We start from the raw sequence: 144,179 nt of genomic DNA, 5'->3' as shown, positions 1-144,179 counted from the left end.
GACTTTCATTCCCATAAGATCTGCTATTTTTTATGTATGCTTTCAAATTTTTCTTTGTGCCTACCCAGTGTCTTTTTAATATCCTTCATCTCTTTAGCCATCTCAGTGAATTTATTAAGGAGATTTGCTTGAACATCTATGATTAGTTGTCTCAACTCCTTTATGTCATCTGGAGGCTTATCTTGTTCCTTTAACTGGGTCGTATCTTCCTGTTTCTTGGTGTGGATTGTTATTTTGGTGGTATCTTGGCATCTGGCTTACTAGATATATTTATTTTGTGTGAAATTTCTCTCTTTAGTTTATGGCTTTTTTGCCTTTTCCCGCTTACTGGTTGTATGGTAGGGGCTGATGATGTAGTTAGTACTGTAAGTTGTGGAGTCTGAAGCTGTCCCTATTACCCCAGGAACCAATGAAGTTTGTCCCACCTTTCTACTCTGTCTGGGGTAGGGACAGAGACACAGTTGTGTGTAGTAATCCAAGCTATGCATGCCATGACCATCTATAGTTACCAGAGAGACTGATGAAGCTTCATATCCTTTCTTCCCCCACCTGGATGGGGATAGAGCTGCCACTGTGGGCAGCAAACTAAGCCATGTTGGTCACAACTGACTGCAGTTGCCCAGTAGACTAACAATAGTACTAACCCCTCTCATCCCCTGCCATGGGTGGAGCTGGACTCTCCAGAATGCCCAACAATCTACTCCACATGGGCCACAAGAACCTGCAGTTGCCCTGAGAGGTTGAGGAAACACAGATTCCCTCCTACCCTATGGGGGCGGGGGGGGGGATGAAGGTGGAGCCACAGGTGTCCAACAGTCTACTTCATGCAAGCTGAAAGTGCCTGTTGTTGCCCAGAGAGGTTGAGGAGACACCAGCCCCTTCCTATCCTTTTGTGGGGTGTGAGTGGATCCACAGGTGCCCAACAATCCAGTCCATGCAGGCCAAAAGCACCTGCAGTTGCCTAGAGGTTGGTGAGGTCTCCCCAGCTTCCTCACTGCTGGAGGTGGGGCTGTGGTCCCATCTGTCTGGAAAGAAGCCAGACCCTATCATGACTCTGATTTTCAATGAGTCCTGTTTTCCCTCATGCCAGGGACAGAGTTAACATGGTGGCTACTGGCCTCTTTCCGACTTGGATGGCTTCAAACTTTAGCTGTTCTTAGGATTATACTTTAGCCAGCCAAATTTACTAATGAGTAGCTGAAGTTGGTGCCTGATCATCTCTTACTCCCCCATTTTTGGGAAATGGAGCTTCCAACTCTAGTCATGGCATAGCATCTGAGGTGGCTAGCACCACCAATGGGGGATGGGCACTGGCCTCCATGGCATGGAATGCTCTATTCATGAATCTTCACTGTAGATTGGCATTCTCCTCTTTCCATTCTTTCAAGGATGTTGCAGGGTGCTCTTCTGCTTACCTGGGCCCCCCAAACAGATGCTTTAGATAGCTCTGGGTAATTATTAACTGTCCTGTAGCACGAACTGACTCATGGAGTTCCTTACTCTGTCACCATCTTGCTAGGTAAATCTTAATGAATATTGCTTATATAAAATAAAGTTTTGGGGACTTAAAATATACATAGAATTAAAATATGTGACCATAATAACACAATATGCAGAAAGGAAAAAGGTTTTTAGGAAATGGCAAAGTACTAATTTATATTATATTTTAGTAAGTCAAAGTCTTATGACATACTATCTAGTATAACCACTACAAGGACAATGGAAGACTGTATAGCCAGCAAGTAATAGAAGAGCATAAATGTAATTTAAAAAGAAATAGCTTGATTAATTCTGAAGAAGACAAGAAAGGAGGAAAGAGAACACGAAATAGGAGTGTTAAGTGGATAGAAAATAAATGATACCAATAATTACAATAAATAAAAATAGTAAATGATTAAATTAAAAGAATAAGATTACAGGTTGGATTTTAAAAAATCTCAAATATATGCTGATCACTAGAGTACTTAAATATAAAAAGGCACGGTTGGAAGTGAAATGATGGGAAAAGATACCAAACATAAAGGCTAACCAAAAGAAAACTGGTATAGTCATTAAAACACCAAGAAAGTACATTTTAAGGTAAGAAGCATTATTGAAGAAAAATATTTAATAATGATAAAATATCCAACAGAAAGCTAGAGTAATTCTGAATTTCTATCTATGCCAGCATAGCCTCAAAATTCATCCAGCAAAAAACCAAAGAATTAAAGAAAGAAATAGGTAAACCCACAATTATAATAGAAGATTTTAACATAACTCTCACGAAATATATACAATATAATTCTCACAAAATATATATAATACAACCAACAGGCAGAAAATCGGTAATACGCAAAAGACTTAAACAGCAAGCTAGCAAAGGACCAGCTTGATCATTATAGAGCAATGGCAGTATACATAGCCCTTTAAAACACACACGAAGCATTTATTTTAAATGAACATGTGATGAGCCACAATGCAAGTCTCAAGCAATTTCAAAAGATCAAAGAATACAGAATTTTTCTAACGACCTTGCAATCAAGCTAAAAGTAAATTACATAGCACTAAAATTTGACAATTAATGAATTCACTTCTAAACAGCCAAAGGATTAAAGAACAAAAAAAAAAACAATAGAAACTAGAAAATATTTATAATTGAATGATAAGTAAGATAAAAATTAGAGGAATATAAAAAAGACAAAACATGAGGGATATATATCAAAAAGTGAGGAATACAAAAGAATAAAGTTGATCTCTTACATTACAATATACAAAAATTAATTCAAAATAGATCAAATATCCAAACTGACGAGCTAAAACTATAAAACTCTTAGGAAAAATACAGAGGCAAATCTTCATGACTTTGGATTTGGAAACAGTTTCTTAAATATGGCACCCAAAGCACAGCAAACAAAAGAAAAAAATAAACTTGAACTTCATTAAAATTTTAAAAATTTGTGCATTGGCATCAAAGGACACTCAGGGGTTGGGAGAAAATATCTGGAAATCATAGATACAATAAATACTAATGCTTATATAACTATTCAAGAAGTTAAATCTATAGTTAAAAGCTTTTCCAAAAAGAAAGCCAAGACTCAGAGGTCTTCACTGGTGAATTCTACCAAACATTTAATGAAGAAATAATATCAGTTTTCCACAAATTCTTCCAGAAAGTCAAGCAAAAAAATAAAATATAGGGAACTTTAACTGTATTTGTTTCCTATGACCGACAAAAAAACAAATCGGGTGGCTGACAACAAAAGAAATTTACTGTCACACTTCTGGAGACCAGACATCCAAAATCACTATAGTAATTGTTTCCTATATTTTACCCCCTGTGGAACTTTGTATTATAGGTTTGGAAGCATAATCTCAATTTGAACTCTGCTCATGATTATGTCTCAACTTTACTTTCCTATTTTTCAGGAGAAAAATGGCTTAATACTTTTTGCCACTTTGTTTACCAAGGTGCAAGAAATAATTATTAAAATTTATCATTAAAAGTTGATATTTATTGTATACCTAAGAGAGTTATAAATATTATCCTTTTTAATATGTACCGCATAAATAATTTAATTAAACAAATTTATTTAATTAAACAATTAAATTTCATTAGACAATTGTATTTAGTTATTTTATTTTTAATTAGGATACACTGGTGATCACAGCTATTTTTCAATCAGGCTACAAGAGATAAGCCAGTCTACTAGAGGCAATATAATGATCACAAGCTAAATTAAGCATATTATTTAGATTAGGTATGCACTGCTTAATAATTGGAGGTGGTTTCAAAAAAAAAACTCAGCTAGTTAATGAAGGAGTAGAGACTAAGGTCTGTTTACTCATAAGCCTACAAGCTTTCCAATGTAAATTAAATAATGTTGGGCCATCCATCACAAATGTCATAAGAGAGAGGCAGATGTATATTCCACACAAAGAAGAGGAAAAAGTTATATGAAGATGGAAGCAGAGATTGGAATGATGTGACCACAAGTAAAGGTCCACAAGGGTTAAGATTTTGTTTGTCTGGTCCATTGATGCTTCTTCAGTGTCTAAAACAGGTCCTTGCTTATATTATAGTAAGTGCTCAATAAATACTATATTTAATAAATTAAAACCATCTTTCATCTCTAAATACCAATTGTACTTACAGAGCACATGGCCTTATTAAGAGGTCCAGACTTGGGGCAGAGGTTGACTACATACCTCCCACAAAAACAAGGGCTTAGAAGTGTTGGGAAATAAATTATGTTCTTTCTATAAGACATTAAATTTAACCATTCATTTTAAAAATAACCTTTAAGCACTTTCTAAGTTTAAGACCCTGTGGTGGTTTGAAGCTGTATATACTCCAGAAGAAAAAAAAAAAGTCCCTAATCTAATACATTCCTGTGGAGAAATGTCTATTTGAGTCATTTGTCCATTTTTCAATTGGGTTGTCTTTTTGTTGTTGAGTTCTGTGACAGTTTAAAGCCGTTTGTGGATCCCAGAAAAGATCATGTCCTTAGAACTAATCCTGTGCACGTAGGCCTACTGGAAGGGGAAACTCTTGATTAAATTATTTCTGTTAATGGCCTCTGATTAGATTGCATGACCCAGGGTGGGTCTTAATCCTCTTACTGGAGTCCTTTACAAACAGAGGACTAAAAGCAGCAGACACAGAAAAAAGCATCAGAGAGAGAAAGAGGCCTGCAGAAGTTGATGAGCCTGGGAGAGAGAAAAGCCTCAAGCTCAGAGGAGAGGGGAGAGATGAGCAGACCAGCACTGTGCTCTATCATGTGCTTGATTGCCCACAGCTGAGCTTGGAAAGAAAGCAGTTTAGATGCTGCTGCCATGTGCCTAACTGCCCACAGCTGCAACTTGGTGAGACAGCATCTCTTGATGATGCCTTGATGTGGACATTTCTGTGGCCTAAGAACTATAAGCTTTTAACCTAATAAAGTCCTATTATAAAAGCCAACCCATTTTGGGTATATTCCTCCCAGGAGCATGTAGCAAACTAAAACAAGTTGTAAGAGTTCTCTGTATATTTTGAATACTAAACTGTTACCAGATATATGTTTGGCAATTATTTCCTCACATTTTGTAGATTATATTTTCGCTTTCTTAATAACACCCTTTGATACACAAATATTTTTTATTTTGATTAGGTCCAACTTCTTGATTTTTCTTTTATGGCAGTTTTTACATTTTAATGAAAACAAGAATACAAAGATACATCACCTAGAAAGTCTAAAATGTTTATTATCTGTCCCTTTACAGGAAAAGTTTGCAGATACCTGTTCCAGAGTATAATGAACCAAGAAGTCTTCACAGTAGGTATTTGACATGGACCTTTAAATGATGGGCAGATATGAGATAGGAGAAGGACACTTTGGGAGAGGGAAATTGCCTGAAAAAAAGCAAAAGGAGCAGTAGGCTGTAGAACATATCTGGAGAAGGGTAGAACTGCAGGCACATTTAGATAAATCCCATTTTGCAAGACTATGAGGTTTAGGAAGAGGAGAAGTGGTGATGAGTCTGCAGAGGTTGTCTCTGATGGATGGACTAATAAAGTTGACTGTGCAGTAACTGAGGACACCATAGTTGCCAGAAAGAACTTCATGTTTTTGCAGTGCCCTCTCTTCAAGGACTCTACTTATGAGAATGAAGAAGGTTTTTCACAAGATAGCATTATAGTAATGAAATTTATATAACAATTAGCCAAGAATGAATCCCATGCTCCTTTCTGGCCACCAATAACTCATGATGGCAAAGTATATTCTCTTAACTCTAGCCTAAGTTGAACTGGAACTCCTAAACTGGTGCATAAAAACACCATGCTTTACTACTTCTCATCTTCTCAACCATTTAGCTCCCTGAAAATGTGATTTAAAATGAGACTTCAGACAGATCCACAAGTATAGCTTTGTTTCACATGACACTATGTTATTAATGCATGACACTATATTATTAATAATATTCACCAACAAGTCTCAGACCCACTATTTCATCCTCATTTACTGGCAATCTCCAGCAATCAAATAATTGTGCTTGTCTGTCTAGCCCAGGCACAAGATGCACTTAAAGAGATTTTTCTGTTGGTCAGTTCCATTTGCTGACAGCTCAGCAGGGTGGGCTATTTATTCAATGCATAAAGCTGCTGCCTACAAGTGGAGCCCTGGCTGGGGAAGGGGAAAAATAGACTATGAAAGGCAACAAGAGAAAACATGCAGAGACGGAATGAAATGGAGGGTCAGTTAGGAAATTTCAATTTGGGAAAAGGTACTTAGGCTTCTCCAATTTCCAAGTTTCCTCTGAAATCTCAAGTGCCTCGATTTTTCCTTCCTCACAGCCCAAGAGAGCAGAGACTTTTTCCAAAAATACGTGGTGCTTGGTTACTGTCACTCTGGTCAAACAGATGACAATTCTCTGACTGGCCCCCTGTGACAGTTTGAAGTTCTTTTTTGAATCCCAAAAGATTATGCTCTTAAACAAATCCATTCCTGTGGGTGTGGTACTCTTTGACTGCATTAGATTCACTTTAGGTCACTTGATTAGATTGCTTTTGATTGGACTAAGTCAGGGAGGCATGACTCAGGTTGGGGATCCCCCCTTCTTGCTGGGTCTTATTTAAACAGAGGCAAACAGAGAAAGGAAGCTACCATTTTGACCTGGCCATGTGAAAGAGAGAATTCGAGGATCACCAACAGCCAAAGCTAAAGCACTAAACCCTCGAGGGCTGGGCCCACCTAGCAGGTCAAGGCTGAAGAGATGAGCCACACGCCTGATAGCCCACAGCTGGACTCAGGAAGAAAGCAGAGCAGCTGAGACAGAGAGGAGGCCTGGAAAAAGACAAGCCCTGGTCATCCACAGCTGGGCTCTGAGAAAATGTGAGCCCAGAGGGAAGGCAGGGACTCAGCAGAGATGAGCCACCATCTTGCTTTGCCACATGGCAGGATCCCAGGGCCATCATTAGCTGAATTTTGTGAGAAAGTACCTCTGCTGATGCCTTGATTTGGACATTTCATGGCCTCAGAACTGTAGGTTTTTACCCTAAATAAAATTCCCTTATAAAAGTCAACACATTTCTAGAACTTTGCATCAGCAGCCCTGTGGCAAACTAAAACAACTCCCTCACCCACATACTTCAGACTAAACAGGGACAATAATTGTCCTCTTTTTTTAAAGATCTATTTTATTTATTTATTTCCCCTCCCCTCATTGTTTGTGGATGCTGTCTGTTCTCTGTGTCCATTTGCTGTGTGCTCATTTTCACTTTAGGAGGCATCAGAAACTGAACCCAGGACCTCCCATGTGGAAGAGAGGTGTCAATCACCCGAGCCAACTCAGCTCCCTAGTTTGTTGTGTCTCTCATTGTCTTTCCTCTTTGTGTCACTTTTGTTGCATTATCTTGTTGTGTCACCTTGCTGTGCCAGCCTGCTGAGGCAGCTCACCATGCCAGCTCACCTTCTCTAGGAAGCACCAAAAACCAAACTCAGGACCTCCCTTGTCACAAATCCTTTTGTCCTAAACCTCTTCTATGTTCTTCCCTCCTTTCTACATCCCAATTAAAGCCTTCCTTTTACTAGTTTTAATGTTGAAAAGATTTCTTAAAACAAATTCATAGGGGAATGGATGTGACTTAAGTGATTGGGCTCCTGCCTACCACATGGGAGGTCACTGGTTCGGATCCCAGTGCCTCCTGGAGAAGACAGCAAGCTGGCATGACAGGCAGGCATGGCAAGCTGACATAACAAGAGGCACAAGAAGAAAAAGCGTAATGAGAGACACAACAAAGCAGGGAGTGGAGGAAGCTCAAGCAATTAGGCACCTCCCTCCCACATCAGAGGCCCCAGGTTTGGCTCCTGATGCTTCCTAAAGAAACAAGGAAGATAAACAGACACAGCAAGTGGAAAAAAAAAAAAAAAAAAAAAAACAAGGCATGGAGAGAAATAAATAAATTAAATTAATGTTTTTTAAAAAAAAGCAGACCCATAGAGGATTTTGTTGATAATACCTCAGTATGATCCTTTTCCAAGAATATTCATATTCCAACAGGGGACAATAGGATGAATTCCCTATGGTAGATTTCCAGTGGATGGCAGGGTCATTGGAGGAAAGAAGGAGAGAGATAAAAAGGGGTGGAATGAAGGGAAGGGAAGAATTTATTGAGTGCCATTTATTTGTAGGCAAAGGGTTTTTCCATATAGCAGTTTGTGAGCAGCTGCCTACAAAAGAATCCCTGAGTAAATAGCTGCTAGTCTTTAAGTAATTTGGACTCCATTAATCTGGATTTGAGAAAATCTCTAAAAGGAGTAGTAAGGAAATATAGGGAAAAGCAATTCTAGGATTTGCTCACCTTATGACCCTATCATTATCCACATCTGGAAAGTGAGCAATAAGGGTGAGCAATCAACTTTTATGAGGCCCAGTTTCCTCATTTATAAAATAAAGCTGCTCTAAATTTTCTTTCTTCTTTTCATTTTATAAATTTTCTTCTATTCTTAAATTATATAATTCAATGAACTTTGTCAAATTTCCCCCTCTGTAAGACTTTTCCAATAGCAGATAAACATGCTGTTATTTCTTCCAGCTAAAAAACAAAAACAAAAGCTCTCCTGATACTGCTTCCCCTTCTAGGTATTATTTTATTGCTCTAATTTCCTTTTCAGCAAAACTCCTTGTAAGAGATGTCTTATAATCTATATCCCCACTCTCTCTCCTCCCATTTATTCTTTTTTAAATAAAATTTTATTGAAGTATTTCACTCATACATGAGCATACATAAACAATCGGTGTATGGTAAAAGTTGTGAATTTATATAGCAAACATGCATATCATCATACATATATTACCCCATCCATTCATTCTTGAATCTACTCCAAACAGACTTTTGTCCCTATCACACCACAGAAATTCCTCTCAAATATCACAACGAACTCCAATATTTAATTCTTACTAAATTTTCCAGTAAGAACTAAACCTATGCCAGATTTGCCTACAGCCGCAGAAAGGCAGAGACCTTGGCAGAGATCAGCGGTCATTTTGCTTTACCTTGCTATAGCTGACTTTGTGGACTGATATAGCACCTCTTGCGCCCTGATTTGGACTTCTCACAGCCTTGGCACTGTAAGATCTTACCCCAAATAAATCCCCTTTATAAAAGCCAACCCATTTCTGGTATTTTGCATTGTTAACCCTTTGGCAAACTAAAACAGTTGTTGTTTGTTTAACTATCAGCAACATTTGACACAATCGATCATTCCTTCGTCCACAAAATACTTTCTTCATTCGGCTTTCAGGACACCACACTCATCTGCTTTCTGGCCACCCCTTTTCAGACTAATTTTCTGGTTTTCCTCATCTTCCCAAATTCCAAATATAGAAATATCCCAGAGGTCAGTCCTTATCCCTATTCTCTTTACTATCTCCACTCGTGCAATGGGTGACTTCATCTGTTCCATTGCCTTGAAGACCATGTATAGGTTGATGACTCACAGACTTCTCTCCTGATGTCAGACTTGTATATCTAACTGCCTACTTGGCAACAACCGTTGGATATCTAACAGGCATTTCAACTTAACATTACAAAAGCTCACACTCCCAGCTTCCTCTTCCTGAAATTTTTCTAGTCCCATTAAGTGGCAACTCCATCCTTCCAGTTGATCAAGTCATCTTGACTCCTTTCTTCCTCTCACACAGCACCTCTTATCCATCAGCAAATTCTATCAGCTCTATCTTCAAGATATAAGCAAGAGTCCAGCCACCTCTCTCTACCCCCACTGCTACTACCACATGAGTTTTTGCAGTAGCCTCATAACAGTTTCCATCCAGGCTGGAAACAGATGTCACACCCAAATGCAGGAAGTGAGGAGACTTTAATAAAGATACTGTTCAGAAATATTTGGGCGGGATTAAGGAAAACCAGCAAATGATGACCCTGTGCCTGGATGACCCTAGCATGGCAATGAGGGCCAATGGTGTTTTTAACTGCCACTAGATCTGAAGGAACAATGAGTGGCCCTAGTTACCAACGCACACACAACAGGAGCTGTGTTCTTTGCTGGAGAAACTCAGCCAGCCACAGTAACCATCAAGAAGAGAGATGGGGAAACAAAGACCGTGAACTCACTCTCCTTCTGCCTTCTGATCATGAATAGAACTGAACTCCAAGCCAGAAGACAAGAAAGCCCATTGTTGCATTTAGTTAAGGTCAGCCTCTTAATGTCCTGTGCTCCTCTGGGGCACATAGCAGTGTAGAAAAAGGTAGAGAATAGATAAGGATGGGAAAACAAAACATATCCAGCAAAATATCCCCATCTACAAAACATAAATAAGTAATATATTACCTTATGGGCCATCTAGGGGTGAAGTGAAATAATTCATATTAAGTGTTTAGCACAATGTCTGGCACAAAATTTCTAGGAGAAAACAAAAACAATAAGCAAAAAACTTTTATTTGCCTGGTTTCATTTGGTCTCGTACATCCCAGTGGGAATTTTTTCAGAGTAATGTTTTCCAAACTTCAGGTCTTGACCAATTAGTGAGCTGAAAATGTAATAGCTTTTCTGACATCTTTTTTTTTTCTTAAGAAATAGTGAAGAAGAGTGTTTCAGTTTTCCTGAACTTCTATCACAAATACCACAGGTTGGCTTAAACAGGAATTTATTGGCTCATAGTGTCCAAGGCATGAAGTCCAAATCAAGGCATTGGCTAGAAGACTTGCTTCCTCCCAGGGTCAGTAGTATTCTGGCTGGCCAGCAACCCTTGAGTTCCTTGGCTTTTCCTTCATATGGGGATGTCCTCTCATATCTCTTCCAGGTTTTGTTGACTTCCAACTTCCAGCTTCACCCTGTGGTTTTCTCCTGTCTGAATTTCTTCTTCTTATAAGAGATACTGGTAATCCTGGTTAAGGCCCAACCTCATTCAGTCGAGCCATGACTTAATGAAAATAACATGGTCAAGAAATACTATTTCTATGGGTTCACACCCACAGGAATGCAGATCAAGACCAAGGATATGTCTAAATTTGGGCACTTTTTTTTTTTTTGCTAATTGCTTTATAACCATAACAAACTAGTAGAGAGAATGCCTTATACAAAACAACACAATAAAGGTTCAGCAATCAAGGTGCTCCCTTAGCAAGACTGCGGATTTCAGTTTCTGGTATTTGGAATTTAGGATGCAATCCTTGTTTTTGGACGGATCCCTGGATGGGTGACACAGTCTACACTTTAACCAGATTTGAAAAGAAGAATGGCCACTTGGCCCGGTAGGAAGTAGATGAAGTGCTTGGTTTCATGTGTCACATAATTACTGAAGTTCCCACCCACAAGGCAGTGCCAGGTGGGATTGTACTTCTGCTCAAACTTCTTGATATGGGCCACAACAACCTTCTCTATGTTCTACTTCTCCAACATTGGAGTGGAACACTCCAAGGCCTGTTGCATCTCCTACTCCATATCCACATTTTAAAAATTTATTAAAGCAGTTTTAGTCATACACCATACAATTCATCCAAAGTGTGCAATCAGTGGCTCTCAGTATAATCACAGAGTTGTGCATTCATCACCACAATCAATTTTATAGCATTTACATTGCTCCAAACATAAACAAAACAAAACAAAAAACCCTTACATCTTACATCTTACACCCTCCCCTATTATTGACCCTTAACATGGGAATAGTACCTTTGGTACAACTGATGAAAAAAGTACAATATTACTGTTAGGTATAATTGCTAATTTGCATTGGTGTCGTTTTCCCGCATATACCACCCTATCATTAACACCTTGTAATGACATACATATGTTACAGTTCATGAAAGAACATTCCTATATTTGTGAGGTATATAATTTAATCTATCACAACCAGTATGCACTTCATGAAGTAATAATGAGTATTGTTTTATAAAACATTCATTTCAATTATGTTATTTGTGTTTATTTTTCACACTTTGTGTGTGAATGTATGTATGTGTACAAGGAAGTGTTTGTTCCCTGGGTCATAATGTAAAACATATTTCTTACTACGGGTCATAGTCAAAGCATTTGAAAGCAACAATGCAAGAATACTTCTGCTACCCCCTCCCACCCCTCACTTATTCCTTTCTGTATTAGTTAGTCAAAGGGGTGCTGATAAAAAAATACCGAAAATCTGTTGGCTTTTATAAAGGGTATTTATTTGCAGTAGAAGCTTATAGTTACCAGGTCATAAAGCATAAGTTACTTCCCTCACCAAAGTTTGTTGCCATATGTTGGAGCAAGATGGCTGTCCACGTCTGCCAAGAGTTCAGGCTTCCTGGGTTCCTCTTTTCCCGGGGCTTGTTTCTCTCCAGGTTCAGCTGCTCTGCTCCTCTGTGTGTTTACTTCCCATGCTTACTTCCTGGGCTCCAGCTCAAAACTCCAGCTAACTCCTCTGCTCTGCTGTGTATTTTTATCTGTGAGTTCCTGCTCTCTTGGTCCTGCTGACATGGCCCATTTAAAGCCTTAATCATTATTTAATAAAGTAAAAGTGAAACTTCTGAATCCAATACAATCTAATGTGCAAACAGGCCAGTTTGCAAACATAATCCAATACCTATTTTTGGAACTCATAAATAATACCGAACTACTACACTCCCCAAGGAGAACTGAATTAGCTGATTGACAAATTTGGGAGGAAGCAAGCAGATGTGATTGAATCCTTTCTGATTCTCCTTCCCTTTATGTAATTGCACCATAATACACCACACTTTAAAAAATAATAAAACAGGAGGAAGTAACCAAGATGGCAGCAGAGTAAGGAACCTCAGGAGTCAGCTCATCCTACAGGGCAGTTAATAATCACCCAGAGCTATTGAGAGCACCTGTTAGGGAGATCCAGGAAACCAGAAGAGCATCCTGCAACATCCTTGAAAGAATGGAAGGAGGAGACTGCCGATATGCAGTAAAGATTTGTGAGTAGAGCACTCCATGCCATGGAGGCCAGTGCTCATCCTCCACTGGTGGTGCAAGCCACCTAGGGAACTATTCTGTGACTGGAGTTGAAAGCTGCATTTCCAAAAAATGGGGGAGAAAGAGACAGTCAGGCACTGATTTTGGCTACTGATTAGTAAATTTGACTGGCTAAAGAATAATCCTAACAACAGCTAAAATTTGAACCTGTCCAAGTTGGAAAAAGGACAGTAGCTGCCATTTTAACTTTGCCTGCGGCTTGAGGGGAAGCCAGTTGATTTAAAATCATAGTGATAGTAGGGACTGGCTGCTTTCCAACCAGATCAGATTGCAGCCCTAACCTAGGCAGCAGCCTCACCTCCAGCAAGAAGGAAGCTGGCAGGACCTGCACCGGCCTCTCCAGACAATTGTAGGCAATTCAGTTGGCACAGACTGGATAGTTGATCACCTGGGCCTCCATTTCCACACCCCAATAGATTAGGAGGGGAGCTGTATTTCTTTAGCCTTTCTCAGCAACTACAGGTAACTTTGGCCTGCATGGACTTGCTTATTGAGCCCCTTTGATTCCATCCTCGCCCCTGGCCACAGGATATGAGAGAGCTTGTGTTTTTTCAGCCTCTCTGGGCAACTGCAGGCACTTTCAGCCCACACAGACTGGATCCTTGGACACCTGTAGCTACATTGCTGCACCCCGATAAGGTAGAAGGGGTCTGATACTTTGCCAGCCTCTCTGGGCAATTGCACATGCTTTTGGCTCACATGGACTATTTGTGGGGTAACTGTGGGTCTGTCACCACCCCTTAAAGGGTAGAAGGGACAGTACAACCTCAGCCTCTCAGGGTGACTACAGGCTCATGCAGTGAACAAGGATTAGATTGTAGGGCATGCCCGAGGATCAATCCCCACCCTGGCTAGGGGAAGGAGGGGGAGAAGAACTATGTTAATCTACTTGGTCAATTGCAGTCTGTTTTAACCCACATGGCTTAGTTTGCTGCCCATACTTGCAGCTCCACCCCCTCCCAGGCAGAGGAGGAAGGGGTATGAAGCTTCATCAGCCTCTTCAGGCAACTACAGACAGTCTTGGCCTGCACAGCTTGGATTACTACACACAACTGCACCTCCATCTCACCCACTGGCAGAGGAGAAAGGTGGGGGAAGCTTCATCAGTTCCTGGGGCAATGGGGGCAGCTTCAATGTCCATACTACATCCTCAGCTCCTACTATACAACTGAAAAGGGACAAAAGGCAAGAAAGCCCTAAATTAAAAAGAGAAACTGCACACAGAATAAATACATCTAGTAAACTAGATGCCAAGACACCTGCCCAACAAAAAATTATAATCCATACCAAGAAACAGAAAGATATGGCCCAGTTAAAGGAACAAGATAAGCCTCTAGATTACATAAAGGAGTTGAAACAACTAATCATAGATGTTCAAACAAATATCCTTAATAAATTCAATGAGCTGGCCAAAGAGATTAAGGATATTAAGACGACACTGGAAGACCATAATGAAGAAATTGTAAACATACATAAAAAGATAATGGATGTGATGGTGATGACTGACACAATGCAAGAAATCACAAATACAATGGAAACACACAACAGCAGATTTGAACAGGCAGAGGAAATAATTAGTGATGTGGAAGACAGAACATCTGAAATCAAACAGATAATAGAACGATAGATAAAAAGAGAAAAAATCCAGCAGGGACTCGGAATTGAACAACAACATGAAATGCACAAACATATGCATTAAGGCATTCCAGAGGGAGAAGAGAAGGGAAAGGGGACAGCAGGAATGTTGGAGGAAATAATGGCTGCAAATTTCCCAACCCTATTTAATGAGGTGGATGTACATATCTAAGAAGTGCAGTGCACCCTGAACAGTATAAATCCCAACAGGACTACTCCAAGACATATACTAATCAAATTGTCCAATGCTCAAGACAAAAAGAGAGTACTGAAAGCAGCAAGAGAAAAGAGATCCATCACATACAAGGGAAGCTCAATAAGATTAAGTGCTGATTTCTCATCTGGAACAATGGAAACACAAAGGCAATGGTATAATATAGTTAAGGTGCTAAAAGAAAAAACTTCCAGCCAAGAATTATCTATCCAGCAAAACTAGCATTTGAAAATGAGGGAGAGTTCAAAATATTCACCGACAAACATAATCTAAGAGAGTATGTTAATAAGAAACCTGCACTTCAAGAAATACCAAAGGGAGTTCTGCAAGTTTAAATGAAAAAAACATGAAAGAGAGAGTTGGAGGAGAGTGTAAGAACAACTAAAAAGACAAAAAGAGTAATAAAACCAATATATGACATACATAAACCCAAAGAAAATATGGCTAATCTAAGTAATTCCATGACAATAATAACATTGAATGTTAATGGACTAAACTCACCAGTCAAGAGACACAGACTGACAGAAAGGATAGGGAAATATGACTCATCTATATGCTCTCTATGAGAAATCTACCTTAGACCCACAGATTCAAGAAGGCTGAAAGTGAATGGTTGGAAAACAATTTTACAAACAATAACCAAAAAAGTGTGGCAGTAGCTATACTAATATCAGACAAAATAGACGTTAAATGCAAAACTATTGTAAGAGACAAAGACGGACACCATATATCAATAAAAGGGGTAATCTTTAAAGAAGGAAGAACAATCATAAACATTTATGCACCTAACCAAGGTGCCTCAAATTACATGAGGCAAACTCTGGAAAAACTAAGTGGAGAAATAGATGCCTCTACGAATATAGTGGGAGACTTTCATACACCATTATCACCATTACACAGACCATCTTAACAGAGAATCAATTTTAAAAAATCAAACACTTTGAATTACACATTCGAGGATCTGGACCTAATAGACATATACAAAACACTACACCCAAATACAGCAGGATATACATTCTTCTGAATTGCACATGGATGATTCTCCAAGATAGACCACATGCTAGGCCACAGAACAACTGTCAATGAATTCAGAAAGGTTGAAATTAAATTCAATGAGATGGCTAAAGAGATTAATGATATTAAGAAGACATTGGGTGAGCACAAAGAAGAATTTGAAAGCATACATAGAAAAGTAGCAGATTTTATGGGAATGAAAGGCAAAATAAATGAAATGTAAAATACATGGAAGGCACGTAACAGCAGATTTAAGGAGGCAGAAAAAAGAATTGTTGAGTTTGAAGACATGACCTCCAAAGGTAAACATAGAAAAGGACGGATAAAGAATGGAAAATTTGAACAGGGTCTTAGGGAACTAAATCACAACAAGATATGCACAAACATATGTGTCATGGGTGTCCAGAGGAGAAAAGAAAAAAGCATAAGGAATATTTAAAGAAATAATGGTAGAAAATATCCCAACCCTACTGAAGGATGTAGATATCTGTGTCCAAGAAGCACAACATCCTCCCATGTGAATGCATCCAAATAAACCTATTTGGAGACACACACTAATTAGAATGTCATATGCCAAAGACAGAGAAATTTCCAAGAGTAGCAAGAGAAAAGTGATGCATCACATTCAAAGGACACCCAATAACGTTAAGTGCTAATTTTCATCAGAAACCATGGAGATAAGAAAGCAATGGTATTTAAGACACTACAAGAGAAAAACTGTCAGCCAAGAATCTTATATCTGGCAAGACTGTCTTGCAAAACTGAGGGCAACTTTAAAATATTCACTGATAAATTGAAACTAAGAAAGTTTATAACTGGTTTTGCAGGAAATAGTAAAGGGAATATTAGAGCCTGAAAAGAAAAGATAGGAGAAAGATGGTTGGAAGAAACTCTAGAAATGAAGATTATATCAGTAAAAGTACTAAAAGTGTAAAAATTGTGCTGAAAACAAAATGTGACAGATAATATCCAAAGGGTAAAATGGGTGAAGTAAGAACTGCCTTTAAAATCCCCAATCAAAAGACACAGACTGGCATGGCAGAATGGATAAGAAAATCAAAGCCATCTATGTGCTGTCAACAAGAAACTCACCTTAGACCCAGGGATACAAATAGATTGAAAGTGAAGGGCTGGAAAAAGATATTCCATAATGCAGAAACCAAAAAGAAAACTGGAGTAGCTATACTTTTATTGGATGAAATAGTCTTTAAATGCAAAACTGTTATTAAAGACAAGGAAGGACCTTATATATTAACAAAAGGGGTAATTCACCAGGAAGAAATAAAAATCATAAATGTATATGCACTGAACCAGGATGCCCCAAAATACATGAATCAAACAATGACAAAACTTAAGGTTGAAATAGTCGTCTCTAGAATAATAGTTAGAGACTTTTAATACACCACCATCAGCCCTGAATCTGGGCAGAGGATCAATAAAAACAGAGCTTGAATAATATAATAAACAGACTAAACCTAAAAGTCATATACAGAACCCGAAAACAGTAGGATATACATTCTTCTCAAGTGCTCAAGGATCTTTCTCCAAGATAGACCATATGTTGGGTCACAAAGCAGGTCTCAATAAACTCAGCAAGATCAAAATTATACAAAGCACTTTCTCTGATCATAATGGAATAAAGTCAGAAATCAACAACAGGTAGAAAAAGGGAAAATTCACAAATATATGGAGATTAAACAAAACACTCTTTAATAATCAGTACATCAAAGAAGAAATTGTGAGAGAAATCTGTAAATATCTCAAAACAAATGAAAACAAGAACTCAACATATCAGAACATGTGGGATGCAGCAAAGGCAGTGTTGAGAGGGAAATTTATATCCCTTCATTGCTTACATTGAAAAAGAAGAAAGAGATTTTTTAAAAATGGCCTAACTATACAGGTGGACTAACTAGAAAAAGAACAGCAAACTATTCTTAAAGCAAGCAGAAGTAATGAAATAACAAAGATCAGATCAGGAAAGAAAGAAAAGAAAGAAAAGAAAGAAAAGAAAGAAAAGAAAGAAAAGAAAGAAAAGAAAGAAAGAAAGAAAGATTGACAAAACCAAAAGTTTTTTCTTGGAGATTTCCAAAATCTACAAACCATTAGCTGGACTGGCAAAGAGAAAGAGAGAGTTGTAAATAAATAAAGTCAAAATGAAAATGGGATCATTACTACTGACCTCACAGAAATAAGAGATCATAAGAGGATGCTATGAGCAACTGGAGGCCAACAAACTAGACAAAGTAGATAAAATGGAAAAATTCCTAGGAACATACAAACAAACTACACTGACCCTAGAAGAAATAGAAGATCTCAACAAACCAATCACAAGTAAAGAGATTGAAAAAATCATCAAACAATTCCCCAAAATGAAAAGCCCAGCCAGATGGTTTCATGGTGAGTTCTACTAAGCATTCAAAGAAGATTTAATACCAGTCTTACTCAAATTCTTCCCAAAAAATTAACAAGAAGGAACTCTACCCAATACATTCTATGAAGCAAATACCATCCTAATACCACTGCCAGATAAAGATATTGTGAAAAAAGAAAATTACAGGGAGTGAATGTGGTTCAAGCAGTTGAGTGCCTACCTCCCTCTTGGGAGGTCCCAGGTTCAGTTCCAGGTGCCTCTTAAAGAAGAGAAATAAACAACAAGTGGATAACAAGCAGACAATGAGCAAATGCAACTAGCAAGACAAGGAGCAAAAAAAGGAGCAGAACAATGAGCAAAAACAAATGAGTAGGGAGCAGATGTGCTTCAAGCAGTTGAGTGCCCACCTCCCTTCCGGGAGGATCCCAGTTTGATTCCTGGTGCCTCCTAAAGAAAAAACAAACAGACAAGAAGACAGTGAGCAAAAAAACAATGAGCAAAATACAATGAGCGAATAGACAAGGGACCCCTCTGGGGGAGGAGGAGAAAATTACAGACCCATTTCCCTAATGAACACAGATGCAAAAATCCTTAACAAAATACTTGCTATTTGAATCCAACAACACATTAAAGAATTATTCATCATGATCAAGTGGTGTTTTTTTAATATCTTTTTTTTTTTGTAAATATAATCACCAAATTTTAATTGTGGATATTTCACAGTGAAGTTTTCAATGATTTTTTATTTTTCTATTTTGAATTTTTTATGCTACTACAATGAAACCATGATTTCCATGTAATTAAAAAAGTAATAAATCTGTATTTATTATGAATAAGGAAAAGGATAGTTAGTTGTATGAGTTATTTTCCCTTTCAAAGAGACACAATTGACCTACTGCTTTTGCAATATTCCATGCTGACCTAATGAATCCTTCATATATGAAAGCAACAGATACATAGGTCACACAAAATGTTACCTTTAAAAATATATAGGAGGGAAGCAGATGTGGCCCAATGGATAGGGCATCCACCTACTACATAGGAGGTCCACAATTCAAACCCAGGCCTCTGTGACCCATGTGGAGCTGGCCCATGTGCAGTGCTGATGCACACAAGGAGTGCCGTGCCACCCAGGGGTGTCCCCTGCGTAGGGGAGCCCCACGTGCAAGGAGTGTGTCCCATAAGGAGAGTTGTCCAGCCTGAAAGAAAGTGCAAACTGCCCAAGAATGGAGCCACACACACAGAAAAGTTGACACAACAAGATGATGCAACAAAAAGAAACAGAGAATCCAGGTGCCCCTGGTAAGGATAGAAGTGGTCACAGAAGAACACACAGTGAATGGACACAGAAAGCAGATAACTGGGGGGCAGAGAGGAATGGGGAGAGAAATAAATAAAAAATAAATCTTTAAAAATATATATAGGAGATTCCTTTATGTCCCACTCCCCACATCTCCCACCCTTCCCCACATTAACAGCTTCTTTCATTAGTGTGGTATATTCATTGCATTTGATGAATACATTTTAGAACACTGCTGCATATCCTAGATTATAGTTTACATTGTAGTTTACACTCTCTCCCAGTCCATTCAGTAGGTTGTGGTGGGATATATAATGTCCTACATCTGTCCCTGCAATATCATTCAGAACAACTCCAAGTCCTGAAAATTCCTCCATATTACACCTCTTTTTTCCCTCTCCCTGCCTTCAGCAACTCCAGTGGCTGATGTCTCCACATCAATGGTATAATTTCTTCCATTGCTAGAGTCACAATAATTCTATAGTAGAATACCAGTAAGTCCACGGTAGTCCATATTTTATTCCCCAGTCCTGAGGACTCTGGGATGGTGATGCCCACTCCACCTTTTAATTGAAAGGGGACTTCAGTCCCACATGGCTGATGGAAGGGATTCTCCTGCTTGCAGTTACACACTCTCTTGGTTTCTTGGTGTGGTGGTTGACCATCGTCACCTCTTTGTTAGCAGGCCTGGGTAAGTCCAATGAACTGGAGAGTAAGTGTTGCAACTCTGCTGAGTCTCAGGTCCCAGCTGGCACATGGACAGTCCAGAGATTCAAGTCTCCTGGACATACACCAATTCCAGCACCAACCAAAATTTCAATAAAAGGGACAGAAGAGGCATATGTGAAGAAGTCACATCTTGATCAAATGGTTTTTATCAGAGGCATGCAAGTGCGGTTCAACACAAGAAAATCAATCAGCATAATACACCATATGAATAAATCAAAGAAGAAAAATCACATGATCCTATTGATTGATGCAGAAAGGGCATTTGACAAAATACAGCATCCTTTCATGATGAATATACTACAAGAGATGGGAATTTAAGGAAACTTTCTCTATATGATAAAAGTCCTATATGAAAAACCCATAGCTCACATTGCACTCAATGGTGAAAAACTGAAAGCTTTCCCACTGAGATTGGGGACAAGACAATGATTCCCACTGTCACCACTGTTGTTCATTATAGTGCTAGAAGTTCTAACTAGAGCAATCAGGGAAGAAAAAGAAATAAAAAACATCAGAAAAGAAGAAGTAAAACGTTCACTAATTGCACTTGATGTCATCTTGTACCTAGAAAGTTCTGAAAAATCTACAACCAAGTTTCTAGAGCTGGTGAACAATTTCAGCGGAGTGGCAGGATTCAAGATTAATATGCAAAAATCAGTAGTGTTTCTATACACTAGTAAAGCACAATCTGAGGAGGAAGTCAGGGGAAAAATTCCATTTACAATAGCAGCTAAATGAATCAAATATTTATTTATTTATTTTTAAAGATTTATTTACTTATTTATTTCACTCCCTTCCCCTCCCCCCCCCATTCCTCACCCCAGTTGTCTGTTCTCTCTGTCTATTTGCTGCATCTTCCTCTTTGTCCGTTTTTGTTGTTGTCAGTGGCATGGGAATCTGTGTTTCCTTTTGTTGTGTCATCTTGTTGTGTCAGCTCTCTGTGTGTGTGGTGCCATTCTTAGGCAGGCTGAACTTTCTTTCACGCTGGGCAGCTCTCCTTACAGGGTGCACTCCTTGCACGTGGGGCTCCCCTACGTGGGGGGCACCCCTGTGTGGCAAGGCACTCTTTGCATGCATCAGCACTGTGCATGGGCCAGCTCCACACAGGTCAAGGAGGCCCGGAGTTTGAACCGTGGACCTCCCATGTGGTAGACAGATGCTCTAACCACTGGGCCAAGTCCACTTCCCTGAATCAAATATCTAAAATAAACATAGCCAATGATGTAAAGCTCTGTATTCAGAAAACTACAAGGCATTGCTAAAAGAAAATAATTAAAGACCTAAATAAAAGGAAGAACATTCTGTGCTTTGTGCTTATAGATTGGAAGACTAAATGTCATTAAGATGTCAACTCTACTCAATTGATAAACAGATTCAATGCCATCCTGATAAAAATTCCACCAGTATTTTTTTTAAAGAAAAGGAAAATGCAATTATCCAATTTATTTGGAAGGATAAGGGACCCCAAAAGGCCAGAAACATCTTAAAAAGGAAGAGTGAAATTGGAGGACTCTGACTTCCAGCCTTTAAATAATGTTACCTAGCCACATAGTAAAAACAGCATAGTGTTGTCATAAAAATAGACACATAGAACAATGGAACCAAATTGATGGCTCAGAAACAGACTGTCATAACTATGGTCAAGTGATTTTTGACAAGACAGTCAAACCCACCCAAGTGGGGCAGAACACTCTGTTCAACAAATGGTTCTAGGAGAACAGGATATCTATATCCAAAAGAAAGAAAGAGGACCCCTATCTCACACCTTATGCAAAAATTAACTCAAATGGATCAAAGCCCTAAATATAAGAGCTAGAACCATAAAACTCCTAGAAGAAAATGTAGGGAAACATCTTCAAGACCTGGTTGTATTTGGTAGATTTTAAAACTTTGCACTGAAAGCATGAGCAAAGAAAGAAAAAGTGAATAAATAGGACCTCCTTAAACTTAAACATTTTTGTGATTCCAAGTGCTTTGTCAAGAAGTTGAAATGGTGACCCACTCAATGGGAAAAAATATTTGGAAACCACATTTCTGACAAGGGTTTGATTTCTATTCCATTATATATAAAGAGATGATACATCTCAACAAAAAAAGCAAGCAATCCAATTATAAAATCGGCAAAAAGCTTAAATAGGCATTTCTCCAAAGTGGAAATACAAATGGCCAAAAAGCACATGAAAAAAATGTTCACTATCACTAGCTATTAGGGAAATGCAAATTAAAAAGACAAGGAGATATCATCTCACACCATGAATGGTCATTATTAAAAACACAGTAAACAATAATTGCTGGAGAAGATGTGGAGAAATAATAACACTCCTTCACTGTTGGTGGGAATGTTAAATTGTGCAGCCTCTGTGGAAGACAGTTTGGCAGTTCCTCAGGAAATTAAATAAAGAACTGCCATATGATGCAGGAATTCTCTACCAGAAATATATCCAGAAGAAATAAACAATGATGCAAACAGACATTTGCAGGCTGATGTTCACAGTGGCATTATTCACAATTGACCAAAAGTGGAAACAACCCAAGTGTCCATCAACTGATGAATGGATTAAAAAAATGTGGTATATATATATATATATATATATATATATATATGATGGAATACTATGCTGCTATAAGGAGAAATGAAACTGGGACACATATGATAACATGCAAGAAACTTGAAGGCCTTATGCTAAGTGAAATAAGCCAGACACAAAAGGACAAATATTACCTGGTCTCACTAATATGAACTAAATAAGAAGAATAAGCACATGGAGTTAAAACCTAGAGTTTAGGTTATTATGACAGAATAAGAGAGCTGAAAATGGGTTCTTAGGCTTAATATTTATATAGAAGTTTTAATTAACTTGACTGTAAAGGTGTGGAAGTAGATAGAGTTGATGGAAACACATTACAGTGAGTAGAACAACTGGTTTAAAAATGGGATTGTGTCTGAAAAGGGTAGTCTGTGGATGTAAATATCACCCAAAAGAAAGCTAGAGTATAATAATCTAGGGGCTGAATAACATAGTGAACCCAGAGGTAGATGAAAATTGTGGTTAATAGTACAAATACAAGAATGTCCTTCTATGAACTAGAACAAAAGTACATCAGTGTTGCAAGGTAGTAAGAATGTAGAGAAGCATGGGAAAAATATAATTAATGTAACCTATGGACTATAGTCAACAGCAGTACTATAATATGCTTGCATCAATGTCAAAGATGTACTGTGTTAATAGTTCAGGGGTATGGAAAAAATTAACAAAATGTACGCTATAGATCATAGTGGTAATAATCTAATGATACTATTTCATAATTTGTAGCAAATGTTCCCCAACAATGTAGTATGTTGTGCAAGGGTGTTGTATGGGATTTTCACACATGTGCATGATTGTTTGGTAAGTTCATAACTTTAATTAAAAAAAAATTTTTTTTTTAAAGATTTATTTAAAAATCTCCCCACATTCACTACCTGCTCTCTGTATCCATTCACTGTACATGGAAGAGAGGCACTCAGTCTCTTGAGCCATCTCAGCTTCCTGGTTTGTTGTCTCTGATTGTCTTTCCTCTGTGTCTTTTTTTGTTGAGTCATCTTGTTGCTTCAGTTTGCCATGCAGATCAGTTCTCAGTGGCATGGGCCAGCTTTGCCTTCACCAGGAGGCCCCATATGGTAGACAGGAGCTCAATTGCTTGAGCCACATCCATTTCAAAGAAGAGGAGAGAAGAGGAGAGGAGAGGAGAGGAGGGAAGGGGAGAGGAGGGGAGGGGAGGGGAGGGAAAAAGAAGGAAAAAGAAGAAAAAGAAAAAATATATTAAATTCTAATAATAAAACATGAGGGCTGATGTGATGATTGAATGGGTTATAGTGAGCTATGATGGAAAGAACTGTAATGGAAAAGGTCATGATGGAAAGAGCTACTACCTGTAGGCATTAGGCCTGTGTTGGAATCCTCACTCTGCCACTTACCAGTCTTTAAGTTTTTTAACTTCTCTGAGCCTATTGACTCTCTGTAAAATGGGTCTGATAATTGCTTCAAAGGAATTGTTTCTCTGCAGAATAAACTATATTAAGTTGTTTTCATACATATTTAACTGAGAGGTAAAGTTTGACTGGTCAAAACTGCTCCCTGTAGGCTGGTCTTCCAGAAAAGGAGGCCTCCCCCAAAACCCAGATGAATCTATAAGGCAACCAGTTATGTAACCCCAGTCTTGGACACTACCATCCAATCATACCAGAAGTTGGGACTACTGCTTTCCCAACTGTCAACACTGATGTAATGAATCCCGATATTTAGTTTGCCACACCATAGGACTTAATTTTGTCACCTTAGATCCATGAATCTGTGTCATGGTTAGGCAATTGGGTCAGGTTGGCCAGGTAATTGTGCCTGGTTGTTTGGTCAAGCAACCACTGGGTTAACTGTAATACAAGGGCATTTATGGACTTTGGTCACCATTGACTTTAATGCAGTAGTAAATCATAGATAGCTGATTACAATTACATCAGTCAAGGAGATTGCCATCAGCAATGGGTGATGATTTATCCAATCAGTTGAATGCCTTAAAAGGAGAAGTGATTCCAGCGTTCAGTGAGAATTTCCCAGTCCATTTTTGGACAGCCAGCATCACCAAAAACTTGGCAAGAACCTTCTTGGACTTTCATCAGCACCCCTGGTTGCAGCCAGCCTGCCTGTGGAACTTGGTCTTGTGCATCCCCACTCTTACAAAACTGCATACTATTGGCAGATATCTCTTGTTGATTCTCTTTCCTTAGAGAACCCTGACTAATACAGCTTGGTGCCAGAAGTGCTTCTTGGCAGAGTCTTAAACATGGGGTGTCTGAGGTGGTACTGTGAATTTTGCATTTGGCTCCCTACTCTAATTGGATTCAAGGGTATTGATGACCCCCTTTCCAATAAAGAAAAGGCTGCTAACAGTCCATGGTGTAAGTTGGTAATCAAGATATGCAAAATATCATGACTGGATTCCCTGACTTCCTTGCTTATAAGAAGCAAGGATCTGGGTGAGAGTGTTTTCAACACCTTAATAGAGTTTTTTGGAGTTGAACAGTGTAATGATGTTGGATGGCTCCTCCTAGATACTCTGAATACTGTTACAAAAGGAAGAGATGAGTTAACGGCTTCAGATTTGAAACCTAAATGCTGCGTGAATGATGCAAAATTTCTTTGTATGCTCTGAAAGAAAATCTTGTCTCCTGTAGCCACAGGCTCAAAGTATCTGAGAACCAAACTCAGACACTCATTGTATGAGTAGTGGAGTTACAAAGGAAACTAAAATCTCAACCCTGCAGGGTTTCTGCAATTAAAGTGAAGGCATTGATTGGAAAAGAGTGGAATCCACAGAATTGGGATAGAGACATATGGGATGATGATGATATTGATGGAGACATTGGAACCCTGAATTCTGCTGAGGTGTTACCAGATACGCCTGCAATGGCCTGCCCTGTCCAGACCACACCTTGTCAAACTTGCATCGTCCAACCTTCAGCTTGCCCCAGGGAGTCTGACACAACTTCCAGACCTGAGATGGGTACCAGCCAAACTGAAGCCTGCCCTGTCCAGCCTGCACCTGCCCCAGGGAGTCTGGACCTCCTCCACCTAACAATGTTCAACTCTCCCGTGTACAACCAGAAACACAGTAATTCCATATAGAATAGGGTGCAAGTTCTTGGGTAATATTTACTCTCAAACTTGATATCCTCAAATACTATGACATGAAACTGATGCAACTTGTTATATGATATGGGAAAAGTTTGGGGAAAAAGACAGACACTTATTTTCTGTACATATACAATCATCATCATAATGAAACAAGGAAGAAAGATTCATGATCATTACAGTCCCCATTTCTGTAACTGGTCAGGTGGTCAAAGTTCATATTTATCACTACCTTCTTCCACTACCCATTCCATGTTTCCATTACCCTCAGCAAGCACTTCCTCTGGTCATGGTTCTTTGCCTGTGGGGTGACCCAAACTTTCATTCCTGAAGATTCTGGGCCACTGTTAGTCCTGCTTGGATTGGGTTGTTGCAATTTTCCACTGACTTTAATTATAGGATATGGCAGTACTAGGAGATGCCCTAGAGGATCTCCTATATTCCAGGCAAACTGTTCTTTATCCCCATTATGTAGATGTAGTCCTATTTCCCCTTGATAGCCAGGATCAATCACCCCAGCCAGCACAGTAATTCCCTTCTTTGACTGTTGATTCAGAGGTAAGAGGAGCCCATAGTGGCCAGGTGCCAGTTTTAACTTCCAGTTCAATGGAATCATTGTTGTGTTAACTGGTGGCAGCAACTCCTCCTTTTGGGACTAAAACCTGTAGACTAGCAGAGTTTGAGGTTGCAGGGATAGGAAGCAAAAATTTTCCTAGTTGGTCATTAAGGGTAATAATGAGTGATGCCACTTCCATTTCCACCCCATGATTCCTGGACCCATGGATCCTGGTTATGGGAGAAACAGCACCATAGAGTGGATGCTGATTTAGAGCATACACAGCATCCTGAAGAACTTTGTACCAACCCTGTAAGGTATTGCCACCTAGTTGGCACTGCAATTGAGTCTTCAAAAAACCATTCCACCATTCTATCAACCCAGCTGCTTCAGGGTGATGGGGAACATGGTAAAACCAGTGAATTCCATGGGCATGTACCTATTCCCACACATCATTTTCTATGAAATGGGTTCCTTGATTGGAAGCAATGCTGTGTGGAATGCCATGGCAGTAGATAAGACATTTGGCAAGTCCACAGATGGTAGTTTTGGAAGAAGCACTGTGTGTAGGAAGTGAAAATCCATATTCAGAGTATGTGTCTATTCCAGTTAAAATGAATCGCTGCCCCTTCCATGGTGGAAGTGGTCCAATGTAGTCAACCTGCCACCAGGTAGCATGCTGGTCACCTCGCAGAATGGTGCCATGTCAGGGGCTGAGTGTGGGTCTCTGCTGCTAGCAGATTGGGTGCTCAGCAGTGACTGTAGCCAAGTCAGCCTTTGTAAGGGGAAGTCCATGTTGCTGAGCCCATGCATAACCTCCATGGCCACTTTGTTCATGAGCCCACTGGGCAACGACAGGAGTGGCTGGGGAAAGAGGCTGAGCATTAGCCACAGAGTGGGTCATCTTATCCACTTGATTATTAAAATCTTCCTCTGCTGAAGTCACCCTCTGGTGAGCATTCATGTGGGACTCAAAACTTCTCATATTTTTTGCCTACTCAAAAATGTCAATCTGCATAACTCTTCCCCAGACCTCTTTGTCACCAATCATGTTCCTTCCAATTCCCTGACCATCCAGTCAAAACATTGGCAACAGCCCATGAATCAGTGTACATACACACCTCTGGCCATTTCTTCTTCCAAACAAAATGAAAACCAGGTGCACTGCTTGAAGTTCTGCCCACTGGGAGGATTTGCCCTCACCACTGTCCTTCAGGATGTCCCTAGAAGGGGCTGCAGTACTGCAGCTGTCCACTTTCGGATGGTACCTACATATCGGTAGCCGAACCATCTGTAAACCAAGCCCAAGTTTTCTCTTTCTCAGTCAACTGTTTGTAAAGGACTTCCCAAGAGGCCAAAGCTGTGTGCTGGGAAAGAGAAGATAACTTGGCAGGGGTGGTGACCATGGGCAATTGGGCTACTTCCTCATGTAACTTACTTGTGCCTTCAGGACCCACTCGAGCCCTAGCTGATATATACCACTTCCACTTTATTATGGAGTGCTGCTGTGCCCACCCAACTTTATGTTTGGTGGGTCAGACAATACCTAGCTCATAAGAGGCAACTCAGGTCTCATGGTAACTTGATGGTCCGTGGTTAAGCGTTCAGTTATTACTAAGGCTCAGTAGCAGGCCAAAAGCTGTTTTTCAAAAGGGGAGTAGTTATCTGTAGAGCCTTGCTCCAAAATCCTAAAGGCTCTGCATTGTGATTTTCCTATAGGGGCCTTCCTAAGGCTTCAGACAGCATCTCTGCCACTGAAACTTCCAGCACCATTGGGTCTGCTGGATCAAATGGTCTAAGTAGTAGTGTGGCATTCACAGCAGCCTGGACCTGATGCAGACCCTCTTCTTGTTCCAGTCCCCAATCAAAACTAGCAGCTTTTCTCATCAGCTGGTAAATGGGCTGAAGGAGCACACCAAAAAGGGGAGTGTGTTGTCCCCAAAATTCAAAGAGACCAACTAAGCGTTGTGCCTCTTTATTGGTTATAGGAGGGGCCAGATGCAACAGTTTATCCTTCATTTTAGAAGGGATATCTCAACAGCCCATACCACTGGACACCTAGAAATTTCACTGAGGTAGAAGGACCTTGTATTTTAGTTGGATTTATCTCCCATCCTCTCTCACACAAATGCCTTACTAATAAGTCTAGCATCTTGGCTACTTCTTGCTCACTAGGTCCTATCAACATATCATCAATATAATGGACCAGTGTAGTATCTTGTGGGAGGGAGAGATGATCAAGTTCCCTGCAGACAATATTATCACAGAGGGCTGGAGAGTTGACATACTCCTGAGGCAGGATAGTGAAGGTATACTGCTGGTCTTGCCAGCTGAAAACAAACTGTTTCTGGTGGTCCTTACTAATAGCAAGTGAGAAAAAGTATTTGCCAAATCAACAGCTGCATACCAGGTACCAGGGGATATGTAGATTTGCTCAAGCAATGATACCGCACATCTGGGACAGCAGCTGCAATTGGAGTCACCACCTGGTTAACTTTACTATAGTCTACTGTCATCCTCCAGGATTCATCTGTTTTCCGTACAGGCCAAATAGGAGAGTCGAATGCGTATGTGGTGGGAATCATCACCTCTGTGCCCTTCAAATCCTTGGTGGTGGAACTAATTTCTGCAATCCCTCCAGCAATCCTGTATTGCTTTTGGTTTACTACTTTGCTAGGCAGGGGCAGTTCTAGGGGCTTCCACTTGGCCTTTCCAATCCTCATAGCCCTCACTCCATAAGTCAGGGATCCAATGTGGGGATTCTGCCAGTTGCTGAGTATGTCTATCCAATTATGCATTCTGGAACTGGGGAAATAACCACAGAATAGGTCCAGGGACTCATTGGACCAACTGTGAGATGGACCTGAGCTAAAACTCCATTAATCACCTGACCTCCCTATGCCCCTACTCTGACTGGTGGACCACAGTGACTTTTCAGGTCTCCTGGAATTAATGTCACTTCTGAACCAGTGTCGAATAATCCCTGAAATGACCAATCATTTCCTTTTCCCCATTGTACACTTACTCTAGTAAAAGGCCATAGATCTCCTTGGGAAAAGGTGGGAGGAAGATTAATAGTATAAATTGTGGACTGTTTAACAGTATCATTCTCCAAGGAGACCTAGCCTCCTTCTCATTCAAGGTGCTCTGGATCTGTAAACTGTCTCAAGTCTGGGAATTGATTAAGGGGCTGTGATTCTCTGCATTGTAATTTGAGTTAGGGTTTGGTTCACTTAGCCCAGAACTCTTCTGTTCATACAGATCCCGAAGAAATTTATTAGACTGCCTGTCTATTTCACTGCTAGGTACTCCATGATGTATTGGTGAACACCATAACTCTACATGACTCAGACTAATTTGAGTGCTTTCTTTTTTTTTTTTATTTTTTTATTCTTTTCCTTTATTTTTAAAGTTTTAGAATAAAAGTTACAGCAAAAATACAGGGGATTCCCATATACCCCACACCCTCCTGTCTCATATTTTCTCCTATTAATAACATCTTTCATTACTGTGGTAAATTTGTTATAATTGTTGAACACATATTGAAATATTGCTGCTAAGCATGGTCTCTAGTTTTCATTATGGTTTACACTTTGCACTGCACAATTTTATAGGTTTTGACAAAATGTATAATGGCCTTTATCTGTCATTACCTTATTATGCAGAACAATTCTAATGTCTCCAAAATGCCCCATGTTACTCTCTCCCTGATTCTGCCTTTCACTGTGGTAGCCACGCCCCCTTGACTTTGGCAATTAACAGCGGATACTTGACTTTTACCAGACGGACATCCAGTCATCCCCATAATGTTCAAGGATTCCAATTCCATCACAGCCCTCCCTACAGTAATATCTGGACTGTAGAGAAGAGCAACCCCAGAGCTCTTCAGGGAAGATGGAGTTAGTTTTACAAATTTATTCCTCACAATCCTGGTTAAAGTTGTGTTATCTGGACATTCCTGGGGTGGGTGGGGCAGCTCCCAAATGGTCAGTCCATTCTAGCATTCTGATCTCTCCAAGCCTTTGAATTCCCTCTTCTACTGTATACCAGGGCAAATAGGGCATCTCAACCTCAGACATGCTAGGCCATCTTTTGGCCCATGTTTCAATCAGCCACCCAAACAGTTAGAGCCCTTTCTAACTCCTCAATCTACAGTGTTGAATGAAGAATTTCTTAGTGTGCCCATATCAATAAATTCAGCCTGATCCAACTTTATATTCTTTCCGCCATTATCCCATACCCTTAGTATCCATTCCCACACATATTCTCCTGATTTCTGTCTACCTAAGTTGGAACACTCATGCAGTTCCTTCTGAATATACCTTACTTCCTTGTGGTCACTCTTTGTATTTCACCTTTGAGGGTTTGTTGTGATTTAGTCTAGTAATAGGTCTCAAAGACAAGAGAGTTGGTGGGGGTGGGTAAGGAAAAGGATTAGAAATGCCTTGCAAGCTACTGACTTCAGGGAATTCCCTTGCATTTTCTTCTGGTGAGACAGGATTTATCTTTCAGGAAGGGGTTGAAAGGACAGACTGGAGGGTTGGCAGTGCATGCTGGAATTTGGCTGGTACATGCCTCAGGGCTGGGAAGACGTCCAGACTCCCTGGGCCAGGTGCAGGCTGGACAGGGCAGGCTTCAGTTTGGCTGGTACACACCTCAAACTCGCTGGGGCAGGCTGGAGGCTGGATGATAAAAGGTTGACAAGGTATGGCCTAGACAGGGCAGGCCATTGCAGGTTTATCTGGTAAAGTCTCAGCAGAATTTAGGGTTCCAATGTCTCCATCAGTATCATCATCATCCCATATGTCTCTATCCCAATTCTGTGGATTCCACTCTTTTCCAATCAATGCCTTCACTTTAATTGCAGAAACCCTGCAGGGTTGAGATTTTAGTTTCCTTTGTAACTCCGCCAATCATACAATGAGAGTCTGAGTTTGGTTCCCAGATATTTTGAGCCTGTGGTTATAGGAGACAAGGTTTTTTTCCAGAGCACACATAGAAAATTTGTGTCATTCATGTGACATTTAAGTTTCAAATTTGAAGCCTTTAAATCTTCTCCTTCTTTTGTAACAGTATCCAGGGTATCTAGGAGGAGCCATCCAACATCCTTGTACCATTTGACTCCACAAAACTGTTAAGGTGTTGAAAACACTTTCACCAAGATCCTTGCTTCTTACAAGATTGAAGTAGGGGAATCCAGTGATGCTATTTTGCAGTTCTTGATTGCCAACTCATGCCATGGACTGTTAGCAGCCTTTTCTTTATTGGAAAGGGGGTCATCAATACCCTTGAATCCAATTAGAGTAGTAAGACAATTGCAAACCTCCTAGTACCACCTCAGACACCCCATGTTTAAGACTCTATTCATCAAGAAGCACTCCTGGTACCAGGCTGTATTAGTCAGTGTTCTCTAAGGAAACAGAATCAATAAGAGATATTTGACAATAGTATGTGATTATATAAGAGTCTCTCATGCAGCTGTGGGGATGCACAATCCAGGTTCCACAGGCAGGCAATGAAAGTCCAAAGAAGTTTCTTGATGAGTTCTGGGAGATGTTGGCTGTCCAAAGATGAACTGGAAAATTCTTTCTCAATGCTGGAATCACTTCCCCTTTTAAGGCATTCAACTGATTGGGTTAAACATCACTCTTGCTGATGGCAATCTCCCTGACTGATGTAATCATAATCAGCTATGATTTACCACTGCAGTAAAGTCAATGGTGACCAAAGTCCATAAATTCCCTTGTATTACAGTTACGCCAGTGTTTCCTTGACCAAACAACTGGGCACAATTACCTGTCTGAGTTGACACGATAGCCTAACCATCTTAGTCATCATTGACTTTTCCAAAGTTGGCAAATGCCACTAGGGAGAGAGAGCAATATTTTGCTCACATATCTAGTCACATTTCTGACTGCTTCTGTAACCCAGATAAGTTTATCCTCACAATATTCTTAGTTCTCTGATTCATCCAGGGTTGTGGTTCATATATGTTATCCATTCTTTCCAGATTTTCTTAGTTGGTAGTTTGGTTTATGTTACTTAGTCAACTGTGACTGGAAGCTAAACTCTTCCTTTTCTTTAGAGCATTATGGAAAAAGCAAGTGTTGATTATCAAGAGAGTAAGGCTTTTAACAAAGAATGTGGAGAAATTATATGTCCTTTCCTTTGTTGGAAAAATATTGCTCATCTTCTGGGAACAGATATAGAAACCTTGCATACCTTGCTTGAAAGCTTTAAACATTCATCTCATCTACTTCCAGTGAGGAGGAACACTAGTTGCACGGTACTTTCAGATCTCTGACTTCATGGATATAATTTTTGTTGGAAGTTCTTACATCATAAACTAAAAATAGGCAAGTCTGTGTGATTTTTTTTCATACCATAAATTCATCTTTAAAGACATTTTAGATTGCAGAAGAGTTACATCAAAAGAATAGGGGATTCCCATATACCCCACTCACTCCCCCCCCCCACATTTCCCCTATTAATAATATCTTGCATTAGTGTGGTACATTTGTTTAATTTATGAACAAATCCTGAAGCATTGCTACTAACCAAGTCTATAGCTTATATTATGGTTTACAGTTTGCACTGTACAATTATATATATATATATATATATATTGCTGTAGGTTGAGAGGAAAAAATAGGAAAGAATAGTTGAAGAGTGTAAGAAAAAACTAAAAAGAAAACAAAGAGAGAAATGAAAACCATATATGACATACATAAGCCCAAAGAAAATATGGCTAATGTAAGTAATTCCTTGATAGTAAAAACACTGAATGTTAATGGACTAAACTCACCAGTCAAGAGATACAGATTGGCAGAATGGATAAGGAAATATGACCCATCTATATGCTGTCCTCAAGAAACCCAGCTAGACCCAAGGATTCAACGATGCTGAAAGTTAATGGCTAGAATACATTTTTACAAGCAAACAACAACCAAAAAAGGGTGGGGGTAGCTATACTAATATCAGACAAAATAGACTTTAAATGTGAAACTAGTTTAAGAGACAAAGACAGATACTTTATATTAGTAAAAGGGGTAATCTTTTAAGAAGAAATAACAATCATATACATTTATGCACCTAACCAGGGTGCCTTAAAATACATGAGGCAAACACCGGAAAAACTAAGTGGAGAAATAGATGCCTCTACTATTATAGTGGGAGACTTTAATACACCATTACCACCGTTAGACAGAACATCTCGACAGAGAATCAATAAAGAAACAAACACTTTGAATAATACATTAGAGGATCTGTACCTAATAGACATACACAGAACACTACACCCAAATACAACAGGATATACTTTCTCCTTGCATGCACATGGATCATTCTCCAAGATAGACCACATGCTAGGCCACAGAACAACTCTCAATGAATTCAGAAAGATTGAAATTATACAGAGTAATTTCTCTGACCACAAGGGAATGAAGTTCAAAATCAGTAAAGTTCAGAGAGCCAGATTAGGCACAAAAATATGGGAGTTAAACAACACACTCTTGGACAAACAGTGGGTGAAGGAGGAAATTACAAAAGAAATCAGTAACTACCTTGAAATGAATGAAAATGATAACACAATATATCAAAACCTATGGGATGCAGCAAGAGCTGTACTGAGAGGGAAATTCATAGCCATAAAATGCATATATCAAAAAAGAGCTAAAATCAAAGACCTAACTGCAGACCTAGTGGAATTGAAAAAAAACAGAAACAAACAAACAAACAATCCCAAAGGAAGTAGAAGGAAATAACAAAGATTAGGGCAGAACTAAGTGAAATAGAGAATTAAAAAGCACTAGAAAAAATAAACAAAATCAAATGCTAATTCTTTGAGAAAATCAATAAAATTGACAAATCCTTAGCTGGTATCATGATAACTAGAAAGATCTCTGATACTAATTTGCTTTACTCATAATAATAGCCACACACTGAGTGGTGATTAATTGCAGAGCTCATTATGTACATAATTTCTAATCTTCACAACAATTCAGCAACCTAATCACCATTATTCTTGTTTTTCAAATGAGGAAACTTAGAGTCAGAGTTTAAATAATTTGCCCAAAGTCACACAAAGTAGCAAGTGACATAGACAGGTTGTATATCTAGAATGATATGTGTTGAAAAACAAAGCTATGTCTACCTCAGTGAAGTGTCTGGCTGTGTTGCACACCGCCAGTTCCCTTTAGGCTGGGCTTCTGTATGGTAACCTGTTTCTCAAGGAAATTGTATGTCATAGTTTATAGACACTTATATATATATAATATTTTCATGCAGAATTGTATTGTTTCTGGCTGATATGGACTCAAGGTCATAAGCCTAATTTGATTTTTTGATGTCTTTATTTTGTAGTTATTGTGTAAAAGCTAAGTAAACGAAATGCCAAAAAAGGAAGCTGTACACTTAATGCTATTTCCTTAGTGCTGAGTGTTACCTTGAATCACTTGTTGCCAGCAAATTACTTCCCAAAATTCTTAAACAAAGTGAAGAAAATTCATGTTTGCCTAACAAACAATTAACTCATCAAAACAGAATTTCACTGCAAAGTAAACAGATTGCTAAAATTGTTAAAGTTCTAAACGGGAAGTAAGTCCTTGAGATATGGCTTTGAAGAATGGCAGAATTATTGGCAATTTCAGTTGAGGCCCAAACATTGCATTATAAAACTCCCATTATTTTTCTCTTCTCAAGTATTTATTTAGGAATATAAAACTGATGTCTACTTCTTATTTTGGGTGGAAGAGGAGATATTTTAAAAAGCATTTCTCATGGGGGGGGGGGGGGTTGAATCCAATTGTCAGAATATTGTTTTTGACAGTTAATCCCATTCTACAAAGCCCCAAAACCTAAATATTCACACAAGATCCGGGCAAGTCACATATTTAAATAAAATCATTTTAAATAAACGAATGCAACCTCCGAAACTCTAGTTTGTTCGTTTGGTTTTCTGGGACATCTTCACATTTGATTTATTGGGTTGCTGTTCATTTTGTTTGACTTCACGGTGGAATCTGCTACAGCATGTTTAGTGAAATTTATTGTCCTTGACAAGTATAAACAAGGTAAATGGCAAAGCGAGGTGCTGAGAGATAGGGAAAGAAAAACGGCCTGAGTAAGGACATAACAGTATTTGCTTCTGTCCCTGCGTGCCCATACTCCCTCCTACAAGAATTTCCAAACGCCCTAGGCCCAGAAGCAAGGTGAGGAAGAAAGACTAAACAGCAGAGGACCTCGGGTGGTCCCACGCTCGAGCCCGTAAGAAGACGATCAGCTCAACCTCGGCCAATCCGAAGTCGTGTTCCCCGCCCGGCCCCTGCTAGAAGGCCCTTTCCCCGCCTTCCCCGCCCATTTTACGACAGTTTTCCGGCCTATTTTTGCGGCTGTCTCTGACGTTGTTCCAGGGTTGCCGAGGTTGTAGCCGTGGGAGGTGTGAGCGTCGCTGTTGGGTAGAGGCGTGGGTGGCCGCGGCCTCTGGGCTGGGATGAACCGCGCTCCCGCTGGAGGCAGGAGAACCAAGGCTGAGCCATGGTGAGTGCGGTGTCGGGTGTCTTGGGTGACCTCGGGCCCAGGCCCCAAACTCAGTTCCCGGCCTGGGAGGAGAGGACGGAGGTGCTGCTCCTAACTAACTGCCTGACAGGATGGGAGATTTAGGGGCCCGGAACGCCACACCGTTAGGACTACGTGCTGCTGACTCCCTCCTCCCGGGCCTCTGTGTTCTAACACCGCCTTTCAGCAGAGGGCTCCAGCCGCTGGTGCCGTCACCGGCTCACTGGACTCAGAGTCATTGGTCTCGTAGGAGCCCGCCTAACTGAGCGGCTGCCAGGGCATCGGAGATGAGAGCAAGCGCCCTCGATTATACCTGCCCTTCCTCCACCACATACTCAGGATATTTGCTCCACTTGGCTGCATCCTCCTTCCTCTTTCGCTCATGCTGACATAGATATCCTCTCACCGGTTCCTGAACATCTTTGGGTCTTTGTTGCTCTGTTTTCGTGAAGCTTGTCGGTGCCAGAGGCACTTGATAAATTAGTCTTAGTTAATTCCATGTTAAGCTCCATGTTAAGCATTGAAAGTGGTTTGTCAGAATCTTAAGAGAAATCGTCTGCCAACAGTTCTTCCTGTAGCAGAAGCTTTATTTCCACTGCTCTTGATTCAACTTCTAGGTTACTTCATTTGCCACCGGGTTGAAAAAGCACCTTTCAAAGAGGGAGGGAATCATCCTTTTTGCTACTGCGGAAGTAAATTAATCGAGTGCCCTTTTCTGCCATAGTGAAAATGCTTTGGATTTAAAAGTTGCAGGAGTTTTAAAGTTGCAGGAGTTTTAAAGGATCATTGGGCAGAATATTTTCACTTTAAAAGTTGTTTCTACATTTTGAACCACCACTTAATGAGTTGGGATGGAAGAATAGGCATGATAGGAAAGATGAGAATGAAAGAAGTAAATATTCTTTTTTCCATTACCAGGCCAGTACGGTGGTAGCAGTTGGACTGACCATTGCTGCTGCAGGATTTGCAGGTTTGTTTATGGTTTGGGGATGGAAGTGAAGCAGGAGAGATAGGGGGTGTATTTATTTATTCTACTGCTTTTGTTTTTAGGCCGTTATGTTTTGCAAGCCATGAAGCATATGGAGCCTCAAGTAAAACAAGTTTTTCAAAGTCTCCCAAAATCTGTAAGACTTACTAAAAATTTTTTGCTAATTCTTTGCTGCCTTTGTGTGAAGCCTGGAAGCCACACCGAGGAGAGTAAATTTCTAAACATCCATAAAGTTCTGAGTGATTGGGCTTTCTTTTCCCACAAGCAGAGTTTAAAGGTTCTGAGGCTTGTAATGTTGCTACCCAAAAAAGTCTATTACCATGTGTGACAAAGTTGGGGGAGTTGGCTAATAATTCTAATATTTAGAACAAGTGGAAGTTTATCACTTTGTTGTTAACATACTATTAACTTCAGCATCATCTGACTATATTCTTTCCCTCCCTTCATTTGCTCTGTATCACAAGCAGAAGGATCTAAGGATCTGAAGTGGCCCTTATTGTGTAGCCCTGGCACTAACAATACTTCTGTAGCAGTGAGTTAATTAACTGTGGGTTATGACTAGATGGGATGACCGTACCATAGTGCCATCTGTGGTCCCAGTTCACAATGAATTTTGCTGTGACGGATTGCTGAGTATATATATTTAAGTTGTGATTGAATGTGACAAAATAGAATGTTGATTGACTTTACTCATATGATTTCTGATATAACAAGGTCAGAGGCCTTGATCACCTGGTCGTCTGTATGCATTTGTATTAGTTGCCTTAAACCACTTGTCCCAGGAGACCTCTAAATCCTCTTCTTGAGGCTCCTCTTGTTCTAAAAGATATTCTTATATTCTGAGGTAGAATTTAAATAGAACATGGCTAACCTGGAATAAACTTTCACTCTTGGAAAAACTGGCTTAGAGTCATTGTTCACTTGTCTTAATATTTCCATGACAGTTTTGGTTGTCTGGGGGGAGAAAAATGGATGTTTAATGACTGTTAAGATATACTTTCTTGCTATTTGTAAAGCTAAACCATCATGGAAATTACATCTAATGTTCAAATAGTTACAAATATTTTCAAAGTAACTTTCAGTTTATTCATCTTTCTTTACTAACACATTTCCTCTTTCAGGCCTTCAGTGGTGGCTATTACAGAGGTGGGTTTGAGCCCAAAATGACAAAACGGGAGGCAGCATTAATACTAGGTGTAAGGTAAAATACTCCCTAATATTTAAAATATTTTTCTACTGCAGTAGAGATGAGGAAATATATGAAAGACGTCTCCTTTATTAAGGGGGAGTTAATGGGAAGTCTTACCTAGCAAGATTGATAGTGTTCTAATCAGTGGAGTCTTACTGCTCCTTTCTTCCCAGGTGCATTTTTTAAAGTTTAGCACACACCCTACAAGTCAAATGAGAAAGTACACTGCTTTCATTAATCGATGAGTGACAATAGATGAAATTCTCTGGTGAAATTCTACCTTCATTTCCCAATACTAAGCATGCTTTCCCTTTCAGTAAAAGGGCTATTGTAGTTAATATTATTAAGGTTCAACTTAACTTTCCTATGGAGTGGTTTTGTTCCAATTCAGAATATTCCTTTTGCTTAAATATTAGGGAAAAGATTTCTAAGCAATTTTTTATACTGCCATGTGTTGACAGACTGCAGTTTCACAATATCTTTAATTGGCCCTTATGTACAATTTTTTGATTCATAAGTAGATTGAAATCAACTTTTTCCTTTTTAAATTAGCCCTACTGCCAATAAAGGAAAAATAAGAGATGCTCATAGACGAATTATGCTCTTAAACCACCCAGACAAGGGTAAGTAGTCATCAAACTGGTTATATGTATTGGGGACTAACGCTAATTGTTTTTAGTGGAATATTTAATTCTTGGACATAATAAAGGAAATGCCTAAATGTCTGTATGAGTACTATCTCCAGGCTGGATGCTCATGTTTTTTTTTTGTCTTAAAATTCTGAATGAAAAGTCTCTCTACAGAATAATCAGCAGATGTAATTACTATAGTTTGGAAGTAGTGGTAAGCATTAACTATGTTTTGAAATCTGCAATTTGTGATAAAATGTGACTTCTAATAGTGACAAAGACATTACTACTAATACCATTTTAGGGTTTTTTTTTAGCCTACATTCAAAATTGAAGAAAATGTTAGATTTCAGATATGAAACAAAAAATGTAATTCACCCAGCCATTTTAGATTCTTTGAACTAAAAGTTACATAATTAGAAGCCTATAGGTGTCATTAGTAAGTTTCTGATATACTCATAAGCAGCCTTAACATTTTTCCACCATCCTTGGTTGACCTGAAACAATTCATTTGAACACCAAAACATAGACCATAAAGTCCTTGTTGAGAGTGCATGTCCTTTTACTTTTATAGGAGAGACCTTCACTAAAATAGGGTTTCAGCATTTAAAAGGGGTTGTATAATTGTTTGGTAAACTCTTTACAGTCTCTCTTACAAACTCTCACATGCATTACCTGGCTACCTTAAATTTACATTTCTGCCAAGCTACCTGTTGATGCTGATGCTTGTCTGGGAACTGCACTCTGAGAATCAACTGCTCCACCAAATTAGTGGGAAAACAGCTGTGGATATCATGAAGGGAAACTGATAACAGGAAAAGAGAAAAACAAAGGACAGAACAAAGACCTAACACAAACTGAGGTCTTTCCAACAGAAAGCTCAAAAGCTTCTTAATATCATGGTGGAATAAACTGATGAATTCCTGACTTGGAATCATCTTGAATAGGTTAAATCATACTATTTCAAAGGCACATAAGTATATTGCTGTTTTCCAAATTCCGTTTCTATAAATTTTTTAAGCTTTCTAAAAAGGTGGCATTTTTGTTAACATCTCCCTCATGTAAATTTCCTCATTTTCTGTTGGTTAAATATATTACCATACATTTGATGACTCAGTTGCAGACTTAAAATATTTTAAACTCCATTTCTGCTCATTTTCCCCTCAGAAGGCATATAGAGCCTTGAAGCAAGAGTAACTCTTTACCAAACAGAAAACTAAGAATCCTTGTAATTATTCCTTTTTTTTTTCTTCCTGTAGGAGGATCTCCTTATTTAGCAGCCAAAATCAATGAAGCTAAAGATTTACTAGAAGGTCAAGCTAAGAAATGAAGTAAATGTATGATGAATTTTAAGTTCATATAAATTTATGCATATGATTACCAACTTTTTATAATAAAATGCCTCAAAGCTGTAATTTGTAAGAAATGATTGACACAAAGCCTTGTTATAATTGTTTAAACTCGAGAATTTAAGATCATACTATAGACTAAGATATTTGGAGGTTATTAATGATAAATGTACTTAGACCATTTAAATAAAAATATTTTTCATTACTCATTTAGCTAATAATTTAGTAACTATGTGTACCAGGCATTCTACAAGGGGAGGTGAGCCAGTCCCTGCACCCAAAGTTCTCAGACTAATGGCAGGCCGACAAAATTAAAATAGTATGATGTTATGATGGAACTAGCACAAACTGTTGTAGTGATTCTTAACCTTGTTAGGAGAACACAGAAAACCACTTTGTAAAAGGCAAAGGCCCAACTACTTGGAACCTTGTAGCAAAGTGACACAATCTTGATATAAGAAATTGACCGAAGTATGTATATGTAACAACTCAGATTTCTTACATTAAAAACTGTAATAATATGATAAAAAGAGATTTGAGAGTACAAGTCCTGTTTTTAACCAAGAAAGTATATTGTGTTCAAGTCTCTTGGCCATTTATAAATCATGACTTTAACTGGTTATTTTTTGACAAAGTTTTGCAGCTGTTGTGACCAAGCTAAAGCACTAGAGAAACTAGTGCCCTTAGTATCAAAATATTCAACTTGGATAAATTTTAGTGTCTACCATCTAAAATTTATTAAAATCATCTTAAAGTTAATATTAATGGAGTATACAACAAACTTCAAGTTAAAAATAGTGGAAATAATCATTTGGTGTTGGGGTGTTTGTTTTCCATCCTGTTCCCATTTAAAATCTTTCTTATCTAGTCCATTGTCATTTAGAGTATGATAAAGCATCAGCTTAAAACAGCTATGGCTTTTGTGTAGGGTCTTTTTAGGTATTTCCTGGGGCAAGGACGATATGAAGCTATCTTGGTTTACTATCCTTTTCACTCCACAGGACTAAATGAAAAATGCTTATATGAACAAGAGCTTTAATTAAGACAGGATAGTTTTTTAAAAGCAAATTTTTCAAAGACAGTCTGAGGTTAACTGAACTAAACTTCATATGGTAAGTGTAAATACTTTTGAGTGCTGACTACAAATAGCTTATTCAGACAACAAAAACTTTAAAAATTATAATAAAGCATACAGCAGAGTATATGTATTTTCTCTAGGATTACCTTAAGTAGAAAAAAATCCATATTTCACTGAAGGCTTTTAGGCAAACCTAACATTTTTCTTAGGGAGACGGTTCACCTCTATAAGGACTCTACATCAGAGGAATGCCAGTATGATCTGAAAAAGGGCCTTCATCTTTTAATGGTATTTCCTTGCAATACCATGTTAATGTTTATTTAGTACCTACAATGTGCTAGCACTGAGCTAAGCATTTTCCCCGTATTACTATTAACGGTGTTTTACAGGTGAAGAAAAGGAAGTTTAGCAAGATTTGAGTAACTTGCCAACAGCCAGAGGCTGAGTGAGGTTAAGAATGAATCCACGTCCATCTTAGCCCGAGTTCCCAGTTCTTAACCTCTTTATATGGTACCTTGAACAAGTCGACCACCAACACAAGATGTTTTCCTTGATTGTACTGAGGTGTTTAAGTCTGGTACTGTCATTACACATATAGTATTTGTTTTACCATTTGTTTTAAAGATTATCAGTGCTTACAAGATAAACATTTTTTTTAAAAAAGGAAAGTATGGGTGACCCCAACACTAGGGAATGGGGCGGGGCAGGGGGATGTTGGCGGTTTCAATCCAAACTTTAGCAATAACCAGGTAACTTGGCAAATTGTGCCTCACAGCTCTGCTTCCTCATCTATAAAAGAAAAGGACAATGGCTAATGAGAATATTATGAGGATTCCTCCACATCCTATGGATAAGGAAATTACCTTTTTCCCTCACTGGGCCTCTGGATTGATATGAGCCCCAAACTGGAATTTAAAAAAACAAAACAACCCTATGTTGCCTATGATAATGGGCATATATATACATATATACATATATATATATATATATATATATATATATATATATATATATATATATATATATATATATATAAATGAGTATTCCTTTAGAGCTTAAGCGAATCCTCTTTGCTTCAAGTATTTTGCAAATGATGGAACCAAGGGAAAACAGTATTACAGGAGACTGAAACCGCTCAAGAAATTGAGGACCCTTGTGTGAAAAATAGGTGACACATAAACCTTTACCTATATGGGCTAAAACCTTGTAATACAACGGGTTCTCTGCCAACTTTAATTTGCTGTACTCTAAAATTACAACAGAAGCAAGGAGGTTAGAAGACAGAGGCAAAAATATTGAGAACTGGAAAAATTAAGGAACTTAATGCAAGGCAAATATCCTATACATCTAACACTGAAAAGCTACCTTGTATGTTCACCATACTGAAAAAGTTTTCCTACCTTTAACAATCCTTTTATCAAAAATATTTTAGAAATTCACACAGGCAGAATGCTTCGTTTAAAGGACTGCAGTGGTATAAGTTTCAATGCTTGAGGCTAGAGCAGAGTTTTCTGTTGACAGTGATGTAGAAAGGTTTTATGATTCAGGTTATAGTAGGGCCACATTTTATCGCATTTAAATGAGCCTCCACCAGTTAATTCCAATAAAAATTTAGAATTTGGCTTCTGAGCTTCAAGTAATAGGAAATAATATAAATTTGAGATTAAAGACTAGAATGCTATAGTATGCTTCTGATATCTTAAGAATCCTGGACTGAGTGAGCTTCAGTATCAGTAAACTTAAATAACCCCAGCTCTGCTTTTTGTTGTTACACTGTCCTGCAGAGCGCTATATATCTGCCTATGTTAACACTTGCCACTTTAGTGCTGCTTCAATTAATGGAATTACAAATGTTGTCTGTTTGCATGACATTTTTCTTTACAAAAATAAGTTGAAAAGTGAAGCTCAAAGAGGCTGAGGTATAAGCTCCAGGTAACAATTAAGTATAAATTGGTTTATCTAGAAAAACTATGAAAATATTTTAATGAAAATGGTGTCTAAACTAGAAAGCAAGTACATTTTACAATTAATCCATTAAGTAAAAAGGGTACAAAACATGCAGAAGTATCCATATAATTTCACCCTTAAAAGGAACATACTAATTAGTAAAATACAAACAATTACAATTTTATTTCAGCATACTCCTTAATGAGACTTGGGAATATGGTTTAATGTTAACCATACTACATATGACTAGATTCAAGTTATATTAATATTGGAAGGACCCTTAAGAGATCAAGTCCAATCCTCTTCTGGTTAGAAGGTAGTTAGAGATAAGTTAGCAGAACTAAGATAGTGACTCCCATTTTTTTTGGTAGAGATAGCTTTTCAAATTATCAAAGAAACTGACAAAACCAAAACCAATGGACTAAAGAGAAATCCTCTTATCAAGTTGTACTGTAGTTTCTCCAGGAGCATTTTTATGCAGCTTATTTCAGTACTTGAAATAATAATATAGAACATACAGGTGAATCTGAATCTAAAGTGATCCATTGATAAATGATGCCTTTTCATAAAACAAAATATTTCTTACAGATTATGTGTACCACCCTCATACAGTTTTCTAGATGTCTGGATTCTTCCCTGGGTTTTCTAGAATAACTGCACTTTAAAATTGTACTAGTTGAACCAAAGGAAGTTGCCCTTTTGTGGGTCAAAATTGGTCAACTATTAGCAGTTTCCTATAGTTTAACTTAATTATCCAGCAGAATTGTACAGTTTCAAGTTAACAAAAGAACTGTCAAAAGTTTGACTATACAAGCTGTGATTACTGCTTTACAGCAACAGTTCCTGCAATAAAAATCAAAACTAGATTAATCAGGGGACACAGGAGACCATAACCCTTCAACTGTACTTCCTAATAAAGTACTAGCATTTTAAAATAAAAGGACAGCAAGTTCACTATACCAGTAGCAAAGACAGAAAGATGAATAGGAAGGTTTTACAACATCCCATTCTTTTCCTTTGGGAGTTTTGCCAAATATAATGGCCACAGTGCAGATCCAAGTTCCTTTGAAGCCTTCTAGGAAACGTAGCTGTAAAAGTAATTTTCCTTTACTGTCATTTCTAGTAACCACCAATTATCTGGCAGGTTTTACTACATTGTAGCCATAGTTTTCCATTTATCTGTCCTTTAGCAAACGAAGCTGTTAGGCATAGCACGATGAGATTAACTAGTTGTTTTGAATCTCAAAACATAAATTTGTTAACACCAATGTTCAAAAACTGGGCCGAAATCAGAATTCACCTAGGTTCTTAGTTGTTTTTCAAACATTGTCAGGTTTTCCATCAGTTGCTAGGAAATCATCTACAGAGGACACAAATGGTGCTATTTCCCAGTGTTTAAGTGCTACATTCAGTTAATATACAAAATTTACAGAGATCCTTTTCAGGTTACAAAACACTACTCAGCAAATAACTACAAAAATACCTTAAAATAAAGGTAGTAGAAAACTGCCCTCTCCCACAAAAATGGCTGTTAAAAAAAAAAGGGTCCAGAATACAAAAAAAGACCAGCTGCTTTTATCTCATCACTAGCTTAGTGTTTTGTCTCCCCATTCTTCAGTGCTGCTGCCTTATCTGCATTTCACTTGTACTTTAAAAATCAAGTATTCATTTAAGCAACCTCCCTCACAGTAATCCTAAGCAATGTCCCAGATTGTTTCCATAAATAAAATGGTCTGATGTGATACTTTTAACTCCAAATTAAAATATTTACTGAAATAACAATTTGTGTGTATCCTACTATAATTTTACTATTTATGGCTGACCTGTCACCAGACACATGCCATTTAGCAAAACAATTTAGATCCACTGAAAGCTTTCAAAAGGTGAAAAATTTGAAGTTTCAGGAAAGAGAGATCATATTTGATCTTTTTTCCAAGATTCAAACTCAGGTTCATATGATTTCACATGTATATGCTGGAAAAATATTTGAGCAGCAAAAGATCCTTCTAAATATTTGACTGTCATGGCACATTTCCCCACAGCAACATTTCATAAAACTAGGCCAGCTGCCAAAACAATGTACCCCTCAAATGTGGAAGACTACCTGAGTCAAGAATGATTTCCTCTAGAAAGTGGACCTTTCAACCTGTTATACTTACAAATTTAAGCATGTGCCATTTATTTTTGTAAAAACTGCCTACTGTGATTCCTCAGTTTATGCATTTTTAGAAGGATAAGTCATTTGTAAAGATTTAATTAAATCTTATTTCCCAAGAGAAGGGGTGTTAACTAATAGAATACTCACCAATTTGGGGTTAAAATTCTTGGTAACTTATTTCAATTATGCAAGAGAACTAAGAATAGAAAAGCCAAAAATTTTACTTGTTTCTAACTTACAGGGATAAAAACAGTATGTATAAAATACTTTGGGTAATTTTTTAAATAGGGGTAGTCAAATTACCTGATATCTTTATGCAAAATCCAAGAAACACACTATTAACCCCTTATTTTAAAATTCCCAGAACTCAATTACCAAGGATCAAACATTAAGATGTAGGTTTCAGGAAAAAGCATTCAATACCATATCTTAATCATAACTAGGATAAATTTAAGCACTGGAGTTATATATACTGACCTGGCTGTCTTTACATCTCTACCCCTTGCTTCTCTTTCAGTTCATACGAATTAAAATCACCTAACATTTTTAATGGACATAGAAAATAACACAAATTATGCACAAAAGATACTTCCACATGCCGAATGACAGATATAAGAAGAGTGTAGTTCTTGCTAATGGTCCACATAATTTTGTGGAACAAAACCCTCCCATAAATCCCCATTTGACTTGATCTCATAAGTAGCTGCATAAATTATTCTATTATTACTCCATATAAGAAATTTCACGTGAACCTTTTATCTTTGTAAAATTAATCTGACTATATATACAGAAAAAATTAGTCTGATTACTGATTTCTAATCTTATTGGTATAAAAACCTTAAAAATTGAGAATCAAATGGAGAGGCAAATTTTTTCCCTATTTGGTTCCTTATTTAAAAACTGATCATCATAGTTCTTTGTAAAAATAATTTTTAATAAAGAATCAAAGGCAAAAGTAAAATTCTGACTTGTACCCACTGTACTGCCTTCCAGAATTTTTACAAACTTTTCATACTATCCAAATGTACGATCAATTCTCTAGGCTATCCTAAGAGCCTAAATTTTAAGTGTTACGATTCCGAAGGATTCATTACAAAATGATTAAATAATGTTTTAATTCTATTCATAAGTATAAATGCTTTATAAAAATCAAAGGGTAGTATTCTAGGGCTATAAGTAGTTTCAACTACCTTGCAACAACTGGTGTAAAAAGTAGAAAGTTAAAAATCAGCAAATGGAAGATCAAAGTTTATTTACTACCTGCATACAAAAACATATTGCACATCAAACAACCAAAATCAAAAAAAAAAAAAAAAAGAAAAAGAAAAAAAAAGATACTCTATTGAGGACTAACATATAGTTTATACAGAATAAACCTTCTGGAAATTGTACTTTTCAGTAGTTCATGAATGGACATGACTAATTCAGCTTAGTGTTTTAAGTAAAGCTATGTTTGATTTTTAAATACTGTACACTTTAATAAATAAACCAAACAAAGCCTCAATGTAGAACAGTCACTGCCATTATCACCCAGTGTCCCTGCAGATGAATTTAACAAATGTATTCCAGTGGTCTGCAGATTTTCTTCTACATACAGCATTTAAAAAACACATTAAAACAGACCAGTTTCCAGACTAAACTAATGGAGAAATTACAATTCAGTGCAAAATATTTTAGACTGCATTTCATTCTAGTTTTCCTCAGGTGAAGAAGTGGTTGCATATTATTAAAAATGTAACAAAAGCAGCTAATGCTTTTCATAAAGAATATTAGGTTAGGGATACCACCCCCCCACCCCCCCACCCCGTCTCTGCCATATTTTGAAAACAAAATAACATTTCCTATAGCCAGCAACTTTTTTTAATGTTACATATACTATTCTCAAGGCACATCTGATGATAATATTTTATAACACAGTAGGTGTCAAAGTATGTTTAACATATGATTTCTTCAGGATCCCTCCCCTTTCTGAATTCCAAATGGAGGAACTGAAAGTGCGATGTAAAGACTGGCGATCCATATTCTATCTTTGGCAAGCTTGTACAAGCACTATTGTAAAATGTAATGTAAAAGAACTGTAAACTAGGAACATCTTCAGTTTATGAAACACCATTCAGGACTGCTGCTTCTTGAGTATTTTCTTCTTTTAAGGTATTAATCTTTTCTTCTCCTGGAGTACGCTGTAGCTTAGAAATTTCATCGCCAGAAGCACTAGTTGGGCCATTTATTGCCTTTTCTGAAGGACCATGCTCTTCAATCACATCTTTTGCCTGCCAAAGGGAGACAACTTTTTCAACTTCTTTATAAATGCAATCTATAGCTGAGGAGGAAAATGACTACATAAACATTAAATAGCTTATAAAAATTTTTAGTTTCATTTACCACAATGGATCAAAGAAGTTAAAGGTTCTTAAAATTCAAAACAATACCAATGTACCTTCTCTCTGGGTCTTTCAACTCTATATCCCTAAGTACCTAAGCAGTGCCCAAACCATAGGAAGCATCTGTTCTTGTTTATTGAAACCTGTAACTAATATTTTTAACCACTGGAAAGCTCACCATATGTAAAGCATATAAACAATCCTAATTAAAGCAAATAATCACCTTACCTTCTTTAAAAAATCCATTTACATATCAAATCCCTTCAACCATTTAAAATTATTAAAACTTAAGGGCCTATCCATCACACAAAAGATGTATATTTCCTACTGCTCCCCAAAAATGCAATAACTGCTATTGCTATTTTCAGTTATCTTTGGACAGACTGAATTTTACAAATATTTAAAGTTTTAACAGAAGAGTATTTCAGGCTCAAGCATGCATATCTTCAATTACCTGGGGCCAAGAACAAAATCAAGAGTCGTTTTTAAAATATTATTCATCTACTTTGGGACACAAGTGATCATACAATAAAAAGTCAAAATTTAAGCTAAACCATACCAGAAAAAAAAACAACACCTACAGGTTAAATTCTCCTTACCATTTCTTTCTTGTTTTTAGCCAAAGTTTCCCTTGGGAGGTTTCTTTGTCTGCTCTGAGACTCAGCTCTAGAAATATAATCTGCAACTGTGACTGTTAAAGATGAGAAAAAAATTACAGGTGTTGAAAAATTATTTCTAAAGTTAATTTATGGATAAAGAATAATTTCACTATTAAAATAAACTAACGGTGGGTCACCCAATTTCAAAATTTTCTTAAGCTTGGGTGCCACACCTCCAACTTAAAAACAAGCTTAAAAATTTGCCTTTGATTTTGTGCGGACAACAGAAACTTTCAAGCTGGAGAGTGGGGAAGCCTAGATTAAAGTTCTCTTTCCCAAGGATCCAGCCTATGTTGAACGTAAGGGTTGTGGGGTAAGTTCGGTGTAGAAATCCACAACCAAGAACAGGATATGCAGTATTCTAAGACCAGACAGTGTTCGCAATTATCAGTGAGAAAAACTGGGGGCAAATCTGGTAAAATCATGGTGTGAGAGACTTCAAAAATTTCATCAGAGATGTAAGATGAATTAGTTGTTTTGCTTTGTTTAAAAACGCACATTGAAGTATCCAAGTGTGGCATTTTGTGGTTCCCTTCTAATACTCCACCCTAGAAACCCTTCTGAATGACCTAAAATGAACTACAAGCCAACTAAAACACGGGTACCACCCTAACAATGTGGACGTTGATCAGGGTGGATAAAGGGCCAGAATGAATTCAGTGACAGCATCACCCTCCCCCCACCACCACCAAATTTGCCAGGGACTGTATAATAGGTGTGTGTGTGAGCATGTTAGCAGGAAAGTGGGTGGATGACTGTAGTGGTATAGGAAAAAAGACTAACCCAAAGGTAACAAATGGTCTCTGTTCTACAAGTACTCTGGACTGGCCTCACTTAGAAAGAAACGTAAGAAAACCCTCAAATCCTTTTCAAAGACTCCCAATTATTAATTCACTGATTTGGATAAACGTAAAAATAATCACCCTTTTTTCTCTCAAAGATAATTATTTTCTCTAACAAACAAAGAAATCCCTGATATTTGAAAATAAAGTGTACTACAAATTATGGGAGCAAGTTAATTCTATAAAGAATGAAAACTAAAAACTTTAAATTATTTAAAATAACTAGCAAGAACTGGGTCTACCATGTTCAAATTATATGGAAGCATCTAGATCAGTGATATATTTTCTATGAATTAATGCTAACAGTTTTATAAGAACCAACAATTTTAGAAGCTACTTAAAATCACAAATCATTTCAGAAATTTCATCATTTTTTATTGAAACAGCACTAAATGAAGATGTTTCATATCTACAACTACCTACTTTCCTTCCAAGTTACAAGAAACTAAGCATGCTGATTCTGAAGGCTTTTAAATTATTTATCCATTGTTCGTGAATTTACAAATGCATTTAAGAGTTTACAAAACTGGGGAGAAAGTTGTCATAAGCCACTTTTATGACATTTAATTCATTAATATGACCACATACATGGTAGCAAAACTCTTCTGAGAACGATTCTAGTAAAAATTTGAGGGGCAGTGCAATAAATTCTTTTTCCATGGTTCAGTCCTCAGTGACACCTGGAAGAACTCAGCTACTTAGTTCTGAAACATTATTAGAACCCTTCATCTACTATATAGAGACAGGAATAATAAACTTTGGTTTATATTTAAGAGGCACTCAGCTGGAAAGGTAAAAAGACTTGCCAGCCTCTGGCACCCACCCAGATAAAAGGGAGGAGTTCAAACAAAAACAACCTCAGTTGATTCAGAGAAAAACCTGTTTATAGCCAATACTTATAATACAATGCCCTTAAAAGTTCAATACAGAGCCTGAAATTAATGTTTATAATAGCTAGAAAAAAAAAAGGAAATTTGTGTAGCTTAATAAGGACTCCAGAATTATTTCTAAGGGGTCCAGAAAGTTCAATACAGAGCCTGAAATTAATGTTTATAATAGCTAGAAAAAAAAACCAGGAAATTTGTATAGCTTAATAAGGACTCCAGAATTATTTCTAAGGGGTCCAGATTAATCAATTGGACACCACTGTATTGGCATATTATAAAGAACAAACGAAAATATTCACTGCTTAGTTTACACAAAGGACAACATGGACAGATGAGGGTAAACTCTAACAAGTAAATGATGGTTTATTTAGGGTAAACTCTTAACAAGTAAATGAGGGTGTATTTAAGAGAATGTTATTGAATTTAGATAAAATCTGTTTATAGAACCACAGCCAGAAGCAAGGCAACAGTGTGTCTCCCCCACTCCCTAAATTTTTTTTTTTTTTGAGGGGTGGAGAGTGGAAGGGATAAGAGTTTCAAAATACAGTGTAAAAGAGGAAAAGATGCAGTATGGAACACAAATCATTGTCAAATTAATGGGAACTCCAAATTACTTGTTTCAATTAATGCACCTTCATGTTTTCGAATCAGAATATACAGGAAAAAATATGTAGAAAAAACTGCCTCTACTGCAACTCAACTGCAACTTGTGTCATGTTCATTGCCTTCATAATAAACTGCAACTCAACTGCAACTTGTGTCATGTTCATTGCCTTCATAATAAACCACCATCTACCTAAGTTTAATAAAATGGTCTTTGTTAACTTATTCTATTTTAAACCCATACTGACAGCCTGAATTTTCTTATTTATGAAGTATGGCCAGAAAATGTAGTCACTATCATGCCACCTACAAGAAAATGAAATAAATATAATCTCTTGATCGTATTTCTAATATTAAAGAGGGGAAAGAAAGAAAAATAAAAATTTTTTGTATTTAATTCCTTTTAAAATTCCAACTATTTTTAAAACAGGAATTATCAAGAATGGAAACTAATGTCCCTTACCAATTTTCCCAAATGTATCCTCAACCGCTACTGTACTTTATATACTAAAGATACTGTTAACTGTGAAAAACACATGAAAGAATTTGTTTTGGACAGAATGCAAAACTGATTAGTTTGAAAGGGGTTTATTTCTGGTGCACACAATTTCTTCATGTGAATATACACGTGATTCTCTGTACACAGGAAATGGAGTTATGTTCAAAATAATATAGGCACAGCAAATAAGTTCCTTTGAAGTAACTAAAAATTGACTACTTAAATTAACAGTCTAAAACTAAGTAAGTACTATTAAAGTAGTTAGTAGGTGTAAGGGAAAAGGCATACAATAAACAAATGAAAACAACATGCATTCCTCTTATTGGGAAAAAGACACTTCCAAGTATTTTTCTCTTTTACACTTTTTTTTTTTTTAAACTGTGGGTACTGCAATGCCCACAAAAATGAGGTGCTGAACCCAGCTATAATAAACAGGCACCATGCAAAAGCTGCCGGTTTTGCCAATCAGCCTCAATCATAAGCTACAATACATTTCCTGGGATGGCAGACCCAGTCTCAAGTGTGAAGAATCTGCCAAGCGGACAAAATAATGGTCTTCTCAACAGTATTTCCATGTAAAAAACTGATACAACATTAGTTCAATTAGAAAGGTTACTAAGCATTAACCTTGTGGAGGAAGAATGCATTTTTTAAGAGTAGTAGTCATTATTAGTTGAGTAAACAATTTATGCAATGCAAATCTTGAATACATATGCATACATGTGTACATGTAAGTATCATATATTTAAAAAGCAGACATATGACATTTTTTTTCATGCTTTTGACCTGATGTTGTCAACAGGTCCACTCAAGTTACCTGGCTGTCTATCTTCTGCCTGACCCCTGAAACGACGCCTGCGGCTACGATTGCGTCGCTGGGGTTTTTTGTCACTATCATCTGTAATTGCAAAGTTTACCATGAACTATTCTGACAAAAAAAAAAAGACACACACACACACTTCTTTCCGTCAAAGATTTAAAGGGGAAACAGGAACTTTTAATTAAATAACAAAGGAAAAAAATTACATTACTGAGAGAAAATCAGAAAATACACTTTTGTATTCTTAGGTATTCCTACATTCCAAATAGATTAAAAATTGAAATATGTGGAAATTAAAAGGGGTTTAACTCATAGTTAAACACTCACACATAATTTAAATTACCACCATTCAGAGGATAAAGTTTTCCTTTCTGGTACTGCTTGGTTTTTACCAAAGTTAACGGCATTTTAAACCCTTTGGAATCCAGTGTCTACTCTTAATACACACACCTTCACTAGTGACAATTTTTAAGTCAAGCTGAAAGTCCAGTTTTGGTGTGGAAAGCAGAGCAATAATTGCCTTGCAGCTTGAATATTTCTATTGATTTAATGGCATATCAAAGGGCACTTTATAAACCCTCCCAATTTCACACACTTCGGCTATGACTAATCTGAATACTAGACATTTAAGACAGAGAACAAAGCTTTTTACACCTGATTTAAAATACTAAAAAAAACTTCAATTTGCAAATTGCATACTTTTTTTTTTTTTGGAAAAAGCTTCATACATTAATATCATACAATAATATGTATCTTTTCCCTAAGTGCTTACATACCTAGCCCATTTTCATTAACTGAAGCTGTATCAGATTCAGTCATTCCATCCATCAGAACAGCATCTTCATCAGTCCTTCGTCTACGAGACCGCCTACGACGGTTAGTACTGTGATGAGATTCGCTGGCATCAGTGTCTGCAGTCTGATCTGATTCTGTATTATCAAGTAAGCTGTATGGATTGCTGTCTGGATCTTTGAGCACTATATGCATGTCAGAGGCAAGAAATAGTCGTTTAAAAGAGCTGCGATTATGTTTTGCTCTATAACTGAACTACATCAATTAAAGGCAAATAAATCTCAATTTCCCCCAATAAAAATATATTCTATTTTCAAATAAAACATTTCCTGTATCACTACTTTATGTGGAAAATAACAAAGATAGTTAAGTATGAATAAATGGTGAAGAATAATGAAAGCAAAAAAATGAGAGCACACGTCTCAGCTTCCTAACATTTCTGACATGTTTTGAAACACATACTATAAAACTGAGTTTTATTAATGCTAAATTTTTGACCTTCACATTCCTAAATAAACTGTCTTGAGGCTAGAGATATATTCAGCTTAGTATGTATTAATTCCAAGAAAGAGCTTTTGCCCCTTTACTGAATTCAAGGTGACTGCTGCTTCTGTGTTAATGTTAATGGACTATTTCCAAATAATACTCAGTACCTGCACTCCATGAGAAGTCTGTTACTATGAACTGAAGTAATCAAAACAAGTCCACACAAAGCAACAAACTAGAAAAGGTTGAAATGCTAACTGGCTACAGAAAAGGAAAATGTTGAAATGAATACTAACTAGTATTCTATCACCAGAAACAAGTAGTAAGGTGGCAGTGGGGTTGGAAAGCAAAAAATTTTGATATAATTCATGAGAAAAATACCCATCTTACCTATGAGCATTTATTACTTACAACAATCAAATTATAGAAGAAATTAACCTAATCACAATTTTTCCTACATTTCTTTTAGCAACAGCTACCATCTTTGCAGAAGATGTTTATCCACCCATCATAAACACTAGGTAAAGTACATTTATTTTGCAAGTAGTATACTATAATCATATAACCCTTGGTAAAAGTACACGTTATTTCCCAAAAAAGCCTATAAGCTAAACTTAAGGCTCAAGGAATATCAATGTGGAACTAGAGAGCACTTAAGAAAAGCCCTGTAATTTTAAAATTTCCCTGGCAATTCTCCCCAGCCCATTATAATAATGAACATGCTGGCAACTCCTATAATTCTATTTATCAGCATTAAAGTATTTTAAAAGGCATGAGTAAAAAGTTCCTTATACACCTCAAATCTCCAGATACTCCATACAGCTCAATTCCTCAAACAAAATTTTCTTAGGAACAGTTGATTCCACAATTTTTCCCTTTTCCCAAAAAACTGACTGCTTTTTAGCTCATTTTCAGTACAGTATATTAAGAGTTTAGATCTGTGCAGGATTTTCTACATCTGCCTGGCACATAAGGATACATAATTCAACAATTCTAAGGAAAAACATTCCAATTACACAAACCAACCCCACCTCCAACAACTAAAGTGATGAACACCTTGACCTTAAAAATGTAAAAAGGAATCACCCAATTAAAGTTTCTGACTTAAATATTCTAGGTAAAACTTCACCGAGAAACACCCTATAGTACAAGGGCTTTTCCTTATACTGCTATAGGTTAGTTAGTAGAAAGAGTAAGTTCCAAGTATGGGTGGCCCAGGGAGACAAATTAACTCTTATAAGGTTATAGTGTTTGCAAAGAAAGGATGCTGATGTAATACATAAAAGACTACCAGAACTGATGGAGGATTTGCCACCACGTGGTCCACCACGACCTCGACCCCCTGAAACACTTCTGCCTCTTCCTCCTGGGCGTCTCCTGCTGTCACGCTGATGCCGGCTCTCTCTATCATCTTCTCCAGCCAATGACCAATCGCTCAGCTCGTCTTTACGTTCAGATTCTGTTTCAGACGGGTTAGACAGCTCAGAGTTTGTACCTTGGAAAAGAAAAGGACATAATCTAATTGGATTCCTATATTTTAAAAAAAGATACTTAAGGTTTCTCAAAATCATTTCATGCAATTACTGTTTAAGCATACTGACTGGCTGCTTCAAAGAGAATTAAGGAAATTAAAAATGAACTTATTTTAATGTGACATTAATAACTAAGCTGAGAACAATCAGAAAATAGACAATATATTACATATACAATGTAAAAATGCACTAAATATAAAGAAACATTCAAAAGTTTTTGTCCCTTTTTAGGTTTTAAAAACCAATTTAGTCTATTTAGAAAAATGAATAATCTAATTGTATACTGTAGTCTACCTCTCATTACACATTTTTTCATGTTTTAACATCTCTGAAATTAGGATAATTCTTATAATTGATAATGTCTTATAAATGGGAATGTTTTCTAATAGTGGTACATAAATGATAGCAGTTACCAGCAACTGTCTTAAATTAGAACACATTTGAAATTACTGAACAAATTTCATAAAAGGTTTCTCTGAGAAGACAAATTTCACCTAAAAAAAAAATCAAAGCCCTTATCAGTAAGATATTTCAACAGAACTTTAAAAGTTTCAGACCATTTCTAACATTCCAACAACTTATTTTTAGAAATTTAAGAAAAGCTGGAAAGATTTAAGGTGCCTACAATTCATATTATATTTTAACTTAAGTGTCAGATTTAGAAGGATACATTTTCCTCATTTCTACTTCTATTCTGCTACTTCAAGGATGCCACTTCCTCTTAGCATATATCCAAATATACCCGCTTCAAATTAGTTCAATTTCTAGCTTCAAACTCATTCAACCAAAACAGACCTTAAAAGTGCTGAACATACATCATACAGTATCATGTTGTTTTGCTTTTTCCCCTTTGGAATTACTTCTCAACTGATCAATGATATATTTAAGAGGTGGAACTTAGCTTTATACCTCTGAATGTCTCCAGATGCTTAGCAATGTGTATAATATTTAAGTCTCTTGATAAATGAATTTGTTCCACAATTTTGAAGTTCATTCAATAAACTCTCAAACAAGAATGATTCCACACAATACCTAAAAAGTTCCCTACATTTAAATCCCAGTCTTTTAAGCATGAAAACAAAACAGAAGGGCTTTTCAAACACACAAAGCTGTTAAGAAATCAGGTGCAGAGAATAAAAATAAATGGAAATGCCTATCAACTTTCTTTCTCCTTTAAAGATAATTCTTGCATTTATTCCCGTTTCTCCACATCCTGTTAAATATGGTTATAACTAGTCAACTATATAAGGACATGGTAAGTAGGTGGAAGTATATTTCAGGAAGATGGCAAGTTTCTATTATTCATTTTATTCATATTTGGCTCTCTGTTGGGAATGAGACACTCTCAGACAGAAATGAATGCTCCAAACACTTATTTCTCTAAATGAAAAAAAGTACTTTATGATTGGATGTCATGGTTTATAAGAAGAGAGGCATTTATCTTTTCAGATTTAAGTAGGGTAAAAAACCCTTGTAATGTTTAAGAATTTCTAGATTTATTTACAAACACATACCCTGCCTAAAAGACAATATCAAATTTTGAAGGCAGACGATGAATATTTTGTTTTTAAAGACATTATACAAGTTCCCATTAAACTCTACTTAGAAATCCAATGTAGAACTTAAATTAGGGTCACAAACAAGGAAATTCTTCCTTAAGTTTAACTAAATCTAGGTTAAAGGGAGTGTCTAAATCAAAGATTTCAGTGGATGAAGAGGTACTGAACCCAAAACAAAAAAAAACTATTATCCAGACAGACCCAATCTAATCACAAGTCCTTTAAAATGGAGAAACTGGGAAACGGACTTTGGCCCAGTGGTTAGGGCATCCGTCTACCACATGGGAGGTCTGAGGTTCAAACCCCGGGCCTCCTTGACCCATGTGGAGCTGGCCCATGCGCAGTGCTGATGCGCGCAAGGAGTGCCGCGCCACCCAGGGGTGTCCCCCGCGTAGGGGAGCGCAAGGAGTGCACCCCGTAAGGAGAGCCGCCCAGCGCGAAAGAAAGTATAGCCTGCCGAGGAAAGGCGCCGCCCACAGCCCACACGTCCCATGCTGCTGACGACAACAGAAGCGGACAAAGAAACAAGACGCAGCAAAAAGACACAGAAAACAGACAACCGGGGGAGGGGAGGGGAATTAAATAAATAAAAAATAAATAAATCTTTAAAAAATAAAAAAAAAAATAAAAAAATAAAAAAATAAAATAAAATGGAGAAACTTTACCAGTCACACAGAAAGAGAAATGGCAACATGAAAAGAACAGGCCACCATTTCTGGCTCTGAAGATGGGAGGAATGAGGCCACAAGCTAAGGAATAAGTGCAGGCTGCCCCTAAAAGTAGAAAAGTTAAGGTAACACTCAACCCTCAAGGCTGCAGAAAAAGGAATGCAGCCCTAGGACTCGAATTGGACATATGACCATCAGACCTGTAAGACGATAAATTTATGTTGTACAAGCCTTCTAAATTTGTGGTAATATGCTATAGCAGCAACAGAAAACTGATTTGTTGTTAAAACCACAGCAACCACTCTAATCACTCTCAATTTTATAAAATAAATATTCATGATTCAAAAATTAAAAACAGCTTTAAAAATGATTGATACTGATCCAATTTTTAAATTACCCCACCAAATTAAAAACCTGCTTCTTAGGTGAATTATAAACCAGAATTTCCCCCTCTATAAAACGTCTAAAATCACCTTGCTGTGAAGATGGTTCACATATGTAATTGGGTTGCACGTGCTAAGCTTAACAGCTTAAAAAAAAAAAAAAGCCACATTTTAGGAAATCCAGGATGTCACCAATTTTAAGATGAAACTGAGAAAGTTATAAGGCATCATCATTATAAGACACCCATTCAGAGATGTTACACTGGAAAAGACGTATTTCTTTATAGAACTGATGATATATGTTATCACTTAAAAATCCTTCGATATTAAATTTATAAAAACATCTATAACCAAATTCAAATGGTTCTCGCCTAATCCCACTCAACTCACATAACTATCTCAAGAAATATTTCAAAGATTCAGAGGTAACAGTGCCATCTACTGAACAATTTAGTTTCAATCCAGATGTTTCTTTATCACTCATATAAATTTATTTACTCATACATCCTACAGATGGAGATGAAATTTTTCAATGCATTATCCAAAAACTCACATCTGATTCACTTGTGCTAATAATTTATATCATTTCTTAAAGATCAAAATATACTTAATTTCTATTTAATCACTGGCTAATTACCTCGTGTTAAATGAATTTTAAGAATTAAAATAACTTTGCAGTTCTTGGCTCACTGCTTTATTGGAATTTTGCTATTCAGATTTCAATACAGGATTAAATAAAATAAAAAATATCAAGAAAATTAAAACACATAGTTGTAAGGATGTGATCAGAAAAGCTATAATTAACTTTTTAAGGATAAAATAAATACATATCAAGTTTAATATAACTCTAGCATTAGATGATCCTATAGTGACAACATGCAATTTGAACCTCAAATCTGCACAACATATAACATGCATGTATTTCTATTTTCCCTAAATGTTCTAGTTAATGATATTTTTGAGAGATTTTCCTAAATAATTAGAGGAGCACAGGAAGTGAAGAGAGAAGGAAAGAGAGGGTAGAAGGGAAGGAAAAGCAAAGAAAAATATCAGGTCACTGCTAAGACCCAAGTCCAAATGTAGAAAAATGGAACAATTCCAAGGCTGAAGAAGAATGAGAATTTGGATTAGAGAAATGTTGACCATCACCACGTCAATGGCCCTTTCCTATCCAGTTTAAGCCCCATTTTTCCCCAAAGTGAAAAACATTCTAGAAAAATGTTCATTTATAAAGCTTTTAATTAGGTTCTAGCCCTCATTTTAGTAAAATGCTGTATTATACAATATGTTTCCAGATCTGAGCTTTTTATACTCAAAACCATTGAATGAACCAATAGTGTAAAAATAGTAAAAGATTTGCTACATTTAGTTTTGGCATGGTGGTTAGCATGTATTTCATTTTTATTTTTCTTAAAGGGTAAGCAAAATGAATCCTAGCATTATCACCACCAATACTAAGTTTTTATTGGGAAATGTGTAAAATTCTACTAGGGAACTATCTGGAAAGTAAGCTACATATATATTATTAATACTTAGAATAAACAAACCATGAACTACCACTCAAAAGAAAAAAGTTTCATTACATGACTGCTTATTACACACCCTTTACTGTTAACATAAATTGTGCTTTCACACAAGGTAAGACATATACCTTGAAACTTTACATCCTACTTTCTCAAAATCAAGAGTGATGTACAAAATAAGCAAAAGGTAAAGCAGCACCTCAACTAGAACTACACACAAAAAATTTTTTTTACCATAACCGGAGGTGTAATTAGGGCCCCGACGACCTCTGCCTCTTCCACTATAAGACCTAGAACCTTGTACAGAAGAGACGGTACTTTCATCAGTGGCATATCCTCTCTCTTTTTCAGGCCCTCTGGTGGAAGAAGGTCTGAAACCCATACCAATCTGTCGTAGCTGTTCATCAATCTGTAGGCGTTCCATTCTCAGCTGTTCTACTTCCTATAATCAAAATGAAAAAGAATAAGTCTTCTCATGAAACTTTTTGTCTTATAGTAAGCTAGACCTGTACTCCCTATCCATGAAAGAAGCTGTGACCTTGGGCAATTATTTTGGTAAATAAAGCAACATCACCTTAGTAAATACATTTCAGAAAGTAATTTTGCTGATTCAATTCCACAATTACTGAATGCCTTATAGTGTCCCAACCATGTTAAGTTATGGACGCTTCCCTTCAAGGGAATGTTTGTCAGAAAGTCTTTAACTAACGTAAATTACACATTATCAGATTTTAACCCTCAAGGAGTTAAAACTGCTGTATGAAGTACCATTAACAAGATACTTTCCTATGTATGTAGTGACACCTATATTGTGACCTAGATAGACTAACAGACCTGGTCATACAAAAAATGAGGTCATAACTGGATATGAAAGTAAGGTATCTAGATAAAGTTTTTGGATGAAAGGTAGTAAAGTAATGGGAGATAAAGCATGGATGTAGAATAAGAGGCTGAATGCAGACTTATTTAGTAGAGATGGCTTTCAATGAAAAGGAATGGCAATACGAGGGGTGTTTTCAAAATATTAACAAAAGAGCAATGTGAAAATGAGATAAGAAAGAAGATACATTAGAGGTAGAGAGCAACTGAGGATGTTACTATACTCAGGCAAGCAAACTAGTATAACAATAGGAACAAGGAAAGGGCAGTAGTAATAGTAATAAATTGTAATAAAATGATTAATAGTAATACGTTTAATGATTTAAAGGCATTTGTTTGCTAAAACCTTTGCTCTTTATGTATCAACTTGAACAGACATTTTTGGAAGTAATAGTTAAAAATTATCAAATGTCAAAAGGGTTAGGAGCAGCTGATTCAGACATCAGCATGGTTACCAAGGAAGCATAACCTCAAGCCTTCTGGTTCTGTACCCTATCTGCATGTAAAATATAAAGAAAAAAGCAAAATGTCTCCTGGGCAGAACAAACAGATACATAAGTGATGACAGGCCAGTGTCACATTACACAAATAGAAAAAGTAACTGTTTCTTAAATAAGGAAATAAATATAAATGCTCTGAGGGAGAAGAGAAATTGAATGAGGACATTTTATTATGGTGCACAGCTTTTATTTTTAAATTTCTATATAATAAAGGTAAATCTGAAGCCAATTTAACAAAAATATTTAAAGATTTGAAATTTACTACAAATATATAATGTTTAATGCATTGAGCAAGTGATATGAAAATGAAATGTGAACAGGATACAAACCTTTAGATAAGCAATATGATACTCTAAAAGAACTTGCACGTTTCCGATGCTTTCTTTAGTGCCAACAAATACAAATGGGACCATCCCCTGTAAGAAAACACCATGTCCTCATTGTATTTAACATTTTAACAAAGTTCCAGTCTGAACGTAACATTCAATATATAATCTAGAAAACTTTTAAAAACACACAGCAGTTAGATCTCTTCAAGCATGACAATTTAAAAGGAAAAAAAAAGCTGCTAAAATAGTTACTTGAAATATCCCAAGTTCCAATAACGTGTCATATTTGTGCTACAATTTCAGTGTTAACTGTGCTAAAAAATAAAAATTGTTTAGAAATCACCAGGTTTTTCTGATTTTATTTCAATCTAATTTTCAAAGTACATAAACCAACTTAAAAGAAAATTTCATTCACACTGGCATGAACTTACAGACTAGATTTATCAGCTTAGTAGTAATAGCTTCAAAACATACTAAAGCACTTTAATCAACTTATTCTTATGTGATTAGATAACACAATCTTGAGTGTCTCTGAATTGGAAAGGGTGCTTTCTGACCATTAACATTTATACTCTAACCTTTAGAGTATAAATACTTACTGGAAGGAAAATAAAGAAATTACTGATATGAGCAGATACTGAGTCACAGGTATTAAATCCTATCAAAAGATTAACCCAGGTATTTGTTTGCTGAACAATTTATTTAAAGAAATGCTTCTAGCTTCCTAACTGAAGAAAATGGAGTAAAGCCTAAATAAGCGCTCAAAATCTGTTTCTATATCTCTTCTTTCTTTATTCATTTTACAGAATTCCTGACAGTTATATTAACAGACTAGCTTTAGGAAGTTTTGGTTCTAAATATGAGTAAGTGTGGCTTTGGTTCAATATATGAAACTACTGATTTTCAAACATGTTTTTTAAAAAAATGATAAATTGTTGAATTTTAGAATTGGGAAGCTAAAAAGTAGAAAGGCATCAAAGCAGATGATAGTGATACAACACAAAGCATAGCTATCATGGAGCTTACAGTAAAGCTATAAAGACCGTGAAGAAGTAACTACAAATATGAAGACATGAAAACAGGAATTTAAGCGTAGGGAATGAGGTAGTCTTGACCCTATCCTCAGGGATTCAAAGGTAGATTAAGAGGATATTCAAAATGAATAACCACCAAAGGGGAAAAATGGGATTTAAACGTTTTTATGTACAATTTTTCTGAACTATATTTTACATTCTGCACTCAGAACTTTTTTAATGCCCATAATGAAGTAATTTTAAGGAAGCAGATGTGGCTCAAGTGGTTGAGCACCCCCCTCCCACACGGGAGGTCCCAGGTTCAGTTACTGGTGCCTCCTGAAAAAACAAAATTAAAAACAAAACAAAACAAAACAAAAAAACCAATTCAAGGAAAACTGACATAGCTCAGTGGATGAGTGCCAGCTTCCCAACCCCAAGCCAACATGCTTAAGAAATGATATCCCAATTTTAGAGCTGGTGATTGAGGAAACAAAATAATTTGCCTATAAGTCACAAAATGAGCAAATTATAGAGCCAATTCCACATTCAGGTATCAAATTCCAAATAATATTATTTATTAAATATTGTCAGGATCTATGCTAAGGAAGAAAGATAAATAAGACAGTCCTGTTCTAAAGGCAATCACCATCTCAGAAAAGATACTAACATTTCTGTAATAATCTCATTGTATAGCATTAGTCATATGAACAAAAAACACAGGAATATAGATAAAATGTGCATTATATTACCCCAGATGCAGAAAGTTAGAGGAATACATATATATTATTAAAGTAGACATTAAAAACAGAATTTTACCAAATAGATAAAGAAGGGAAAGTTACTAGACATAGGGATCTACATAGAATAAAAGAAATTCAATATCCTGAACTTGGAGTGAGATGTTACTGCCAGCCAAAACTTACCTCTAAAGAAAGAAGGTGAAACGAATCCTTAAAGGAACATATCTTACAGAATATTTTAATGGCTATTGTAAAGCCTAAAAAAATGTTTAGAGTAAAAAGATTATTACTAAATACAAGAGTTCATTTTAAACAGTTACTTCAGTGAAATTTCAAGTTTTTTTTAAAAATGCTAAAAACTGATCCAGAAATCCTAAGGAAAAGACTGAAACTTCAACATAGAACTTTTTTTAACTTAAACACAGAAAAAAAACCCAAGTTAAAAGCAACAAGGAGTAATTGCCACATGTGTATGGTTAACTTCCTTAAAATGCCAAAATCTCTATTAGCCTTGTAATAACATAAAGGAGAATAAAAATATGCCAAGGACAAACAGGCTGCTGACAGAAAAATAAAATCTTAAGCATATGGAAGACATGTTTACTTTCTAAAATGGCAATAAAGTTTGATAAAAACCCAGTGTTGACAAATATGTAGGAAAACAGACATTTCCTACACTTTTGGAGGCAATACATGGGAGATAATGAAAAGATCATAAAAATGTAAATGCCATATACTCTCTGATCTAACAAATCCACTTTCAAGAATATACCCTGCAGTTGTTATACTTGGAAAAGACTCACAAGGGATATTCACTACAGCACTGTTTGTAATAGCAAAGCAAGAGCATTTAGGGTGACAATAGCCTATAATAGCCTAAAAGCTACAAGGCATAATAGAGAGGGAAGGAGGAATGTGGACAAGGCACAGATTCATTTATTTTTCATATGTTATCCTAATTTTTACATGGACGTATTTCTTTTACAATAAAAACACAAACCTAATTATTAAAATCTAACTAGTTTTGATTTAAAATATGCATCAAGTGCCTACTCTGTAACATCTACAGTGCTATGGGGAAAATGAAGAATGTGAGAATTCAGATTTGACTTCACACCCCAGAAAACAAAACAATCCAAGACTGAAAATCATTAAATATCCTATTTTACATATAATAATTGCTATGATAGTCAGGTGGGAAGATCACTTCAGGCTAGGGGTGGGTTAAGAAAGGCTTCTGAGTCAAGTTATGAACTAAGTCTCCGGAGGGGATTCAGACAGCTTAAACTGAAATAGTATTCCCCTAAGCCAAAACCAACCTTCAGATTTGTTCCCTTTAGCATGGATGTTTTGAAAATTTTTGAGTTTTGCATAAAAACAACAGCTTTCTAGTTTCTCTTACAAATATGAGAAAATCTAGCAACACATAAGGCATGTACTACTTCATATGGCAACCAAACTGGAGCTGAGCAGCATCTGCTCCCTTTATACAAAGGCACCAATCTCTTCACTCCTGTACATTCCAAATCTGTTCAAACATTTTCATTAATTACTTGCCTCTGTAGGCATTTCTTAACCCAGAAATAGAAAGGGCAGTAATGATGACCAAATCTACAAACAGAGAGAAGTACAGTAAGTTCTTATTGGTAAAGGAGGACCTAGAAGAATTAGTTTACAGGATTAACTGGGGATAAGGGAACACTGGGTAAGAGATTAATAGCAACCTTAGAAATATATACTTGAGTCATTTAATGGTCTTGGCCTAAACATCATGATTTTCAGACCAATTTTTTAGGCAGAGAGGCCAAATAGACCAACATTTTACTTAACGAGTAGAAAAGGAAGAAGAGCAGATTATAATGGGGAGGACACCATAAATTTTAAGCCACATTTCAAATCCATCTTAAAATAATGAAATTCATGAAGGGGAAAAAAGGTTATTTAAACATAGGTAAGTTACTAAAACTAATAGATGACTTCAGCAAAGTGCCAGGATACAAGACTAATACACAATATCAATAGCATTTCTATATGCTACTAATGAGTGAACTGAGGAAGTCCAAAAAAAAATTCCATTTATGACAGCACTAAAAGAATCAAATATTTAGCAATAAACTTAACCAAGGACATAAAGAAAGGATCTGTATTCAGAGAACTATAAAAATTACAAAAAAAACCCCATAAACTGAGATACATTCCATGTTCATGGTTTGGAAAACTGCAGATCATTAAGATGTCAATTCTACCTAAAGTGATTTATAGAGTTAATGCAATACCAATAAAAATTCCAACAGCCTTTTATGCAGAATTAGAAAAGTCAATTATCAAATTCTTCTGGAAGGGTAAGGGCCCCTGCGTAGCCAAAAATATCTTAAAAAAGAACAAAGTTGGGGGAATTTCACGTCTGGGATCTAAAGTGTATTATCTAGCTACAACAGTAAAAACAGCATGGTACTGACATAAAGATAGATTGACCAACGGAATCATATCAAGAGTTCAAAAACAGACACTCACCATCTATGGTCAAGTGATTTTTCCCCCTTCCCCTCACTCTCCTCCGCCCCGCTGTTTTTGCTGTCTGTATCTTTTCGCTGTATAATCTTCTGTACTTATTCCTTTTTTTTTTTGGTCTTCTCTTTTCATCTTTCTCCTCCAGGATTCACCAGAATTCAATCTGGGGAACCTCTAATATGGAGAGAGGTTCCCTATCAATTGTGCCACCTCAGTTCCTGGTCTCTGTTGCGCTTCACACCTTGACTCTCCCCTTCGTCTTTTGTTGAGTTCTCATCTTGCTGCATGACTCACTTACTCACCGCACAGGCACTCAGCTCACCACCACGCAGGCTCTCGGCTCACCATGCAGGCACTGGCTTGCAGTGCAGACACACTTTCTCTTCTTTTTCACCAGGAGGCCCCAGGGATCCAACCCGGGTCCTCCCACATGGTAGGAGCAGGCCCTATCACCTGAGCCACATCCGCTTCCCAAAGTCAAGTGATTTTTGGCAAAGCTGTCAAACCCACTCAGCTGAGTCAGAACAAATGATACTTAGAAAACTGGATATCCATATCTAAAATAAAGAGGACTCCCATCTCATATCTCATATAAAAATTAACTCAAATTCAATTAAGGACCTAAATATGAAAGCTAGAACCATAAAACTCCTAGAAGAAAATGTAGGGAAACATCTTCAAGAATTGATGGTAGATGGTAGTAGAAGCACAAGCAACAAGGAAAATAATAAACAGGACCTCCTCTACCACTTCTGTGCTTCAACTGACTGTTCAGAAGGTGAAAAGACAGCCTATTCAATGCGAGAAGTTTTTCAGAAACCACACATCTGAAAAGGGTTTGATTTCTGTTCTATAATGCTCAACATCACTAGCTATAAGGGAAATGCATATCAAAACTTTACAGAATAGTCGTTATTTAAAAAACAGAAAACTACAAGTACTGGAGAGGACATGGAGATATCAGAACACTCCTTCACTGTTGGTGGGAATGTAAAATGATGCAGTCTCTCTAGAAGACAGTCTGGCAGTTCCACAGGAAGCTAAATATAGAACTGCTTTATGATCCAGCAATCCCACTACTAGGAATATATTCAGAAGAACTGGAAATAAGGACAGAAATAGGTAATTTGCACACCAACACTCACAATAGTATTATTCACAATTGCTAAAGAATGGAAACAACCTAGTGCCCATCGAACAATGGATGGATAAACAAAATGTGGTATATACATACAATGAATACTATTAAGCTATAAGAAAAAATGAACTTGGGACACATATGACAACATGGATGAACCTAGAGGATATTAGGTTGAGTGAGATAAGGCAGTCACAAAAGGACAAATATTTCATGTCCTCGCTGATAAGAACTAAGTATTACGAGTAAACTTATGGAGTTAAGTTACAGAGTAGTAATTAGTAGGAGACAGAATGTGGGTTGAGAATGGAAGCTGATTGATACTGAACGTACAAAGAATGTTTAAAAAGGTTGATCGTAATGTGGAAATGGATAGTGTTTTTGGTAAAACATTATAATGAGCATAACTAACACTGCTGATTTATAAATGTGATTATGGTTGAAAGGGGCAGTGTAGGGAAGTACGTGGTTAATTGAAAGACTGCTAGACGATAACATAGAGACTGTGTAATATGATTCTGGTGGTAAATGAGGATGTGATTAATAACAAACACAAATATGTTCCTTTATTACAACATTTTAAGAATGTGGAGATACAAAGGGAAAATTCAACTAATGTAACTTAAATTATAATAATACTGTATTTTTTTAGCAAAGGCAAAGAGGGAACTATATCAACGCTAAGCATCAAAAAAGAAAAGAATATAGGATTTACTTTTATGAGATGTGAACATGACCAAGCCTTTTCCTGCACCCCTATTTTCTTCATTAACAAGGAGACCTTGGTCATGTCATTTAAGCAATCCATACTCATTTGTTCATGTTTTGGAACACTGGAGAAACAAATGAGTTTGTTTTCAGGATTAAACAGGATAAATGTGCCTGGATAGAGTTTTTTAAAGAAATGCTTCCATAATTTGTTAAGCACAGTTGTCTGTAGTTTTTTGAAGCTGAAATAAAGTTAAAAAAAAAAAAAAGTAATCAAGTAAGGGGAAGAAAACCTCTGGTACTTAGACACAACATTACTTGCTAAATTTTAGCAGAATCCGTTTTCTCAGATGGAATTAAAGGTCTTAACAGTAAGTTATTTCAGAGAAAATGACACTGATTAAAAAATGGATATCAGGAAAAACCTTTTAAGTGGATGCCAATTGTTTTTATTTCGAGGAACTGTTACTATATAACCCTTTATATATTGTGTATGAAGATAGGCCTCTTCAGTTTTTTTAGATGAAAAAGATCTAATTTTAACGTAGTCCAATTTAATTTCCCCACTGTTTTTCCTGTTTAAGATATATTCGCTTAACTTAAGGTCAAGGTATTTTTCTCAATAAACTTTACTATTTTACACTTCAGAATTAGATAATCATTTCTGCATGTGAAGAATGAATTAAGATCCATTTTTCCCCTATTAGATTAAGTCAATTAACCCAGCACCATTTATTGAAAAGGCAATTCTCTCCTCTACTGCACTGCAGTGTAATCTTTATCATGAATCAGTGGTCAAGTGCGGGTTCTATCAGATGGTTCCATTAGTTTATCTGTCTATACTGTATCCTATCTTAAGACACCAATGTGTCTACATTACTGTCTTTATAATAATTATTGGTTTCTGGCACAAGCCCTCCCTTTTTCTTTTTCAAGAGTGTACTATTTTTGGCCCTTTGCATTTCCACATACGTACTTTAGAACTGTCAAGTTACCCACCCTCAAACTGGAAAAGTGATTGAATTTTTTTAAGTCATAGGTTAACTTGAGGAGACGGAACATTTTTACAATACTGAGTTTTCTGGTCCATAAATACAGATCGTCTTTTTCCATTTATGTAGCTCTTCTTTAATTCCCCAATAATACTTTATAATTTTTGCCTGGATGTTTTGTATACTTAGAAAGATGTAGTCCTAGGTATTTCACTGATGCCACTGTAAGGGATTTATCTTTTAAGTTTTTCATATTCTGACTCCTGATGATGTCATACAGAAACATACTGACCTTTGTTTACTGATCATTTTATCCTGCGAATCTTTTCAAATAATTATTTCGACTAATATACCTATAGAAACCCTTTTAATATTCTTTTTACACAACCATTTCTGTATTTTATTCCTTCTAATGGAAACTTTCACTATAATGCTGACAGGAAGTATAATAGGAATTTTAAAAATTAAAAATAGGGAAACGGACTTGGCCCAGTGGTTAGGGCGTCCGTCTACCACATGGAGGTTCGCGGTTCAAACCCCGGGCCTCCTTGACCCGTGTGGAGCTGGCCCATGCGCAGTGCTGATGCATGCAAGGAGTGCCCTGCCACGCAGGGGAGCCCCATGCGCAAGGAGTGTGCCCTGTAAGGAGAGCTGCCCAGGGCGAAAGAAAGTACAGCCTGCCCAGGAATGGCGCCGCCCATACTTCCCGTGCCGCTGAACAACAGAAGCAGACAAAGAAACAAGACGCAGCAAATAGACACAGAGAACAGACAACCGGGGAGGGGGAGGAATTAAATAAATAAATCTTTAAAAAAAAAAAATTAAAAATAAAGAATAGGTAAGTTGCCTGAGATTTACAGCACTTTTTCAAGCAGTGAAGGAAGAAATGACTACCAACAACATTCTAAGCTATATGTACTTATTGTTTAATAGTAAAACATGTTTATTTCATTCATTTTTAAATTGTGCATTCACCTCCACATTCTGATTAAACTGAATAAAGGAAGTGGCTATCTTTAACAGGCTTGTTTTCAACATCCAATACTTAGTGTGAGGCAATTTATCTGGGCTAATGATCTAGAGCTTTATTTTAAAAATAAAAAATAAATGGTTGATTGTATTCAACAGTCCAACTTCTCAAAATGTATTCTACTGTGCAAAATTGAACTTGTGGGTGTGCTCTACTTTCTGAGGGATAATTTGGGAGAAATCCTTGACTTATATTCAGGCATGCTAAAAGTTTCAACCAGGAATAAAGACCTGAGCATTGCAGCCAGAACATGAGTGAGATCCTTAAAGTGACATAAGAACTGGAAGAACACAGAACTGTGGACACAGTATCAGCATTTGAGAATAAAGAGATTGTAAAATAAAAAAGTTCCAGAAAGTTCAGATCAGAATTGCTAGCAAGATAAAACCTTAAAAACAGGGGTTCTTAACCTTTTTTGTTCCACAGACCCCTTTGCCAGTCAGGTGAAACCACAGACCCCTTACAAAGTCCACACTATACTGTATGTTATTTAATAAATACATACACTCGCAGCAACACATCTGCATAAGAATAATGGGTTATTGTGTATTTCAATTCAAGCTCATGGACCCTCTGAAATCTTTCCATGGACCCTGGTAAAGAACACCTGACTTAAAAGAATTTCAATTAAGAAATGGTCAATGTGTTCCAATTTTACAAAAAAGGTCAAAGAGAGTGTAATATATCTATGAAGTATTCCTCTATAACACAGTCTTGAGACAGAGTTGAGAGAATTAAATATAAAGCAGTACTTTTAGAATTATCAAACTGATATCTTTACATCAAGAACTGGCTTTTTTATCGAAGAACTAAGAAACCATTAAAGAACCCAAGGCCTACACAATCGAAAGCTGACTTGTTTTCTCAATGTGTGAAGCAGTATTATAAGGTACAAAAAAAAAAAAGGAAAGAAAATCCCATTGTATCAGAGTTTAAGTAGATCACTAGATAAAAGAGTTTCTAAAATGATATCCAAAATATAACTTATTAAGGCAGCTGAGAAAGGAACATGGGGAAAGAGGGGGGGCAAATTACATATTTTAAATACTCACATCTTCCCTAGGTAGTTTATTTTCATTGTCTCCTTCAATCCTCACCCGAACCACACCAGATTTGTCCACTATTTCTTGAATCACTTTGCCATTTTTCCCAATTACTTTTCCTTTAATAAGAGAAAGCAAATATAAATTAACCAATACTGCTATTCTTTCAACAGCAGCCCAAATAATTTATAACCCGTTATTCAAATTATACCAACCAAAGTTCCATCTTTTTACGTTCAATTAACTCACCCTAAAGACTAACCATGGAATTCTGTCCTTGATCTAACATTTCCTTTTCTTCAGTATACTTAAAGGTTATTATTAACTGGGATTGACGACGCTGCTGACATGACATTTTCAAAGTCTAAATTTTTTTTAATATGTCCTACATCATTTTTTATACTTTTGAAATATTTATAAAGTCTACTCCATTTCAAAAGCTTCAATATATACACAAAGACCAACAAAACTTAATTTGCTGTTAATCAAAATTTGTTAAATTATGTATTATTCACACAAACTCATCAATCTTGCTTTTATTTTCATGTTTCCGATTTGCCCAAAAGGTACATGTAACTTGAAGATACCTTTAAAAATGAAAATTCCCTCCAATGAAATGTTTACACTGAACAAGTATTACATTTTATATAATGAAACCAAGTTTTTAGAGTACTTGACAGTTCTATAAATATATACAGTACTATATATATGATATGCTCACTGTCTTGCTAGTATGGAAACACTGTAAAATGACATAAAATTCAAATTATTTACCTTCTCCACACTTAACTTGTGAGTCTGTCAAACAGCAGTTACTGGTGCCCAATAATTAAAGGAGAAACTAAGAGCGGACAGAAAATTCTCTTCCTCTGAGGAACTTACTATCTAGTTATAAAGATAGCATACATGCATAAAATAAAACAATACGGGGTAGTGTTACCTAGTAACACAAGTAAATATTCTGATAACACTCACTTTATGGAATAGATGTATCCCTTGTAAAGTCAATACCACTACCATTTCTGTTACCAAATCCACATCCCCAACTAATTATTCTACTTAAACAGCAATCCATTTTAACAGAAAAATTCACCAAAGGCAAATTTTGTTTGAAAGGAGTTAAAATGGAAGTTTTCCCAACTATGTACTTGAAAGGAGAGTTTCAATTAATGAGTAAGTAAACTATGGGAACAGTAAACCAATCAATACAGCAAAGGTATTATACTACATCGAATTTTCTCACTCTCTTCTCCGTAAATCCCACACTTCTTTCCCCATTAATAACCCTAAATTTAAAAGCAGCAGCAATTCAACAGGTTAAAAAAAAAAAAACTTGGATAGGACAGGGAATTCACATGAGGCATCTCTTCTGTAAGCAGTCCTAGTAGCAGCACATAAAAATAATCTTCTCTGTTAACACAGTCAAGCTCAAGTAGCAATTCCACTCTTCAAGAAGCAATTGCATCCTTGACCATGGTAAAAACAAGTAAATATCTCTTCTAAAAGATAAAAATCATGTTGATATACCATCATCCATTCCCCAGAATCCTTCTCTCTTCCTTCTTGTGAACTATACCAGTAGTGAGTGAGCATCCATCAACCTTCTAGAGACCTACCTGCAAGTTTTATTTAGTTCTACCAGAGACCGTCAATACTTTAATTATTTCCATAGTTTAAATTCCAGGAAACACTGACAAACTGAAAAAGACCTGTAGCATATATTGAGCATAAATGTTGAAGGGACAGGACAGAGTGGAGAAACAATAAAGGAAGGCTTCCAGGATTTTAAAGACTTTGACCCATTATCAAATTAAGGTTCAGATAGTTATTTTTTTCTTTTGCCTTGGTAGGGATGGGAATAGTTAAGTCCTAGAACTCTTAGAACCTGACTTTAAGGGAATCCTTTCTGGGACTTACCCAACAAGTGGTCCTCATTGCCTTTTATTCCTCAGCACTCTTTCTCTTTCACTTCGACTAAAAGAGCACTACTTTTAAAAACACTGCTTCACCCATAAAACATTTTGAGGGAAGATACAATATTATGAGGCATGGCAGCCAATAGATATCTTTATACCACTCCAGAGCATTTAACCAACATGTAATAGTTGCTGCTAATGTGTACTTCTTAAAGAGCACAAAAACATTCCCAACCAAGACATGGTAGAGGAAAAATTAGAACAGGTACTCACATTATTGTATTGACAGGTGAATAAAGAGAAGAATCAGAACTACAAATATATCCAATTTCCTTATTTCTGAAATAACAGGAATTTTTACTTACAATTAACACTACTGCCAACTGTGTAAGGCCAAGGCTATCTTAGACTTGTAGGATTAGAAAGAATACTAATTCTTTTGCATACATCCAACTCCAAATATTTTATACAAGTGAAAAAAGCTAGTAAAGGTAAATTATATTTTGTACAGCAGCAACCACAATGTAACTAATGAAAGATGTCAATAATCGCGTTATGATTTAAACAAACAAAAAGGAGGACATTTTTAAAAATAGCTTTATCAAAAGTGATTTCATTTGTCCATAAACATGGTAACATTTTGTTATCTTCATGTTTATTAAAACTATGCAAAATTCTTCAAGCTTATATTCAATTTTAACTTCTCATCTTTCTAGATCAGTCTCATCTTTCTAGATCAGTGCACCAGACTGAAAAATGGTATACCATGAACTGATAAAGCAAAGCAAGCCTTATGTAACTGGTGGTTATGTCGGAACTACTGAGAGTTGAATTCTAATTAAGTGCTCAAATTCCTCTGCTATAAACGGTCTTCTCTGAGTATCTTACTTCTATTGGCTGAAACAAACATCTTTTCTTAATGGTATTTGTTTTCCTTACTAATGTTTGCTTTACAGGATTTTACAAATAGACCTATAGCTGAGAAATAATTTCCTAAAGGCAGAATAGGTCAAATTACACAAAAATGTTGCCCAAGCTGCTGAACCTAACTCCTTGGTTCAAAAAACCCATGAGACACAGAAGGGCACAACCATGCATTTTCCTCCTAGTAAATTTCACTATATTATATTGATGCTTCTTTTTATATTAAATATTTTTAGGATAATCACTATGTATTTAACACTTAAGTTTTCCCATTTGTCACAAATCACATTTAAAAGGACAGGTAGGATAGCACAGATGCAGGGAATACTAACAGAAACATTAACTCACCCCGGGTTATAATGCCCATTTAAGTATAGCTTGAAGCTTAAATTTTTGTCACTTAACTTCTACCACATGTCTATAAAAGTTTTCATTGATGGTGTTAAAAACTTAATTGTGAAACCTCCCCTCATATCATCACCACCATGCTTCTCTCCTGTCCACAACTTCTTACCTTATTCTATGCCTTTGCAACAACCAATTATTATTTATTCAGGGCCTACTGTGTAGAAGTTTATTACCCTATTGTTAGTCCACTGTTACTTTTTCTTCTGCACTAAACAAAAGAAAAAAATTATCACAAACACCTTCGCAAAAAATACTATCACAATTTGATGGATATATGAATGATAAAAAGACATTCAGGGAATGAGAATAATAGGAAAGAGCCCAAAGGATGAAAAGGCTTTAGAAAAACTGGAATGACAAACTTGTTATAAAAATCATGGGTATTATTTTAATGGGTTACCCTGTACAGAGAAAGAAAATATCTTTGCTTTTTAACACAGGAAAATAACTAGGTACAAGTCATATATAATATTAACCCCCTTAAAAAAAGATATTGCTAACAAAAGGTTTTACATAAGTAGAATAATCAACCAAAACTAATATTCAATATTCAACTAAGTCACTGTATATAACTAAATATGTTTAATATATGTAATATTTAGTAAAATTACCTACCAACAAGATTCCTAGGAACCTGAATAAAATCTTCCACAAATTCCAAGAAACCTCTAGCCTTTTTTACAGCATCAGCACTCTGTAGATAAGGGTGGGGAAACAAACATGAAATCCAATTCTGAAGCAATCCACAACCCCAAAACAGAAACACAATGAAGTAGAAAAGTCTCAATTATTCTTATGTGTTACTAAAAGACTGTACTCAGCCCAATGGAGTGACATTTCAAGTTAGGCAGTTCATGAAGTCCTTAAAAAATCAGTAATCATTAAAAAAGCAAGGCTAAAAGATAAAGAACCTGTCAGTACTATTAGAACCAAAAAATATTAGAAATCTCTAAGGTTCCTAAAGCTGCTCAAGTAATAACAACAGAATAAATTACTTATGTTACCCAGCTACTGAGTAGCCAAATTTTAAATCAGTCTTAAATATCCTGGCCCATACTCGCACGTATTTCTGCAGATGAAAGTTAAAAACAAATTGTTTAAATTGTCTAAACTATCTGCATTGTTTTTTATTCATTCTAGATATTAGAAGAGATATAAAAAGCAAAAGCTATTTTTGCCAAGATGCTGTTTTTTAAATACTTACTGATAAGATCACTGAAATTCCTAATTTCTCATGACTAACTTTAAAGCACTGGAGGATAAGATCATCTCTAAAGCAAGGGTTCTTAAACTTTTTTGATCCACGGACCCCTCTGCCAGTGAGGTGAAAATCATGGACCCCTTCTCAGAATGTAGCAGCAGATAGTTTTATGACACTCAACTAGCATCAGGTATAACAACTACTGTAATTTCCAAGTATGGATAAAAGTAAGCAATTTTTTGAGATATGCAACAACTGTAATGTGATATGAAATGACTACTATACTGATTTACTGCATACATTCCTAAGTAAAGGAAATGCTAGATTTCAGTTAGAGGTCAGAGAAAATAAAGGTAAGTTGATTTTTTTTTTCAATTCAAACCCACGGATCCCCTGGAATCTTTCCACGGACCTTTGGGATCTGTGGACCCCTGGTTAAGAACCCCTGCTCTAAAGGGAATATACAGCTTTCAAATATGTATATTCTTTAGTAGTCCTATGTCAAATTTCTTATGCACTTACTGTATTATATCCCATACAGTATTTTTAAAATCTCATTCAATCCTCACAAACCATAAGGTAACTGCTATTATTGTCCTTATTTTACAATGAGAAAACTTACAAGGGAGGTTATTTAACTTGCTCCAAGCCTACTCAGTGGTAGAGATAGGACTCCAACCCAGGCAGCATAGGTCTAAAAACCCTGTATTCTTAATTACTATGTTACTCAAGCTTTTCATAAGAGCTATCTGTAAAACATGAGACTTAAAATTACTACCTCAAAAGAGTATGTGCATCCAGTCTTGAGATGATTAAAGTTAAAAAAAAAAAAACAACCTAATCCATTTATTCAAATTGAAGGATGGTTCTCAATGAAAATTCTGAATTATATATGTATTTTAAAATAAGTTACCATTTTCATGTCCACACAAATGTCACAATTTAACCAGTGACAAAGCATTTATCCAAATTCAAGTTCACAGTGACTGACACACAGTAGGCACTCAAAATATTTTAATAAATTATTTTTAATGGACATAAACATGAATTAAATTCAGAATCAGATAAGTAACTGCTGAAAATAATTCACACTCAGAAAATCTTTCATTCCCCTAAAGTGCAAAATCAGCTTTACTCTACCTGCTTAACTAATGTTTTCTAGCTGATTGATTTTAAATGAACTAATTCTACCTCAAGAGTCTTTCACTGGGAAACTAAAATTCCAAACAAAAGTAAATAATCAATTATATATGGTTAATGTGTTATACTTAAGTTAGCCTGATTAATAAGCAGTATTACTTCAAGGCAGAAGACGGGTGACAGCTTACCTCTCCATAAATTCTAAATGTTCCAGTATCTTCATCTAGCTCAATAGCTGTAACCCCAGGAACCTTCCTAGCTTGCTGTATGTTACTACCATGTGTCCCTATTGCCAGACCCATTAAATCTTCTCTCACAACAAACTCTTCATGAAAAGCTGCTGCAAGTTGTTTTGTGCACTAGTAAAAGAAATAAGAATTGTATTAAGAACAATCAAAACCAACAGATTGACCAGGCTATTTAATCTTGGTCAAAATAAGGAGTTCAAAGACAACTTTCCAGTATTACTGATATAGGCAGTTATCCAATTCAGATGGTTCATGTTAAATTCATTCATGAGTCTCAGAACTTTTAAGTAAGGACAAGTGCAAATGTTTTCTAAAAATAAATACACAATTTCTTTAAGTCAAGATAATGTTGGTGAACAACTTCCTCTTTGATTTGAACATATTTTACTCTTTAAAGCATCCAGCTTAATGTCTTACACATGGCAGATACTCAAATATTTAATGAAGAATAATAAAACAAAATCACATGCATTCTTGGGGGGGGGAGATAGTGTTTGTGTGCATGTGTGTTAGTCTGGGGTGGGGGATGGAGAATAGTATCTTAATAGCACAGCAATGAGAAACAGAGGGAACAGAATATCTTAGTACAGGAAAGTGAAGCAATGATGGGTGAGTTTTTTATAACTACATGCCACAAGGAAGAGGCTGTGGCTCAATCAGCTGGGCTCCCATCTGCCATATGGGAGGCTCTAGATTCATGTCTCAGGGTGTCCTTGTGAAGACAGGCGCACTCACCAGCAAGCGTCATGGAGAGTTGACTCAGCAAAGTGATGCAACAAAAAGGGAGACAAGCAAAAAAACACAGAAGAGCGCACAGGGAAGGGACACAGAGAGAACAGACAGCAAGCAAAAGGCCGTAGTGGGGAACGAACTACATGCCATATGATGGCCCACTTGTAGCCCTCCTCTCCTCATAACCCAAGAGTTGTTAGAGTAAACCAGTTATTGATGCCAGTGTATCATGACTGACAGGTGATGGGGAGAAAAAGGGTAATGACAGAGTAAAGGCATGTATGTAGTGCATATCCTCTCAAGAACTAGCAGTGCAATTCTACTGGATATTCCCACTGAGTTTCTAAACTCAGTACCTTTCCTTTAAGTCTTAACAAAAGAAGTCAACAGGCATTTAGCAAACAAAAGGCTATGTTCGAGGAAAGTAAAAGAGAAAAGCAATTCTTCTATGGAGACAATGATTCCAGATATTAGCCACAGAACAGGTTTTACCAGTTGCCTTATTGACAATAAAGCAGTTTTAGCCAGGAAACTTGAAGAATATACTTATGAAACTAAAAGGAACACATATAAAACCCTTCATGGAAAAATTCACTCACTTCTAAATGTTTAGTAGCCTCTTCATTTCTGGACATAAGCATCAACTTTGTACGGATACTTCGCAAATGCATGTCACTTAAAATATTTACTCTCTTCACAGTTGCTTCACTGGCAGACTGTAAATAAACAAGTTAATCACTCAAAAGCTTAATCATTCTTTACGATAAAGAAACTTTCACAGGAAGACTTCCTTCCTACTACCCTTCTCCCTTCATTCAACTAAAACCTCCCATAATACAACTAATCTTTTATTCCCTTTCTGAACTCCCATATTATTTAAATCTGCTATTCAGAATATTTTGGGGGCTAGGGGTGGGGGAGGGTAATCTAGGATCCCACATGTTATTATATTAAGAATTTTATTTTTCTCCTTACTCCAAAAGATCACAAAAGCAATCACTATGCACCACAAGTTTACCTCAGCTGTGCTCTTTTTCAAAGCCAAAATATCTAGTAAAAACATCTGTGCAATACCCATTAGTTAGCTAAAATATGGTGTTATCTTACCAGTATCATTAGCTGCGTGGTTTCTGGGTGGTAAAAAATTCTGCATGCTCCTACTGCTTTCTTAAAATCTTTATGTGCATTTTCATTAGCACACCTAGGGAGAAATTAATTCATGTTTAAGGTCTCAAAAACAGATTAAATTTAGAGGGCAGTTATAATACAAACTCAGTATTTCATCTGACATCCCCCATTAAAACTTCTGTTTATTGAAAAAGATTTCCTATCAGAAGGTTTTGATTGGATGTTTGGGTAAAAAAGGTTTTACAGCACTGAAAAATCCTCTTAATCTGCAAAATCAGTCAAGAGTAAACAAAATTACTCACGCCTCTCTCAAATCCTCAGGAACATCCACTGTGCATTTAAAGAAGGTATTTTTTTTGACAGTTTTATTTTGATTGACAGGTCGAAGTCGTTCGAATGTGACTATTTCATTGTAAGTGGCATCACAAGCAGCATATTCAATGACATAAAACTAAAAGACATCAAAATACTTTAAAAAAAAATCCCATCTGAACAAAAATAATTAACTTTACAATGAAGTTCTAATTACCTTGTCCAGGCTGTCTATCCAGTAGACCCTCCCCTTTCCTACACAATCACTAAGCAGAGCTTAGTTACTCCAATCTACTTTGCCTAAACTATTCTTACAGGATATGAGCTTTTGGAGGTCTTCACATGCTGGGGGTGCACCTCTGTAGAACAGCTTTAGTGTTTGCAAATATAGAATGCAAGGAGAAATTAATGTCCCAATTTATTTTTTAAATATGTGATCAGCTGTTTCTGAAGTAGCTTTTAGAAACAAAACAAGAGTTGGAGTAACAGATACAGAAACCAAAGGTTGAGAAAGTTCCTAACAAACTAGTCACAAAGCCTTAGTTAATATAACTTACCTCTCCTTTCATCATTCGAACTTTAGCCAACCACCATCCACATGGTTCTTGATCATTAGCTCTTGAATAAACCTGACAAGAAAAAAATGCCTTTATCCATTCACTGTATAATAAGTACTTGATATAAATGCCAAAGCCCAGGAAACTCTAGAACTGCAAAAATATTACTACACAGAAATTAGTATACTTAAGCTAAAGTGATGTGTACACTTAAATTTACTACTTAAAATAAAACAGCCCTTTTTCATCTGACTTCTTGGAAATCTAAACTCCTCTTTCCCTTTATTCCTAATTCATGGAGATTCAGCAAAGATAACACTCAGATTTTTAAAGAAATGCTTCTTACAATGCAGTTTACACAGTATAAGACATGGGTCTTAGTTTCTGTCAACACTGTTCATCAAAATTAAGAATTGTTCTCAAGAAGTGATAAGCTCCATTTAAAATTCTTTCAAGCATGTACGATTCAGATCTCTTGCTAAGGAACTTAAACCAAATGCACTAACATTGTTTAGATGAACAAAAAAAAAATTACACATATTTCATCCACCTAGCTGATGACATAAGTACCTTATGAAAATTCCCATCTCCAAATAATTAAACCTTAAATGCTTTTTATCTGTAAATATCAGCCCATTTTATTAACATCATAATGGATTAGAAATGTTTCTATTAGGGATTAAAGTTAATTCTTATGCTATAGTAGCCTATTCGATGTACCGGTCCAAGGGATTGAACCCGGAACCTCAAACATGTGAAGCAGGTGCTCAGCCACAGAGCCACATCCATCCTGCTCAATGTACTTTTTCTTTTTTTTTAAAGATTTTATTTATTTACCCCCTCCCCCCACGTGTACTTTTAATCCAGGGAAAATGTGGGAGTCTGGGGAGAATGAGAAGAGATAACTAAGAATATCCACAGGAACTAAGGTTACCCTTAGAGAGGTAGCCAGGAAAATCTACAGTGGATGTTTACAGTCATCTGTGAGATAAACGCAAACTATTATAGATTGGAAGGTAGTTCTGGAAAGTCTAAAGCTTCTATCAAGATGATCTAAGCATAATCTCCGGAGTAGAAGAATACTGGAGAACAAGACAAAACCTAATCATCAACTGCATTGTATACCAAGATTAGTAAAAAGCTGTGAGAAAAAAACAGGAGGGCCAATGTAACAATCATGGTTCACTGGACTCAATTTTAACTTCTGAGATTCTTTTCTGAACAGATCTAACTATTCATAAGCATTAATATTCCAAAATATTCCTCAAGAATTCCATTCTGACAATCCAAGTGAAAGAATATCCAGAGAGGATAAGCTGAAACTTACTAGAAATGCATGTTTACATCTGAAATCAGTATTTATAAATAGGTATGTTCCAGGCTCATACCAGCAGATAAGCAGAGTGTTAGTTTTAAAAGACTTTATCCATCTGGGCTACATATTCCTTTATAAACAGGAAAATAAGGACTAAAAAGCAGGATTTCTTATGCTTAGATTCTTATTAAAATATCTAATGACAATGCACTTCACTATCCTTTTAGTCATCTGTAAAATTACTTGGAAAATGACTTAAAAATATAAAAAAATTACAATGATCCGCTGAACCCAAATGATAGTAATAACTATTTTTCCTTATTTACTGAGTGTCAAAGAAAGATAAGGAAAACCCTAAGAACCAAATGGAAGTGCTCACTGCAAGCACTAGCTAAGAGAGGCAGTTCATAAGCAGGTGATAGATAATATTGGCCTTATGGCTCAAGCTTCATTTTCTGGGGAAAAAAGTCTTAAAACTACCTTAATCCCTTTGTTCTAATACTATTTGCACCAAAACAAACTTCTAAGGAATCAGGCTTCCTATATAGCTTGTCTACAACAAAGAGAATAAATCATTCTGTTCTGCCTGAAGACTATTTCTCACTGAAAATTACAATGTTAGATTCTATTTTATATTTACATCCCTCTCTTGTTAAGCTTCATTAATTACTTTAACCCTTGAAATGCAAAGCCACTACCATAAAGGCAGCTAAATCCAAAGACTAAATCAAAAAATACTAAGAATTTGGCTCCACTTTAGTGCTGTGGATCAAATCACATTCTTTACAAAATGTAGACTGTATCTCACACAATAAAACAACACTGTAACAACCCAGCATTAAAACTAGGTCTTAATGTATTATGTCCAGAATGCTAGATTATTGAATTTATTTATGATTATCATCTTTGGAAGAAGAGCAACCCACAATTCCTTCCTTCAGATTTTACTTAAATCTCCACACTAATTCGGGATAGCAATTCACACTCTGAAGCATTCCTCCAACATTCCTCAGCTTCTTCAGATCCAAAGAAGAGCCAAAACATCAAGAGACTGAAGACTGACCATGAGAGTCTTAAAAACACAACTGTGCTGGGCCTTCAAAATTAAAAGCTTTTGTGCAAAGGACAACATCATGAAAATAAAAAGACAACCTAAAGAATGGAATAAGATATGTGGAAACCACATATCACATATCCAGTAAGAGTTTTTAGTATCCAAAATATATAGACATACTATAACTCAACAGCAAAGACAGACAACCCAATTTAAAAAATGAGCAAAAGACTTGAATAGACATTTCTCCAAAAAATAGATACAAATGGCCGATAGGCACATGAAAAGATGTTCAATATCATTTGCCATTAGGGAAATGCAAATCAAAACCACAATTATGACACCATTTCACACTCACTAAACTGGCACCTACTAAAAAAACAAACGAAAGAGGCGAACACTCATTCATTTTCACTGTTGGTGAAAATAAAAAATGGTACAGCCACAGCGTAAACAGTTTGGCAGTTCTTCATAAAGTACAGAGTTTCTACATGACCCAACAATCTCACTTCTTAAGTATATACCCAAAAAGAATTGAAAGCAGGGACTGAAACAGGTATTTGCACACCAATGTTCACAGTGGTATTATTCTCAACTGCAAAAAGATGGACGTGATCCAAGTGTCCATCAACAAATGAATGGATGAACAAAATGTGGTATGCACGTACAATGGAATATTCAGCCATAAAAAAACCATGCTACAACATGGACGACATTATGTGGAGTGAAATAAGCCAGATCCAAAGGAAAAATATTCTCACTTGCATGAATACTCAGAAGCCAGTTCAGAGTCAGAAACTATAACACAAGTTATCAGTGGCTGGGGTGGAAGTAGGGAAGGGGAATTAACGCTTAATTGGTACAGAGTTGTTTGGGGTTATAGAAAAGTTTGGGTAAACAATGGCGATGATGGTAGCAAAAACACTGTGAATATAATTAACACCACTGAATTACATATTTTAATGTGATTAGAAGTGGAAATTTTAGGTTGTATAAGTTATTAGAATAAATATATATTTAAAAAGCCATATCAACCACCATACCAGAGAATCAAGAGTGCCTACAACTGCAAACAGAAGAATTGCATCCATCTTCCACATGGAATCTAAGCCCTCTCTTGATCTAGAGGTGGAGTGGACATCACCATCCCAGGGTCCACAGTATGGAGAAATAAAATATGGATTACAATGGACTGATATTCTACTGTAAAAATATCGTAACTAGTAATAGAAGAAATTGTAGCACTGATGTGAAGAAAATGGCCATAGTAGTTGCTGAGGGCAGGGAGAGAGAAGAAGAGATGTGATGTGGGGGCATTTTTGGGACTTCTGAGTTGTCCTAAATGATATTGCAGGGTCAGATGCTGGACTTTATATATTCTGCCATAACCCACTGAATGTACTGGGGGAGAGTGTGAATTACAGAGTAAACTATTATCCATGTGGTGCAACAGTGCTCCAAAATACGTTCACCGAGTGCGATGAGTGTGCCACAATGATGGGGGAGGTTGTTGGTGTGGGAGGAGTGGAGTAGGGAGGTGGCGGATATACGGAAACATCTTATGTTTTTCAATGTCACTTTTTTTGAGATGTATGTATCTTCAAAAAAATACAGTTTACAAAAATAATGGGGGTGGGAGGCGGGGGGTGGGGAGTGGTGGGTTATATGGGAACAGCTTATGTTTTTTAATGTAATGTTCTTTGTGATCTATTAACTTTAATTTGAAAGTGTTATAAAAATAAAATAAAAATAGTAAAAAAAAAATTAAAAAGCCATAGAACTATATAAGGTAGTGAGCCCTAATGTACACTATGGACTATAGATAGTACTATTATATTAATATTGTTTCATCAGGAAGGGGACATGGCTCAACTGACAGAGCATCCGTCTACCATATAAAGGGTCCAGAGTTTGATACCCAGGGCCTCCTGACCCATGTGGTAAGCTGGCCCATGCACAGTGCTGCTACACAAGGAGTGCCAGGCCACACAGGGGTGTCCCCTACGTAGGGTTGTCCCATGCACAAGGAGTGCACCCTGTAAGGAGAGCTGCCCCACGTGAAAAAAGCACAGCCCGCCCAGGAGTGGCACCACACACATGGAGAGCTGACACACCAAGATAATGCAACAAAAAAGAGACACAGTTTCCAGGTGCCTGCCTGATAATACAAGTGGATGCAGAAGAACACACAGCGAATGGACAGAGAAAGCAGACAACCGGGGGGGGGGATAAGGTGAGAAATAAATAAATCTTTAAATATATATATATATAGTTTCATCAATTTTAACAAAAGCTCCACACTAACACAAAGTATTAATAATTGGGATACTCTGTGTGAGGGTATATGGGAACTGTATTTTGTGCATAATTTTTCTATAAACTCACAACTTGCCTAGAAAAAATTAAAAAACAAAACAAAACAGGGAGAAGTCTTTCAAAATTACAAGAAATAATGCACTAACAAACAGAATTCCTAAATATCTAAGTCATATGGATGGATTTCAATAAACAGAAGCATTTATATAATTTTTTTAAAAAATCCACTGATGGTAAAATTTATCTTCTCTTTCTATTATTTTTAAATTTTTCGAAAAGTGAAAAAATGGTAACAACAACATAATTTCAAGGAACCACTCTCAAATTGTAGGGTGCAAAAATTTAACCAGAACTGAATCCTAAAACACAAAGTGAAATAAAACACTCTGAAAATCATCTATTTCTGAATCATTCAATCTCTTACACCAATGCTTTGTACACAGGTGAGGCAGGCCACAAAGACAGTCCAAGAACAAGACAGGACTAAGTATGGAGAAAAATACACCGTGATAACACTCTTAGCACCCCACCAAGAAAAGCTTTTCTCTTAACCTGAGCCTCTCTATCTATACCACTCACTACCAATATCATATGCCTGACCAACCAAAACAATGTACTCTGAAAAGAACTACTCTCAAATTAGCCACACATACTTCTAAATCTAGAAATTAGAACATTTCCTCACAGAAAGATGTTCATTGGAAAAGGATTTAATCTTGGCAAAAACATTTTCACCAGAGTCTAAGTTCAGGTAAATTCAATACAGTGATCAGCAGTGTCACTATAATGTACAGAGATCACAAGTACCCTACTCATACTCCTTAATATTCAGCAGTCATACTGCCACTTTGTTTCCTCGTTTCCCCCTTACCATCAGTGACAATTCCCTCAAGAACACACACACACACACACACATAAACACACCTGGATGCCAGTTCTGTTTCCCTTACAAAAAAAATTAATACCCACTTTTGGTGGAAGTCAAACATAAAAGAAAAAGAAGAGCACTATAACAGTAGGGGACCGTGCTCACAAAGCCAGGACACAAAAATTTATAACATGCTCTCATTTATAAAAGCAAAATAGTGTATACTGAAACAAGAAAAATTAATTAAAATTCAGGCAGAATTTTAATATGGAAATGAATTTATGTTGTCAGAAGTGCTAAAATTCTTAGGGTTCCTAGCATAAAGTCTATTATTAATGGGAATACAAATAAAACTGATCATTAAAAAAATATTTTTAAAAAATCACTGAAATTGACAGGTAAGGTAAATGGGTTCACTTGCAAAATGCTTAGAACAGTGTCTGGCACACAGTATGTACTGTACATGTAAAAAAAATTAGAGTGGTGTTTCATTAGTAAAGGGTCCCATTTCCCCAGTTCCTCTATCCTACCCTAAAACTAGATATGAGATTTGAAAATCTATCCCTTTCAATACTACCAAGCCAACTTTCAACGAGACATATTTAGCATATTTCAACACCTTAGAGGAACAGTATTAATTTCCCCAAGAAATGAAAATCAAATTCTATCAAACTCAATACATGTCTATTTAACCACTGTTTACGAAGTTCTTTTTACATGACAGCAGGCAAATTAATCGAGAATAGTAAAATATTGAAGAGAGACAGATATCCAGGATCTATTAAATGTGAGAAAAGCAAGCTACAGAGTAGTACAATATGATCCCATTTTATTTAAGAAAATGGGGGGCAGCAAGCAGCAAGAGGGCCCTGGAAAGATGCACAAAACATGAGCAATGGTTTTGTTGTCTGAGTGGAGGAAATGATCAGTGATTTTTTTCCCGCTTTTCTGTACTTTATTTAAAACAAAAATAGGAACAAGAAAATTAACTTAAAAACACATACCTCAACTTCATCTCCTTCACTAATTTCTTTTTTTATATCAGGTGGTGGTGGTAATCTAACTTCATTAAATGGAACCTGGCGTTCTGGTTGCCAACTGAAGGATAAGAAAAGGAATTTACAATTTTAAAATATACTTAGTGTCATATTTTTTCAAGTTAGTTTATCATTTAGCATTCACTAAAGAAAAAAAAAATCCCTCATCTTATATATTTTTCCAAGTAATTAGTTGCTGAAGTAGAACAATTCTGCATGCCTGGGAGTTTAGAAATTAACACTGTTGATAACAATATTACCTTTCAAATTACTCATTCTAAGTACCCTGAAATGAAAAAGGATTAGCTCATAGAAATAACTTACTTTAATTTGAAATCATGCCATAGCTACATAGCTGCCAAACAAACAGGAGGGAGATCAACTTTTACAAACACTTTTACAACTATATAACCTGCCAAAAAGGGAAAATTTCATAATATATTATAAAACAATATTAACAGTATAATTCCTTTTCAGTATATATATTCGAAGAAATATAGAACAAAATTAATCACTATTTTGAATAGTTGAACTACAAAACCTTTAATTTTCTCACACTAAATTTATTTGTTCTACGGTGAACACATACATTATAATTACAAACTATAAAAAGCTTCCCTTTTGATCTCTGAAGGAAATATGAAGATATTTGTGATAGTTAGGCTAATGTGTCAACATGGCCAGGTAATAGTGACCAGTTGTTTGGTTAAGCAAGTACTGGGCTAACTGTAATACAAGAGCATTTCATGGACTTTGATCATTAGTGAGTTGACTGAAAAATGATTGATTACATCTACAATTAACCAAGTAGACTGCCATCAGCAGTGAGTGAAGTCTCATCCAATCAGCTGAAGGCCTTAAAAGGAAAAGTGATTTCAGCCTTCAGAGAGAATTCCCAGATCCACTTCGAACAGTCAAGGTCTCCTGGGAACTCCCTGGTTTGCAGCCTGCCCTGCAGAATTTGGACTTGTCCACCCCCATGGTCATGTGAGACAATTTTGTAACATCTCATACTATCTGCAGGTATCGCCTGTTGGTTCTGTTTACCTAGAAAACCCTGACTAATACAGCTTGATACCAGAAGTGGGGTTCTAGGCACTCTCATTCCATGCCAGCAAGCCAGCCCTCTTACCGATTTAAAGTTTAAGAATCAGCTGAGATCTTTTTAGTCCCAAAACCTCTAATCATTCACTTTGCCAGATAAAATTGCATGGACACTCGCATTCCACGTTCCCTCTAGTGGCATCCGCCAGGGAGGGACAGATCCCAGCGTCCTGTCTGAAGGCTGCTGAGAGGATCCTAACCCAAAGTGGCCTCTCAGACAGGCCCTAACATGGCAGGCACAGGAACTGTGGCGAAACTACCCAATACAGTATTAAATTTCTTAGTTAGCTGTTGCTTAACTGACATTTTTGCACTGCATTTTATAAGCTGAGCTGATAAGAGTTAAAAATTCTTCCCTACTCTATGTTCTCAAAGGTCATTTACATACCTGGGATATACTAGCAATAAAATGTTCTAAAGCTTCTGTCAATGCTGTGCAATGCAGCAGCTGAAAAAAGATTTGTGAGTGCCTTCTTTTTACCATAATTGTTTAAAGGGCAGCTGCTCAAAGACAAGTCATCTCAGCATTTGTTCTACACGAAGCAGCTGCTGCATAGAGATTTCATGCAGTTCCAGAAGCAGCTAAAATAGTTTTTAACAGTTCTTTTCTCACCTTCAATTAAACAGTGCTCTTGAATAATACTTCCTAACCAAGCCCAGGATATATTTTTCCCATTTTTAGAACACTCTTTTAAGGCTACCTAGCCCTTATAATATCTATAAAAGTGACATTTGAAAAAAAATCAAATGATACAAAGATGGTCTAACATTTATTCTAAGTCTACCTCTAGCTGCTGGAGGGAGGGCCTTCTACATTACTTCAACATTCTGAGTTTTAAAAAATTAAGCAAATTATAATCTCATTTGTGCCACCTATTCCTGCGTACACTACTGACTCATGTCCATATACATTCTGGCAAAAAAGAGGGTTGTGGAAAAAGTGATGACTATAATTCAAAGGCTACCTCCCAAAAAGCAAAATCATTTTCCACTGTTTAAGAGGAATACCCACAAGCAAACAGTTGAGCACTAAGAGTCTTTTTTTTTTTTTATTACATTCAGTAAATATGAGGTTCCCATATGCCCCCCACCCCCTTAAACTCGGTATCAACAAAAACAACTTACTTATTTTCAAATACAACTGTGAGGGAGTCTTCATGAACATCTTTGATAAATCCCTGCAAGAAACGAAACTTATTAAAAAGATATCAATAGTCAGCTAAACATTAGATAACTATTAAAAAGTGTATTAGAGATAAAAAAACAACATGGAATACTGAAAAGGACACAGTGCTTGCAATTAGGCAGATCTGGGTTTGATGTCTATTTCCACCATATCTGAGATGTATGACCTTATGAAGCTACTTAACTTCTCTGAACCTCAGCTGTTTTTTTTTTTTCATTTATCACCTAGCTCAGAAGGGTATTAAGAAAAAATGTACAAATCCCTGAACATCAAATTTGGTGAGAGTCAAACCAAAAGAAGCAATATTTAGTATTGCGATTAAGAGTTCAGAATCTAGTCAGGCTGCTGGGATTTATATCCAAGCTCTATTACCTATATAACCTTTTACATAGTTTTAACCTAAAGGAGTCAATTATAATAGCTGCTCACAGAATTTTAAGAATTAAATGAAGAAAAGGAATATTTAGTAAACTGCCTAGCAGAGTAAGCACTCAGCTTTATGATAAATATTACTTATAAATACTAAGTTATAGCCTTTTAGTAAATAAAAGACACGACTGCATTCTGTTATCTTTCCAATAAGTTAATATAATTTTTCTATTTACCCCCCTTCACTTAAAAAAAATATATCTCTGTATTAAGTACCTTGCCTCAAAACCATTCTGGAACAAAAAGCCATAAAAAGAGTCTCGATAAAATTTAGTGGTCACTTATTTCCTAGCTTTAAAATCCGTAATAAAATAGTCTTTCCAAGAATTGTGCTGAAAACAGTGACAAACTAACAGGCAGAGCTGAATGCTCTCACAAAAACAACAGAGAAAAAGCCAAAAGTTGTCCGAGGGACCTACTCTGGGGTCAGGAGACCAGGACAATGCCATACAACTCCCTGGAGGGTTACAAAGAGAAGAAGCCAAAACAATAAATATAGTTACCAAGCTCCCGAGGTGGCCTGGAAGGGCTCCCCTCCCCCACCCCCAAGATATTAAACTGGGGGTAAAGCACCTGGGCTTCCTGCATCCCACGAGAAGGGGACAGACATCTTCCGCCCTGATAGCTGTTTTAAGAGAAAAGAAAGGGGAGGCTCCGGGGTGCTTTTCTTCAGTGAATTCAACCAGCAGAGCCCACTTTGAATCTCCAATCTAGAGAGTAAACAGAGGAACAATAGGAAAGTCAAGAAAAAAAACAATGCTGTGGAAAAAGACGATGACTAGTGCCATCTGCTGACCGATCTGGAAACTGCATGGATAAAAACTGTTCCCACTCTCTGTACCCAACCCTGGGGGAAAATCTGCGCCCCCAGTGAGTTCCTGGCTCAATTTTGAAAACTTAAGCTGGGTAATTTTAAAGACTGAGAATAAACTGAACCAAATATCAAAGAAGAGTTATGAAAAATTTTTTAAAATAGGCGAGAGAGAAAAATTGGCCATCGCAGTAAATGCACCAACATATTCAGATGCTTAGACATCAGCAAAAAAACTACAAGCCATACCAGGAAACAGGAAAAGACGGCCAAGCCAAAAGAAAAAAACAAATATCCTGAAGAGATACAGGATTTAATACAATTAATCAGTAATAACACAACTCTCCCAAATCATTTTAGAGAATTTAAAAATATGACTAAAGAAGTAAATGACATTAAGACAACAATGGAAGAGCATAAAGAACCATCTGAAAGCATGTAAAGAAAACTAACAGACCTTATGGGGATGAAAGGCATGATGATGAGATTAAAAATATATCAGAGGGACATAAGAGCAGATTTGAATTGCTTGAAGACAGAATTAGTGATTTCGAAAACAGATCATCTGAACTGGAAAAGACAGGAGAACAGAAAGAGGAAAGAATGGAAAAACTGGACAACAGTTTCAGGGAACTGAATGTCATGAAATGCACAAACTATGTATTAGAGATGTCCCAAAGAGAGAAGAGAATGGAAAAGCAGCAAAAGAATACTTGAGAAAATAATGACTGAAAATTTCCCAACCCTTATGAAGGACATACATATCAATATCCAAAAAGGACAACACACTCCAAATAGAATAAATCTGAAAAGACCTACTCCCAGACACCTACTATTCAGAATGACAGATATCAGCTACAGAGAGAGGATTCTGAGAGAAGCAAAAGCAAAGCATCACATACAAGGGAAAGTCAGTAAGATTAGTGCTGACCTCTCATCAGAAACCATGGACTAGTGAAGAAAGTGGTATGATTATTTAAGGTATTGAAAGAGAAAAACTGCCACCCAAGAATTCTGTATCCGGCAAAGCTGTCCTTCAAAAATGAGGATGAGTTCAAAGTCTTCCCGACAAACAAAAACTGACGGAGAATGTAACCAAAAGACCAGATGTGAAAGAGATACTAAAGGGGGTGCTGCAGCAAAAGGAAAAAAACAAGGACGAGAGATTTGGAAGAGTTTAGAAATGAAGATTATTAGGAAAAGTAAACTAAAGGAAAGGCAGACAGACAACAGAATATGACAACAGAGAGCCAAAGGACAAAATGAATGAAGTAATGTTACAGTAGTAATACTGACTGTTAATGGATTGGACTCCCCAACTCAAAGACAAACTAATAGAATGGATAAAAATGTATCAGCTATCTATTTATGGTGTCTATAAGAAACCCACCTCAAACATAAGGACACAACCAGGTTAAAAGTGAAAGGTTGGAAACAGAATATATTCCCTGCCAAGAGTAAATAAAAAAGACCTGGAGAAGACCAGATACATATAAAGTAACAACATTACATTACTCGGTGCAACTGGCCAATTGTTCCTGTGATCAGTATTCTGCAATTTTTTTCATACAAAATAAACACTTGCTTTTAATTGAGGAGGGCAGGAGAAGAGAGATTATTGGATACTTCATATTTCTTTAGCCCTTTCTTATTCATACTCTTTAATTTAAATAATCTATCTGGATCAATAATGACTTAGCATGACTCCTGTTTAACAAGATTTTAAATTTTTCTGCCTCATAAAATTATGAGTTGGCAAATTGTTATCTGCTCTAATTTATTTCAATAAGATGTGAAGAATTTCCAAATAGGAATGTTATTATCTAGAAAGAAATTTGACCTGAATGGAAATTAAATAATTAAACCAATAATTTATTTCAGTCTTAGAGATTATGTCCAATAGAGCTGTAATATAAAGATTAGAATTGTTAATTCAAACATAATAGAAATTCATTATATTTACATTTATAACTGTTTCTTGCTATGCAATTTTTATAATTCATTATATTAAATCTAACCTGGCTTTGCACTCTCATTAAAATTTGTAACTTTGTTCATTCTATTTTACAATAAAGGACTTTATCAGCCAAAAAAAAAAGGCCATTGATTATATTCTTTAGATATATCATACGGTATATGAATACATCTCAATAAAACTGCTTAGTAAATAAAAAACTGCGCAAGAATAGTCAGAAATAGCTATGTACAGCAGGGGAAACACTGAGAGGTAAGGAATTTTCTTGTTCTTTATTATTACTGAAATAATGAAAATGCTTTAATAATGACTGAACTGATGAACACACAACTATGATTATACCACATACCACTGATTGTACACTATGGATAAACTATGCTTTATTAAAAGGTATTAATAAAACTGATTTGTTCAAAAACACACCCAAAAAGTCTTTCCTATTCTATTTTTATTTGATCAATACAAATAAAAGCAATTGTTAACATCTTATATACTCAGTAAAGAGTAACGGATTTGGGTGTAGAATAACTAGTTCAAATATCTGATCCACCAATACATGTAGCCTTGGGCAAGCAGTCCCTGGCACTGTATAATTACAATGACACTTTATATCACTGTCAGTCAGAACTTCAAATTCCTCAACCTCAATCCAGTGCTCACACACATACCATGAACATTGAGCACTACAACAAAATGCTTTTCTAAACATCACCATTCTAGACTACACAATGTCCACTAAAACCTAAGCATATTCATGAGCACTTGGTTAAAAACATAGCAAAAATGGACATGTGTTTACATCATTTCATTCAAAAGCCTGTTAAATTAACAGTAAAGGGATTTTTAAAAAAAGATGTATTTATTTATCCCTTCCCTCCCTCCACCCCCACTGTCTACACTCTGTGTCTGTCTGTTGTGTGCTCGTTTTCTTTTTAGGAGACACTGGAAACCAAACCAAGGGCATCCCATGTGGGAAGGAGGTACCTCATCACTTGAGCTACCTCTGCTCCCTACTTGTTGGGTCTCTCATTGTGTGTGCTTCCTCGTCATGTATCTTTATTGTGTCAGCTCACTGTCTTGCTTGTCTTCTTTAGGAGGCACCAAGAACCAAACACAGGACCTCCCATGTGGTAGGCAGGCACCCAACAGCTTGAGTCACATCTGCTTCCCAACAGTAAAGGTAAAGGGATTCTTAAGGCACAAAGCCACGAAAAAAATAAAAAACTGCAATAAATTTTGGAAATTTACAAAAAAAAAAAGTAAGAGTAATCATTCACAAAACAAGCAGATTAGCACTACAAACACAGGTCTCTGGAACTAAAGTAACAGAAAACCTTGATAGGCTAAAAATAAAATATATTATAACACAGGGTCTCAAAGCACAGAATATAGTTAATTCCATAATCTAGTCCCTCAGGCACATCTTCCCCCACATTTGCTACTCAACTACATTATTCTGTAATTTGGTCCAACCTCTCTGGGGCTCCAACTGCCTATCATCTGTTTTGTGGTGCTATGGGACATCACCAGGCAAACATCTCATGCAAAGCCTTAAACAGGATACATTCCTTTTCAAGAGTTATTTTTCTATAGTAGTTCCTGTCTTGCAATTCTGGAGACATTTTTAATTCTCCTCTTTGCTCTCAAATCAAAAAATAGCAACCACTCCACTTCAGGCTCAGAATATCTGACATTATATAAAACAATTAACTTCCTGTCCAGTTTCTCTATTTCTAGAAAGTATAACCCACATATTCACTTTCAACTATCATTTGTCAGTGCATTCATAGTTGTATCAGCAAATCTATCTTATTACATATATACCCTTGCCATTTTAAAGTAATATCCCAGATATAGACCTTCCAAATTCATGAATATTAGTAAAACTTTTACATCTTTACATCAGGTTGTTTTCAAATTTCATTAACGTCTTCTAGTCCTTGATAAACAACTTTCTAAGAGTTTATAAAGTTCCCAAAATTTTTCTAATTTTCGTAAATACACAGTTGCATTAGTTCAAATCAGAACTCCAAGTTACTGAAACTTAGGTCTTGACACTATGAAGAATCTCATTAAAATAAAAAGGAAGTGTTCATTTTTCATTATAATAAAAATGTTTTCTATAAAAAAAAATCAGTGCTTTTATACACGTCTTCATTTCCACCACAAATATCTCACAGTGCACATTTTTCACAAACTTTTTTTTTTCAAGAGAAAAACAGTTCTCAACACCTACTCTTTTTGCTAAATTACAAAATTACAATCACGAGATTAACTAGATTAAGAACCTGAGAATGTGGATGCAATTTAAGCAGTCCAGTGCCTGCTCCCAATTACAAGGTCCTAAATGCCCGGTACCTCCTTAAAAAAAAAAAAAAAAAAGAAAGAAAAAAACCTAACGTCCAGTTCTTTAAATTAAAGTGTATTTAGATTGTGATAAACAATTAGGGAACATATTCTTAATTCCCAAACCCACATTCTGGGAATGAGGTATTTCCAAATCCCAGATTCTAGAAGTACTTCTTTTAGCCAGATCTCTATAAAATCTGAGTCCATTTTATGCAGGACACATTAACACTGGGAGCTTTATGCCTTAAGTCTCCATAACTTCTAGCTTCCATGTGTTTGAGAATTTTTTTCTCTCTCTTCCTATTCACATTCACCTGGCCCAGGACCCTTATTTCTCAGAACAAAATCATTGATATTTCATCTTCCCATACATACAAGATAGGAAGATTCTAATGTTTAATTATACTATGTTCATTCACAGTCCAATATATGCTTACATTCAAAACTCAACTCTATTTTAAAATAATCACCAACAAATCAGCCTCATATTTAAGTGTGATTAAAATTAAAAATGTTACTCCCCATAACCCTGACAAAACAATAGGACATTATGTAGTTAAAAAGCAGAAATGCCACAGATTGCGTGTAAATTTGGGGCCAGGGGGAAGAGGATTTGGCCCAACGGATAGGGCGTCCGCCTACCACATGGGAGGTCCAAGGTTCAAACGCAGGGCCTCCTGACCTGTGTGATGAGCTGGCCCACGCACAGTGCTGATGAGTGCAAGGAGTGCCGGGCCATTCAGGGGTGTCCCCCAGTAGGGGAGCCCCACGCACAAGGAGTACACCCCATAAGGAGAGCCACCCAGCACGAAAGAAAGTTCAGCCTGCCCAGGAGTGGCACTGCACACACAGAAAGCTGACGCAGCAATAGGACACAACAATAAAAAAAAAAAGACACAGATTCCCGGTGCCGCTGACAAGAATACAAGCGGACACAGATGAACAAACAGTGAATGGACACAGAGACCAGACAACTGGGAGGGGGGAAGGAGAGAAATACATTTAAAAATAATAATAAATCTTTATTTAAAAAAAAAAATTGGGGGTGAGGAAGGGTTTTGGGAGGAGTGACAAGAACCCAGGCAGTGGAAAACTCCTAGTCAAGGATTCTGTAAGGTGGCAGGTTAACATAGGACAATTAATTTAGCATTCTAGATTCACAGAATAAGTAGCTGGAAAACAAAATGAATGGAAAATATTCTACTTACAACAATCAAAAAAATAAAACCCTAGAAAAGTACTCCAAAAAAAAGTGGGCAGGAGTAATGTGAAATCTAATGAACATAAAAAGAAAATTTAAGAAAATGCAAAACTCCATCATGTTCTTAAGACAGGAGGTCTTGATAATGTAAAGAATCTAATTAAAATAACAACGAAGTGTGTTTAATAAAACAAACAGGCACATTAAAAGATGATCTGGCGGCAGACTTGGCCCAGTGGTTATGGCGTCCATCTACCACATGGGAGGTCCACGGTTCAAACCCTGGGCCTCCTTCACCCGTGTGGAGCTGGCCCACGTGCAGTGCTGATATGCGCAAGGAGTGCCCTGCCATGCAGGGGTGTCCCCTGCATAGGGGAGCCCCTCGCGCAAGGAGTGCGCCCCATAAGGAGTGCTGCCCAGCGCAAAAAGAAAGTGCAGCCTGCCCAGGAATAGTGCCGCACACATGGAGAGCTGACACAACAAGATGATCCAACAGAAAACACAGATTCCCATGCCGCTGACAACAGAAGCGGACAAAGAAGACGCAGCAAATGGACACAGAGAACAGACAACCGGGGTGAGGGGGAAGGGGACAGAAATAAATAAATAAATCTTTAAAAAAAAAAAAGGTCAACATCACTAGCTGTTATGGAAATGCAAACCGAAACTACAATGAAAAGCAAATCAAACTAAAATGAAATATCTCACACATTATAGAATGGTCACTATTTTAAAAAAAGAGAAATCTACAAGTGTTGGAGAAGGTGTGGAAAAAAACAGAACACTCCTTCACCGATCATGGGAATGTAGAATGCTGCAGTCTTTGTGGAAGACACTTTTGCAGTTCCTCAGGAAGCTTTAACAAGAACTGACTTATGAACTGACAATCCCACTACTAGGAATATGTTCAGAAGAATTGAAAGCACGAACTGACATATGTATTCCAATGTTCATAGCGCTATTATTCACATTTGGAATAACCTAAGTGCCCATCAACCAATGACTGGATAAACAAAATGTGGTATATACATAAACAATGGAATACTACTCAGTTATAAGAAGAAATGAAGTCGGAAAACATATGATAACATGGATGAATTTTGAGGACATTATGTTGAAGGAAATAAACCAGACACGAAAGGACAAATATTGCATGGTCTCACTAATATAAACTAAACACAATGAGGAGACTCAGTTAAAATCTAGACTATAGGTTACTAGGTGATAGACTGAGGGATGAGAAGACACAGCCAATGCTTAATGTGTATAGAATTTTTAATAAGACTGATTATAAATGTTTGGATATGGAGAGAGATGATGGTGACACAATAGTAAGTAAAATTAACTGATTTATAAATGTGATTGTGGCTGACAGAGATAGTATAGGGTAGTAAATGTCAAAAGAAAGCAAGCTAGAGAATAATCTTGGGACTGTATTACATAGTGAAGTCAGTGGTAGAGGAGGAATCTGTTTGATAGTACGAACACAAGAATGTTCTTCCATGAAGTAGAACAAATGCACATCATTATTACAATGTGTTAAGAATATGGTGATAGATGAAAAAATGCAACTAATGTAATTTATGGGCTATAGTTAACAGTAATGTAATATTTTTGCATCAAAGGTACTATTATCAATGCTAAAGGTCAACAAGAATAGGAGGGTGTTAAGGGGTTAAGGGATTTTTCTTTGGGGAATAATGAAAAAGTTTTAAAATTGACTGTGGTGAAAACAGCACAACTTTGTAATGAAATTGAGAGCGACTGAGTGTACTCTGGATGAACTGTACAAGAAATGGGCTATATAACACAGTGAACCTGTGATGGATAATGAACTATGGTTAACAGTACATATATGAAAGTGTTCTTTCTTGAACTGTAACATGTACAATACTATTACATATTGTATTTATAATAGGATGGCTAATGGGAAAAATACATAATAATGTAAGCTATAGACTACAGTTAGTAGTAATATTGACATTCCTTCAACAATTCTAACTAATGTTCCATGCCAATGGAAGGTGTTGGTGGTGGGGTAGTATATGGGAATCCTATATGTTATGCATGATTGTTTTATAAACTCACTTCTCTAATAATAATAATAGTAATAACAATACCCAAAAAGTTAACTTTTAAGAAGGGGGGAGGAAATAACAAGAACCCACTAGCTCTACTAAATACTGAAACTTTTTTTAAAGCTATAAAATCAAGACAAACAGAAAAGACAGGCATTTCAAAGGTATAGAACAGATTCCGAAAATAAGTGTAGGGCATTGAGAAATTTACAAATAGAGGGAGAAGTGGATTGTTTTAAATGTTATTGGAACATCTGGATAATTTTTGGGAAAAGATATAAAAATGGATGCTTTCTCAAATAAAAATCAATGAATAAAAGACTCAAAAGTTTTTGAGTCAAAGTTTCCTGAAGAAAGACATTAGGTAAATTATTTATAATTTTGCAGTGAGGAAGGCCTAACAAAAATATATATATATTTCTGATAAATTTATTCAACCTTAAACTAAAATATGAAGGGTAAACAATACATCCAATTAAAAAAAAAAATCGTTAAGGGGGTGAAACAACACCCAAAGAGTTAAATCTCCAATTTACAATATACTCAAGTTTTGTTAGTAAGGACAAGCTGACCAAACTGATTAAAAACGTAACAATGACTATGTCAATGGTGGGTAATTCATGGGAAAAGGCTGTAATTTTAAAAATATAAATCCCTTATAAAAATTTTCAAAAAACGTATGGTAATTTGTTCTGAACTTTGTTTTTCTCCCACTTTAAATCTTAGAGATCTTTCCTCATCAGTACATGCCCAAAGTGCTTAGCCATTCTGAGGAAGGAGATTGATTGGCCTGTAGAAAGAATAAACTGCACAGGATATCTGCCTACCTTAAAGATATATTTGAGTTTAAAGAAAACGACAGCTGAAAAATAGATCTGTTAATTGATGGGAATACTCACAGAAAAAAAAAAACCTATAGTCTGAATGGATTTAAGGAATTAAACGATTAGAATATAGTAAAAAAAAAAAAATCAGAAACAGATGAATGATAGACCCAGCTGTGGGAAAATCACCTGACAAAGGTTTGAGGTAAAACAAAATTTCATTGATAGGAAACCTTCCAGACCCCTCATTTCAAAGGAAGGGAAACTGGAGAACGTGCCTCTACATAGGCCCAAAATTACACTCCTTAAGAGATAAGTAAATTTAAAAACCTTGTCTGGGGTACTTTTCATTAAATCATAATGAACCAGATGATAAAACGCTTTTGTCAATTTTTGTAATTGTAAACTTTAAAGATTAAATCTGGAAGTAATACTAATTCAGAGAAACAAGACACCTTACACATTAAACTATATGAAGCAAAGTTCCAGAACAAAACATCAAAATCTAGTTCACAGAACCAGCAAGATGGCTTGAAGGAAAGGAAGAGACGGCCCATCCACAAGGAACAGACTGCCCATATGCAGAGAAGAATCTCCTGAAAGAGGGTTCCATGCCTCATAGGCTGGTGCCCATCCTCCACTGGAGGCACAAGCTGCCTCGGGAGCTGTTCCACTTCCCAAAAAACGGGAAGGAAGAGAAGGTTGGGCACCAACTGCAGCTACTGATGAGTAAATTCAGTGAGCTAAAGTATAATCCTGAGAACTAAAGTTTGAACCTGTCCAAGTCAGAAAGAAGCTGGTGGCTGCCATCTTAACTCTGTGCCTGGCACAAAGGGAAGTGGGGTGGACTGAAAATAGTGCTGGTGGGGACTAGCTTCTTTCCATCTAGTTAAGTTTGCAGTTCTAGCCTAGGCCCCAGTGCCACCTCCAGCAGGGAGGAAGCTGTGGGGACCTGCACCAGCCTCTCTAGGAAATTACCAGCCAAGCTGCGGAGGCTATGATTATCCTACTTTGGTGGCACAAGCCACCCTAGAAGCTATTCTGTGGCTGGAATTGGAAGCACCATTTCCCAAAAACAGGGGAAGAGATCAGATGGTTGGCTGCCAATTTGAGCCACTGATTGGTAGACTTGGCTGGCTAAGATATAACCCTGGAAACAGCTGGGGTGTGAATCTGCCCAAGTTGGAAAGAGGCTGGTGGCTGCCATTTTGACTCTGCCCCCAGCCTGAGGGGAAGCCAGGACCTAAAAATCACAACAAAGGCAGGAACCAGTTTCTTTCACCCAGATTGCCCTCAGCCCTAGGGTAGGCTTCAGCCCCACCTCTGGCTAGGAGGAGGCTGAGGAGCCCTGCAGGTACCTATGGCTGGCATAGACTGAAAATGAAAGTTTACAGGGGCAGCTGCTGTCATCTTGGACCAGCACTGCATAGGCTGCTGGCCATACCTGCAGCTCCATCTCCATCCCAGGAAGGGGAGAAAGGGACGTGAAGCTTCATCAGTCTCTCTGGGCAACTAGAGTCTAGGCCTGTATGACTTGGATTATTCCACACACCTGTGACTCTGTCCCTACTCCTGGCAAAGGACAAAGTTGGGAGAAGCTTCATTGGTCTCTGGGGCAATGAGGGCAGCTTGATCCTCCACAGCTTATAGTACCAATGACAGACAACCTTGGCTCCTAACTGCACAACCAGCAAGGGAGAAAGGATAGGAAGTCCTAAAGAGAAAAACTGCACCCAGAATAATACTCTAGTAATCCAGATGCCAAGACACTAACAAAAAATTACAATCCACACCAAGAAACAGGAAGCCATGGTCCAGTTAAAGGAACAAGATAAACCTCCAGATGACATAAAGGAGTTGAGACAACTAATCACAGATGTTCAAACAAATCTTAATAAATTCAATGAGATGGTTAAAGAGATTAAGGATATTAAGAAGACTTTGCATGAGCACAAAGAAGAATTTGAAAGCATATAAAAAAAAAGTAGATCTTACGGGCATCAAAGGTGCAATAAATGCAATTTTAAAAAATTGGAATCATGTAATAGCAGATTTGAGGAAGCAGAAGAAAGGATTGGTGAAATGGCCTCTGAAAGAGAACATACAGAACAGATGAAGAATGGAAAAAATTGAACAAGGTCTCAGGGAACTAAATCACAGCAAAAGGCATGCAAACACCCGTGCCATGGGTGTCCCAGAAGGAGAAAAGAAGGGAAAAGGGGCAGAAGGAATACCTGAAGAAATAATGGTAGAAAATTTCCCAACCCTATTGAAGGACACAGGTATCCATATCCAAGAAGCAGAACGTACTCCCATCCGAAAAAATCCAAACAGACCAACTCCAAGACACATACTCATCAGAATGTAAAAGGCCAAAGACAAAGAGAATTCTGAGAACGGCAAGAGAAAAGCAACACACAATATATAAGGGATACCCAATAAGATTAAGTGCTGATTTCTCACCAGAAACCATGGAGGCAAGATGACAGTGGTCTGATATATTTAAGTACTACAAGAGAAAAACTTCCAGCCAAGAATTTTATATCCAGCAAGACTGTCTTTCAAAATTGAGGGTGAGATTAGAATATTCTAAGATAAACTGAAACTGAGAGAATTTCTAAGCAACAGACCAGAGTTTCAGGAAATATTAGAGGGTGTGCTAGAGCCTGAAAAGAAAAAAAGGAGAGGCCTAGAAGAGAGTCTAGAAATGAAAATTATATCTAATAAAAGTAACGAAAAGTGTCAAAAGAGTGGTGAAAATGAGATATGACAGATAAAACTCAGATAGGAATAAACTTGCACTTGTATTCAGAAAATGGCAACTCAATAGCAAAAGAAATCAAAAAAGGCCTAAATAATTGGAAGAATATTCCATGCTCATGGATTGGAAGACTAAATATTAACATGTCAATTCTACTCAAACTGATATACAGATTCAATGCAATCCTAATAAAAATTCACCAGCATTAAAAAAAATTTTGAAAACACAACCAAATTTATTTAGAAGGGTAGGGGCCCTGAATAGCCAGACACATCATAAAAAGGACTAGTCAACCCTCATCTCCAAACTTTAAATCATATTACCTAGCTATATTGGTAAAAACAGCATGGTACTGGCATAAAGACAGACACGCACACCAATGGAAACAAACTGCTAGTTCAGAAACAGACCCTCACAACATGTATGGTCAAGGGATTTTTGACTAGTCTGTCTCATACCTTATCCAAAATTTAACTCAAAATGCATCAAAAACCTAAAAATAAAAGCAAAAACCATAAAACTTCTAGAAGAAATTGTAGGAAAATATATTCAAGACCTGCTGGTAGGTGGTGGATTCTTAAAGGAGATAAGAGGAGGACTGTGATGGACTACTGATGTTTAATATATGTACAAGTTTTAATTAGCTTTACTGTAAAAGTGTGGAAATGTATAGAGTAGATATTAACACAGCGAGTAATGGCTGGTTTATAAATAGGGATGTGGCTGAAAATGGTAGTCCAGGTATGTCAACACCAATTGACAGAACGCTAGAGAATAATCTAGGAAATGAACAGCACAGTAAACCAAGGGGTAAATGAGAATTGTTGTTGATGGCACAGATGCAAGAGTATCTTTTGTGAGCTAGAGCAAATGTACATCACTACTGCAGGGTGTTGGAAATGTGGAGAAGCATGGGAAAATACAGCTGGAGTGACCTATGGACTGTGGTTAACAGTATTAATATCATATTGTTGCATCTATGAGAAAGAAGTACTGTGTTGACAATGAGGCAGTAGGCAAAATGTGAGCCAAATGTACACTATGGACATGGTAACAATAAGATGGTATTATCTGTAGCAAATGTTCCACCAGTGTGCTGTACTGGTGGAGGGGTGTTGTTTGGGAATTCTGCACACATGCATGATTGTTTTATACGTTTACAACTTCTGTCATAAAAAATATATTTAAAAAATAATAATAGCGTGAGTTGGGGGAAAAACATACCAAATGTAAGATAAGGACTATGATTAGTAAGATTCTGACGATATTCTTTCATAATTTGTAACAAACATCTCACAACAATGCAAGGTGTTGGTGGAGAGTTGATGTATGGGACCCCTGTATGATGTTACGCATGTCTGCTTTGTAAATTCACAACTTTTACTACACACTTGTTTATGTATGATCATATATAAATGATATAAAGATAATAAGGTCATTTGGGGGAAAATACTTTGGTTAGTAGTGATATTTTGACAATGCTCTTTATTTCATTTATTTTTTAAAGTTTTTCTTTTTTATTTATTTCTCTCCCCTTCCCCACCCTACCCCCAGTTGTCTGCTCTCTGTGTCCATTTACTGTGTGTTCTTCTTGTGTCCACTGTTATTATTGTCAGCAGCACCCGGAATCTGTGTCTCGTTTTTGTTGCGACATCTTGCTGCGTCAGCTCTCCATGTGTGCAGCGCCACTCCTTCACAAGATGAACTTTTTTTATGCTGGGCGGCTCTCTTTACGGGGCGCACTCCTTGTGCGTGGGGCTCCCCTACACAGGGGACACCCCATGTGGCACGGCACTCCTTGCGCACATCAGCATTGCATGTGGGCCAGCTCCACATAGGTCAAGGAGGCCCTAGGTTTCAACTTGGACCTCCCATGTGGTAGACGCCCTATCCGTTAGGCCAAATCTGCTTCCCTGACAATGCTCTTTAAACATTACTTAAAAAGATTTAACAACAACGAAAGTTATTGGTGGAATGGTGAGTTATGAGAGTCCTGTATGATGTTATATATGTTTGTTTTGGATGTTCACAACTATTATTATACACTTATTGTTTACGTATGAGTAATATACTTCAATAAATTTTTTAAGAACCTAGTTCACAAAAGGAATGGAATCTTGTCCAAAACATGGACTCCAGTTAAAATAAAATTTTAGTTTATCAGAGGACTTGCTTGAGCTTAGCTCTGAAATCTAAAGATGCATGAATCCCTTTAAGAACATCTCCACTAAGTCCATTAAGAACATATTCCTCCTGTGGTGGAAGATGGATGTGATCAACAGAATGAGATAATGCTCTCTCATAAACTGTAACAAACACGTAATACTAATACAGAATGTAAATAATCAGGTAGGTTGGGGGAAAATACACTAAATGTAAGATATGGACTAAAGAGAGTAGTAATATTTTGATGATGCTCTTTCATAGTTTGTAACAAATGTTTCGCAATGAACGGTGGTGGTGGTGGAGGGGGTGTATGGGAGCCCTATATGATAAACATGTTTTGGAAGTCCACTTTTACTATACACTTATTGTTATATATGTTCATGTATGAATGATAAACTTCAATAAAAAATTGTAAGATAGAAAAATTTTTCACTGAAAGTATCTATTACTATTACTTTAGATAAAAAGAAAAAAAAATCCACTAATGACTTCCTGTTACTACATTTCATTAGTCAATATAAATGAAAGCCTGAAAATACTAAATTTACATTCTTCATAAAAGGGGAAATAACCTTAATGTTCGGCAAACTATCAACCAGAAATGAGACACTAGACAGCTTGAATCCTCAAAGCAGGGTTTAGAATGGGAAGCCTAAATCCAAAAACCTAAGATTTTCACTCTAAAATCTCTCTTACACAGACATCAAAGACTTGTTAGAAGAGTTTACTAATTGGCAGTATGTTGAGCAACAAAAGACCAACCAGCAAGAAACAGTACAATCTTTTTATCTGGAGCTTACAAACTATCCCTGAGCCCACTGAGTGAGCTTTTTAATGACTTCAATCTCAAAATTCTAACCTATAAAACCCTTCATGACAAAAGCAGTGTACACATAAGGTATCAAGCTTCTAGCTCATATTTATTCTGGTAAGCAAGCAAAAGGAAATATCAGATACATTATTTCCTTCTTCAAATTTGACGTTCTTTTACATAGATGAACCATTGTTTTAAGACTCACTTTAGCTTTAATACTTTTCTCAAAGCTTTTATTTTTAACCTAATTTTCTCAGGGATCACTAGCACATAACTTAAGGAAAGATTTTCTTCCCAGATTTACTTGATGCAACATTCAAAAATAACTTTATTACATTTTTATGCCTTTTCAAATGTGTCTGAACGTTGTAGCTGATGGCTTAATTACTAAAGCAATATTGTTTCTAAAAATACTGAGATGCATTATAATAGTAAGTTCTTCATTTAATATTAGAGGCACTGAGTTCAGGTTGTTAGATGCTATAGGGTTTTTATTTTTGCTAGGTTAACTCTATATTTTCCCCCAACTACTTCAGTTAAAGACTACTGCAGTGGTTAAATATTAACCAAAAAAAAATAACCATGAGAAGGAAATGTTGCTAACATAATTTATGCAAAATCCACCACAGGCTTTTATTTTTCAAGAACTGCTACAATGGATTTGATTATCTGTTATGCTCTGACCAATTACCAATTTATTTACTGATTCATTTTCTGGCCGTGGTCTAGCTTCCCAACCCATCAATTTAACAACTTTAAAAATCAGGATAATTCTAACTGATGATACCTTAGAATAGCTGATAGCTGTGTAGCAGTTAGGAAACAAATGTCATTGCTGAGGCATGCTCAAACTTGGTTTGCTTGCAGTATCTGTGGCACTTGACTGCAACTACCTAACATTTCAGTCAGCAAACCAATGAAGAACTATTTCAGGAAGAATTGAGGTTTCTTACCAGAGGTTATTGTTGACACCTGATAGTCAAAAAGCACCAGCATCAAAACTTCGAGAAGGCTTGAGAAATTTTGGAAGAAAATCCAAATAAGATCGTAAGAGCCCTTTAAAAGTATGCTGACATCAACACACCCCATGGTATTGAGAAGATATGAGAAACTTCTGAATGCGAAGATAATTTAACCAATTTATTTTTATTTTACTTCTCATTTTACAGCAAGTGTTCCAGATCTTTCAGTAAGTACATCATAAGAATTCGAAAAGATAAAGAAAATGTGGAAGCTTAATTGGCAATATTTCCTCTTGGTGCTTATGTCTCTTACAATTGATGCCAGCTCAGACAGAATAAAATCGTGTGGATCCTACACTAACTTACCAAATTTATACATGGAAGCATAACCAACTCCCTGGACTCTAACCCCCACTTCCAACCAGACATCTTTACCCATGTCTCACTTCAATTTGAAAGGTATTCAAAATCTTAATCATCCTCTATCTGAACGATCAACTTCCAGTAATCTTGTCAATTCTACTAATACCCTTGTATACAATTCCTTTCATCCATATTGCTTCTAAGCTTTTTTAAGACTCACTGATGTATACACTGATGTATACAATTCCTTTCATCCATATTGCTTCTAAGCTTTTTAAGACTCAACTGATGGGGCCTACACAAACATGGAAGTCTCTTAACTAAACCTCCATCATTAATGGTTCCCAACATTTTCAAGTACAATTGCTTTTTAACTCCAAAAATGTTGAATTTTAAAGACATGATTGATATACACAATTATTCACAGATCTTTTGCTTGCAGCAACTTTGAGGTCTCTTAGTGGCTAGCAGACCCCCACAGGTTAGGAACCATACAATCAGAAGGAATGCAAAGTGATTCCCAATCTACTCCCAGCTGGCCTACTAATAAGGTATGAAAAGAAATGAAAAATCAAAACTCCTACCACCCATGAGCTTTTCCCCCCTCAGGAATTCCCTGAGGATGTGTTCCAAAGTAGGAAAGAAAGGAAAAGAAGGGGGAGGGGAAGGGAGGGCCAAGTGATGACTAAAATTACATGCTGGGAAGGAGACTATGTCAAAAAATGGCAATAGAAGTGTTTCACATGTAGAGATATCAAAATAACAAGAAATAGCTAAGTAAGTTAATGATTGCCTGTAAAGAATTAGAAACTTAAAGTTATTATAGGCTGCCACTAAAAGAACCACTGGCCTTATTAACCTATGAACATATATTTGGATAAAAATAAAATTTAAATTAAAGATACAGACCTTGGGTTCAAATTTTATCTCTTCCACTAAGAACAAAATGCCCTTTCTTCTCTGTGCCATTTTCTCATCCCTAAGAGATGAAGCTTACCCCAAAATAGATTAGAAAAAATTGATAAACTTCTAAGAATTTTGTTCAAAAGGGTAAGGACTAAAAGAATTAGTAACTTTAGGGAACCATCATAATGACAATAAAATAATTCTTCTGGAGTTTCAAGTAAGAGAAAGCAGATTTCCTAAAAAGGGAAAACACCAAGAGTTACGAGATACGAAGATGCTCTAAAGTAAGTTCAATTCTTCTACCTCAGTATCTCAAGGTACAAAAAAAACCAGCACTGGGTTTCCAGAGGTGTTAAGTCAGCAATTTTAGACGCTGGGAAATGGGAGTCTGGCTATTAAAGCTTACTTCACATCCCTGACAAATCTAGATCAGATTATTGAAATCTGTTTCTGAGCACTTACAAAATGAAGCAGTAATCCCCAGGAGCAAGCAAGTCAGACAAACTCCCTTTTTGGCAGGATTTAACTAGCAGGTAAGGGAAATGCAATGGACTATCCTGCACCTGGACCAGAAAGCCTGCTGACATTCTCTTCTTTCCTAAGAACCTTAATAGACTGAGATATTCAGAACAATAACCACTGAAAGACAAAACCCAAAGAAAACTAAATTTATACATTTCTCAAGGTTTATAGGGATTTTTTTAAGGTAGACTTCAAATCTCTACCCTGAACCCTGACCTCTACAATGAATTGTTTTTGGCCCTAACTTGAGCAAAAATATCCTCACCCTGTTTAAATTCCAGCTCAACAATATAAAATCCTGGACAAAAACAAGTACATATAACTGGAATATCATTCCCTACCTCCAATGCAGGGTTGTTGGAATTAAATAAGCTAATGTAAAATATTCATCACCAAACACAGTGCCTGAAACTAAAAGTCCTTATAAATGATTACCAACTATTACTATCATTACTATTAAATTGGACTGCTGAGTCAACCTAACAAAATCAAACTGGGCATGGACTAAGTAATGAATATTAGCTGCTGAACATTATATATATAAGTAGCATATTATATTCCCTTATATGTATATATAAACATATTATGTACACTTATTTTTTTTTTTTTAAACTACTTTCAGTACCTTTCTCAATAACAAGGAAAAACAAAGTCATGGCTTTTAATTTTTTTTTTTACTTCTTTTTCTTGATGGCTATTAAATGTTATCACACATACTGACCCAACAATTCCACTTATAGTAATGTACTGGTACACTTACCTAGAGGGCAAAGATGTTCACAAAGATGTTAGAATCAAGCAAGGTTTGATTCTAAATGCCCAACACAATGAAAGATAGAGAAGTCATGTATCATTCATAGAATATCAGGCAGTCATTAGAAAGAATGAAGTAGGTTGATAGATGACAAAGTCCAACATATTCCAAGGTATTACAATTTTTAAAAAGATCTAGTTTCTAAAGGATAAACATTAAGTTTATTCTTGAAAACTTATTTTAATAACCTGCACTGTAAGGTCCATAAGCAATGTTTCGATTATAATTTTTGAAATCACCATATATAGAGATAAAAGGGAAAAGGACAGCAGACTAAAAAGAAGTTCTGGGTATGACCAACAGATGACTTTTCAACCTCGGCAGTAGTCTACACCAGGACTTAAAAGCTTTTCAAACTAAAACTGCCATATGAGAAATATAGGTAGAATTCTCAAAAATTAGAAATAAATTCTTAAAACTTCCAATGTTAGGTAAAGGACACCTATGCGTTCCCCTCCTCTGCCTTTCAAGCTGCTCTTTTATGACTTTTTTTCCTTTTCATGGCTTTAACTGATGGGATAATGCTGCTAGAATGAGGATTGTATTCACGTATTCACACCAGTTTTAATTCCAAAGCAGGGGGAAAGGACGGATAATTTCAATCATAGGAAATCACATGGGCATAACAAAGTGTAAATTGCCAAGATGTTCACAGAACATCAATCTGCAACAAAGGAGTTAAAACTAAAATGAGAGGCTAACTAACACTTGAAACTCAAATGACAGTGGGGAGAATGAATTATTTTTTTTTGTTTTTAATAGGCTTTATTTTTAATTACTTTTTATTAGAGAAGTTTCAGATTGAGTGATTATTACCTCTTTAATTAGAATTTTATCAGGAAAAAAAGGTTGTTTCCCTAAAAGTTCCTATAAACTATAAAATGGTGTATTAAACTAGCAAATATTTTAATGGCTAATGATCAACTTACAAAATGGGTTTCTTGAGAATTGTGTGCCAAAGATACATTTTATAGTATGATGAATACTTTTTATAGTTAAATACACATGTATGATACATTTTACAGGACTACAGAAAGAGAAAATTGAATGTAGCAAGCAGTCTTTTCTTAATGAGAGTTCTGAAAAATACAGTCCAATGCCCTAATACATCTACATGTGATTAATTACTCTCCTGTGCATCTAGAATTATAATAGTTATGTACCATCCTGGGAGAAATGAGGTGGAAGACCATCATTACATTAAAGTTTCTCAAGTCGCAAACTGAAGGCACTGGAGTTTCTTAAACTAGGGTATTCCCAGGTGTGTAAATCTACCCTCCAACCCTCAAAACACCAAGGTACATCTTCCAGGAGCTTTATAACATTAATTTTAAAGGACTCAATTTTTCTAAATTGTCTACAGTTAACAGATATAGAAAAACCTTATCAGGACAATAAAAAACCTCATTGACTGAATATACTACAGTGCTGTGGTATCACTATTAAGGCAGGTCTCAGATCTACTACTTACTACGTGGTAATAAAACGAGAAGGCGCAGGGCAATAACGTGAGGAAATGACTCCTAACTAGCTTTATGTGCCCCAAAACAAGTCACAATGTCCATTCCCTTTTTAGGGCCTCTTTACAGTCTTTTTTCAGAGCACCAAGAAACTTAGTGGGGCATCTCCTGTGAGGTTCTATCAGCCCTGAGTGAGACCCAGCTCTCCTGGATCTTGGTCCTCCTCTCATTCCAATTCCAGAAGTGAGGGAAATTTGGCTAAGAACAAGTACCTAATTCCCCATTATGGGTTTAAAAAAAAAAAATTCCTTTATAAAACAGGCAGAGATTATTTAATGCATGGTGCCAGCTCAACTGTCTCTCATACAGAACATTAAAAAATAATTCCTGAAGCACTGTTTTAATGTAAAAGTAAATTAAAACATTGCAAGAAAACCTAAGAATCTGGGTGGGCACAGGATATCCTAACCAGGACTGGAAACCCTGAAGCCTTAGCGAAAAACAAATTAAAAAAAAAAAAACCATTCGTAAGTAAAAATAAAATTTCTGTATGGCCAGGAATACCATAAAGTCAAGTTAACAGAATGAGAGGTTATAACACAGACTTCAAAGGGCTAATACCACAAAATACAGAAATCTCACCAATTGACAAATAAATGAAAACCTCATAGAAAAAAATGAGCAAAGGACAGGCAATTTATGGAAAAGTAAAACCAAGGGGCAACAAATGTGAAAATTCATGAGAGGTGATCTGCAAATCAAACTTCTAGTGACAAGTATCTCTACGACCAAGAAACTGGAAAAAAATTAAAATTCATAAAACCTATTTCTAGCAGGTATATAAATGAAAAGGGTTGCCTTTTGCTGTTGGAAGAAACTGGAAGTGCTAGGCCTTCCAGGAATGCAACCTGTTAACATTTATTTGAACTGGGGAAAAGTCTCTCTTCCATCAAACTATTCCACTCTTTGAAACCTAACCAATAGAAACACAGATATGTAGAGTGCTGTTATAAAACACAAACACACACAAAAAAGTAGTGTCTATTAATTGAGGAATGACAAATTTGATAGTCTTACCGAGAAATACTACATAGCAATTAAGAAATAAACAACACTTCTGGTGAAAACAGCAAAGATGTATACGTAAATGATACTGTTTTTATAGAGCATTACCAAAAACACCTACAGTTTTATGTGAATGTGTTATCTAAGCACCAGTCTATGAGCATGGGAAAAAATCTGGAATGGTATGTATGTGGCTACAGACAGGGGTTACCTTATACACATGTATATACATAGATGTTTATATGTATTTTTTAATTCAGCTGGGATGAATCTCACACTTTGTTGACAAGACCTTATTTCCATCTAGCATATCCATCACCACTCCTTCCACCCAATTTTTCTATTTTTTCCATCTGAATGGGAGATCTACATTCTAACAAACCTGTTTGTCAGATGATCACAACACCTGAAAGATGTGCACAGAGATTAGATTCCAACAACAGTTACCGAACACTGAAGAATGCTACTGCAATCTAAAATTAACCTCAAACAATACATATTGTTTTAAAATAGACCTACATAACCAAATCTAAAGTGAAAATTATTTCAAATTGATGAATAAATGTTCTACAAATAAAGAAGTCTGCAAATTCACTAACTACATTATGTATTACATAAATTATCACATCATTATCAAATAACTTAAGGAAAAAATTACTCAAAGTAATGCCTTTAGCATACAACAATACTGAGTAACTGATCTGAATAAAAAAACAGACCATGAGGATGTGAGGATTTCATAATGCAAAAGCATAAACTATTGGTTGCATATCAGTAATGTTCATGGCTTGTTGATTTCACCTACCACATAATTAAGATTATGCTCAGATTTCATTTAATATTTAATTAAGTCAGGGGTTAACCTTTTTTGTTCCATGGACCCGTTTGCCAGTCAGGTGAAAACCTTTTTTGTTCCATGGACCCGTTTGCCAGTCAGGTGAAAACCACGGACCCTTTACTAAGTCCTCACTATACTGTGTATTATTTAATAAATACATCACACCCACACCAACACGTCACCACAAGAATAATGTTTTTCTGAATTTTCAATTCAAGTTCACTGACCCCTGGTTAAGAACCTCTGAATTAAGCCAAAGTAATAAGGCAATTATGAAAATACTGTAGTACTTCACACTTTAGATTTATTTTTGTGGTGGATCAATCAAATGTATTGCTAAAGGAGGAATACCGAAACTTTTAAAAGTAATGAATTTTATCATCTATATAGAGTTCCTGAAATTTTATTCAACCTCAGAGATTACACAGTTCATTGAACACCATGGAAGATCTCCTCCACATAAGCCAGAAACTGAGTAACTTACTTTACACTTCTATTTAAAATTCTATTCTACTCACAGCTATGCAAGTTGCAATGCTATTACAAAGTTCAATATCACATACATCAGATAAAAAGTACTTTAATGACTGCACATAGGCAGAGGTTTCTTTCTGGCTGAGGGAAATGTCTAAAATAAGATTTTGGTAATGGTTATGCAAGTCTGTATGACAGTAAAAACCAAAGATTTAAAAACACTTTAAATGGCTAATAGTATAAACCCTAAAAGGCTGCTGCCAGTATAAAAGGACACAAAAAGCAAATCATTTCCTATAAAATCATGCCCCACTCACAAATGCTTAATTAACTCATTTTCATTCTGTCCAATCCCCACAGTTTTTAGGGCTGCAAAAAAGGCCATACCAACTTTTCATCTTTAACAACTATAGATCCCACTACTGAATGAACATAAAAACAAGCCACAGACAATGTTTAGTATACTATCATTTGCACACATAATTGTGAGAGAAAAAAAAAAGACTATCCTAATTTTAGGTAAAATCTTCAGTCTTCAGCTCTTCACTGGTTCCAGTGAATTTGTGAAATGAAGTTTCAGTTCCACTAGCAAAACTTTAACAATGTCTACTGAGAATCTGTATCAAGGTATGATGACTCTGCCTACTACTTCCAGGACTTGGAAATTCTTCAAGGGAAATTCAGGCTTACAGACAAGAGCAAATGTGTCTGCATATACCGTGGGATGGGAGGTGAAGGAAAGGTGAAATGAAAGTCACCTGTTGATTGAAAAGAAAAAAGCACACTAAAATGTTAACAGCTGTTATCTCAAGGAAACTTGGCTTTTTCTGAGACGTTTCCAAAATTCCCTCACTTACCATGTATGATTATTAAAATTAGAAATCAAAAGTAATTAAAATTAAACTACTCCTATGCTAAATGAAGGAAGTCAGACTCAAATCACTACAAGTTGTACTGTTTGATTCCATTTTCTGACATTCTAGAAAAGGCAAAAACTATGGGGATAAAAAAACACCCTAGTTGCTGGGCAGGGAGAGAGGGTGATTTACTAAGAAGCTAGAGGGAAATTTGAGGGATGGTGGAACTATTCATTGTGGTGGTAATTATACAGCTAAGTTTTTGTCAAAATTCATAGAAATTACACCAAAAAAGATGAATTTTACTCTATTCAAATTACACCTCAATTTAAAAAACTAAATGGTTAAAAATAATAAATTGTAATTACAGTAAGTATTTCTTCCAAGTGTTCAGTTTTATGGTATATAATAAAATACTGGGGACCACTGATCAAAACCCTCATTTTATGAGAGAGAAGACAAACCCAAAGAGATTTTTTCGGAGGTCTATTGCTAGATAATGGAAGCTGAAGTGCAAACCTAGAATTCCTTTCTTCAAATCCAGGGCTCTTTCCACCTCACTATTCTTATTCTTCCATAGTTCTAAATACCACACTCAACTAAGGTGCCATGTATAAGTGGATTATGGGAGGACATAAAATTCCAAACATTCAAGGGTAAATATTAATATGCACACAGTGTGTTGCTAGGGTCCCTCTCCTTAATCATTCTACTATTTTAACCTTTGCCAAAAAGCCACCTCGCTTTGTTAGGTAAAATGCATAACGTAGTCAAAGTAAAACCAAGCAGCAGATCTGCAGAATAGGGATGTGGATCAATAACAAATACTTAAGAATTCCATAATGGGTACATTTGTTTTATCGTGACTGATTGGGGAAAAACACCATGAGACCAGAGTACAATCTGTAAACAATCTTTACTAAAGCACTCAAACTGATGACCTTAATGAGTCTTACAAAATAAAAACAAAAGAAAAAATGACGAACATCTTGTATAGCAGACCATCAGCAAAAAACATACTTGGCTAAAAAAAAGAAACGGTGTTCTCTCTACGATCTACGTGCTGCAAAATAGTTAAAGTGATTTGATCATTTCCCACTTCATAATACGCAGGAAAAAACGCATACCTCTATTACACAAGAACTATATAGCCAAATAGTGCTAACTTGAAATTTATCCATGGGAGAAGGTGTTCATACAAATGATCTGATACCTTTCACAGGAAAAGTATGGTAAGCCTAACTACCGCTATCTCCAGTCGCTGAAGGCAGGCACTAGGTTTCAGTAAGAACAGACGTCAAAGAAATATCTACTCAAATTTCAGTTAGGACCTCTGTCTGACACCAAGTTTTAACCTAGCCCGCTAATGTAACTATGCTAAAGACTCCTTTCCACTAGGAGGTCGCTGTTTTAATATTATCTTCATCACCTACAAACACTTAAACTTTGAAAAATCTCAGAGGAATCTCTTATACGCGACCGTGATTCCCCAGAATGCTACTACCACGTGACCGTTAAACCAAATCCTTAGAACTAATCAGTAAACTAGGAAAGGAAAAACAATACGCTAAGAATAAGAAATTATGACCACCAAACAAAATAAATCCCATGAGATAAAAGCTACAGTGAAATGAAACCCAGTGAGAATTCATTCTGCGTCGCACAATACTCCTGCTTTAGGAGAAGGCCCTTCATAAAAATAGCCAGGCCTCTCAAACATTTGAGATGCAGGCTTAGTGAGATTGACTGACAGACAACAGCTGGGAAGATTCTGTATTGATCTTGTTAACAGCCTGGCATACTTTGGGAAAAAGGGAGAATACGGAGAAGGGGACGTTATAATGGCAAAAACAAAGTGTCAGGATTTCATTTCCAGTTATCTGGTCCTACATATTGGAAAGCCCACACCAAATTCTTCTACTCTTGAATTTCTTCCGTTTTCCAGCCGCAATCCCACAGTAATGCATCTCCTTCCTCGCGAAGGAAACAAACAAAAGTCTCGTGGAAAAAATAGACAACAAACATCCTCCCTCCAAAAAATACGGGGTTAACGGAAATAAAGAAATGGGTATTTAATTGGTCACCTCTCTACCTATCTCCCCTACCCATTTCACATTTTAAGCCTTACTCGAAAGCCCAGAACTCTCGCTTTTTCTTCCGTAACAGAGAGGGTAAGGCACCGCCCAATTTCCCAGGCCGCAAAAATATTTCCCCGCCACAATTCAAGGTTTTTTTAGTTTTGTCTCTTCGCTCCTCACCCTCAATCTGGTACCCCGCCTTCCCCTTCAGATACTAAAGACGATAGCCCAGATCCTAGTAAAACATGAATTCCTAAGATTCCGTGACCTAGCCCCCAAGGGGCTAGGGACGCGTAGAAGGAGGAAGCAGAGACGCTCCAGCTCGCCCCGGCAGAGGGGCGGGAGAGCGGGTGTGACCACACAATCCCACCGCCTCCTTTCACAACTACCCCCACCTCCCAGCGGCTCAGGCCTGCTCCCAGGGAGCTCACCGCCATCAAGGACTTCTTCCCGCCGGCCCACCACGGCCCATACTAGCATTCAAGAATAAGGTTCAGAAGTAGAAAATAGCAAAAGATGTCTGATATGTTGTTTCAAAACATAACGGAGCCCGGGCCCCCGAGACCGTTAAACCGCGGGTGGAGGGGGACGAAGCGAGAGAGCCTAGCGGCCTTGGGCTTAGGCTTGGCCGATCTTTTCGACCTCAAACCTCACTCTCGAGGACCGCCAACCCTCCCCCAATCCCGCTCCAGATCCCAGAAGACCCAACGAAGCGGCAAAAAGGTCAGTACCTTGTAGAAAGCCCCGTTGGAGCCGCGAACCTCCACCGTCAGCTCCGCCATGTTGGAACCGCAAAGGCCGCTGGGAAGAGATTCTAGAAACTTTCCAACCAGAGGGGAGGAGGGGGAGGGGCGTGTAAGAGTCGGGGGGAGGGGCGGGGAAAATAGGGCGGGGATTCGGATCCCCCGCCCCGCACCCCTGGGTCTCACCGCACCTCCCCGAATCTCCCAGTGGGACCCCTCCGCTCCTTACATCACCGCTGCGGGGCTCCGCCCGCCGCAGCCGCCAACGCCCTGCTCACCTCCCGACACAATCGCCCCGACCTTCGCTGACCCGCCCCTGCGTCCCTGCGCCCCCGCCCCCCAGTGTCCGCTGCTCGCACTGCTCCGGCTGGTTGGTTCCTCCCGCTGCTCCGGAATGAACCTCCCAGAAGCTGAGCGCCCCACACCTCTACGTTTCCCTGCCCTGGGGTGTTTTGCCTTCTTTTTAAGTACTGGTACCCTGGATTAGGTTCCTCACCCAAGAGCAGCTGTGGGGCTCCACATGCTTACTGTCATAAACTTTCTGGGACAGGGGATTTTAAAAATGTACTGTGCACCAAATTCTTCCCTCACCCCTACTCTTTTTTTTTTTTTTTTTTTAAATACTAGGGGCCGTCTCTTCGCTGACTCAAATTCACATTCCCTTACAAACTTCTGCCAAGTCCTCCTCCCACCTGTTACTACTTTAGCTGTTTCAAAGTCAAACCGAGTGTTTTCAGTGCAATTTAGATGTTTTTGCAACCTGAAGCAGATCTGAGTCTACAGCCCATTCTCAGTAGATGGATCTGGAGACCACTTTTTCTCCTGTTGCAAAAGCAAGTGAAGTTTCACAAATATCAAGACAGAACCACCCGGAATGACTTTTCTAATAGAACCTACCTCAACCCAGTAAACATTATGACAGAGATATTTTGAATATTTATTGACAATATCAAAACTTTTTCCAGAGCAAAGCCTTTGGAAACATTACTAGAAGAGTTTCCTCATCTCTGTTGCTATACTCTCTGTGTTGTTCTACTTGAATTACCATTTTAAAAGAAAACACTAATTTTAAAAAAGGATGCTTTAACTGGTAGTCATACTCACAGGGAAATGTCCTCTGACAAGCTTTTCTGCGAGGAGAGGGACCTTAAAAAGGCATATACCCTCTGATTAGCCCTTTTGCATCTCCACGGGTTTCCAAAGTACTCAATGTTGTATTCTTAAATACAGAATGATTTTTTTAAATGTTGGTCATAGTAAGAAAAACAGCAAAATGCCTGTAGTAATAGCCACCGTTTGTTGAGTTCCTTCTATCCTATTATCTCATTATGATTTTACAGAATTATAATATCCAATTTGGCCTTGTTTTTTAGCGCTCATGAAGATATAATTCACATGCCATAGAATTCGACGTCTAAAGTATACAATGCAACGGTTTCTAATATTTTCATGGAGTTGTGCAACCATCACTACAATCAGTTGTAGAACATTTTCATCACTCCAGAAAAGACAAGTCATACCATTTAGCAATCACTCCCCATATCTTCCCAAGTCCCAAATCCTAGGCATTCACTAATCTACTTTTTGTCTCTATGGATTTGCCCAGTCTGAACATTTCATGCAATGGAATCATATAGTTTATAGTCCTTTGTGACTGGCTTCTTTCACTTAGCATGTTTTCAAGAGTCATCTATATTGTAGTAGGCATCACTACTTCATTCTTATTGTTGAATTCTTCATTTTATAGCTATACCACATTTCATTTTCCATTCATCAGCTGATAGACATTTGGATTGTTTCTATTTTTTGGCTATTAGGAATAATGCTGCTATGAGCTTGTCAGCTTTGCTGTACAAGTTTTTTTAATAAACATATATTTTCATTTCTCTTGTGTTCATAAGTAGGAGTGGAATTGCTGGGTCACAACTGTCAGGCTCTTTTCTAAAGAGGCTGTACACATTTTCATTCCCACCAGCAATATATAAGAGCCTTAGTTTGCTTTTCAGGTTTCTTTCTGTTTCTTTTTTTCTTTCCTTGTTATTTCTTTTTTCTTTTTGTTTGTTTTGTTTTGTTGCTTTTTTGTCCCTCAGTGTGAGAGACTTTTGGGTACGGCTGTGCAAGCTCCACACGAACAGGTCAAAGCATTCCACATTGTCTGAACATTGAAGAACCAGGATTGGTCCTCTTTAGGCCTTGCATGCTGAAAGTGTTTGACTTGAACCCCCTACAGATGCTTTACCACCCCCCGTTAGATGGACATCATTATTTCTTCCTCTCCTATCTGGTTCCAAAACCCACCTTTTAATCAATGACTCTGTTTGTTGCCCCTGTGTAATATTCATAATGGAACATTACACAAACTTTAAATTTTGATATAGATCTGTTTTCATTATCTAATGTCCATTCACTGTATGTTCTTCTGTGTCTGCTTGTATCATCATTAGGCGGCTCCAGGAACCAATCCTGGGACCTTCCAGAGTGGGAGAGAGGCTATTACTCTCTTCAACCACCTCAGCCCCTCAGTTCTGCTACGTCTTCTTATTTTCTCTCCTCCATGTCTCTTGTTGCGTCATCTTGCTGTGCCAGCTCTCCGCGTTACCTGGCACTCGTACACAGGGCCGCATTCCTGTGTGAGCCAGCACTCCACGTGGGCCAGCTTGCCCTCACTGGGAGGCCCTGGGCATCAAACCCTGGACCTCCTATATGTTAGATGGGAGCCCAATTGGTTGAGCCACATCCGTTTCCCAATGTTGGTTTCATTTTGCAACTCAGACATTGAACTTCTATTCTCCCTAAGTGCTGAGTTAATGTGAAGTTGAACATAAAGCAAAAATGATTCCACACATGTCCACTCAAAGAATAATAAATAGGGCTAAGAGCCTAGGCTCTGGACCCATAGGCACATTTGAAGCCTATCTTTGCTCCTTTCTAGCTTGGATTATGTATGAGCTAGAAACTAATTCTTGTTACTATTAAGCCATGAAGATTTTAGAATTAACAGTGTTTAGATTTAATTTTTCTTGCAAATGTATTTCCCTGCCTTTCTATATACAGCAAAGTAAACTCCAGTTCAAACAGATTTAAGTGTAAAAGTCATGAAAATAAAGAAGAAAATTATGGGTAAATTTTAAACTATCAAATTGGGAAAGTGTTTCCACCCTAACAAAGTACCCAGAAGCCATTGAAGAAAGCACTTATAAATTTGAATATATGAATATTTAAAACTTCTTTGAGGAAAAAAAATCGTAAACAAAGTCAAAAGATAGCCTAGGGGAAAAATACAATACATATGAAAAAAATGGTTTTCCTAAATACGTTCCTTACTAAAACAAAGATCTCTTGCAAATCAATTCAAAGACAAAAATAATTCCTTAGAAAAATGGACAAAGGGCTTCGGCAGTTGACATAAGACTAAATATAAATAAATGGTCAATAAACATATTGCTCTTGGAAACTCAATAAAAGAAATAACATTAAAACATCATTTAGATATAATTTCCCCCCTCTCTTAGTGATAAAGATTTAAAAGTTTAAGGAAAATAATGATAGAAAAAAATTGGGGAATAGCCATATTGACAAACAAATGTGTAAATTAGTGCAATCTCATGGGAGACATATTTTTCAACCTCGTCAAAATTTAAATTGATTATACTGTTTAAGCCAGTAATTCAATTACAGAAATTTATTCTAAAGATATACTCCAAAAAGGTTGCAAGTTTATTTGAAAAGCTTTTTCATCAATAGAAGGAACCTGCAGTCAAAGTTAAGAAAAGAAAAAGAAATTAAATAAAACTGACGAACCGCCTAAACAAATCCCTAATACAGTACTAATGTGAAACAAGCTTAACCCTACAGCTAAATAATACACACCCATTTAAAGGAATGGGGTAAGGGCTACAGTTTTCAAACTGTGGTTCCTGGACACAGCAGTGAAATCACAAGTGTACTGTAGGATATTTTGAATTTTTGTGATAAACACAGAAATTGTGTGAGCTACTATCCCAGGGTAGTTCACAGTTTCAACATTAGATCATACTATATTCCATTCAATGATTTCATATCTTTGCAAGCACGGGTTTTCACTGTGGAACAGGAAGTGAGAGTGGCAATGTCCAGTGAGATTCCAACTGAGGTTGTGTTGTGCAGTGACCCAAGGGTACACACATTCCATTAGTAAATAATTGGATTAAGAATGTGATTAAAATTTTTCTTCTGTCAGTTTACCTACATTCAGTTTTGTATACATTTACTACATGTTTAGGCTATATATACTTATTAAATTGCTTAGACCTATTTAATAAGCAATGATTAGGTATTTCTTTGGGCCTAGGGATAGTGTACTGAGTACTGAGATACTAAGGACCCTCTGGACCAAGAAAGGTTTGGAATCTCTGGAGTAGAGTAGACCTGTATGTACAAATATGAAGGGTTCCTCCACATGTTATTAGGTGAAATAAGCTGCAGGAGGAGGAGACTGGGAATAATTGGTTTATTTTATACGTTATATTATACATATATTGTATTTTTCCTATGTTACTGTATACTAAGGAATTTGGCCTCCAAAAAGAGGAAAGAGGTCTGGCCTTTGTCCAGGCTCCTGGGGAGTAACCTCTAAATCTTTGGAAAAACCCCTGATAGGTGGTAGGCCCAGAACCACACCTGAAAGTTCATTCACTACTGTGATGACAGGGTGGGGCCAGCCACACCTATAGTTTTACAATGGGGACTGGCCACAAGAGATAGACTAACCATGTGATTAGTGGGTTGAGGCTTGGTGCCAGGTCATAGTCTGACTTTCCAGACCTCTGGGAGGGCTGTGGGCTGGAGACTGAGTTCAATCACGTAAGTACTGATTCCACCAATCATTTCCACTTAATGAAACCCTGTATAAACTCTGGACACTGGAAGTTTAGGTGAGCTTCAAAGATTGATAAAATATATCTCTCTGTAGGAGGGTAATGGGTTCTGACTCCACGTGGAGAGAACTGGAATGTTTGCATTTGAGACTCTGCCAAACCTTGGCCTATGCATCTTCTCTTTTGGCTGCTTCATATCTGTATCCTTTCCCTATACTAAAACTAAAATCATAAGTACAGCACTTTCAGTGGGTTCTGAGAGTCATCCCAGTGAATTATCAAACTGAGGTTTTGGCAGGAACCCCTGAATTTGTAACCACTTGATAAGGAATATGGGTGACCTGGGCCCCCTTACTTCCAGCTGCTGTCTGAAGGACAAGCTTGTAGAGGGTTTCCCTTAACTTGGACAGTCTGGCATCAATCTGGGTGGACTAGAGTAAGAATTGAATTATATTGTCGCAGGTGGTTGTAGTTACTGCAGCATTTGCAGTCATCAGCAGAAACTATAGAATTTTTAAAAAATTATTACAATGAGGAGAGATTTATGGATAAATTTAAATGTTCACTTTGGCATTTAGGGAGATAATGATGTCATTAATTAATATAGAGGAAGATGCCTTTATTTATGGATAGAGATAGGACTTTTGTTTGGGAAATATTGCATTTGAGTGTCTTCAAGATATTCAGTGAAGATTTTAGTAGAGGTATAGGGTAGAGATTAAGTTTTGATGAATACTTAGCATTTAAAACCAGGATAGTGGATGAGATTTCCTAGACAAAGTTTATAACATAGTAGAATGATTAATTGCAATTGATATGGAAATTACAATAGAAATTATTTGGAACTATTTGGAGAAAGAGGCTGCATAGTGTAATTCACAGAGCACAGGAGATTATATTATTTTATTAATGTAAACTGTGAGAATTAATCATAATGATATTAATAAAAAAACAGAAAGCAAAGTAACTGCTTAATGTAGACTAGGTAGACTAGATATAAACCCTCATAGAACAAAGATTTATTTCTGCTTCCACATAATAAATAAATATGGATGAATGCATGAGATAGGAATAATAAAAATGAATATGAAATCTATTTAACAACATGCAAATGCCTAATATGTGAACATAAAATAAAACAGAATATAAAAGTTGTTCTGCACTGATTATAACTATGTAAAATTTATTTGTGGAAAGAGATAAGAATCAGACAAGAACTTAAATGACAATAATTAAATTTTTTAGGGTGATTGGAATGCCGGTGGATTTTTTCCCCATTTATTTGGAATTTCATTCACTTTGTATTTTTGTAAGAAAGAAAATTGTTGAAGAATATTTGATGGGAAAGCAACAGAATGGACCTCTATGGAAGGACAAATTCATTGCAGTTACCTTAGGCTAGTCAATTTACTTCTCTGAGGAAGATTCATTTTGCTAAAACTGGACAAGATGATTCTAGATTTAATCTGGTGGAATAGGGACAGTGGTAAATGGGGTAGTCTTCTAGACAGAGAAGAAAGATTGTGTGAAGGCTCCCAAAGGGTCAAATGACTAAAGCATAGAATATAAGGGAGATGTGGCAAGAGAGAGCTTAGGCTGGAGGTCCCTGCCAAATGAAAGGGTTTAAATTTTATCATAATGACAATGGAAACCTGTTAAAGTTCAGGGAAAAAGCATAGCTCTGGCCCACACAAGACCTGAAGCTCATGCTAGAAAGCATATGCATTCACAAAAACTTAGATCTTAGAGCAGAAACTATCACAAGATGGTTGTTCAGCTGACTTGACTGACTAGGTGACCTTAGGAATTCTCAACCTCTTTAGGCAGGAAGGACTGAAAATAGACTATTGCAAATTCTTGTAATCTGGGACCTGTAATTGGGAGCCTCCTAAAAACTTGCTCACCTCCATGTTGTTCTGAATATTTTCCATACTTTACATGAAAATTAGGGGCCACTTATTCTAGAGTTCTTTGCTTTGAGTTATTTATTAATAGTATTGTTATTAAACTGTATTTGCTTCTTATTTTTAAGAAACCTTTTTGGGAATAATTTTAGATTTACAGAAAAGTTGCAAAGGTAGTACAGAGAGTTTATACTCTTCACCTAGTTTCCCTTGGCATTGCCATTGCACATAAGTGAAAACCAAGAAACCAACATTAGCATATTGCTATTAACTAAACTCTAAATTTCATTCTGATTTCATGTGTTTTTCCACTAATTCTCTTTCACTGTTCCAGGATCAAATCCTAGATACCAGATTATAATTTAGTTGTCAAATCCCATTAGTCTCCTCTGCTCTGTGAAGTTTTCTCAGTCTCATTTTTTCATGACTTTGACTCTTTTGAGGAGTACTGCTCAAGAATTTTATAGAATGTCCCTCATTTTGGTTTTTGTCTGATTGTTTTCTCGTGACCCAACTGAAGTTATGGTTTGGGGGGGAAATACCACAGAGGTGAAGTGTCCTTGTAATCATATCATATCAGGGAGGGGGGCCATAGGTAGTGTTTTTCAGGCTTCTGCACTGTAAAGATATTATTGTTCCCTTTCTATACTCTATTCTTGGGACGTCACTAAGTCTAACACACACTCAAGGAGAGCAGAGAAAGGAAAGTGGGGTAGGAGAAGAGGGATTAAGCTCCACCTCCTCAAGGAGGAAGTATCTTCATGTATCATTTGGAATTCTTCTGTAAGGAAAATTTGTCCCTTCACTCCCATTTATCAATCATTTATTTATATCAGTGTAGCAGTTTGGAATTATTTTATGCATCCCAAGAAGAGAAAAAATATGTTTTTAAACTGATTATTCCTAAGGGTGTGATAACCTTGGTATCATCTGAGAGAGGACTAGAGGATCACTTAAGCACAAAGCCCCTAAGAGGCTGGACACATGGAGCAGCTCAAGAGGAAGTGGTGAGCCTGAAGGAGAAGGCTGAGACCTCAGCAGAGGTTGGGGGCCATGTTGCTTTGTCATGTGCCCAGACAAACAATAGCTGACTTTGTTGAGAAAGCTCCTCTTATGGTGCCTCAATTTGGATTTTTCATGGCCTTGGAAATGTAAGCCTTTACTCCAAATAAATCCCTTTTATTAAAGCCAATCCATTTCAGGTACTGTGAAACACTTTGACTAACTAAAACAATCAGTTTAGGTTCATGATTATTTATCTTAACACTTTGGAGTATAATCCTGTAGTACTTTATTTTGTTGCTCAAATTTTTCTGGCTTTGGCCATAAGTACCTCTTTCCAGTTGACTCTGTGTCCCATGACATACCCCCATTTCCTCTGTTTTTTTGAGTACTTCCTTGCTTTCTGTTATGGCAAGATGTTCCAGAATCATCTTGGATTTGCCCTGTCTCTGTCCTAGAATCAACTATTTCTCAAAATACTTATTTTGATTTGTAATTTTACCAGATTTAGCCAGTGGGAACTTCTTCAAGCTAACTTCTGGCTTCTTTTAACAGAAAGTTGATCAATACTTACTTTCTGGCACAAAAAGAAGTTCCAGGTTTATCTTATACTTTGATTCCCCTGTAGAGAAATCAGCCTTTTCTCCTAGGAGCCCTAGTTTTTACTGCGGAATCATACTTAAAAACTAAAGTCTGAGTAATGGGTATATATCTACTTCTTCTAAAATACAAACTTTTATCAAAGATATTTTACAAACTAAACTAATTTTATGAGTCTTCAAATTTTTACTTTTAAGCAAGTGAGAGAAACTAGGATGTCATGGACTCAAAAGAACATTTTTGAATTTTGATATTCTGTAAACATTGAAAACTAGGAGATACTGCTTTGTAAATACAAACTTGATCTTGGACTCATGAATATCATAATTTATTATTGTAGCAAAGACTTGAAGAAAAAACAAATACAATTTATACCATCTCTAATATGTCTTCCCATGTCCATGTTTTCATTTACATGGAAAGAACCACCACTACCTTCAAATACCATGCTGCCCTCCAATCAAAACTTAGGTCAATACTTCTAAAACACTTAAATAATCCTTTACTAGTTCAAAGTACTCTGGTCTATTTACTACTATTTCTGGCAGTTATTAAATAATTTAATAATAAATTTTAAATGAAATATTGATTCTAATAAGTTATTAATTAAATGCATTTTAATTAAAATACTGATTCTAATAATAATGTACTTCTGAAGTTTAGTAATAATAACTGATCACTTGTTACATGCAAGGTACTGTGTACTCAGAAGCTTTATGTATATATTCCTTCACTTAATCTTCCCCTTAGCTCTTTGAAGTAGGGATTATTATTCTTCATTTTACAAAAGAGAAAACTAAAACTCAGAGATGTTGTTAACTAACTCACTGAAGTCATATAACAAATAAATGATCAAGTTAGTATTCAAACTCAGTCTTTCTGGTTCTAAAGTTCATAATCTTATTGCTACAACATTATGGTACCATTAACAACTTAATTAAGATGAAGGCGACAAAAAAGTTAGAGAGTAAGGGGTACTTAAAGAGGATGGTGACGGAAGACAGCTTAAGAAAAGAAAAAGCATGTACTAGTGTGGGCTTGGAATAGGAATCTGAAATTTAGGGCCAAGTCTTGTCTACCGACCGTTTGAACATCCTCTACTTCCCCCAGTCACCATTGGTGCTACCAGACCCCAAACACTCATCATCTCAGGCCTAAACTAATGTATCTCAATCTGGATTCTCTACAGAGAAAATGGTATTCTTTCTTCCTGACAAATTATTAATCTACTTTTTAGTTTTTGCTGTTATCAAAAATTTTAAAACTCAATTAAGAATCAAAGTATTTTAGGAAAACTACTGTCCTCCAGCCCCTTGCATAATAATAATTTCCCCTTGACCCAAGACAACCATTTTTAACTTTTTAGCTCATTATTTTGCTGTCTTTCCTAACTCTAAATAATATTGGGCATTTTCTATAGAGGTCCTGCTATAGAAGATGAGGGCTTAATTCTTTTCTTTACTGCCCCCACAATTTAATCATATTTTGATTTAGGTTGTATCAAAATCTAATGTGTATGTATATAATCATATATTCAGAGCTTAGCCATAAGATAAATAAGAATTTTTTCCCCAGATTGATTGTATATTTTTCTCTGGAATTTTTGTCTTTTTCAAAACATTGCTTAATATTCTAATGACTTATCAATAACTCTCTACTAATAGTCTAAATGTCCTTTCAAAGAGTTCATTCACAGCAGGCAGTCTATCATGTTCATCTTGGAAAATCTCTCCCAGAAATTCCTGACCTCCTCAAAACTGGCCTGGTTATATTCTTCACCAAGTATATGGCTATCATCCTGAGTTTTCCCTTCACCAACATCCTGAGGATTCACTTCACCTCTCTCCTGTGTTAGGAGTTCCTTGTTTACCTGCCTCCTCTACCCCCACCTTTCTTTGAAAATCCACAATCTTCAGTTGCTTCCTCAGAAAGAATGTGGGGAGGTAATTTGTTTTTCTATGTTTTAAAATAGAAAAAGAAAGTATCTTTATGCTGCTTTCACAGCTGATGATATTTTGAAAGGCTAGAAAAGTATAATATGGAAAACATTTTCCTTCAGACTTTGGAAGGCATCACTCAAGTATCTTCTTAGTTCCAATATGACGTTGAAAAGTCTAAAATAATTCTGATATCACCCATCTTTTGTATGAGACCATATTTTTCTTTTTTGAAGCTTCTAATATCTTCTTTTGTCTCAAATATTCTGTAATTTCTTGGTGTACTTTCTTGTATGTCTATATCAGTGCATTAGGCACTACATGGGGGTCTTTCAATCTGGCACCATATATCCTGCTTTTCTGGGATATTTTCCTGATTTATTTCAATGATGTTTTCTCCTCTTCCTTTTTCTGTTTACTCTGTTTAGAATGCCTACTATGTGAATATTGCATGTCCTATACTGATCTTCTAATTTTATTTTTTCTTGCCTAGTGTCAACTTATTAATCATTTTGCTGTATTCTCTGAGGGATTGCCTCAAGTTTGTCTTTCAGCTCCTTTACTAGGTTTTTCGCTTTTGCCATTTTTAATTTTCAGAAACTCTTCTCAATTCTCTAAAATAAATAAATATGTATGTATTATATGTATTATTTCAGAGGATTATATATGTTTACATGTATATACATATATGATCCTGTTTTATGTTATAGTGGCTATATAAATGCTATTATTGAGTAATGAATTTTAGTTTGTCCTCCTTGCATTTTCTCTGTCTTCTCCACATTGACCCACATTACTGTTCTGCCTGATGCCCTGCCTATTCACTTATAACCTTGTTCATTGGCTTCTTAAGAAAGAGCTCCTTTAGATTCTCAGGGAAGTTGAAGGAAGACTATGATGTACATAGTCTCCTTTCAGTATGTATCTATCAGTGGCAAAATAGCCCTTTCTGTATACCTCTCAGTTTGGGTTTGTTACTCAGGTTTTCAAAACTAAACAATAAACAAATTGTTTAGGGATAGGTGATACAAAATCTAAAGAATAGCAATGGAATAATTAACACAAGTTAGAATAGCAGTTAACCCATGGTGTGGTAGGAAGACTCTCAATTAGAGAGGGGAGTAAAAAGGGCTTATAAGAAGATACTAGTAATATGTTATTTCTTAAGCTGATGGATGGGTTTTTTTATTCTCTATACAGCTTACGTATTTTCATATGCTTTTATAAATACGTAATACATTTGAAGGAAATTTTAAAGATGATTTGTAAACAAAGTTGGGCATTTTCGAATTTACTATAGAATTTCTTGTATTTTGGATATTAAATTATCTTTGCTAATTTTGACTATACTATTTCTACAAGGCATTTTGAAAGATAATTACATATCTTGCATACTTTGTAGTACATGCTGAATATATTTGGGATAAGAAATAAAACTACTTAAAACATGGGTAAAATTTATAGAGTTTTCTCTAATTTCTAATATGAGGTTAATTTCAAAACTGAAAAGGAAATAACTTCCAAAAATTTTACTGTCCAAAACTCTCAGGAGTTAATAAGGCAGGAAAGGGAATTGGTTTTATAAAACATATTTTTAAACAGACCATATCATTTCATAAAGATATGAAGTGTGCATCAAAGAAAATTATTCTAAAACTCTATAAAGCATGGCAGTACCTCAGTTCTGGTCAATTATGATAAGAAGAATTGGCTGGAACCCATATAATCTGCATGTGAATTTGATTAAAATTGTTTTGCTTTAAGTCTATACTTGGTGATGTTGTGAGGAAGATACTTCCTTATAAAAAACTTTAAACCAGGTAGATGCAGTTGGACAAAAATAGCACAGAAGATGTCTGCTCTGATTGAGGGTACATAGATCATATTTTGGTCTTTGTTTAGATTTGATGATCGTTTGACCTGATTTACCTGTTTTCTTTGCTTGTTTGTTTGCTTTGCTTTTGTGATTTTTCCATTTTGTTCCCTATTAATAAATTAATGATAAAAAGGAATTGCAGTAATAATAATGACACAGTGCTATCAAGAAACCAGAGGAGAGGGTAGGGGAAAGAGAGTGTAACAGATCTAGTCTAATAATTACATGTAGGTTCTTACCTTAAATGTTTCTTTTTCATATGCCAGGCTTTATTAGACATATGTGGCTTAACATAGTATATATAACCAAATACACGTATGGAAACTAAGATAGAAAGGTTTTCAACTCTCTCTTTTTTTAGATTTCTGAAAACTTAGTGTGACTCTTTTAAATTTAACATTAACTGATGTTTTTGCAGTTTTTCATTTATTCATCAGATAAACATTTCTGGGATAAAGACAACATGTTAAGGATTTGCTAAATACTAAGGATGTGAAGAACAAAGGAGACATGAGCAATTTATTTGACCCTCATATTCTTTAGATGGGTATGTGTTGAGTAAAATTTTAAAAATTTTATGGATTATCCATCCCTTTCTTAGTGAGTAAAGATAGGAAGAAAAGAGGAGAAAGAGGAAATAATGCTTGAATTCTCAATTTTCCTTTGAATCCTCCAGTTTACTAATTTTATTTTGTGTAAGCTTTTATATCAAAATAGCAACCAGAATTCTCTTATTCATGGATCATATTATTTGTTTAAATGAGGATTGATTGGTGTTCTAATGAGAAAGACCAAATAATATATAACTTCACTTGGAAAATGGTTTCAGGACTTATAAACAAACAAACAAGAAAACAAACTTTAATGCACTCAAGTGGTCTTGATATTTTAGTGCAATTTTGTTTTTCTATAAGTCCCTTATAAATTTCATTTCTTCTTTTGATCTTGCTTTGTAAATTCTTTTTCTACCGTGGCTAGAAAATAGAAACATTTCTCTTTCTCTACAAAGAATTATTTTCTTAGGGCAGGGGTTCTTAACCAGGAGTCCACAGACCCCCAAGGGGTCCGTGGAAAGATTTCAGGGGATGTGTGAGCTTGAATTGGAAAAAAAATCAACTTATTTTTATTTTCTCTGACATCCAATATTGAGTGCCATAAAACTATCTGCCACTACATTCTGAAAAGGGGTCTGTGGCTTTTACCTGGCTGGCAAAGGGGTCCATGGAACCAAAAAAGGTTAAGGACCTCTTTTCTCTGTGTTAGAGAAAAGGATGTCTTTGGTAACATGACATTTATTGGACAATAATATATAATTAATTCACAGCAACTCAACAAGTGATAACTTTGAATTTCACAAAATCAATATATTGTGAAGGTGTCTTAAAGTTTTATTTATTATTTATTTTATTTTTTAAATTTATGTTTGTGCTTGACGTGTCTGTTTGTTATGTGCTCATCCTCTTTTTTAGGAGACCCTGGAACCAAATCTGGGACCTCCCATGTGAGTGGGAGGTGCCTAATCTCCTAATTGCTTTTGCCACCTCTGCTCTCTGCTTTGTTGTGTCTCTCATTGTGTTCTTCCTCCTTGTTTCTCTTGTTGCATCCTTTTGTTGCATCAATTCGCCATGTCAGCCTGTCACGTGAGCTCACTGTCTTGCTTATCTTCTTTAGGAGGCACCAGGAAATGAACTGGGGCCTCTCATGTGGTAGGCGGGGCTCAATTGTTTGAGCCACATCTACTTCCCTGTTGTTTTGTTTTTATTCTTATAATTATTTTTCAAAGTGAAAGTGTTCATCTTAACAAATTAGATGAAGAATGGACTGATTAGAACCTAGAACTATAGGGAATTTCATTAATAACAAAACTATTTTTAAAGAAATGCTCCTCAATATTGAAGGTCAAATGTTATAAAATGGAGAATACAAATCAACTTTGACTTTTTATTTAATTCTGCAAGTATTTATTAGACTTTTACTATGTCGGGTACTATGGTAGGCACATGTGGGATATGGTGAGAAAGGTGGATAGAATCCTTGCTCATTTAACAATTTCAATTCATGGGGCAAGAAGAGTACTGAATAAACCATTACAATAAAGTGATGCTAGTCCTGGATGAAGAAAAGATTGGGTTCTGTTAGTGCTGAGAACAGGGAAAAATAATGTAATCATGGAGGAGGTGTTCTGGGGGAAATTAATGCATATTTCCTGGTGGAAGTGAGGTTTAAGCTGAGATCTTACAAAAAGAAATTATACTCTACATTTACTGTTGGAGAAAAAGGGAACACAATTGATAATACTTAAATCCACATTCACAAACCTTCAAAAACTTGAAAATTGGCAGGGAATTAATTTTATAAGCTAGTTTTACTAACAGGTGATTATGAAGTGGGCATCAATATTCCCACTCTAAAGAAGAAATAACATGGTTAGGGATGTTAAGATATTATTGGAATTCTAACCACCTTTCATCAAGGAATATTGAGTTCAGGATTATTTTTAAAAAGGCATGAATACGTAAAGTTTGATATTAGATGTTTAAACCTTCCTTGCGTGTCAAGAAGAAGAGAACCAAGAATGGACACTGTTCAGTTAACAATGAAATCTTAAAGCATACTGACTGAATAAATCTATGAAAAATATAGATTCATTTCACCCTCATTAATCGAATGTATTAATTTTCCATGGTAAAAGCAAGGATTTTTGGTGTTGCCCAGAAACCCCTTATTTTGAAATATTTTCTTGACTTCAACATTATTTTAAGAACATGTTTATAAAGCCTCTTGTGTATGTACTCTTTGAGGAAGAGTCAAACTTTTTAAAAACTGGGTTGGAACACCACAGTCCAGAAACTAGCACACAGGATTATTGTGAGCAAACAAACTGTTTTTTTTACCCCTTCTCCAACTTTTTCTCTGCTTCCTGAGGGCTGAGATCACATTTTATTCACCTTTTGGCTTCCAGTGCCTAGGAAATAACAAAGGCAATCAAAGACTATCTGCTCTATTGAATTGTTACCAATCACATAACCATCAGGAAACTATTGGGCAAGGAGGGAGTTTGCCCTGCGTCACTATGTTTCTCCTGTAATTAGCCCTGCATTTATGTCCTCTACATTTTAGACTTCATTGCTTGTCACAGAGGAAACTGTTGGTTTGTAAACTTTTGAAAAATCACTGCAGTAAACCATAATTACTTGATACTGACAGCCAGTCATTTTAGCTCAAATTTATGCATTTTAGGGTCAATCAGGAAAAGAGGCATATGGGCAGTATATTTAAGGGATACTCCATTTTGTGTTCTGATACGGGAGTCATAGCTTTTTTAAAACACTTTTTTCTTTGATTTTTTCTTTATTTCTGCCCAACCCCCGCCCCCTCATTTTTTGCACTTGCTCTATCCGTTCATTGTGTATTCATCTTTTTTTTTTTTTTTGGAGGCACTGGAATCGCACCTGAGACATCCCATGTAGGAGAGAAGCACCTAATTGCTTGAGCCACCTCCACTCCCTGCTTTGTTGAGTCTCTCATTGTGTTTTCCTTCTTGTGTCTCTTTGTTACATCATCTTGTTGCGCCAGCCTGCTGTGCCAGCCCATCATTGTCAGTTAGCTGTCTTGCTTGCCTTCTTTGGGAGGTACCGAGAACTGAAATTTGGACCTTCCATGTGGTAGGTGGGAGGGCAATCATTGAGCCACATCCACTTTCCTATAGTGGTTCTCTTAAAGTCTCTTCTTGCCAATTGATTTTGTCCAACCTTTAAATTCAATGGTTTATTTTTATCTTAAGTTTTCATGTATTTATGTCTTCCCTCCTTTCTAGAATATGACCATATAGTAGATACTCAAAGAATAATTATTGATTAATTGATAAACATAAATGTTATGGTGCTACACCTCTCCCTACTCTTGAGATTTGACTTGCTTTAGTCACATGCAAATCTTGTGCCTAATATAGCAGATACAGTAGAAAGGGCATAAGCTTTGGATTCAAAAGGTTAGAATCCTATTTATACCTTAACATCTATAAATATTTCCTCTTCTTTAAATTGAAGATAATGAAGCCTACCTCAATAGGTATTGTGAGACAAAAGCAGCCTTTAATACATATGTCTCAATCCTCTCTCATGAAAACACATATCCTTTATAGATTATGAGCTTTTTGGGAGCAGGCATCATATTTTAATCACACGTGTATCTTAAGCACCTACCAAAATGCCTGATTTGGCAAATAATATATGCTCAATTTTTTCCATTTCATTGAATGGCATGGTGGTAAATCTTCTATTTAAAAAAAGATAAATGGGAGACTTTTTATAACTGAATATTTCACCTACAGACTTTACAGTTAGCACACCCTTATTTTTTCTTTAGTTATATAGATGCCAACATGGTTAATATTTCTTGGATACTTAGTGTATTTTATGTCTTAAAGCTATCAACAGTCTTTGGTCAATTGAATTGTGGGTCTGTTATACAAAAAATAAATGAGAAATAGTTCCCTTCCCTCAAGCACCTTATATTTTAAGTGAAAGTGTGAAAATGTCATTATAGGAAGGTCTGAGAACATGTTTTAATGCCCCCTCTTCCCCCAATGACTCCCTCATCTGTCTGCTCGTTGTCTGCTTGTTTTCCGCTCATCTATTTTAGGAGGCACTGGGATCCTACCTGTGACCTCCCATGTTGGAGGCACTCAATTGCTTGAGCTACAGCCACTCACCAAAGAGCGTTTTTAAAGCAACAAATAAATAAGCGTGGTAAATTATAGTGGCTTTCAAATATTTTTACTGTGAGCCAGAGTAAAAAGTACATTTTACATGGAGAACAAGTATACAAGCATACATATAGTCATAAATAATTGAAACAAAAGTTTCATGAAAAAAAATCCTCTTATTTTCTGATTGCATACTGACTTTTTACTCCATCCTATTTCATTGTGTTTTATTTAATTTTATAAATTCTAGAATCCACCAACTAAATTTAATGACTTATAATGGGTCATGACTTGCTGTTTGGAAAATATTGATCTTCTTAGATTACCAATAATGTTCTTTCCTTTATCCATGATAACTCTTAATACCATTTCACTTTTATATTGTATAAAAGTTATTAATAATGTATAAAATGAATATTCAAAGACCATCATTTTGTATGGAGCAAAAATTGATTGACAAGAATAAAGTTGGTATAGCTATAGAGAGCTAGGTAACTAGAGAATTGGGGAAAAACAATGACAAAGAAAGCTTTTTCCCTAGGAGCAGGGAAAATGAAGTGGTATTAAATGAAACTCTTGGAATCAGAGAGAGAAAAAGAGGCTTTGAGGACATTTGAGTTGTGGGGTCTGTGAACAGGAGCCAGGGAGAGAGCAATTTGCCCTAAATTATGGTCAAACATGGAATAACCCTAAAATAATTGGTAAAGTATTGTGGAAGGAAGGAAATATAAAAGTCAAGCTAAACATAATGCAAATGTGATTATGATACCCCAAACTGCAAAGTTGGCTTTTGGGACTATTGTTTGGTAAATTACTTATCTAGATGTGGTTTCTGCCCTGATATTTCTATAGAAGTGGTCTTAAAGTCATTTTGAATTGTCTTTCTAATTTTTTTTTCTTACATAACAATAAAAGCTAAAATTTATTTAGTGCTTATTATAGGTCAGGCATTTCTCTAAACACTGTATATATGAATTTATCTAAACCTCAGAACCACCATTTGAAGTAGATGTTATCATTATTTTCTATTTTACAATAGGAAACAGAAAGAGAGAAGTGAAATAATTTGCACAATATCATACAACTAGTAGAGTCTGGCTTAAGAGGCCTTGCTACTTTTTTAAAGCAGTTTTATTGAGATGTTTTCACATACCAAACAGTCCATCCAAAGTGTACAATCAGTGGCTTTTAGTATAGTCATAATGTTGTGCATTCATCACCATAAAAATTTTTAGAACAATTGCATTTCTCCAAAAAGAACTCCAAACCCCTTAGCAGTCACCTCTCAATCCCCTAACCTTCCCCACCCCTATATAACCACTAATCTAATTCAATCTTTATAAATTGATTTATGTTTATGTTTTATGTAAATAGAATCATACATAGTGTAGTACTTTGTGCCTTGTTTCTTTCACTTAGCATAATGTTCGGTTTTTTTTTTTTGCCTGATAGTCACATCTTATAACATTAACATACATTTGTTCAATTTTGAAGAAAAAGACTTGTATGTGGATATCTCCCCATTCATATTCCATAAGCGGTTGCACTATGCTATGCAGTCCCATGTTAATTTTTTTAGCTTTCCTTTTAGTAATATACATGACCTTAGACTTCCCCTTTCAACCACTGTCATGCCCATATAATAGCACTGCTGGTTACAAATACTATGACATGCTTTCAGCTTTTTTATTCATTTCCAAAGATTTACAGGCAATCTTTTTTATCAGTTCTGTATAGAGTAACCCTCAGCTTTCCATCTTCTAACCTCATTCTATTTTCTGGTGACCTATATTCTAGTTATTAACTCCATGAGTTTACATGGTATATTAAGTTCATAATAGCACAATCATATAGTATTTGTCCTTTTGTGTCTGGCTTGCTTCACTCAACCTAATGTCCTCCAGGTTCATCCATGTTGTCATATGGTTCATGACTTCATTTCTTACAACTGCACAGTATTCCACTGTGTATATACACGACAATTTGTTTATCCTTTCACTGATTGATGGACACTGGGGTTGTTTCCATCTTTTGGCAATTATAAATAACACTGCTTTGAACATTGGTGTGCAGATGTCTGTTTGTGTCACTGCTCTCAGTTCTTCTGGGTATATATATATAGTGGTATTGCCAGGTCACGTGGCAAATCTATATTCAACTTCTTAAGGAAATGTCAAACTGTCCTCCACAGTAACTGTACCATTCTACGTTCAACCAACAGTTAATGAGTGTTCCTATCTCTCCACATCCTCTCCAACACTTGTAATTTTCTGTGGCCATTCTAATAGGTATGAAATGATATCTCAGTGTAGCTTTGATTATTTGCATTTCCCTAATTGTTAGTGATGTTGAACATATTTTTGCTTTGTTTTGTTTTACCACAAAGTAGGTTATGTTTCTACTTTTCAGTCATAGTACAAGGTACAGACATGATCCATATAATAATTAATGCTCCCAAAATGGCTAAACAATGAGGATGTCTATGAAAGAGTATGCATAAAAGATTTTTAGAAGCAAAGTCCTGCTTTCTGCAAAAACCAATCTCAGACATACATTTTGTGTTTACATGTAGTCCTCAAGAATACTATAGTAGCAATGCATAAATTCATTCTGTAAAAAGATCTGAAGAGGACTTTTAAGAGACTCTTCATATTGCATTGTGCTCTCAGATAAAAATCCTTAGTCAAAACATAATAACAGTTAAAACTGCATATTTATGTCAGATATCAGAAGAGACTATAAAGAAATGTAAATAGTTGTGCTTAGGGGAAACTTTTTTTTTATAAACTTGTTTTAATAATAAATAAAAACTTTAAAAGTCTCAATGACTGATACAAAATAGACACAGATATCAAGAATTTTTTATATTTGGCTTGGAATTTAAAGGAGAAAATAATCTTCATGCAAATGGCCCAGCATCTAGTAAATCCAGTTTGGGCAAATCATTACAATCAGGCAAAGGGTCTTCAGAGAAAAGATAAAATTGATATTTTCCCCTGTTAACATAAAATGTCATCCATAATTAAAGCCAGGGTGAACCTACTAGCTAAACAAATGCCTTCCTTCTTTAGAACTTGGATCAAATAAAAAGATTGCCCTATGTCTATTGGATTTTTATTTTACCAAACCCCACATGCTTGGCACTGGACTACAACCTATTTTGAAGTCCACCAGATGAATCAAAAATGTCCTAAGTCTTTTGTGAGACCCTAGGATAAGCATGATCTCACAGTACCTTATACTTTTTTTTAACCTCCACACATTAACTGTAAAATGCTTGCTTTAGAAACACCATGGTAACTGTTTATTGTGCTAGAGGGAAAGGTATAATTTGTGTAGTAACATTGATGTTTGTAGCCAAGAAATAAAAGAAATTTTTATTTTTAGGCTGGTCAGTTACTCTTTTAGGCCTTTAACTTTGGAGGACACATGATCTTAACAATCAAAGTGAACTAGAATAAAAAAAAATCTTTAAAAAACCCATCAAAGTGAACTAGAAAAATGCTGACTTTTTTCATGTATTTTTTCATCATTTGTATTTCTTCTTTGGACAAATGTCTATTCAAGTATTTTGCCCATTTTTTGATTGAGACATTTGTCTTCTTATTGTTGAGTTGTGGCACCTCTTTATATATCATGGATATTAAAACCTTATTGAAAAATGATTTCCAAATATTTTCTCCCATTAAGTAGGCTGCCTTTTCACCCTTTTAACAAAGTCTTTTGAGGTGCAAAAGTACTTCATTTTGAGGAGGTTCCATTTATCATTTTTTTCTTTTGGTGCTTGTACTTTGGGTATAAGATCCAAGAAACCACCACCTACCATAAGATCTTAAAGAGGTTTCCCTACATTTTCATCTACATGTTTTATGGTCCTGGCTTTTACATTTAGGTCTTTGATCAATTTTGAGATGATTCTTGTATAGAGAATAAGATAGGGGTCCTTGTTCATTCTTTTGGTTATGGATATCCAGTTCTCCCAGGACCATTTTTGAAAACACTGTTTTTTCCTGTTAACATGGACTTGGTAGGTTTGTCAAAAACCAGTTCATTCTAGAGGTGAAGGTTTATTTCTGGACTCTCAATTCTGTTCCACTGATTGATATGTCAATCTTTATATCTTTATGTCAATACCATGCTGTCTTGACCACTGTATCTTTGTTACATGTTTCAAGGTCATGCAGTGAAGGTTCTCCCACATCATTCTTCCTTTTTAGGATGCTTTTGGCTGTTCAAGATCACTTTCCATTTCAAATAAATTTGTTAATTGCTTTTTCTATTTCTGTAAAGTAGGCTATTGGTATTTTGATAGGTATTGAATCTATAAATCATTGGGTAAGACTGACATCTTCACAGGATTTAGTCTTCCAATCCATGAACCTAGAATGCCTTTGATTTCTTTCAGCAGTGTTTTGTAGTTTTATGAATACAGATTCTTTTTCTTTCTTCGTTAATTTAATTCCTAGATATTTGAGTCTTTGTTGCTATTGTAAAAGGAATTTTTTGTATTTCCTCCTCAGCTTGCTCATTACTTGTGTATAAAAATGCTTCTGATTTTTGCATGTTGTTTTTGTGCATGTTGTCCTGCCACTTTGCTGAACTCATTTATTATACAAAGTATAGTTGTTATAGGTATTTTGGGATTTTCTAAATATAGGATCATGTTATATGTGAAGAGTGAGAGATTTAATTCCTCTTTTCCAATTTGGATGACTTTTAATCCTTTTTCTTGCCTAATTTCTCTAGCTAGAACTTCTAGCACAATGTTGAATAACAGTGGTGACAGTAGGCATTCTTGTATTTTATCCTAGAGGAATCATTTAACCTTTCCCTGTTGAGTATGATGTTGGCTGTGGGTCTTTCATATATGCCCTTTATCATATTGAGGAATTTTCCTTTTATTCCTCTCTTTCTTAGTGTTTTTATCAAGAATTGATGCTGGATTTTGTGAAAGGCCTTCTCTGAATCAATTGAGATGATCATGTGTTTTTTTTCCCTTCAGTTTGTTAAAGTGGTATATTACATTAATTTATTTTCTTATGTTGAACCATAATTGCATACCAGGAATAAATCCCTTGGCCATGATATATAATTTTTTTGATATGCTGTTGCTTCAACACATAGCAACTGATTTGGTGACAAAGCCGCCTTGAGTTGGACTCTTTAGGGCCTTGTAAGTATGAGCTTTTATCCCAAATAAATGCCCTTTATAAAAACCAACAGATTTCTGGTACATCAGCATCAGCACTCCTTTGGCTAAGTAATATAGATGGTTTGCTTCTTCCTTGCTGTCTCAGAATTTTCTCTTTATCTTTGAAGTTTGACATTCTGAGTAGTATGTGTCTTAGAGTAGGTCTATTTGGATTTATTCTGATTAGGGTACACTGTGCTTCTTGGATATGTAATTGAATTTCTTTCATGAGAGTTGGGAAATTTTCAGCCATTATTTCCTCAAATACTCTCTCTACTCCTTTTCCCTTCTCTTCTCCTTCTGAAACTCCCATGACCTGTATATTGTTGTGTTTTATGTTATCATTCAACTCCCTGAGAACTGCTCAACCTTTTCCATTATTTTTTCTCTCTCTGTTCTTTCATGTCTTCAATTTCAGCTATTCTATCTTCTGCATCACTTGTTCTTTCTTCTTTCTTTGAGTCTGCTGTTGTATGCCTCTAATGTGTTTTTTATTTTATTTTATTATTTTATTTTTTTAAGGTGATACTGGGGATTGAACCTCATACATGGAAAGCAGGACTCAACCACAGTGCTACACCTGCTCACCTCTAATGTGTTTTGATCTCTTCTATCGTGACTGTCATTCCCATAATCCCTGTTATTTTTCTATTCAGGTTTTCAAATTCTTCTTTGTGCAGAGCCCTAATTTGTAAGCATTATACAATCCTGGCTGCCTAAGACTAGCATATAAACTGGGAAGTATAGCAGCTCTCAACATAGTGTTCCCTACCACCAAGACCTAGAAAGAAATTCACTCAATTCTGGTGGGTTTAATCAGGAAAATCCATTTCTGATATTAGCAAAATTGAAAACTTTGGAAAGACAAGAAATTACCCTACAGATGGAGTAGCAGTGCTGCCTCTTTTTATCACAATTTGGACTTATGCTAGATGGCAATCTTCTGTTTGTCCCCTCTATGTCCACTCTCTGCTCTTCTTTTCTTTTTTAATATATATTTTATATTAGAGAAGTTGTGATCTTACAAAACAATCATGCATGACATGCAGAATTCCCAGAATTCCCCTCCACCAACACCTTACATTGTTACGGAACACTTGTTACAAATTATGAATGAATATCATTGGACTATTACCTCTAACTGTGATCCATAGTTTATATTTGGTATATATTTTCCATACACCCCCATTATTAACACCATGCATCAGTATTGTACATTTGCTATAGTTCATGAGAGAACACTCTCATATCTGTACTGTCACCATAGTCCATCTTCCACCACATGGTTCACTGTGTTCTATAGTCCCATGCCTTGTACAGTCTGTCTCAAGTGCACACTCAGTTCTCTGCTCTTCTTGAGTCTGCTCTGTGCCCTGGGAGGCTAACCTGCATGGCCTGCTCTAGCAGGCTCATTTGTCTTCTGGCTTTGGGTGAGTGCAGCCAAAGGAAGGCCCTGAAAAAGAAAATGAAGGGAAGGTAGAAAGCTCTGGGAACTGGTTCCACACCTCACACCTATTTTCATCCCTTGACTGAAGACTGGAGTACCTGTCAGATGGCCTTCTCCTAAGTTCTAGGAGCTGAGACTTCCCTACCTCTTCGGGCCTAGTAGTGGCAAGAGAGGCCCAATTCATATGGACTCCCTGTGCCCTAACCATACTTTAAGAATAGTCTCTTTTTAAATCTCTCCACAAATTATCCAGTTTGAATATGGCTTCTATTTCCTGCCAATCCCTAACTGAAACAACCTTTTAGGGCTGTTCTGCTTTTGTCCCTTACCCTAAAGAATTTGAAAATAAATAAGGCAAAATATCTAGGATTTCCAGAATGCATTTTCCTCAATAAAATGAAGCAACAGTTCTTTTCTTGTGTTTTCCATTCATATTAGAAAGAGAAAAAAAGCAGAGGAAGAGGAAGAAGGAAAAAAGGGAGAAAATGAGAAAAGTACAGTGATGGGGGGACAAAAGGAAATGAAAATCAGTCAGATGAGCAACAGAGTATAGTCATTAAGGACAGAGTCTCTGGAGACATACGGATCCTGGGATGAAACCACACAGTCACTTACTAATTGTGTGATATTGCGAAGGTTCTTTTCTTCATCTCTAAAACATTGAAAATAGAGGACTTCCATGAAGATGGTGGACTAGAAAGACATGGGACTCTCTTCTCCAAAAAAATAGCTAGAGGACAGGCTGAAACAGTCTAGAAAAAGATTTTCTAGAGTTAGGACACCAGGCAAAGGCTGGACACCACCCAGAGGAGAAAGGGACAAAGGAGGGAAATCATGACCTTAGAACTGTGAGTTGAAACCAGTGGCTGCTGCTGCAAGTGCCATCCCCCACACTAAAGACACTTTAGAATATCTGGGCTTCTGGGCCTGATGCTACAGACAAAGGGGGTTCTAGGGGTCTACTTCCCCAGGAAAAGGGAGAGAGAGGGACACAGCCTAAGGCTGACTCACTTCTGACCCACAAATTTGGTCTGTTGGGTCCCACCAGCCCTTCTAGGCTGGGTGGGACCACACCGTGGTTTGCCCTAAGAGCTGGCACAGGACAGGAGAAATCCAACCCTCACCATCTCCCTCTTCTAGCTGGCACTGATTGTTAAGGATGCACTTCCCCATGAAAGGGGAGAGAGAGGGACACAGGCTAAGGTTGACTCAGCTTTTACTTTTTTTGTTATTTAATTGTAATTCATTTATTTTTTTTCTTTAAAATATATTTATTTATTTTTAAAAGATACATAGATCACACAAAATGTTACATTAATAATATATAGGGGGGATGTGGACTTGGCCCAATGGATAGGGCATCTGCCTACCACATGGGAGGTCCTCAGTTCAAATCCTGGGCCTCCTTGACCGTGTGGAGCTGGCTCAGTGCTCAGTGCTGAAGGGTGCAAGGAGTGCAGTGCCACATGGGTGTCCTCTGTGTAGGGGAGCCTCACGCACAAGGAGTGAACCCCATAAGGAGAGCTGCCCAACGTGAAAGAAAGTGCAGCCTGCCCAAGAATGGCACCGCACACATGGAAAGCTGACATAACAAGATGATGCAACAAAAAGACACACGGCTTCCCGGTGCTGCTGGTAAGGATAGAAGCAGTCCACAGAAGAACACATAGTGAATTGGGGGGGCCGGGGAGGGGAGAGAAATAAATAAAAAATAAATCTTAAAAAAAAAAATTTATATATATGTATAGGGGATTCCTATACACCCCACTCCCCACAACCCCCACCTTTCCCACATAAACAACTTCTTTCATTAGTGTGGTATATTCATTGCAATTGATGAATAAGTTGGGAGTACTGATACACAGCATGGATTATAGTTTTCTTTGTAGTTTAAACTCTCTCCCAGTTCATTTGGTATGTTATGGCAGGATATATAATATCCTGTATCTGTCCCTGCAATATCAGTCAGAATAACTCCAAGTCCCAAAAATGCCCCCATATTACACCTCTTTTTCTCTTTCCCTGCCTTCAGCAACTCCAGTGGCCACTGTCTCCACATCGATGATATAATTTCTTTCATTGCTAGAATCACAATAATTCTATAGTAAAATATCAATAAGTCCACGGTAGTCCATATTTTATTCCCCAATCCTGAGGACTCTGGGATGGTGATGCCCATTCCATCTCTTAATTGAGGGGGGGCTTCAGTCCCACATGGCTGATGGATGGGACTCTTCTGCCTGCAGTTGTAGGCTCTCTCGGTTCCCTGGTGTGGTGGTTGTCCATCCTCACCTCCTTGTTAGCTGTCCTGGGTGAGTCCAACATAGTGGAGAGTAGGTGTTGCAACTCTGCTGAGACTCAGGGCCCAGCTGGCCCATGGATAGCCCAGATATTCAAATATCCTGGACATATACCCACTAACCCCACCAACAACCATGGGTTTAATAAAAGAGACAGAAGAGTCTTGTGTAAAGAAATCACATCTGAGTCCAACTCCGTCAGACTCAGGAGCACAAACTCCAAAGTAGGACCCACTGGCAAGGCACTGAACTCCAGAGCCATCTGCCATGACCATAGGACCTGGGTGTCTCTGTAGACATCAGGAGAACCACTACCTGGGATAGTATCTACTTTGGCTGTCTATGAGATCTATGAGAGCGCAACCCCTCTGATGACCTCCCAACTCATTTTGAAGTCTCTTAGCCATATAAACTCATTTGTCTTTACCATTTCCCCCTTTTATTCAATGTCTTTTTCCAGTTGCATCACCAGCTGGTGCTTGGTAGTAATCCCTTGGTTTCAGGGAGGATCATCCCTAAGAGCCATGTGCTACTCTGTGGGGAAGGTAATGTGTTTATACTCTGAGTTTGGCTTAGAGAGAGGCCACATTTAAGCAACATGGAGGCCCACAGAAGGTAACTCTTAGGCACCTTGCAACACTAGGCCAAATTGAAATTTCAAGTGCAAAAGGCTCATAAGCACAGTCATCAGTATCAAGGGCCCATCAATGAACCATTCTTCTTCACTAGTCATTTCCTCTGCACTTGAGGGATTGTTGCTGTTCCATTGGAGAATGCGGCAGAGCGCCCCAGGATGGGAACCCAGCACCCCCTCAGTTGTCACATGACTCTCTACCCACCGTAGCAATTCCTAATGAATATCCAAACATATCTATATATCCTATATGCATTCCCATCTCCCAATAATGACACCCCACATCAATGTTCCTTCCCTGCCATAGTTGAACCCATTTGTGATCCAAAACTTCTTCAAAAATGAAGCTAAATATATTGCCAAATTCAATTAATATGAAAATGGGGTAGTAATGATAGGTTTAAACATAAGAAATAAAACACATGCTAATTTAGAAAAACTAAAATAAGGTAAAGAAAATTGAGCATTAAAAAATGAAAAATCTTAAAAAAATATTTTGATGTTTTGCTATTATTGCTGTAATGGTTGTTGTCCTGTATGTAAACTGGCAATTTCTTCTATTTCTTCCTTAGGGTCTTACTTTTTTTTTTCATTATGTTTTCAAAGAAGTTTTAGGTCACAGTAAACTCACATACAGAATATAGGGGACTCCCATATAGCCAACATTCTTCCCCTTTTCCCCCTTCCCTACTAATGATCTTTTTATATGTGTATGGTACATTTGTTACAACTGATGTACAAATATTGAAGCATAGCTACTAACCATGGTCAGTAGTTTACATTATGGTTTACATTTTAGACCCTACGCTTTTATAAATTTTTGGTGAAATTTAACTTGGCCCACAGCCATCATTGCAAGATCATGCAGAACACTTCCATTGCCCCCTAATTACCCTCTTACATCTATTCTATCCCTTCCTCTCCCTCCCCTCAGGGCCCACAGAGACCACCAGGCTTCACTGCTTGAAAGACAAGATTTATAGATACTTGCAATAATGATGAAGGCTTGACACACTAGTCTGTCCTCCCCTATTAGGAGCCACCCATGCTCTCAAGATACACCCTTCCCTCTGTTTGAGAACATATCAGGCCTCCTCAGGATGGGAATATAACACCTTCCTGCTCATTAGATGGGTCTCACCCACTGATATAATACACTATGACAAGATGAACAGTCACACACTCCCTAGAAGCCTGCCGTAGGTACACCCTGTGCCAAATGCACCCCATCCAGCACCCTAAACCAGTAACCCTTTCTGGTCATGTTGTCAAAAGAGTTTTCTCAATATAGTAGTTTCAACCACATACCCACCAATCCTGCTAGTCCCCCAGCCCTCCCCCCAGTTCTAAGGACCATCCAACCCATCCTTCCCACCCTAGCCCCTTGTCAAGCTTGCACTGCCCATTCCAATATATCCTTACACCCCTATCATATCCTTTCACTGCACAATAGAAAGGGAGAAGAATGTTGTGAGCCTATGCCCACATGGGCAAAATCTATGATAAGGTGGAAGTCAGTAGCTGTACTGACTCAGCTTTTGATTCACGGATTTGGTCTGCTATGTCCCAGGAGCCTTTCCAGGCCAGATGGGCCTATGCCATTTTTTGCCTTGGGAGCTGGCAAGGGGCTAAAGATATACAACCCTTCCAATCCTTTCTCTACTAACCAGGACTGATCATTGAGGACTAAGAGGGGAGTAGACATATTTCCTAGCCAGGAAAAGGGAGAGGGCTGCCAGAAAAGGCTGGAGAACTGTCACTGAGAAAGTTTGAATTACAAGGCCCCTAGCCTCTAGACAGGAAGCTCTATCACATTGATCTGGTCTGTATTTCAACAAATACACTCTGACCAGGCATTGAACTGAAAGCCAAAAACAACCATCTGCTGGCAGACCAAGGAAGTTCATGTGATAAAATTAAAAGTAAGTAGGGAAGGCTTCTTCTAGCCTCTATAGCCTCCCTTCCAAGGCCCTAGGAAGCAAGTCTACAACAAATTGGGTCCAGTGCCCAGTTTTGAGCAACTGGGGACAATCCTAACAACCCAGGTTGAACTAAGAATCAAAGAGCAGTGGTAACATATAGCTTCCTGCCACTAAATCCCTACAAAAGAGAAAGAAATTGAGCATCTGAGAGAACTACATCTTAATCAGATGCCAAATCATCAGCAAAAAATTATGAGCCATACTAAGAGAAAGAAGACATGGCCCAAGAAAAGGAAAATATCAAAGCCCTAGGGGAGATGCAGGATTTGAGAGAACTAATCAAATGCACAAAATTAAATTAATGAGTTGAAAGTCAATATGGTTGAGATAAATGACACCAAGAAGACACTGAGCAAGCACAAAGAAAAATTTGAAATCCTGAACAGAAAAGTAACAGAGCTCGTGGGAATGAAAGACACAATAGGTGAGATAAAAAAACACATTACAGGCATACATCAGCAGACTTAAAATGATAAAAGAAAGAATAAGTGATACAGAAGACAACAACTTAAACTGAAGAGAAAAAAGCATGGAAAAAATTGAGCAGGGGCTCAGAAGTTGAACGAAATGAAAGACAATAATATACATGTCATGGGAGTTCCAGAAGGAGAAGAGAAGGGAAAAGGGGCAGAAAGGGTATTTGATGGAATAATAGCTGAAAATTTCCCAACTCTAATGAAAGAAATGAACTTACATGTCCAAGAAGTATACTGTACCCCAATCAGAAGAAATCTGAATAGACCTACTCCAAGACACATACTACTCAGAATGTCAAATGTCAAATGTTGAAAATTAATATTTTCTGTGTCACAAAATAGTTGTAAAGATTAATGAGAAAACATACATTTGGAGTCCTGGCAAATGTAGTTCTTCAATAATTGTGACTTATTTCTTTTTTTTTTTCTCCTTTCTCCTAAGCCTTCATTGAAGACTATAACAACAACATGAATATTTTATGTATTTTCATTGACATTAATGAATTTAGAATTTGAAAGAGAACCAAAACATATCCTTTCTGATGCAGAGCTCTGCAAAAACTTAATCATTCCACTCTGCCCCAATTAACTTTTGTTTCATAAATGCAGAGCTTTAGATGTGAATTCATGATTTTCAGTGTTAGTTTAGTTTATATTCCATAAAATAAAACATATGGTTTGAGTAGGTAAAAACAATAGAATTAAACAATAAAATATACAGAATTAAAAAAAAAAAAAAAACCTTTCCACTAACTCTCAGGTGATTATTTGACTTTACCAAGAAATGTTTAGAAGAATCATGTGTAAAAGAAGCAGGATTATTTGGATTCAATTTCTAATATATTATTTACCTGAGTTACAGGAAAATGTGATTAAAGATGTGGGATGCTCGACTGGTAAGTATCATCAATCTTGAAATATAGGTAACAATTTAAAATACATAAAAAATATCCATTGTTTTTTTATTATTAAGAATTATTCTCCACTAGTGTTATTTTGGATTTTTTCATTTGTTAGTTAAGTAAATTCAGACAAAAAATACATACATACAATATACAAAGAACATAATTTTAGAATCCAAATTAACAGAGTGAATTTGAATGAATAAATGATACAGAATTCATCTTCATATGTGCAATAGCTCTCTATAGCATAATTTTTCCATTGAATAGGAATATAGCTATGATTGTTAACTCTTAGATGAGTACTCAGGAGTTAGTGTTTTCTTCAATACGACTGACGAAGTACAAAGTATGTAAAGCATTTTTGAAAATTTTTAGTCGGTAGTAGCATCCCAAATTAAATTCATATAAAATATATATTGTATCTCAGAAAATTTTCAAATATAAATTTAAGAATATTGTAAAATGAAATTTTTGCATTGAAACCACATCATGAATGAAACAGTATTCATATACATGCCTCAAAGCCTTTTGAAAAATATGTATGTGCTCATAAATAATTATTAAT

General features: G+C 36.6%; 2 protein-coding genes across 8 annotated transcripts; one reads left to right on the top strand and one right to left on the bottom strand.

The window, feature by feature from the left end:
- The first annotated feature begins 35,808 nt into the window (after positions 1-35,808).
- DNAJC19 (DnaJ heat shock protein family (Hsp40) member C19) lies at positions 35,809-40,691 on the top strand. The gene is made up of 6 exons (XM_004477632.3): positions 35,809-35,984; positions 36,921-36,972; positions 37,053-37,126; positions 38,112-38,191; positions 38,732-38,802; positions 40,068-40,691. The coding sequence occupies exons 1-6, from the start codon at positions 35,982-35,984 to the stop codon at positions 40,136-40,138; spliced, it is 351 nt and encodes a 116-aa protein (XP_004477689.1). The 5' UTR covers positions 35,809-35,981; the 3' UTR covers positions 40,139-40,691.
- Positions 40,692-46,575: 5,884 nt separating this feature from the next.
- Positions 46,576-114,109, bottom strand: FXR1 (FMR1 autosomal homolog 1). Of its 7 annotated transcripts, XM_004477629.4 has the most exons (19): positions 114,026-114,093; positions 113,785-113,874; positions 87,246-87,298; positions 84,984-85,077; positions 78,427-78,498; positions 77,860-78,008; positions 77,537-77,630; positions 77,029-77,145; positions 75,638-75,808; positions 73,724-73,802; positions 69,870-69,979; positions 60,683-60,769; positions 59,359-59,416; positions 59,209-59,271; positions 54,601-54,804; positions 52,808-53,008; positions 52,029-52,109; positions 48,321-48,412; positions 46,576-47,610 (listed from the first exon to the last, which is right to left on the bottom strand). In XM_004477629.4, exons 2-19 carry the CDS (start codon positions 113,833-113,835, stop codon positions 47,440-47,442), a joined length of 1,947 nt encoding a protein of 648 aa, XP_004477686.1. In that variant the 5' UTR covers positions 113,836-113,874; positions 114,026-114,093; the 3' UTR covers positions 46,576-47,439. The 7 variants fall into 7 exon arrangements, with proteins under 7 accessions (XP_004477686.1, XP_004477687.1, XP_004477685.1 ...); XM_071214649.1 differs by having other exon boundaries at positions 47,178-47,610; positions 59,209-59,416; positions 114,075-114,109; XM_004477630.5 differs by lacking the exons at positions 52,029-52,109; positions 114,026-114,093.
- Positions 114,110-144,179: the final 30,070 nt, after the last annotated feature.

Source organism: Dasypus novemcinctus, chromosome 4 (assembly GCF_030445035.2).
Source record: "Dasypus novemcinctus isolate mDasNov1 chromosome 4, mDasNov1.1.hap2, whole genome shotgun sequence".
Lineage (NCBI taxonomy): Eukaryota > Metazoa > Chordata > Mammalia > Cingulata > Dasypodidae > Dasypus > Dasypus novemcinctus.
Note: the sequence above shows the minus strand (reverse complement) of the source record. Positions and strands in the feature narration are given on the sequence as shown.

What these genes read in the sequence shown, in the direction of transcription:
- DNAJC19 (XM_004477632.3), top strand. An exon ending in GCATTAATACTAGGTGTAAG is followed by an intron (nt 38,192 to 38,731) that starts GTAAAATACTCC and finishes TTTTTAAATTAG; the next exon opens with CCCTACTGCCAATAAAGGAA. An exon ending in CTTAAACCACCCAGACAAGG is followed by an intron (nt 38,803 to 40,067) that starts GTAAGTAGTCAT and finishes TTCTTCCTGTAG; the next exon opens with GAGGATCTCCTTATTTAGCA.
- FXR1 (XM_071214649.1), bottom strand. Translation starts at nt 113,835, where the DNA reads ATGGCGGAGCTGACGGTGGAGGTTCGCGGCTCCAACGGGGCTTTCTAC. An exon ending in TTCGAATGATGAAAGGAGAG is followed by an intron (nt 78,009 to 78,426) that starts GTAAGTTATATT and finishes GATGTCTTTTAG; the next exon opens with TTTTATGTCATTGAATATGC. An exon ending in CCTGAGGATTTGAGAGAGGC is followed by an intron (nt 77,631 to 77,859) that starts GTGAGTAATTTT and finishes ATTTCTCCCTAG; the next exon opens with GTGTGCTAATGAAAATGCAC.